The sequence below is a fragment of the Dasypus novemcinctus genome, chromosome 9 (genome assembly GCF_030445035.2).
Source record: "Dasypus novemcinctus isolate mDasNov1 chromosome 9, mDasNov1.1.hap2, whole genome shotgun sequence".
Classification (NCBI taxonomy): Eukaryota; Metazoa; Chordata; class Mammalia; order Cingulata; family Dasypodidae; genus Dasypus; species Dasypus novemcinctus.
Window position 1 is genome coordinate 114158467 of NC_080681.1, and position 139696 is coordinate 114298162.

Sequence of the window (139696 nt, forward strand, 5' to 3'; positions counted from 1 at the left end):
TATCAGGAAATACCATGACATACTCTGTGCCCTAACATGTTCTGATTACACTCCCTTCTCATCACAGCTTGCCTTTGTTATCATCCCTCTTCCTGCTTAATATATGTAACTCCTTTGGGCTTCCTGCAAAAGTGATTCATTAACTTAGTGGTTGAAGTTCTACTCCTGATGGCCCCCAAGGATTGTATTGTGTCATGAATGAAGATTTAGATATATGTGATAGATATAGTGATGGCTGTTTCAGGCTGCAGTCCTGACTGGAACAGGTTGGCTTGCCAAGGAGATGGTTGATACCCACTGAGGTTTGTTTCCTTTGATTGAAACCACGGAGCATGTACACCCAATGTACCTTTAGTAAGTATACATGTGTGGTGAAAACATTTTAGCTGGAATTAGATCAACTGTTTTTAGTAACCCAGGAGAAGAGAAGTTCAATTATATCTGGCACTTAAATAAAAATGAAGGAATGGGGTATGAGATAACACAAAATTTACTACATACTAATAATGAATAACCTGAAAAGGAAATCAAGAAAAAATTACATTCACAATAGCAACTAAAAGAATCAAATAGGAATAAATCTAACCAAGGATGTAAAGGACTTGTACATAGAAAACTATTAATACAAAATATTACCAAAAGAAATTAAAGACTACTTTTGTGCCTCAAAGGACTTTTCCACAAAAGTAAAACGACAACCTACATAATGGGAGAAACTATTTGGAAACCACATAGCTGATAAAGGTTGAATATCCAGAATATATAAGAAATCTTTCAACAACAAAAAGACAACCTAAGTGGAAAAATGGGCAAAAGACTTAAAAAGACATCTCTCCAAAGAAGATATATGAATGGCCAGAAACACATGAAGATATTCAACATCATTAGCCATCAGGGAAATACAAAACAAAACCACAGTGACTAAGCTTTTTTTAGGAGGTACCGAGGATTGAACCCAGCACTTGTCATACATGTGACGCAAACACTCAACCATTGAGCTATATCCGTTCCACATAAAACCACAATGAGATAGATACTATTTCATACCCATTAGAATGGCTGCTATGTTTTAAAAGTGGGAAATAAGTCTTGGAGAGGATGTGGAGAAATAGGAACACTCATTCACTGCTGGTGGCAATGTAAAATGGTGCGGCCACTGTGGAAGAAACTTTGTTGATTCCTCTAAAAGTTAAGTATAGAACTACCAAATGACCCAGCAATCCCAGTACTAGGTATATACCCCAAAATTTTGAAAGCAGAATCTCAAACAGTTATTTGCACATCAATGTTCATAGAGGCATTACAACTGCCAAGAGATGGAAGCAATTGATGAATGGGTAAATAAAATGTGGTATATACATACAATGGAATACTATTTATCCATAAAAAGAATAAAGTCCTGATACATGTGACAACATGGTAAGGCCTGAAGACAGGAAGTTGAGTGAAACAAGCCAGACACAAAAGGACAAATACTGTATGATCTCACAATTGAAAAAAACTGTAAACATCAGAAACTTGTTAAAAGCCAGTATTTAATAGAGGTGTGGACTGTGTTGCCCTCTATTTAAAATGTACGTGGTTTTTGTTTTGTTTTAGAAAATTGGGCATTAACCCCTTTTGTGTACCTCGAGCTTCGTAAGCTGGATTTTCAGAAAGTGGTACCAACTTGTAAACCATCTTGTTTCTTCTCATCACGGAGCTGAACGTTGTCAGGTGGCTGTCAGGTGTCTGTGGTGAAGCGGTTCCCAGAGCACTTGACACGCAGAACTTAGTAAACACTTGCCACTTGATCACATACAAAGGGACTCAAGGATAAAAGCGAAGTCTGGTATCAGGAAATATTTTCTGAGCATTTCATTGACCAAATGGGCCGACACCTTGCTTACTTCGTCCACATTGACTCATTTGAATCTTCATGTCCCTGTGAATCAGGTGTTAGTAACACTCTTACAGATTACACACATGAGGATTAAAGTTTGCCCAAGGTCCCCCATTTAGTAGGACGGAGCACCCAGATTTGGGACCACACCTCACTGCTGCCTATGGAAGTGTTTCCACATGCTTCGGCGAGACAAAGGGAATGCCCAGGGTGGTCTGAGTGGCTCAAACCTGCCACCTCCTGCCACCTCCCTGAGGTCTTCAGGCCCAGGTCGAGTTTCCTTCTGCTGCGCCCCCTTCTGGGGTTGCCTGAGCCCCTGGGGTCCTCGCTTTTCTGTGTTGTGGGGCAGTGGGCAGTTTCTGGTGGCTTCTCTTTGCAGCTTTCTGACTTAATACACACCAAAAGCTTGACTGAATCCGGATTTGCTGTTTATTTTTGGCGCTGTACAGGGTACCTGGCCTGATGGAAGCAAGAGCTCTCCAACCGTTGCTGACGTTTCTGACTGGATTTGCTCAGCGGTTTTCCCCAACTGAGTGGATTTTCGTGGAACCCAAAAGACAGGGTCCCGGTCCCTGCGCAGTGATCTGCGTCCACTCCCAGACTTCCCGATGCCAGGCCCTGAGCTGGGCAGGCGTGAAGAGAACAACGAAGAAGTCAGCCGAAATCCCCTCTTCCCCAGGAAGGCTAGCGCCGGCCCGGGCCCCACAGGGCCAGTCTCGAGGGCCTTCACTCACTCGTCACAACAGCCAGCACTGGAGGAGGAGGCGCGTCCTGCGCTCCGGGAGTGGCGCCCCCCTCAAGGAAAGGGGAGAGTGCTAAGAAGCGGGGAAGGTAGTCGCCAGGGCTCCGCAGCCACGCGGAACGGTCCTCGCCGGCTGACCCGGGGGAGCGAGGAGGGGCGGGAGGAAGGGCGCCCCGGGACGCGCGGCCCACCGCCGGGGAGACGCGCGCGAGGCGGGCCTCCGGGCGGGGCGCGGGGCGCGGGGCGGCGCGGGCGGGGCGGCCGCTGACTGGGCCGCGCGCAGAGCCGAGCCGCGCCGCGGGCGCCCATTGGCGGGCCGGGCGGGCGCCGCCGCCGCGGGATGCCGAGCGTGGGTTCCCGCGGGCACGTGGGGGGCGGCGGGGCCGCGCGGGCTCGCCGGGCCGGGAGCTGCGGAGACGGGGCTCGAGACGAGGCGGCCGCGGTGAGTGCGCGGCTGGGAGCCGGGCGGGGCCCGGGACAGCCCCCCTGCGGCCCGGCGGGAGCCGCGGTGGGGGGCGCGGGCCGGGAGGGGAGGGTCTCGGGGAGATGCGCGAGCACCCTGTCACCCCTCCCTCCCGGTCAGCATCCGTCACCGCCACCTCGCGTCGCCGTGGCCGCCACGCCACCGCCGCCGCCGGCCTGCGGGGCTCGCGGCTGCTCGGGCCCGGCCGGGGCTGGCGCCCGGGGTGGCAGCGGCGGCGGCGGGCGTGGGACGCTCCTGTGGCGCTCCCTGCGCGGCGGGGCGGGGGCCTCTTCCGTGGCTCTGTCCACTCAGCCCTGAAACGCGTTCCGCTCACACGGCGTCTGTTTGGAGAGGCCGCTCTCGACCACCCTGTACCAAATGCCCCCCTCCCCATTTCATATCCTCCTCTCCCGACTTTATTCTTCTGCACATCCCTTAATCTCCACTCCCCCCACCCCGCGTTGTTTCGGATCCGGTCCCCCACCCCAGCGTGGGTGCACTGTGAGGGCCGGGACTTCATTTTGTTCACCTGCGACAGTGCCTGCCCCTAGTGGCTCTCTCAGTCTCAGAAGGAACGAATGAATGATCCACCTTGGGAGGGAGCTACTGTTATTATCCCCACTTGACCCTGGAGGGAATGGAGGCTGAGAGTTAAGTGACTTGCCCGAGGCCATGTCAGCGGATTGCCCTTTCTTGACCCTTGGCTGTGTGGTCTTCAGTCTCCTGCCCACTCTGTGGCCAAGGAGCAGAGGGACAGCGGGTCAGGGTGGGGGGAGCAGCAGGGCTTCCTTGCGCCAGCTGAGCTGAAGACCGTGAGGGGGTCCTGGCGACTGGGTCTGTGTCCCAGGGAGGCAGACAGAGCGAGAAATGACTGTTTTGCCTGCCCAGATGAGCCCCAGTCCCTGAGGTGTTCCCAGCTGTTGCTGCTGCTTCCATACCTCACCTACTTCTGGACAGGCTGGGACCCGCCAGCCTCCCATGGTGGGCATCCTGATGAGGAGCAGAAGGGTACTGCCATGGCCTCGGGGATGAGCCCTAGAGACCCGTGTGCTTCCAGCCCCGCCTCCATCCCACCCCACCCCCTTGGGATGAATGACCTTGGGCAAGTGGCCTCACTTCCCTGAGCTGCCCTTGGCTGAGCCCAGGGTCTGCAGGCTGAGTGGCCTTCTGGGACACTGTGGGGATGGGATGCTTCCAATGACACAGGTCAGCTGTGGGGCAGCAGAGGAGAGAGCCCCCCTCCTTGATCCTTGAGGCAGGTCAACCCATCCAGTCCCCTGTCTCTGAGCAAGGCCATCCTGAAAAACTCAGAGGAGTGAGGGGAGAACCCCAGTCTCATTCCAAATGTATCACCTTAGGACAGTGCCAGCCAGCCAGGCTCCTGTGCAAAACCTCAGGAAGACAGGTCTGCTCCAAAAGGCTAGTGGGTGTTTGTGCCTGGAACAGGTAAGTAGGTCTGTTTCCAGGCCTTGGGTGCATCCGGGCCCTCTCTGGCTTCCTGGTGTACCCTCTCCCCAACTCCAGGCCTGAGGCTGAGGAGGGTGGGGAGGGAGACAGAGGAAGGGAGAATTGTCCAGTTTCCAAGGTGGCTAAGACCAGAGGCTGGGGAAGGATCTGGTGATGGAGGGTGGGGCAGGTTGGGGGCTGGTGAGAGGGTTGGTGGCTTGGCCCACCCCCTCTGCCCCTCTGGGACCCTGGGGTAGCCCCGAAAAGCTGCAGCTCTGGGTTTGGAGGAAGGAATGAGACAGCCCGCAGCCCTAGTCCCAGCTGCCTGTGTGTGTGAGAGAATGTGTGGGTGGGTGACAGCGAGTGTGGCTCCTCCGTGCTTCCACTCAGTGCGCCAGGGCAGGATGGACAGCTTGCTTCCTGTGGTCCCTGTGCACCTTCTGCTTCAGCTCTTTTGCTTTCGTCTTTCTCCTCTCCCGTTTCCCTCCCCACTGCTGCAGTTTGCCTTTGCTTCCTGTTCTCACATTGCTAACTCCCCTTCTCCCCGGCCTGGCCTCTCCTTTGTTTCTTGGTCTTTGTGCCTCCTCCCTTCCCCACCGCCTGGGGGTGCAGGGCGCCCCAGCACAGGATGACTGTGAAGTTAAAAGGTGGGTTCACTGGAAGCCCCCATCTCCTTCCCTGATATGGGCAAAGCACAGTGTTAGTGCTGGTTACACATCTAACTTTGCTTTATAATCTTGAAAACAAAAAATGTGCTCTAAGTAACGGACTTGACATGAGAAATGATCATGATCCCAAAGGGAAGGGGTGTGGGTATGGATGGCAGCCACTGCCTCCACGCTGGCCTGAGCCCATCCCTGGGCACTAGGAGCATCAGTTCCAAAACACCCATACCCTCCTCTGGAGACACACCCTGGACGCACCATTTGCTGCACAGGGCTGTGTCCTCCATACCTGCCCTCTCCTGGCAGAAACCAAGGCCTCCCCTCCTGCCTTGCCTCCCCCCGCTGGGTGGTCTCCCAGTAGTGTGGCCCAGGGCAAGAGGGGGCCTGAAAGTGGTCAGGCCTCCCTGTCCTGCCTTGCTCCCTCTGGACCAGCAGGCTCTGGGGTCCCCCGTGCCCTGTGAGTCCATACTTGGGTGGTGGCTCCGAGCCTGACTGGCATTGTGCTGGGCCCTTGCTCCTGCCTTGTTCTCACCCACTCCACGTTATCCCACGTCTGCAGGTGAGGACATGGAGGTTCAGGGGGAGCTGCGGATTCGGACCCATGTCTCTCAGATCCCAAGCAGCCTGGAATGACAGTCAGCCAGGATGGGGACAGTGGTCGGGGGCTGAGTAGGCCCAGTTAAGTCTGGGGGAGCTGAGCACTTGGGAGCCCTAGGCAGAGGCATCTAGCCATCTTGCAGTCGTCTGTCCTCTGACGCACTTACTCCACAGTCATTGAGCTCCTGCTGTGTTCCTGAGCAGGGATGGGGAGTAAGCACTCTCCCTGTCCTTGAGGGAGGTTCCGTGGATCTGGGACCTGGGGAGCAGAGGAGGCCCAGGAGAGATGAGAGCCTGGCCTTGTATGGGCTGGGGGGCTCCTCAGCATCCCCCCCCCCATGGCAGCTGTCCACCTTCTCCACATCCCCACTGTGCATCAGTGCACTGTCTGGTTTGGTTCTGGGTTTTATGGCCCACTGTGGGCTGGGGAAAGGGACCCAGTCAGGCTGGGCTGAACCAGCCAGGGGCCTGTGAAGAGGTCCCCAGTCTTGGGAGCTCTGGCCTGCCAGCTCGTGGCCACCCCGTGGATGACAGAATCCTGCCCTGGAGCCTGCTGTGGCTTCCCACTGTCCACAGGGGATTCCTGAGTCTGGTGCTGAAGACTGATCCCAGCCTAGCTCCAGCCTGCCGTTCTAACACTGGCCACCTCAGGGCCGCAGCTGCTTTCAGTCCTCTTTGCCTTGCATAGCCTGTTCTCACTGCTGGAATGCCGTCTTGACAGCACATCCCTCCTCCGTGGTGCCTTCCCAAGCTGCCCCCCTTCCCCTTGCACTTTTTTAAAAAAATACTACTCTGCTTTTTTTTTTTAGATTTTATTTCTCCCCCCACTCCTCATTGTTTGTGCACTCTGTCTGCTCTCTGTGTCCATTCATTGTGCACTCTCTCTGTCTGCTCACTTTCTCTTCAGGTGGCACCAGAAACCCATATAGGAGGGAGGTGCTCAATCGCTTGAGCCACCTCCACTCCCTGCTTTTCTGTGTCTCTTGTTGAGTTTCCTCTTTGTGTCTCCTTGTTGCGTCCTCTTGTTGTATCAGCTTGCTGCACCAGCCCATTGTGCCAGCTTGCTGTCTTGCTTGTCTTCTCTAAGAGGCACCAGAAACTGAACCCGGGAACTCCCACGTGGCAGGCAGGCACCCAAATGCTTGAGCCACATCCACTCCCCTTCCCCTTACACTTTTTTTTTTTTTTTTAATTTATTCATTTCTTCCCCCTTCCTCCCGCTCCCACCCCCCGCCCCGGTTGTCTGTTCTCTGTGTCTATTCACTGAATCTTCTGGTCAGCTTCTGTTGTTGTCAGCTGCACCGGAATCTGTGTTTCTTTTTGTTGCGTCAGCTCTCCGTGTGTGCGGCACCATTCCTGGGCAGGCTGCACTTTCTTTCACGCTGGGTAGCTCTCCTTACGGGGCGTACTCCTTGCACATGGGGCTCCCCTTCGCGGGGGACACGCCTGTGTGGCAGGGCCCTCCTTCCCTGAGTGGCACAGCACTCCTTGCGCGCATCAGCACTGCGCATGGGCCAGCTCCACATGAGTCAAGGAGACCCGGGGTTTGAACCTTGGACCTCCCATGTGGTAGGTGGACGCCCTAACCACTGGGCCAAGTCTGCTGCCCTCCCCTTGCACTTTGTATATGCTGGTTCCTTGTCCCTGCCTCTCTCTTCCAGCCCCAGCCCAGAGGACAGTGTGTGCTCAGTGCCTGCTGAGTGAATGAGCCCAGGGCGGAGGGCGCAGAATTCCCCCCGCTGCCCCCATCTTCACCCAAAGCTCGCCTTCTTGGTTTGGGCTTCCTATCTCTAATTCAACCCCTAGCCTGACATTTCATATTCCCTCTCCTGCTTCATTACCATCTTGATTATTACAGCCTTACTGAGTATTTAGTTTAACATGTCTCCCATGAGAAGGTTGGCTCCATGAGGGTAGGCAGGGTTTTGTCCTTTTGTTCAGGGCTGTCGCCAGCACTTAGGACAGGGCCTAACACACAGCCGGTGCACAGTAAGGATTTGTCAAGTGAACAGACGAAGGAATTCCAATGCCTCTGACCCTTCTCCCCTGCCCTTTGCAGTCTTCTGTCCTGTGGGGCGTGAAGCTGGGCACCCTGGGGGCCATGCAGAAGGCTGGGGCAGGGGGCCGGAGGGCCTCCGACTGCGGCCCTGCCCCTCACCGGCCCAGGTGCATCACCAAGTTTGCCCAGGTGGGTGAGGTCGCTCCCATCCTGGTGTGCCTTGGCGGGTGTCACTGGGTGGAGGCCCTGGGGGGTGGGGAGGAGCAGTGGGTCAAGGACCTGTTTCTGTGTCTTCCTTCCCTGACTTTGGAGTGTGTGTGGACAGATGAGAATGGACCTCAGAAGGGGTTGCCTGACTTTCTGCAGGGAAAGAGCAGAGTCTAGACTCTGAGTACAGTGCTCTGACACTGTCCATTGCTTAACCAGCAGAGCAGAGTGTGCCTGTGGGGGGAAATTTGGAGGTCAGGGTCAGGAGCCTTGGGCCTGACTCCCCTGCCTTCCTCCCACTCCTTCCCTGAGCAGTACGTGGGCTCCTTCCCTGTGGATGACCTGGACACACAGGAGAGCGTGTGGCTGGTGCAGCAGCAGCTGTGGGCACTGAAGGTAGGTGGCTGGGGTGCTGGGGACAGCAGAGCATAGCCTGGGAAGGGCCCCTTGGGGTCATCTAGCCCACCCCCATCATAGGGATGGGGTAGCTGAGGGGCACTCGGAGAGGTGGTCCCATCAGGCCCACACCCAGGCCTCTGGAGCCCTGTCCCTGTGCCCCAGGCAGTCTATTGCCTGAGCCCCACAGATGGAAGCCACGGGTGGGAAGTGTGGGAGATGCTCTACCATGGGCAGCTGCAGCCCTGGCTGGGCAGCGGTCTGCACGAGCCATCCACACTCCCCCCAGCTCCCGGGCTGCGCTTCCAGGGCTCAGTCCCCTGGCAGGCTGGGGGAGGGGCTGACAGGCCGGTGGGGAATGGTCCTGAGTCTGGGCTGTGCAGGCAGGGCCTGAGAGGTAATGCCTGCCCCCCACCAACTCTCTTCCCACCCAGGACTGTCCCCGACGCCGGGCCGTCTTCCTGAAGTTCAGCCTTCAGGGCCTCAAGATCTACAGCGGGGAGGGTGAGGTAGGAGCCCATGTAGGTGCAGGTGGGGGCTGGACAAGGACAGGGGCTCCTCCTCCCTGCCCTCCGTCCTGGCTCAGCCCAGCCTCAGCCCTTGCCTTGAGCCTTCCTGGCTCATCAGCCTGCTCTGGGTGTGTGTCCATTCTCTCTCCAAGGGCCTACTCCCCAGGACAAGTTCAGGCAACAGTTTCTCCTGCATTTCACCCCACCCCATCCCAGCCCTCCAAAATCTTCTCTGGGGTCCCCTCCTGGCCTGAGCACCAGGAGCATCCAGCCCCATGTGACCGAGGCTTGGCCATGCTTCCTCAGGTCCCCTGACCTCTGTCGGCCTGTGCGGCCCTGGCTGGTGGGCTGTGGGCAGCCACTGCACCCTCCTCTGCTCTGGGAGCTCTACTGCCCAAGACTTTGAAGCAAATGGTACACCAGAGTTGTGCCTCACTGGTGCCTGGTGGCAAGTATTGGGCTGCTTGCCTGAGATCTCATTGACTCCCACAGCCTCTGTTGGGGAGGCACTGCTATCATCCCCACTTTACAAAGTCAAAAGGCTCAGAAGTGTGCACTCACTTGCCCAGTGGCACAGAGCAGGCGACAGCCAGGATTCAAACCCCAGTCATCGTGCTCCAGAGAACAAACAATCACAGTGCCTGCTGCCACTGCCCTTCTCTGCCACCCTTCAGGCCACGGGTGCTCTGCCCCTCAAGTTCCATAAAACGGACATGATGACCCCAATCCTCAGGTCGACAGCCAGGAATGGGGGATCCAGGCCCAGGGCCACGGAAAGGATGCGGGATTGGATCTGAAGCGAGGGTCAGGCAGGAGGGAGGATTTCTTCACCTTGGGAGCCAGGTGGGCCCCAAGCGACATGCAGGTGGGAGAGCAGGCCCTGGGAAGCCAGCCAGCAGGTGTGTGGACCAGCAGGGCTGGTACACCCTGGGCTGGCAGCTGCAGGCCAGGGGCTGGGACTGATGGAAGTGGTCATGCCCGCTGCCTCCAAGGTGCTCCTGATGGCGCATGCCCTGAGGCGCATTCTCTACTGCACCTGGTGCCCGGCCGACTGCCAGTTTGCCTTCATTGCCCGAAACCCACGGAGCCCGGCCAGCAATCTCTACTGCCACCTCTTTGTGGGCAACCAGCCTGGAGAGGTATCTGAGGCCCAAGACGGGACCACCACTGAGGCAGGGGAGGGGCAGGGGAGGTGCTGGGCACCAGGACAGGTTCCAGGGACTGAGGCTTAGTCAGGCTGGCCTGAGCCCCCTCTGGGAACATGCACTCACCACATTGGCCCCTTCTGTCTCTGCCACCAAAGCGAGCCAGCGGCCTCAGCGTTCCCCAGGGCCCAGCCGTGTGGCAGAGACTGGAAGGCCACACCTCTAGGCCTTTGCCCCTGCTGTCCCCTCTGCCTGGAGTGCCCTCCCGCCTCTCGTCCTGGCAGACTCCAACTTGCCCTTCAAGGCTCCGGCTGTGTGTGAAGCCCACCTTGGCGCCCCTAGACCTCCTTCCTCAAGTTCTGCAGCCAGAATCACACTCCATCAGCAGGCCATCCCTAATTATAGGCACTTGAGGTTTTTGAGAGCAGAGCCCCTGGGTCCGAGTTTGGAACTGTTGCAGTGCCTGGTCCCATGCAGTTGGGTGGGGGGCAAGTGGGGAGATCTCAGCAGTCAAGGCCAGTCAGACAGTTGCGAATGACCCCGCCTTGGCAGCCATTTGGTTCTGCAAGCTGAGGCTGGCTTTGGTTCCATCCAGTAAGCATTCGCCATTGCCCCTGGATGGCAAGCCCTGTACTGACCACTGGGGTGACAGGTGGCTGAGATATGGCCCTTTGAAGGTGCTGGGGCTGGCAGGGTGTGTGGCAGGTAGAATGTGCTGGGCCTGTGCCAAGACTTTTCTGTGCTTCACTTAGTTGATGATCTTCAAAGGAGCACAAGGAGGTGCTGTGCTCTACCCTGGGTCACACAGCAGCTCCTAAGTGGCACAGCCAGTTTTGGAGCCTAGGCACTGTGACTCCAGGGCCTGGACTCCTAGCCGTTCTTTCAAGAGGGCAGTAACCCTGGCAGAACCCTGTGAGGAGGAGTGCATTTAGCTCATGGCTATATTCCTAGCTCCAAGCACAGCACCTGGCACAAAGCGATGCCCAGTTTTTGTTAACTGAATAAAGGAAACTAGTAGGGAAGGCTTTGAAGGATAAGTAGGAGTTTCCCCAGGAAGAATGGGAAAGAGCTTCTCATGGTGAGTGAACTGATCCCCAAAGGGTTTCATGTATCTCTCCCAACTGGACCCATCCCTCTTGTCCTCACTAGGTCCAGATCCTGCACCTGCTACTCTGCCGTTCCTTCCAGCTCGCTTACCTCTTGCTGCACCCTGAGGAGCGTGCGCAGTCTGAGCCCTTCCCAGGACCTGCAGGGGATGTGCCCCTGAAGCCCCTGCCCAGCACTGGGGGCGCCCCTGGCCTAGTACGGGAGCCTTTTGGCCGTGATCAGCTCTCACAGAACGTCCATGCCCTGGTCTCCTTCCGGCGGCTGCCAGCAGAAGGGCCAGCGGGCAGTGGGGTATGCGGCACCCCAGCCAGGGAGTGGGCAGTGCACGAGGAAACTGGGCGAGGGTTTAGGGTGCCTGCAGAACATGTGGTGGGTGGGGGGAGCTGAACTTCAGTGGGAAGGGGCCTCGCCCGGCCCGACAGGGCTGGGCCTGAGTCTGCTGCCCGCCCCGTGGGCTCCTTGGTGCCTTAGAAGGAGCTGCCAGAGCCGGAAGGCCGAGGAGGCACCCGCCACATGCGCCTGGGGAATCCCTACTGCTCGCCCACACTAGTGCGCAAGAAGGCCATCCGCAGCAAGGCCATCCGCTCAGGGGCCTACCGCGGCTGCACCTACGAGGCTCAGCTGCAGCTGTCCGCTCGGGAGGCCTGTGAGTGTGGTGCCTGCTTGCCCTGTATGTGCCCGGCCCGTGCCCCTATGCTCTGTGCCAGGCAGTGAGGGTGGGCAGAGTATGTTCCTGCAAGGCTGTGCACGCTCCTCCCAGGAGATGCATGTACATGGGGCATGTGTATGCAGGGTGAATGTGCGTGCATGCGTGAGTGTATGTGCACAGGTGAGTGTGCATGCACGGTGTGTGTGTGCAGGGTGCATGTGCGTCCGTGTCCATGGGAACAAGTGTGCATCGGGGTCTCTGGCTCTGAAGCAGGGTATGTTCACTTTAATCGACAAGTGGGGATGTGAGTGGGGGGTGTGCCTGTGTGTGGATGTGTCTGTGGGAGTACAGGATGTGTGCCCATTGCACAGGAAGGAGGAGGCCAGGTGGGGAGACAAGCAGTGGTGAGGGGCCTGTGGGGGTGGGGTTGGGGACAGGAGGAGACGGCCATTCTCCTTCTGATCCCTTCCTGGGTGGTCTCAATAGACCCTGCTGCATGGGAGGCATGGCCCCGAGGTCCTAGTGGCCCCTCGTGCCTGGCGGAGAGTGAGGGCAGCCTGACGGAGAACATCTGGGCCTTTGCTGGCATCTCCAGGTAGGAGGGGCCTGGCCGGCTGGGCGCCAGCTGCTTGGGGTGGGCGGAGAAAAGGACTGTGACTGGATCCCCCGTTGCCCCAGGATCCTGACAGGAGCACTCCTGAGCATGCACGGGACACTCCCGATCCGGTGAGCTCAGGCCAGGAGCTGCACCACTCTGGTTTCCTCAAATATAAAATGGAGGCTGTGGAGAGAATCCTAAATGTCAGCTCTGTAAGAGAACAAGGGGTGGAGTGGGTGTAGCCCAGTGATTAAAATTGTAAAGCAGTGTAGCTCGGTGGAGCGCCTGCTCTGCATGTACAAGGTCCGGGGTTCAATCCCCCGTGTCGCCTAAAAATAAAAGGGAACAAGAATGGGATCTCAGGCTGTGTGGTCAGGTGCTCTGGGCCCTTCCTGCCTCCAGAGCACGCAGGAGGAGCCACCTGGCTGGAGAGGTCTAAAACGTTTTAAGTTTGTTTTTAAATTAATTCTTAAAAAATTTTTAAAGAAACTTCAGATTACACAAATGTTACATAAAAAATGCCCCACCCCCTCCCCTCCCACACTTTCCCACATGAGCATCCTTCATTAGTGTGGGACATTTGTTCCAACTGATGAACCCATATGGAAGCATTGCTCCTAACCATGGACTACAGTTTACATTATACCTTACACTCTGTCCTGCACAATTTTGTAAGTTATGACAAAATATACGATGGCCTGTATTCCTCACCGCGAGGTCAGGCAGGACAACTCCAATGTCCCGAAAACGCCCCCGTATTACACCTACTGTTCCCTCGCCCATCCCGCAGAACCTCTGGTGGCCACTGCCTGCAGTGCTGAGCTCCCGATGAGTCCTCCCTCTGCTAGGAGAGTGATGTCCTCAGTCTGTGGGGTCTCTTATGTCTTTAAAAGCACCCTTCCGTTGAGGACCTACCATGTTTTTAAGGGCTTCATGCACAACGCGCGACCACTGGGGGCGCTCTCAGGCCCGCTGCCCAGGGGGACAACCTGAGGGTGGGCCAGGCCTGGGTCCGGCCCTCAGCGCGTCTGCTCTGCCTGTCACGCCCGTCCAGGCGCAGTGCCCTCGCCCTGCTGCGCAGGGACATCCTCGGGGCCTTCCTGCTGTGGCCCGAGCCGGGCGCCAACGGCCAGTGGTGCCTGTCGGTGCGGACGCGGTGCGGCGTGGTGCCCCACCAGCTCTTCCGGAACCACCTGGGCCGCTACTGCCTGGAGGTGAGGGCGCTGAGTCGCCGCCCGGCCCGGCCCCACCGCGGAAATGGGCCTGGCCCCGCCCCTCAACTTCGGATTCCCTAGCCCACCTTGCCCCCCATTGGCTCTCTCTGGCCCCGCCCCTTTGCGGACTCCCCAGCCCCACCATTGGGTCCGGTTGGCCCCGCCCCCTCCACAGGCCCCGGTGGGAGGCTTTTGGAGGACAGGCTTTTCTCCTTACCGAGAATGCCCTCCTTAGCTGGCTTTCCGAGTCGCTCCAGTAAGGTCTTGGGCCAGTATCACGCCTCACATTTCCATAGGGATCCCGGCCTTTAAAAGTCATGCTTTCCCATACCCTACCCCATCTTTTAGAAGAGGAGGAAATGACTCTGCGGAGCAGAGGCTGGCCTAAACTCAGCCTCTCACGTGGTTACGAGTCGTCCTGTCCAAGGTTCCAGCGTCTGGGATGGGGGGCTTGGCTTTTTAAATGTATTCCTTCGCTTCCAAGCTGAATGCTTCAGTCCTGTCGGGCTCAGGAGGAGAGAAAGGGAAGAAATAGTACTGCCTGTGCCAGGAGCAGGGCATGTGACCTCTGAGCTCTAGTTCCTCCTCTCTAAAATGCGGCAGGTTCCTGTGAGGGGTGGTGGGTGCGCGGCATGAACCCTGGGGAAGGAGAAGCTGCAGCCGATGCCCCTTCCTCCCCCAGCACCTGCCGGCCGAGTTCCCCAGCCTGGAGGCCCTGGTGGAGCACTACACAGGAACAGAGCGCAGCCTCTTCTGCTCTCTGGACATGGGCCGCCTGAACCCTGGCTATGAGGAGGAGGACTGCGGGCATGAGGACAGGCCCCCCCGGACTCTCCGGCCCCTTGGCCATGCCAAATCAGAGGCGGAACTGCAAGGCCTGGGCTAAATGGCCAAGCCCCACACGTGCAGACCCTGCTGCCCCCTGGCTCCTGGGCCTTCACAGCCCACTCTGCCCTTCTTCAACCCTGCTGGTCACCAGTCCCTTCTAGTCCACCCTGCTCCTTACTTCCCTGCCTGTAGGAGGAGGAGCTCTGAGATTTCAGGAGGACCAATGGCTTCTCATGGAACATGGCACCACTGAGCTTCCAGGAGGGGCCAGGGGAGCTCCAGGCCTCCGTAACTTGGCTCTAGGCTTCCACTTTGCTCCCAGGACAGGAGCTTGAGAGGTGGGCAGGAAGATTTGTTCACAATGGAGATGTAGCCCTTTGAAGGAAGCCAAGCCCTGGGGCCTTGGCTGGGAATCCCCAGAGAGCTCCTATGGGAGACAAGTGCGGGAGAGTGAGTTCTCTTTGTGGGGCAGGGGTGACTCGGTGGAGCCTGTGGGCATGGAGGCAGGTCACGCTACATCCAGGCTGACGGAGCTTGGCCTGATTCTCACATGCACCAGAGGTCACAGGGGTCTCACCTTGAGTTCTAAGGAATGGAGGGTCAGGAAGGTGCAGGGTGGGCCAAGAGCCGTGCCACCCAAAGCCCATGCACAGATGGGCACCTGTGTGCAGATCGGGACCTGAAGCAGCAGACGGGTCAAAGAATCGGAGTATACTGCTTAGGAAGGCTGGTTTGTGTACCCCCAAAACTACAGGATTGCTGTTCCTGTTTTCTCTGAAGTGATGATCCAGCTCTCAGCCTCTTCCTGACACTCCCAAGAACCTCCAAGCCCTCCCCACACCCCCAGGGCTCATTTCCTTTGGCCATTTGACTGGGAGGGCCAGCCATGAGCCTCAGGCACCCAGGGGAGACCAGGGCCCAGCCCCTCTGCCCAACTCATCCTGCAGACCACAGTCTGGGATTTGGCGTGCATTGGACAGGAAGGAGGAGGCACTCTCAGGTAGCCACCCAGTGCTGGTATTTTTCTTAAGGCAGATCTGACCTTGGCTGTCAGGGGCCACCTGACCAGGCCAGCTCCATTTCTTTCCCTCACTTGGGATTGGGGTCAGAGCAGAAGCTCTGAAGATAAAACTGATATGGGCCTTGCCAGTGGAGGGGCTTGGCCTTGGTGGGCAGTGAGAGACCCAAGTTGATGTTTCTAGTCTCAGGCATCAGGCCTGCTGGTCAGTGACAAACCCAGACACTCCTACCTCCCATTCCCCTATAAAAGTAAATTTGAGGGCAGCCAACACGGCTCAGTGGTTTGAGTGCCGGCTTCCCACCCAGAAGGTCTAGGGTTCAACCCCCAACCCTGGTACCTAAAAAAAAAAAAAAAAAAGGAAACTTGAAAGACAAATGCGAATATATTGAACTGTTGAGTTAGGGAACAAGTTCCTTTTGGATGAACTTCTGTTCCTTAGGCAGAGGCCTAGTTCTGCATCTGGGGTTTACCCTCTCCCCTATTGGAGAGTGGGATGTGAATATTCAGTGCCTTGAAAGTAACAGATTTCTTACTCCTGGAAGGAAGAGGGGCAGCCCCAACAGAAGAGAAGGGTTGCAAACCTGATGAGTCAGAGAGAAGGATCCACAGAGGTTCAGTCCTAGTTTACAACTCTCTGCCCAGGTTGTGATCTTGTCTAGAGACTGGAAGTTGACATTTGAGATGTCTTGTCCCAGAGATCGGAGAAAGCAACACAACACCCATTTTATGCCGAACCCGGGACTCATTTTACAAGCCATCTCTGCCGGAACCCATCTCCTCCCTGGGCAAAGCCCTGGTCCTGAGTGGAAGGCTCCAGCCTCACTTTACCCTAGGAGCAGAGGGGTTTGGTGATTTGGTGCCCAGGATTATAGCCCTGGAGATGGGCATTTAAGAAGACTGATAATTGACCAGGGCTTGAGCCTAGGCTTATCTCAATGAGGGATGGGTCTTGTGGCATTAATTATCCATGTGGACAAGCTATCTGGAATGTTCAACATGCTGAAGAGTAGTTGTCCCTCCCCCCAAGCACTTTAACATTCCTTCTAAAAGCATTTATTGATCACGTGTTACAAATAAGGTGAAGTCTTTTGGTTATGTGTGCAGATGTCCTCAATGTCTTAACTATAGGCCACAGTTTTCTCTTTGCTCAAACCAGCACCACTTGGGTAGCCTCCCTCTCCTTACTGTGTGGACTTGAACAAATAAAATGCATTTCTTCAGATGATTTAGTATAGACTTTTCTTTAGAAGGTGAGGTCTTTATCCAGTTTGCCTGATCTGTATTTGTTGACCAGACATGTCTCCAGCCGGTACTGGGGACACAATGGTGAAACAGATGGAGGCCCTGTCCTCAGGGGCTCACGATGTCCTGAAGGAACTGGGGAGGTAGATTTAATCAAATCATGTCCTCCTACTTGAAACTTTCCAGGGGTATTTCCTACAAGCAAAAAGACCCAAATCCTTATAAGCTGGCAACTCTGGCCTTCCTCCACCCCTGTAACGTGCCACAGGACCTTTGCACAGTCTGGACAAGTCTCCCTATCCGCCTCTGTTGCCTTCACCCTGTTAACTCCTACCTAACCTTCCCATCTCAGCTCCAGGCACTCTCAGGAAGCCTGCCCTGACCCCCAAGCTGGGTGGGGGTCCCTGTTTAGAGTAATTACTCTTTAATTTCTGGGATTTTTGTTCCCAGTAGGGGTCTCCCCCACTAGACTGTGGGCTCCAGTAGGGTAGGGATTGGGCTGTCTGCCCGGTGCCTGTCACAGCGCTGATACTCAGTGTTTATGTGCACAAGGGCAGCCCAGAGGAGGCAGGACAGAGCTGCGCTTCCTGGGTGGGGCAGGGTGTTGTGCTGAGCCCTGAGGGACAGGCGGGGCAGCCTCTCCAGCCCAAGGCTTTGGCTCCCAAAGTTGGTTTTTGTTTTTGTTTTTGTTTTTTATCTTGAGTCTTAGCAAAAATGAGAGGCGGCATCAGAGGAAGCTTCTCTCTGGGAAAGGGTTTCCTGAGTCGACACCAACGCAGACGAAGGGTAGAGGGTCCACCTTGTCTTTTTCAGGGGCCCTCTCACCCCTCTCTCCTCTTGGCTCGCTCTGATTCCAAGGTGGAGTCAAACCTGGGGTCCCCGACTTGAGGGCAACCTCGGCGCGTTGCTTAACCCCTGCCCGGGGCTGTGCAGATGAGAGCAGACAGCGCAGGCGACCAGGGCGGGTCCGACCCAGGGCTGCCACGCGTGCCCGCCCCTGGCCAGCGGGGCCGGGACCCCTCCTGCGGCCTGCGGCGGGGAACTCGCGCACGTGCGCGGGCGCCGCGCCTGTGACGCCTGGGCGTTGCCCAGCAACCGCGAACGCCGCGGCGGCGTGCGGGCGGCGGGCGGCGGGGCGGCTCCCGGCTCGGTCCCGCGGCGGCACCTGCAGCGCGCATCTTCCCCGGGCGGGGCCTCAGGGACGGGCGAGGCCGGGCGCAGGGGCGGGCGGCGGCACCGGCTCGGGCCCCGCGACTCCTCCGCGGCCCGCGCGCCCCTCCTCCTCCTCTCGGGGTGCCCCCCGAGGCCCCCCGGCCCCGCGCCGCGGCCCCGCCCCCGCCGCGAGGCCCCGACTCCCGCAGCTGGCGCCGGGCGGGGGCCTGCGCCCGGGCCGCCCGGGGTCCCCCGCCGCGCTGAGGCCTGCGCGGGCCGCGGCGCCATGGCCTCGGAGTCGGTGAAGGTGGTGGTGCGGTGTCGCCCCATGAGCCAGCGGGAGCGGGAGCTGAACTGCCAGCCGGTGGTGACCGTGGACTGCGCGCGCGGCCAGTGCTTCATCCAGAACCCGGGCGCCGCCGACGAGCCCCCCAAGCAGTTCACCTTCGACGGCGCCTACTACATGGAGCACTTCACTGAGCAGATCTACAACGAGATCGCCTACCCGCTGGTGGAGGTGAGGGCCGCCCGCCTTCGAGCACTGGCTGGGGCAGGGCTTGGGGACTGCGCGAGGGGGCCTGAAGGCACCGCACTGCCCCCCAGCTGGGCGGGAAGGCCCTTCTGGAGCGGCGCAAGTGGAGACCAGCAGGTTGGTCTAAAAACTTTTGTCCAGACTGGAGACAGCTGGAACTTGCCTACAATGTCCTGTCCAGATCTCCACTGTCCCCAAAGCCAAGGCTCCTGCCCATGACAACCCCAGTCTCTGGGTCCCCTTGCCCTCCACCCTCATCCATGAACTTGAGGACTTTTCTGAATGCTCCGGCCACTTTTTCCAGGCCCATCCTTCCCTCCCCAGGTCTCCTCCTGCTCTTCCTCCCAGGCCATGGCCTCCACCTTCTGGCCCTTCAGCCCTGCACTTGAGAGTCCTCTCCTCCAGTTCTCCCTCCTCCTTCCTCCTGCTTCCTCAGAGGCTGTGACCTGGTCAAGCCCAGGACGGGAAGATGTCACAGGGTCCCTGCTTCTGCAGAGACAGGGTGGCTGGCCTAGCCTTCTAGGGCAGAAAGCTTTCCACCTTTGATTTAACTCATCTTTCTCAGCATTTGAGGAACAAGGTGGAAATAGTTTTTCACACTTTGTAGGGTTTTTGCTTTCGAAAGCGCACTCATGCTGGGTAGCTCATTTGAGCATCATGACAAGGAAGGCACTCACATTGCACAGGTGGGGAGACTGAGGCCCAGAGGGAGGAATTTTGCTCAAACTCCCACAGTGAGTTTCTTGCAGAGTCGGGGCCAGAGGTAGCTAGAATTCCTGCCTCCTGGCCAAGGGCTCTTTCCTTTCTCCCAGCATCCCTCCAGCTGTTCAGTGAGATGTCTTGGGTTGTTCCATGAAAAAAGGGAACTGTAGTTCTTTCCAAAAGTCTGAGAAACAGTTGCATATGCCCTCCTTGCTTGAAGCTTCCCAGCACCTGTTAGGATACTTGAGGGGCTGAGAAGTCCTGCAGAGAAGAAACCAGTTTGGCTTATTTAAGCCAGTGTTTCCAAAGCGCATTTGACCATGGAACCTTCTTTGTTTTGTGCTGGCAGGCCAGTCCCCATCCCTGGGCACACCTCCTTTGGCTGGCAGGTCTCTTCTGCCAAGTCGGCAGAACCCTTTGGGAGGACTGATGTGTTCTGAAGCCCAAAGCTCCCCAGTGGCAGGACCTGACTGGAGCTGATGCCCAGGGGACAAGGGATGGCTCTTCCCAGGGGTGGCCCCAGACCCTGGGCATGGCCAGGCTTTTCCCAACCTTAACTCCCAGGCCGGAAGGGACCTGAGGGATCATCTGATCCAATCACTCCCCTCTGTGTCCCTTGATTCTCCACCAAGTGGAGAACCAGCCCCTTGCTTGCACGTCTCCCATGGTGGGAGCTCCTTCTTCCCAAAGCAGCCCATTCCACCATGGTTTTTTGGCTCTCAGAAGGCCTTGCTGCATATTAGGTTAAAGTCTGCCCCAGGAAGCTTAGCTACTGGCCCCGGCCCTGTTCCTTGGGTCCCCACAGATTAAACACCTTTGCTCCTTCAGTTCAGAGTCGACTCTTGGGAGATATGAAAATTGTGTTCTTCCATGGCCTTCCTGCCTCCCTCAGCTTTGCTCATCAGGTGGGGTCTTGGTCCCCACTTCATCCTGAAAGGGGGCTCCTGAGCCAGGCTCCCTTATCAGAGGGGGAGGCTAAGGACACAATGACTACCCTGTCAAATCGCTCCTCCAGCTCCTCCTTCTCCCCCAAGGTCAGCCTCTGGATATCACACAGCCTCACACTCAACACAGCAGCCATTCTTTCTCTTTCATTCACTCATTTTCATTCATTCATTCATTCATTCAGCTAACTGAGTAACATTTCCATACTAGGTCACATCCTAGGCATGGGAAACGCTGTGGCCAAAGAGACAGGGACTCTCCCTCAGGAAGTTCACGGTCAGGTGGAAAAGCAGCTATGTAAACTAATAGTGTTGGTCCAGGGTGATGAATGTGTGGAGAGGCCTGGGAATTTGGCAGCACAGGAAATCCTACCAAACCTGGAAGGGAGAGGGAGGAAGGTCAGGGAGGACTTCTCAGAAGTGGTGATGTCTAAGCTGAGGCTCAGAAGGATGAGAGTAGTTGGCCAAGTTACAAGGTGGAAAGAAGGGCCTTCCAGGTAGACCAGCACGTGGCACTAGATCATCACAAAGCCTCGTGGACTTATGTGGAGCAGGAATCATCATTCCTGATAGGGAAACTGAAGCCCGGGGAGTCACAGGACAAATTAGGGATGAAGCACCCATTCCCCGTGCCCTGTCCGGCTCCTCCCAGGCGGTGAGCAGCCTGCAGAGCACATGCAAAGCACCGCTCAGGCGGTTCTGAGCCGGGAGCAGCTGCTGCATTGGGGCCCTAAAACCACCTCCAGGGAGCCTTCTACCCAGGGCCTGCCCTTCAGGTCCCGCTGCCCAAAGCGCTCAGCACTTCTGACCACCCTTTTCTGCCCTTTCCTTTTCCTTCTCCACCTTTAAATCCAGGCTCTGTTCCAGATCTTCTCTTGTTCCCTCTCCTGGGTGCTGTGCATTTCAGTGGCTTTGCTATCACTCTACTCTGGTCCAGAGTTAAGGCCTTAGAGTGGCCTCTGATTACCGCCACCCCCATCCCCCAACCAGTGGCCAGATGCTACAGCTTCCCCCTTATGCAGACTGGGGAGGGTGAGCCTGGTTTCCAGAGACATCACTGCAGTGGAGGCCGTCGACCTCGGCCCCTGGATGTGACATAGAGCTGTTCATTTGGAAAGGGACAGAAAGGGGCTGTAGTGCTATTTAGAAGAGATGCTTTTCATTTAAGTTTCAATAGTTACCGGTTTATTTTAGTGAAGTAGAAAAACTATACAGCACGTATCGAACCTGTGATGGGATTTTGTGGTAATTATTGATGAGAGTGACACCAACTTAAAAAGGGAGTCAGTTAGCAGCTGATTGCATGAAACTCATTTAATCAGTAACAGTAAGTGTGAATATGGCATAACCCGGGCCAGAGGTGGAGAGCAGCTGCCCTGTAGGACCCACTGCACAGTGTACTTGGCCCTTAGAGGTCTGGAGATATCAATGCCTGCAGGAAGCTTTTTTGAAATCTTACATTTTGGCTTTAAAATGCATGTAAAATTGTTTTCTGTTTAGAGCAGCACTGTCCTCTAGAACTTTCTGCAGTGATGGGAATGCTATGTACCAGCTCTGTCCAATCAGGTACCACTAGCCACATGTGGCAGCTGAGAGCTTAAAATGAGGTTCGTGTGACTAACTGAATTTTAATTTAATTTTGTTTTAATTAATTTACACTCAGATAGCCACCTGTGGCTAGTGGCATGTTGGACAGCACAGCTCCCAGTAGCAATCCAAGGAGAGCCATATACATAATTTAAACTATTCTAATAGGCTCATGTTACAAAGCAAAAAGAAACAAGTGAAATTAATTTTAATAATTTATTTATCCCAATACCTTGAAAACATTATCATTTCAATGAAATATAACAGTACAAATTATTATCCTGTAATAACTATTAGTGAGGATTTTACATTTCTTTTTCATACTGTCCTCAAATTCTGGTGTGCATTTTATACAAATAGCATTTATACAAATGGCACATCGCCATTCAGATTCTAAGGTGTCAACGGTTAAAATGAAATGCAGAAATAAAGTCATGTTTAATGGAAAAATATTTTACACTGCTTCCGTTTTTAATTTTAAATGCAAATTAGGTACAATTAGATACGATTTAAAGTGCAGTTTGTCACATCAGGTGCATTTCTAGCGCTTTAATGGCTGGTGGCTGTGGTACTGGGCCGTGTGCTCTGCAGGGTGGCTAATAGGTACTTTTACATCACATCCCTTCCCCACATTTGTGCAGAAGTGCCCCCCAGCAGCCGCTCCAGGTGCTTCCTGGGGCGCCCTGTGCTTGCGCTCTCTCTGTGCCTGGGTTCCTGGGTGGTGGCCTCTCTGCTGCTGCCCCTTCCCACAGCTGGGAGCCCCTGCCCCCTGGTGACTAGGAACCTACACGGGCCAGGGTTTCCTCCTACAAGGGGGAGGTGCTCCGGCATTTCTGTCCTTCCGAGGAGCTGTGACCTGGAGAGGGGGGTGGGGGTGAGGGGGTGCGGGTTGTGCCGGGTGGAGCCTGCAGGGTGGGTCTTTGCGGGGGCCCTTCACACCCTTCTGATGCAGGATGATCTGACCCCCTCGCCCGATGCTAAGGTGGAGAATTAGCTTTAGGATAGGGGCCTTGTATTTCAATAGCAATGCTTTCCTGCTTATCTTACCGTTAAGCAGAAAAAATAGGGAGCCCATCAAACCTGTGGTGTGATTTCACAGGAATTATTGCTCAGGATGACCCCAAGTTAAAAGGAATCCATTAACAGTTGATGTCATGAAAAGCCTTTAGTGAATTCCAGTACAGGTGGGCCGAGCCTGCGAGGACAGGGACCATGTCAGCCTTGTACACCACTCTGTCCCCAGCCAGAGCTCGGTGCCCGTCAAGTGGAAGCATGAATGAATGGAGTACAGAAATGGTAGCCAGTTTGCCTCTTTCTTATTTCCCAGCGTCACCTCCCATCCCCTCACCCAAGGTCCACCTGACCGTAACATCTCACCTGTACATCACTGTGTACCGTCTCACCTGTGCATCGTTGCCCAGGCTCTCCCCCCTTGGCCTGTCACAGTCCGAGTCACGCTTTCAGCTTCCCCAGTTCTGCTCCAGCCTACATGGGACACTCTGCCTGACTCTTCCCAACCCTCCTGTTTTCCCTTTCTCCTTTGTACGCCCGCCTTCTCCTTGCCCGTTGCCTGAACTTCTGTCACGACACACACCCCCACTTGCCTGGTATGACAGCCACTTGTCCACATCAGTCTCCCCCACTGGTTCACGTTCCAGGCAGACATTTAGTGCACGCCTCTGTAGGCCAAAAACGGTGCTCAGTACTTTCTGTGCCGATGTGTGTGCTAATTCTCATGGAACCTCACAACCTTACAAGGAGGTGGTGGTCTCCTTGATCACAGATGAGGAAACCGAGGCTCAGTGTGCCTAAGACAGACCAGCCAAGGGCCTCCAGCCAGTCAAGGGTGACAGTTTGAACCCTGGGCGGCCTGGCCCCAAACTCTTAACCACACAGGGGAACGCCCCCTCCTACCCCAGCAGACAGTGAGACCCTCGAGGGCACAGCCGGTGTCTCGGTCCTCTCTCCACCCCCACCCCCAGTCCAGCGCGGTGGGGCCCTGGGCAGGGACTGCTGAGTCTGCGCAGTAGGTCAGTGAGCCCTGGGCCTCCTCCCAACAGGGCGTCACTGAGGGCTACAACGGCACCATCTTTGCCTACGGCCAGACGGGCAGCGGGAAGTCCTTCACCATGCAAGGCCTGTCGGAGCCCCCCTCCCAGAGAGGCATCATCCCCAGGGCCTTCGAGCACATTTTTGAGAGTGTCCAGGTATGGGGCTCGTGGGCAGAAGGGTGGGGCTGATCTGCCGGGCCCGGGCCCAGCGCCCTCCTGACCTGCAGCCCAGACTCCAGGCGGAAATCGGGGCTGCCTGGACCTGGCCGCGATCGGCGGGGCGGGCTCGAACTCTGAAAGGGTGATGGAGGAAAGCCTAAAAGTGAGAAAACCCTACCCGCTGTTCCGTGGTTTCCTCCTGCTATTGTGCAACATCGCACCTGGCTGGCGCCACCCCGAGAAGGGGCCTGGGATGTGGCTGGGACAATCACAGCTTCCCCTTCTGTTGAGTGATTGCTGAGACCAGGCCTTGGGGGCAGGCTTTGCCTAATTATCTCACTGGACCCCCACACTGACCCAGCAGGTAACTATGACCCCCATTTTCGAGATGGGGAAACCGAGACTTTGAGTCCCTATAGGCCGGGTCACAACCAGACTCAGAATTCCGTCCCAGGTCCATTCTGCAGGTCAGGAGTGCCTTGGGGACCTCCGTGGCAATGCAGAGTCCTGCACCGGGGAAATGGCACAGCGAGAACTGGGACCTCGTCAGCACTGGGCCTGCTCCCGGGACTCACATTAGTGGCCCATAGGAGTGTTGAGGGGCCTGGGTGGCCACCAGGCATCAGCCCAGGGGCTGGTGCTTGGTCCAGGCTTCCCTGTGGCCTCGGTATCTCTACCTGAATAAGGAGCACACGTGTGTGCACGTGTGTGTGTGTGTGTATCAGTTTCCCTTCCCACGGGGCCTGCGGAGTGAGCACATGGCCATATGAGAGTGAGGTGACTCAGAAGTCTGAGAGTCCACAGAGCTGGAGGGGAGAGCTAGCCAGGCAGGCAGGGGGCCCGAGAGGTTGGGGACCCCTCTTGCCCTGACGTCCCCCTCCTCCCCCTATGACCTGCCTTTGGGAGTCCAGGGCCTTGGCAGGTCACCGGCCACAAGGAGCTTGGTCCTGGGGTCAGGTCAGGCAGCAGGTGGCCTTGCGCTCTCTGTCCCTCCCCGCAGTGTGCAGAGAACACCAAGTTCCTGGTCCGGGCCTCCTACCTGGAGATCTACAATGAGGATGTCCGTGACCTGCTGGGGACTGACACCAAACAGAAGCTGGAGGTGGGTGCAGACCTGGCTCAGGCAGGTGGCGCCCGGGGAAGGTGGGCGTCAGAAATGTGGGGAGGGTGGCCTGAGGGCGTGGCAGTAGTTCAGCCTCAACTGGGGGCTTCTGAAGGGAATGAGGGAATATCCTCGGGGTCCATGGTGCAGGGGAGGGGTCAGTGGGTCTCCCCCACCGTCACCACCACACAAGGGGAGCTGGACCTCCACTGGGGCAGTGTCAGTATTGTCCCTTGAAATCAATGGAGTTTGTATAAGATTTCATTTGAAAAACTGGGTGTATTAGTCAGCCAAAGGGGTGCTGATGCAAAGTACCAGAAATCTGTTGGCTTTTATAAAGGGTATTGCTTTGGAGGTAGAAGCTTTCAGTCACAAGGCCGTAAAGCGCAAGTTACTTCCCTCATCAAAGTCTGTTGCTACGTGTTGGAGCAAGATGACTGCTGGTCTCTGTGAGGGTTCAGCCTTCCTCTTCCTCCTAAGGCTTCGTGTTCCAGCTCCTTCTGTTTTCACGAATAGGCTGACATAAGTCTATCTCTCTGGGACTCGTCGCTTTCTGGGCTCAGCAGCTGTGGTCTCTTCACAAGGTCAGCTGGAAACTATCAGGCTCATCTCTTCCTGGCACTGCAGGATCCAGTCTAATGAGCCATCTCTCTTCTTCTATGTTCTCCTCCATGCATTTACTCCTGTGTGAGAGTCTGTTTTATCCCCACCAAGGGGCTGGGAATGCAACCCTGCATGCCCTAATGACATGGTCAAATAAAAGCCCTAATCTTGATTTAACAAATATAAGTGAAACCTCTGAATCTAATACAATCTAATATACCCAGAGGAAGAGACCAATTTTCAAACACAATCCACTATCTATTATTGGAATTCATAAACAATATCAAACTGCTCCACTTCGCCCTATGAATTCCAAAAAGACATTACAATATTGAAAAAACCTTATTTCAGTAGCAATGCTAAGTACAAAATCACATCATAATCAGTTTATAGCAATACAGTTGGTTTTGGGGCAAAGTCCCGCCTGAAACTTACAAAACAATTTATCTGCTTCCAATATGCAAAGGGACAAAGGATAAACATTTGCATTGCCATAAGGAGAAATTGGGAGGGAAATATGAGTCATGGGTCTAGAACAGTTCTGAAAACCTGCATGGCATCCTTCATTAGATTTCAAAGTCTGAGAGTCATTCTTAAGATGGCGGTTTCTCCTCCCAGGGGCCTCATGGGGCCCACCCTTTCCACCGGCTTGCCCAATGGCCATTTTCTTGGTTCCACACTCATCAAGCATCTGGGTGGTGACTGATCTCCAAACCTCACTCTCTGAGAGTGTTGGGGTGATAGCCACACTTTACCTAACCTTTGGGGTAGAGTCTTAAGCCCCCTAATACAGTGAGGTGAAGGTAACATCCTCCCCAAACTCTGGCATACAGGCCCAACCCTCTCAGAGCAACGAGCTGGTGATGTGACCTTCCCTAATCCATGGAGGACAGTTCCACCCCTTTTAGACCTATGGGGTGTCAACCTTACTCTCCCTAATCCTCAGAGAATGTGCTCCACCCTCTCTGTACTCTGGGGCACCAAAACTGTCCCTGAACAGTGGGCAGGGACATCCACCCTCTTCAGTTGCTGGGGCAAACTCACTTTCTCTGTACATGTGGGTAGGGTTCGTCTCTTGGCCCAAGGAGATATCTTAATTCCAGATCTCAGCTTCCATGGTTTACCTCTTAAAGCTGTTTCCCTTTCCATATTTCCCCTCAATAACCCTTTTAGTCCAGGATGACAGTGGTTTTGTTCATCCAGCTATCTCAAAAAGCTTGTTGGCTTAGCATGCGAGAAGCAGGCGTCCAAGCCATCAGACTAAGACTTTCTACAAGTCTTTCCTGAATAACTACATTTCCAACCCTGTTTTACAAGTTCCATCTTTAGCGAGTTCCTCAAATGGGACACTTTTGTCTGGGGGCTTGATTTCCAGAGGTTTAGAATTTCTGGACTCAGTTTCTGGTTTCTTTGTGCCCAACAATTCAGTTCTCAGCTTCTCTCTCTCATCTAGCATTTTGCTGTAAGCTGCAAGGAGAAGGCAAGCTGCATTCTCCTAGTTTACTTTCAAAAACTCTTCAGCTAAATGTTCAGGCTTGCCATTTTCAAATTCTGACTTCCATAAAACATCAGGAGTTAATCTCATTAAGTTCTCTGCAACTTTAAAACACAGATCACCTTTCCTCCAGTTTCCAATAATATAGTTTCATTCTTTACTTTAAGGCATAATAAAGTCTCTTTAGTGTCCACATTCCTACCAACAATCTCTTCAAAACAATCTAGGCCTTTTCTGTCAAGCATCTCACAATTCCTCCAAAAAAATACCCCTTAACCTATTTATCAAACTGTTCCAGCATTTTGGTAATTGCAAAAGCACAATCCTACTCTCAAGTGTCAAATTCTGTATTAGTCAGCCAAAGGGATGTTGATGCAAAGTACCAGAAATCTGTTGCCCCTTTTTTTAAAGATTTATTTTATTTTATTTACCCCACCCCCACCCCCACCCTCATTGTTTGTGCTCGCTGTCTGTTCTTTGTGTCTGTTTGTCTTCGTGAGGCACTGGGAAATGAACCTTGGACCTCCCATGTGGGAGAGAGGTATTCAGTTGCTTGAGCCACTTCAGCTCCCTGGTTTGTTGTGTCTCTCATCGTCTTTCCTCTTTGTGTCTCTTTGTCATATCACCTTCTTATATCAGCTCATTGTGTCTGCCCACTGTACCAGCTCACCTTCTCCAGGAGGCCCTGGGAACTGGACCTGGGACCTCTCATGTGGTAGGCAGTGCTCTATCACTTGAGCCACATCTGCTTCCCTCTGTTGGCTTTTTTAAAGGCTACTTGTCTGGAGTGGAAGCTTACAGTCACAAGACCCTAAAGAGTCCAACTCAAGGTACCATAAGAGGTACTTTTTCACCCAAAGTCTGTTGCCATGTGTTGATGCAAGATGGCAGTGATATCTGTAAGGATTCAGCCTTCCTCTTCCTCTTCCTGTTAAGACTCCATGGTCCCAGCTTCTTCTGATCTCAACTGTAGGCTGGCGAAAGGCTGGTCGCACTCACTGGGGCTTGTTTCTTTCCAGGCTCAGCCGCTCTGGTCTCTTCACAAGGTCAGCTGTAGACTCTCAGGCTCATCTCTCTTCCCGGGACTTCTGCCATATCTGATGACTGTCTCTCTCCTCCCGTGTTCCTCTCTGTGCATCTACTACTGTGTGAGAATCTGTTTTATTAACCCAAGGGGGCTGGGACTCGATGCTGAGTTGCACTTTAATGACATGGTTGAATCAGAACTTGTATTAGTCAGCCAAAGGGGTGCTGATGCAAAATACCAGAAACTGGTTGGTTTTTATGAAGGGTATTTATTTGGGGTAGGAGCTTACAGATACCAGGCCATAAGGCATAAGTTACTTTCCTCACCAAAGTCTGTTTGGAGCAGGATGGCTGACGACGTCTGTGAGGGTTCAGGCTTCCTGGGTTCCTATGTTCCTGGGGCTTGCTTTTCTCTGGGTTCAAGGTTCCTTCCTTCCTGGGACTGGCTTCTCTTTCCTCTGGGTGCTGACTCCCCAGGTCTTCAAAATCAAACTCTAACATCAGAAATCCCGGCATCAAAAGTTCCAACTGTGTCCTTTGCCATGCCTCTTATCTGTGAGTCTCCACCCACCAAGGGGTGGGGAATGGGTGGACTCCACGCCCCAACGATAACTCAGTCATGCCCAGCTACAGATCAGATTACAAACATAACCCAATATTTCTTTTTGGAATTCATCAATTATATCAAACTGCTACAGAGCGCTAATCTTAATATAATTTAATCAGATGGCTCAGCTGAATCTAATAGAATCAAAGGGTTATCACACCAGAGGAACCAACCAGTTTACAGACATAATTGATATTTCTTTTTGTAATTCATAAACACTATCAAACTACCAATACCATGTTACACTGGGTCTCACATCTCAATGATTATCTTGAAAACCTGTAAGGGCTCTTCAAGCCATTTACTGAGCTGTGACTGTAATCTGAACAGCAACCTTGTGGGGTCACTACAATATCCCCAGTTAGGGATAAGGAGGGAAGGGGGCTTAGGGCAGTTAATGAACTTGCTCCAGGTTCACCCGTGGTAGTGGCCTGGCCTGGATGTGAACCTGGGTCTGGCTGACTTCAAGGTCGTGGGTCTCAACCATCCCATGCCATTTTACTGCTGCTCCTGGGCTCAGATTCTGGAATCTCATTCCCCTTTGAAAGGGGGTGGGCATGGGGGCTCCCCAGGCCTGAGGAGACCTCCTTATGGTGTGGGGACTGAGGGGGCCAATGTGGGTGCACCGTCAGCACAGTGCTGGCGCATAGTAAGTGTTCAATGTGTGAGTGTTTTAGGCCACCTGGATTCAGAGAAAGGGCAGTGAATCCGACAGAGTGGCACCCTCGGGAGAGGGAACTGAGGACTGGTGCTTAGTGGGGGCTCAGGCACTGAGCATTGCACACGCTTCATAAATTGTCCTCAGCCTCTGGAAAGCTGGACTCAGAAGGGAAGAGCTTCACTTCATAGCAGGATTAAAGCACAGTTAGATGGCAAGCGGATGTGGCTCAAGTGATTGGGCATCTGTCTACCATATGGGAGGACCTGGGTTCAATGCCTGGTGCCTCCTTGTAAAGGCGTACCCACACAGTGAGCCAGGCCCGCGCAGCGAGCGACGCTGTAAGATGATCCCGCAACAAAAGAGAGACGCGGGGAGAGCCAAGGCAAGACGCAACAAACACCAGGAACTGAGGTGGAACCTGTCTCCCACATTGGAGGTCCCAGGATCGAATCCCAGTGAAGCCTAGAGGAGAAACAGAAACAGACATAGAAGATCACACAGTGAATGCACACAGACAGCAAAAGCAGCAGGCGGAAGGAGAGGGGAAGAAAAAAAGTCATTTAATTTAAAAAAAAGCACCGTTAGATGCTCTGAGGGCTACACCAAGACGGCAGAACCAGCTGACTCTGAGGGGTCCTGTCGGCCCAGGGACCTGCCGGGACTGCCCAGCCTGCCGTGGCAGGGCTGGACCAGATCCGGGCCCCTTTCACCCTCGTGTTCTCAAGAGTCCCCATATGCCTGCTGCCTGCAGCTCTTTCAGTGCCGGCTGGGCCTGACTTGGTCCAAGAAGGAGACGCCAGTGGCGGGCTGCAGACCCAGAACTGTGGCCAGAATGCCGGCGGGCAGCTCCGGAGCATCTCGTCGATCCAGCAAGCACGGACCCCCCCCCCACCAAGAGGCCATCAGCTGGCCTCGGAGTTGGGCCCAGCCCCTCAGTGCCAGAGTGCCTGGGAGCCGGGAGCATCCCTCGCCTGAGGCGGCTGCTGTGGAGATACCCCACCTGGGAAGCAGGCCGGGAAGGAGGTGACCTGCCTGAGGCCACTTACCTGGACGTGCAGACTGGGGTCGGACACTTTCCATGACCCCAGAGGCCACAGCCACAGGGAGTGGGGCAGAACCCCGGTAAACCTCTGCTGGGCTCCAGAGCCCCACTTGCCCTGGGCTCATTTGAGGGACTCCCCTGGGATGGGCCACTCCTCCACAGCCAAACACACAGACCAGGCCCCAGGGAGCAGCTGGCTTGACAAGCCTTTGTATTGGTTCACAGCATGGACAAATCCTTAGAAATCCGAGCTGAAAGGTCCTTAAGGCTTCTAGTCCAACTCCTTCCCGGTGTGCGTGAGGACACTGAAGCCCAGGGAGGGAACGGGACTTGGCCGAGGTCACACACCAAATTATTAGTAACCCCGTCGGTACCAGGACTTGGGGGATCTGAGTGGTCGGATTCTTTCCTCCCACTATTTTTTGGGGTCAGCAGTACAGAAAACCGTGGGGGCAATGAGAAGCCAGTAAGGGGGTTCTAAGAGAGGGAGGGCCCTTCGTTAGTTGATTCATTCATTCCGCAAAGCCTTGCTGGGACGGCCTTGCGGGTGCCCGCCCCCAGGCCACACGCTGCCCCAGGCCCACTCAGGTGCGAACGCCCTCCCTCCGGGTCTCCATCCAGGCCTGGAGCTGCCAGCACCTGCCCCTGGCCCTGCCTCCTCGGGCTCCCTGGCAAACACTCAGTGCTTGGCTTTTCTGTGCAGGAACCTGCAGCCGCCCACCTCTGTATCCTGGAGCTGGTGCCGCTGAGTCATAGCTCAACCCCCAGCCGGGGGAGGGGGAGAGGGGCAGGAAGGCGCGGGGAGGGGCTCCCGCACGTCAGCTCTCCCACCTGGGAAACTCCCACTGACCCACACTGAGCCCCACCCCCCACTCGGTCACGGGGCAGCAGGGGTGTCCTCCTCCCCTCCTCCCTGCCTGCCCTGGGCGCCCAGGGCCGGCAGCCCCCTGCACCCGCCCCAGCGAGGCCAACTGGCTTCAGGCTGTCTGGGGGAAAATGCCAGTGGTGGCACTGGGTGCTAACACGCTGCCGGGTGGCGGGTGCAGGTGCATTCAGTGGCGGGAGCCCCCCTCCACCCCTTGAGGGCCTGAAGAGCGGGTGGGCCAGGGGTCAGGAGCCGGAACTACCACCGAGTGGCCTTGGGCAGTGGGCTGCTTTTCTCTGCGCCTCTGACCCTGGGTAAACAAGGGTAGACCTTTCTAGCGCTCACATTTGGTGGCTCTGAGGACAGGTGGCGTGGAGATAACCTCCTGGCCAGGGAGCAGTCTCCAAAAGGAGCAGAATCCTAGCTGCCTCCCCAGGCCTCCCCTGACCAGAGCAGCAACCCCAGCCCGCGTCTTTCTGGCTGTGTGACCTCGGGCAAGGGTCTTCACCTCTGGGGCTCACTTTCCTCGTCTGCCAAGGGGGACTAAAATGCGTGGCCGTGGTCGGTTGCTGTAAGGGGTCAGGTAGATGGAGTGCTTCGCACACGGCCTGCTAGGTCTATTCCACCGGCCAGGGCCAGCAAGAAGCCTGCAGAGTTAGCCCCCCACCCACAGCACCACCTCACCCCACCTTCTTGGAACCCAAGCCAGTCTTGGTGATGGAGGAGGGCCCTCAGGGGCCCCGCCCCTTAGTTCTACCCTGGGTAGGACATCAGGCCTCCCCCCCACGGGGGCTTTTCCTGGCCCCTGTTCACCACAGACAAGTCCTGGCCCACTCTCACACCCCATCCCTGCGGCATCCTTTCTGGTTGCCATGACGACTGGGCTCCGGCAGCACAGCCTCCATCACTGGGTTGCCAAGGAATGCGGTGTGGCTGGTGGCTGTCACTCTGTGCCTCCCTGGACTTGGGGTGGGGGTAGCGGTGCAGGGGGACCACTCCTGCAGGGCATCGTGAGGGAGGTCTGCCTTAGGCATATCCTCTGGGCCCCCGGGGCAGGGGGCAGACCTTCCTGGTCCTAGATGGAGGGCGGCTGGGAGTCCCCCTGTGGTGAGGGGCTCCTGAGTTGCTCAGGCGGAGACAGAGAGCCGCCTGCCTCTTCCTGATCCGTAGTCAGACACCGCGTCCTTGCGCCACTGGCCCGCCTCGCCCGCCTCTTTCTGACCTGCCTCTCCTGGGCGCCCCTAAGGGCCCAGCAGACCTTCTTTATCAGATCCATTCTCCTTTTTTTTTTTCCCCTTTTTTTTTGTCTTTATTTTTTTAATATTACATTAAAAAAAATATGAGGTCCCCATATACCCCCCACCCCCCTCCATTCTCTTCTTAATCCTCATCAGAGACGGGCAAAAAATAGGGTTGATTATCCTCCTTTTACAGATGAGGACACCAAAGTCTAAAAGGCAAAACTGATTTCCCCAAGTGTACCCCCAGCAGCGCGGGGCAGAAGCAGGTTTCCAGGCCCGGTTGTCTGCTGCATAGGAAAGAGGCTGCGTCCTTCCGGATGCCAGCAGAGCCCCCGGTTGTGGAAAGGCCAGGCTGGGCCCGGGCAGCCTCAGGCCGCGCCTTCCTCACAGGTCTCCTGCCACCGCCCTGGCAGTCACCTCCTCCCTCAGCACTTTGTCCCTGCAGGCTTCAGCCACCGCAGGATGCTCCAGCCTCGCCCCCACGCCCTCCAGCCTGTGACCCCTCCGTAGTCTTCACGGCCTGCAGTCCCTGCCACAAACACCAGCGAGATCTTCGGCAAGTCGCGTGGCCCTTCTGTGCCTCAGTGGCCCGTGCATCCCGTGAAGGCCGGCCCAGGGCTGACAGTGACCCGGCGCCTGGGCCTGGCTGTCCCTTGCGCTTCATGCTGGAGCAGAAGGGGCAGCGCGTGGCCCCCAACTGTGCAGCGGGGCCCCGACCCCACCTGGGACCCTTGAAGCTGCCGGGAGCAGGGCAGCTGAGCCTTCTGGGCCCCAGACCAGCAGGGCCATTTGGCAGACAAAAGACTTTTGTCTTAATTCATTCCGCTCTTGCCAGAGCGATTTTATTTCCTCTCACACTTGAAAAATATTGCGTTTCACAGCTCTGTGTCAGCAACAAAACATCTTGGCTGCCTGGAAAGCGAGCAGGGAGCGATCACATAAATTAATTTATTCTCTGCCTTTGCGCTGAGGGCTGCAGAGGCTGTGGGAGCTGTGAGCCCTGTGGGCAGCAAATGGCCGTCCACCCAGCCTGGGCACCTTCCCGTTGCCCTGTAGCGACCGCAGGGACGAGCGCAGCCATGTGGACCATGTGGCTCCCTTACAGTAGTACTGATGCCAACAGCAGGCCCTTCCCCAGGCCCCAGGCTGAGCACTCTCCCTGCCGTAGTTTACTGACTCCCCACCACATTCGCAGGCATCTCCGTATACCCATTTTACAGAAGGGGAAGCTGAGGCTCAGAAAGGTTGTGTGACTAGCCCGAGGTCCCACTGCAAGTCGGAGGCAGGGGTGGGTTTGAGGCTGGCTGTGCCTGGAGCCTCCCCCTGCCGGGTCCAGGGCATCTCGGGTGCCAGCCTGCCTGCAGGAGGGCGGCGGGGGTTTGGGCCCTCCTGGGGATGCTGCGCTCAGTTCCTGCCGCCCGCAGCTGAAGGAGCACCCGGAGAAGGGGGTGTACGTGAAGGGGCTGTCGATGCACACGGTGCACAGCGTGGCCCAGTGCGAGCGCGTCATGGAGACGGGCTGGAAGAACCGCGCCGTGGGCTGCACGCTGATGAACAAGGACTCCTCGCGCTCCCACTCCATCTTCTCCATCAGCATCGAGATCTACGCTGTGGGTACGCAGGGCGGCGGGGCGGGCCACCCTGACCCTCTGGGACACCCTGACCGTGACGCCCCCTCTCTCGGACACCCTGACCGCGACGCCCCCCCTCTCGGACACGCTGACTGCGACGCCCCCTCTCTCGGACACCCTGACCGCGACGCCCCCCCTCTCGGACACCCTGACCGCGACGCCCCCCCCTCGGACACGGTGACCGCGACACCCCCCTCTCTCGGACACCCTGACCGCGACGCCCCCCCTCTCGGACACGCTGACCGCGACACCCCCTCTCTCGGACACCCTGACCGCGACACCCCCCCTCTTGGACACCCTGACCGTGACGCCTCCTCTCTTGGACACGCTGACCGCGACGCCTCCTCTCTCGGACATGCTGACCGCGACGCCCCCTCTCTTGGACACCCTGACTGCGACGCACCCCTCTCGGACACCCTGACCGCGACGCCTCCTCTCTCGGACATGCTGACCGTGATGCCCCCCCTCTCGGACACCCAGACCGTGACGCCCCCTCTCTCGGACACCCTGACCGCGACGCCCCCTCTCTCGGATACCCTGACCGTAACGCCTCCTCTCTCGGACACCCTGACCGCGACGCCCCCTCTCTCGGACACCCTGACCGTAACACCTCCTCTCTCGGACACCCTGGCCTCTCTGGGGGAAAGAAACACAGGGCCTCCCGAGGCTGGGGTCGTGGTCCCGGGATGAGGCAGCAACGAGGCCACGTGAGCCTGGGAGCGGGCCCTCACCAGGGGCCAGGCCCTTCCCGTGCCTTCCCTCATTTAGCCCTCACCCCACGAGGGCACACGAGCATCGCCCCCACTTTACAGATGAGGAAACCGAGGCCATCAACGAGACCGTGGCCGAGCTGGGAGTCAGTCCTGGCTGGTGTGCCCACAGGGTGTGTATCACCCAGACCTTTTGGACTGTCCTCTTACTCTTCAGACTTCCTGGAAGGGTGACTGAGACAGAGGAGGAAGGAAGGAAACGCGTGTTTATTTCAGGCCCAGCTATGCGCCAGGCGCTAAACACTTCAGGCACCTCATTCCATTTAAACACCGCAGCGGTGGAGGCAGGTGTCCTTACTTTACAGATGAGGACGCCGAGGCTCGGAGAGGCGAGGTGACTCCCCCACGACGCTAAGCGGGGGAGCTGGGGTTTGGGCCCGACTCTCAGGCGCCTGGGTTTTCCCACTGACTCTGCAGCTGCTTCCAAGTTTGTGGCTCATCACGAACAGAACCCCAAAGAGCGGTGGAGTGGAGGGCAGCCTCAGCTCAGAAGGTAGTGCCCAGGGCCGAGGGCTGGCTGATGGCGCCACCACACCACTGCCCGGCCAGGGGGCCATCGGCCCGAGTCTCCCCCAGGGGTTCTGGATCGGGGAGGGCAGGGTCAGTGGTCACATCCTCATGGGACAGGGCTGGGGCGAGGGGCAGCCGTCGGGGCAGGTAAAGGCAGAGCCGCAGGGAGAGGAGCCAGCAGAGCCACAGGGGCCAGTGCAGGAGGAGACCAAGGGCGGAGCAGCCTGGACAGGGGCTTTAGACTGTTCTAAAAGAGGTTTATTGAGCTCGTATTATGCCATAAGGAAAACAACAAAGAAATTTAGAAATTAGAGAAAGATAAGAAAAAATGACTCGTGCTTTGCCACCTAAACATAGCTAACTTAGCATTTAGGTTTATAAGCTTTGAGACGTGTTTTTTTCTTGTGAAGATTTTATTCTGGGTAGTTTTCCGTCCCTGCTTTTCATCTCCCATGCATTGCTGGGCATCTTCCGGTATTGTCATGGCCATGTCTTCTTGCCCATGTTTCATGGCTGGAGGTCAATCCATTACTCACCTAACCAGTCCCCTACGAGATGTCAAAGTTGCCCTTAGTTTTTCCGTGTTGTAAACAATGCCATGATGAACATCTTTGTGTACCAAAGCTTTTCTGCTTTTCGGGCCGTTTCCTCAGATTAGATTCCCTGCAGGGGATCTCCTGGAGCAGAGGGTACCAACATGTTGAAAGGTCCTGGTACATTCTACAAAGCGCTTCCTAAAAAGGGCAGTGCCACATCTTCCCCTAACATCGGCCTTTTTTTTTTCTTTAGCCCAAAAAATCAAGCGCCTCCATGCCCAAATGCTGCTGCTGAATACCAGACTTTTATTTCTCCACTTGAGGGTACTGGGCTCGTGGGCATGGCCAGACCATTTCCGGTTACAACCACCAGGAAGCTCCGCCCCTCACTAGGGGTGTGCCCTCGGGTGTAGATGTCAGAAATGACAGATTTTTACCTCCTCATTTGGAGCCATTTATGGTATAGCCTAGTGCCAGTAGAAAAATGAGCGTACTGAGGGCAGCAAGCGGTCCTGCGGTGGGCACGACGCCGGGCCGGGCGCAGTCCTGCGGTGGGCACGACGCCGGGCCGGGCGCAGTCCTGCGGTGGGCACGACGCCGGGCCGGGCGCAGTCCTGAGGGCTCTGCCCGCAGGGTGGCTACGTCATCCTCCCAGCAGGCCTTCAGGACCCAGAGACAAGGGAACTTCTTTGCCCGCGTTTCATAGCTCCCAAGGGACAGAGTCAGAATCGGAGCCCCCACCCCCCAGGTCTGCAGCTAAGCCCAGGCTGGCTCTCCAGGCCCCCTCCACAGCCCAGGTCTGGCCCGCAGTCACCGCGGGGCTGGGCGTGCTCTCGTGGGAAATGAACGCCTGGTGTGCGCTGGGCCAGGGTGGGCCCTGTGAACGACGTGCAGCTGCTCCACTTCAGTCCTCCCCGCCCCTAGCCGGGAGCTGTCGGGAGCCTCGTTTTGTTAATGTGAGAATTAAGGACCAGAGAAGTACGTGGCTTTGCCAAGGTCACACAGCAAGTGGGGGGCAGAACTGGAAGGAGAACCTGGCCAACGGTCTCCAAAGCTGATATTTTCTACACTAAATAATTCACCTCCCCGGTGACCCAGTTACATCCCCAGCCCCACCCCTTGGCCTCCTGGGAATTCTCTAGGCACTGTCCCTTCCAGCCACTGCCCCCAAGGTGCCCCTACCCTTAGCACTGTTTGGGACAGTGTAGTGGGAGCTGTCTGCCTTTGGACAGACAGTCCTGGCTTCCAATCTTGGTTCTATCCCTTAGCAGCTGCGTGACCTTGGGCAAGTTGCATACCCTCTCTGAGCCTCAGTTTGCTCGTCTGTAAGAGGGGCAAACTCACAGGGATTCCTTCATGGGCCTGCCCCATGGCGGGCGGTGCCCTCGGTGCCTGGGCTGACCCGTCCTCGGGGCCTCCCCCCACCTGGTCTGTCTGCAGATGAGCGGGGCCAGGACCACCTGCGGGCAGGCAAGCTGAACCTGGTGGACCTGGCCGGCAGCGAGCGGCAGTCCAAGACGGGGGCCACGGGGGAGCGGCTCAAGGAGGCCACCAAGATCAACCTGTCGCTGTCGGCGCTGGGCAACGTCATCTCGGCCCTGGTGGACGGGCGCTGCAAGCACATCCCCTACCGGGACTCGAAGCTGACGCGGCTGCTGCAGGACTCGCTGGGCGGCAACACCAAGACGCTGATGGTGGCCTGCCTGTCGCCCGCGGACGACAACTACGACGAGACGCTCAGCACGCTGCGCTACGCCAACCGGGCCAAGAACATCAAGAACAAGCCACGCATCAACGAGGACCCCAAGGACGCCCTTCTGCGCCAGTACCAGGAGGAGATCAAGAAGCTCAAGGCCATCCTCGCCCAGCAGATGAGCCCCAGCCGCCTGTCAGGTGCGGCGGCGGGAGCAGGGCGGGTGCCCAGGCGGGGGAGACGCGCCTTCCCCCTTCCCGCCCGCCCCACCCCGTCGGCTTCCTGTGAGCCATCCTTTGTCTGTCCTGTCAGCCCCAGCGGTGTCACACTCTGTGCCTCCAGGCTGCACATCCACCAGCGCCCTCCACCTGCCCGCCGGTGCTGTGGCAGCCTCGTGATGCTGTGCCGCCTAGCAGCCGGTGACTCACTCCCGCGCCCACACCAGTGAGGCACTGGCGGCTGCCGCGCTCACGCCAGGCATTTCTTGTCATCTGGCAGGTCAAAATCCATACCTGGAACACCGACCACCAGGTCCTTCGAACTGAAGGTCTCCTAGTTTTCTTTACCCAAGAATCCCTTAGGGAAAGGAACGTGAAAGAGCCTGGACCCATCTGTCCATTTGTCCACCTGCCCACCCATCTTCTCCATCCATCGCTTCCACTCACAGACCCATTCATCTACCATGTAGTCACCCACCCACCCATCCCTCCCTCCCTCCATCCGTTCATCCGTCCACTTACCCATCCATCCACCTACTCTTCCATCCATGCACTACTCCACTCATCTGCCTATTGTATCCATTCACCCACCTGTCCTCCCTCCCATCTACACATCTCCCTATCCATTCACTCCATCCTGTCATCCATCCGTTCCTCTACCTGCCTGCCCACCACCCATCCATCCAGAGTTCACTGAGCACCTCCTCTAGGCCTGTGCCTGTGCCGGGCACTGGGGACACAGAGACTAATTGGACCCAGGCTCCGTCTCCTGGAGTCCCTAGTCCCCATGGCAATGATGGTCCAGCAAGACAAAGCCTAGAGCAGAGGGCCAGCCGTAGAGGGCACTGCGGGGAGGAAGGCTACATGGCCAGGTCTGTCTGGGAGAGTCCGGAAAGGCCCCCAGAGGGGCAGGTGATGGAGCAGTGGGGGAGGGTGAGAAGTCTCCCTGCTAGATGGGATGGGGAGGGGCCAGTGCATCCTAAGGCACCCAAACTCTAAGGGGCCTGTAGGGACCGACGGACACTTGTGCTGGCTGCCTGGTGAAGATGGCGGCGGGAGATGGTCAGGCAGAGGCTGGCAGGGCTGCGGTGGAGAGGCTTGACCGTCACAGTAAGGACTCGACCCCGGCCAGCGCCTTCCTCCTCTCGCCCTCTCCCCACCCCTGACTGTACTCACCCAGGCTGGGGGAGGGGCGGTAGGTGGAGGAATGGCAAGAGGTGGTGGGAGGGGGTGAGGGAGGCTCTGCCGGTGGCACCCCAAACCCAGCCTCAAAGGTTGGGACATTTTTCAATGTCCCGGCAGCCAGGCAGCTTTTAGCGTCCCCTCTTCCTGGGTCAGGAGCCTGAGGCTCAGAGCAAGCGGAAATGACCAGGACAGGGCAGGGCAGAGAGCTGAGAGCTGAATGTTCAACTGCCTGTCCCTCCTGGCCCCTGTGCACATGACGTAGCTCCGCTGAGCCTCCATTTCCTCATCTGTGAAATGGACGCAGCACCGCTGCCTTCTTGTCACGAGGCAGTAGGAGGCTGGCCAGGAGCCTGGCACCTGAGGGCTCAGCAGACAACGGCTGGTGCTCTCATTTTATGGTGGGGCCTTGGAACCGGGGGTGTCCGCCTCGGAGCCCTGTCTGTTTCCACTGCACGGGACTTAGGATTAAACCTCACTCCCTCTTGGCCCTAGCTCCGTCCCCCCCCCCCAAGACTGACATATTTTTCTCTTACCTTTTTTTTAAGGAGTTTTAAAAAATATTTTATTTATTTATTTCTCCTCCCACTTCGTTGTTGGCACTCACTGTCTGCTCTCTGTGTCCATTGATTGTATGCTGTCTTTGTCTGCCACCTTCTGCTTCCACCAGTGCTAGGTTAGTATCACAGCAAGCTTTTTCCTTCTCCATTTTCTTTTTAGGAGGCACTGGGAACCCAACCTGGGACCTCCCATGTGGGAGGGAGGTGCCCAATGGCTTGAGTGCCTCCACTCCCTGCTTGTTGTGTCTCTCATTGTGTTTCCTTGTTGAGTCATCTTGTTGTGTCATTTCATTGCGTCACCCCATCGCATCAGATCTCTTTCTTGCTCGTCTTCTTTAGGAGACACTGGGAACCGAACCTAGGACCTCCCATATGGTAGGCAGGCACCCAACTGCTTGAGCTACATCCACTTCCCCTCTTTTCTTTTTTTTAAAAAGATTTATTTTATTTACTTCTCCCCCTTCCCCCCTCATTTTTGTGCTGGCTGTCTGCTCTGTGTGTTCTTTGGTGTCTACTTGTCAGCTGATCCTGGGAACTTCCAGAGTGGGAGAGGCACTTAATCTTTTGTGCCACCTCAGCTCCCTGGTCTGCTGTGTGTCTTATTGTCTCTTCTCTGTGTCTCTCTTGGTTGCATCATTTTGCTGCACCAGCGCTCCGCTCAGGCCAGCTCTCCGCTTAGGCCAGCTTGCCTTTCACCAGGAGGCCCCAGGAATTGAACTCTGGACCTCCTTCATGGTACACAGGAGCTCAATCACTTGAGCCACATCCGTTTCCCTCCCCTCTTTCCCTTTTAATGAAACTTGAAACATTTGTCTGCGTGCACTGGCTCCACTCCTCTCCTCCTGCTCTCTTGCCCCTGGTCCAGACAGGCTTTTGCCCCCACATCCCACTGAAGCTGCTCTTGTCATTGCTGGCCCCCTCCTCGTTACACCCAGCATCGGTCCTCAGTCGGGCCTCACCTGACTCACCCTCTTGGCCGCAGGTGACGCCGCTGACCCCCTCCCTTCTCCTCGAGACCCTGTCCTGGCTCTCCTCCTGCCTCCGCTGCTCCTGCTCAGTGCCCTTGGACAATCCTTCTCCTGCCCCCATCCTCTTCGCGCTGGGCTGCCCTGGCGCCGGTCCTCTGTCCTCGCTGCTTCCCCCATTTGCTCCTAAGGTGGATACTGACCTCACGGCTTTACGCGCCATCTCGGGGCACCCCACTCTCCCGTAGCCCCCCAGTCTGGGCGTCTCCTCTGGATTATAGGCATGAATGCCCATCTGTCTGGTGAAGATTTCCAACTCGACAGGCCCCCTCCGAGCTCCTGCTGGCGCCCCAGACCTGCTGGACCTGCAGCCATCCCCACGCACTTGACCGCAGCTCTGCCCTCCTCGGCGCTCAAGCCGGAAACCTCGGGGTCGTCCCCGGCTTCTTGCCTTCTCTCAAACTCACATCCATTCCGCTAGCAAATCCTATTGTCTCTGCCTTCAAGTCTTGTCCCTTGTCACCACCTCTCTGCGGCCACTCTTACATCTCTCACCTGAATTACTGCTGAAGGCCCTGCCCTCGCCCCCTTCGGTACATTCTCCACAAGGAGCCGGGGAGATCCTGTTCAAATGAAAGGCAGAGCCCATCCCCGCCCTGCTCAAGCCCCAGTGGCCCCGTTTAACCCAGCGTATAAACCGAAGGCCCCGCAGCAGCTCCAAAGCCCTCACCGTCTCGTCCACTAGCTCTCCAAACCCTCTCCTCCTGTCCTCCCTCTAACTCACTCCACTCCAGCCACACTGGGCGCCTGAGGTTCCTGGGCCAGCCTCTGCCTGTCTCGGGGCCTTTGCACTCACTGCTCCCCTCCAGAAAGCTCTTCCCAAGGTCTCTGCCTGCCTCTCCCTTGTTTCCGTCCAGTTGCTGCTTTGATACATACTAAGGAGAAAAAGAAAGCAGGAGCATGAACCAGGAGGAAGGTTTGCAATTTATGGAAACAGGGTGGTCAGGGAAGACCTTTCTGATGAGGCAATGTATCATCTTCTAACACACTGTGTATTTTACTTGTTTATTTTGCCTCCCTTTTTCCCCCAGTTGAAAACTCCATGTGGGCATGGAGTTTTGTTTGCTCTGTTCAATGCTGCATCCAGTGCCTAGAACAGCCCCTGATCTCTGTTCTCCCTGCAGCCCTGCTCTCCAACCAGGTGTCCCTCCACTCGGTCCAGGTGGAGGAGAAGCTGTTGCTCCCACCCATGGTCCAGCATGACACGGAGGCCGAGAAGCAGCTGATCCGGGAGGTGAGACCCTGAGCAGGTGGGAGAGGAGTGGGCAGGTGGGCCCAGCAAGAGGGGAAGGTCCATTGCCTTGGGCCAAGAGGCCCCGGCTCCAGCACGATACCCTTGAACCTTGACCATCACCCTTGGGTTGGTACCACAGTCTCCCTCTTACAGCCAAGAAAGTTGAGTCTCAGAAACATGCCAAGACTTGGCTGAGATCACACAACTAAGAAGAATCAGGATTTGAACTCAGGTTCCTGCTGTCAGAGTGCAGGGAGAACAAACAAGGTGTGGGGCATCTCCAGGAGGCTTCTAGTCCTGGCCTGTGTCCCCAGGAGGGAAAGAGTCCAGCGTCACTGGTGCTAGCTAAAGCTCCAGAAGCCTGCTGTGCATGTGTGTGTGTGCACACATGTGCGTTTGTTCCTTCTTCTCAGTACTGAAGGAAAGGGTGGCTGTGATTGACGGAAGGGCCTGGCAGTGAGGCTGGCTGTGCCAGGCAAGGAGGCCAGAGTGGAAGCAGGAGTTGGTCTCTCAGCAGGAGCTGAGAACATGAGTCTGGTGGGCAGCGAGGAGCCCTGCCCCGTTTGACCAGTGGGCAAATGGGAAGTTGGCCGCTGGGGAAAAGCTTTCACCTGGACACCTGGGCCCTCTCCCGTGTGTGCCTCCCAGCATCCCTGGGGAACTGCAGGGCAGGTAACAGCCAGGGTTTACAGGTGCAGAGCTGATCCCCAGAGTGGGGACTAACTCGGCCATGTAGCAGCAGAGCCTCTGAACTCCCAGCTTGGCTCTGTCCCTGTCCGGAAGGTTCCTGTCATTTGAAGGCCACATACTCAGACCAGAGTATATGGTGGAATTTGACATTTGATGTCCCTTTAGGGAAGGCCAGGCAGGGACAGTGTCGCAGGAGCCTTGGCCATTCAACTATGACCTCAGATGGGATCAGCCCTGTGCCCCCAGAAGGTCCAGTCAGACTGCAGGGACTTGAGGCCCAGCCTCCAAGGGGCAGACTGGGTGAGGCCTGGGGGAAATCAGCTGAAGCTCCCAGGTGCTGTCCTGTGGCAGGCAGAGGTTCTAACGTACACTGGGGAGACGGTCCTGGCCCTTGAGAAGGTTCTGGAGACTCCTCTGCTCACTCTGCCTTTTCACCTCTAGGTCTGGGTGCTCCTGGGCAGGGTCTGGGTGGCAGTCCATCTCTGGAGTCCCGGGCCCAGCTCCTGGGGAGGTGCTGGGAAGGAGGGGGCCATTGGGAATGGGTGCACGCAAGCCCACCGAACGAGAGAGGCCAGGCTTTGGGGGCTGCAAATGGGAGTGGAGCCATGTGGTGACCTGGAGACTTCATTCTCAAGTCAGGTTAGGCAGGAGAGGGTTGACTCTGTGTGTGTGTGTGTGTGTGTGTGTGTGTGTGTGTGTGTGTGTAATGGGAGTTTCTGCCCCAAGGAAGCATGGTTAGGGGTGGGCAGGTGCTCTGGCAGTCCTGTAAGGAAGACGCCACCGCCCCCTAGTGGTCACCATGGAGAAGAGCCGGTTCCCTGCTGGCAGATCTGCGCTGCCAGAGGTCGGAGGGTCCATCTGCCCTGGGGAGGGGGTCGCCTGCCCACCACCCAGTTTCTGTTTCCTGACCCTGGAGTTTGATCCATGAGCCAATCCTGGATGAAGAGCTGAGGATGCTGTCCCTCCGTCCCAGTGTCCTTTCTCAGATATGTTGAGTACCTACTGTGTGCCTGGAGCTGTGCTTCCTGCCCCATTCCACAGCCAGCCAGAAAACGCAGGGCAAGAAAATTCTGTGGGGGAACATGACACTTGGCGAGGAATCGGCTCAGCCAGGCTGGGCTGGAGTGGGAGTGGGCAGTGGGGAAGGGGGCAGACACTAGAAGACTTGTGGGTTCCACCAGCTTTCCAGTCTTCCAGGTGCATCCAGCCTTTGTGTCCCCTGCGTCCAGCTCCTGTGGGCTCTGTGACCACGGCCAGTTGTGTCAGTTCTCCAGCCTCTGCTTCCCTTCTCAAGAAGGGCTGTGACAGCAGCTTTTCTGCCTGCTTCATGGGCAGAAAGAGTCTGGTCTGGGTTTGCACTCTAGCCCCCTTCGATGACCGACAAGCATTTTCTGAGCATCTCCTGGGTGGGGGGCCTTCCCGAGGAGTCTCAGCCAGTGCGGTGGCAGAGTTTTTAAAAAAATATTTATTTATTCCCCACCCCCACCCCCATTGTCTGCTCTCTGTGTCCACTCGCTGTGTGTTCTGTGTCTCCTTGTATTCTCATTATGTGACTCCAGGAACCAATCCTGGGACCTTCTGGAGTGGGAGAGAGGCGATCATTCTCTTGTGCCACCCCAGCTCCCTGGTCTGCTGCAACTCTCATTACCTCTCCTCTGCGTCTCTTATTTATTTATTTATTTATTTATTTATTTCTCTCCCCTTCTCCCCCCTGCCCCAGTCGTCTGTTCTCTGTGTCTATTTGCTGCATGTTCTTCTTTGTCCGCTTCTGTTGTTGTCAGCGGCATGGGAATCTGTATTTCTTTTTGTTGCGTCATCTTGTTGTGTCAGCTCTCCTTGTGTGCAGCACCATTCCGGGGCAGGCTGCACTTTCTTTCGCGCTGGGCGGCTCTCCTTATGGGGCGCACTCCTTGCGCGTGGGGCTCCCCTACGCGGGGAACACCCCTGTGTGGCAGAGCACTCCTTGCGCGCATCAACACTGCGCATGGGCCAGCTCCACACGGGTCGAGGAGGCCCGGGGTTTGAACCACGGACCTCCCATGTGGTAGACGGACACCCTAACCACTGGGCCAAGTAAGCTGCCTTAATCTTATGCTTTTACTTGTTGGTATTTTCTGATTTTTCTGCAATGTATTGTTTGAATCACGAGAGAGTGAGCCCTGCCCATTGTGTTTTGAAATGACGCTAATGGTGATAAATGACCCCTGGCCGTGTGCCCCCCACGCCCCCTGCCAGGAGTATGAGGAGCGCCTGGCCAGGCTGAAGGCTGACTACGAGGCAGAGCAGGAGTCTCGGGCCCGGCTGGAGGAGGATATCACTGCCATGCGCAACTCCTACGACGTCAAGCTGTCCACGCTGGAGGAGAACCTGCGGAAAGAGACAGGTGGGCACCCGGGCTGTGACGAAGGAACCCTTCCTTGCCTCCTCATTCTAGAACTGACATTTATACAGCACTTTCTGTGCACCACGCTCAGTCCAGTGAGGTAGGCCCTAAAATGACCTCTGTTTGATAGACAAGGAAACCGAGGCATAGAGAGCGTAACTTGTCCCTGGTCATACAGCTGGTCAAAGGGGAGCCATCTGAGCCAAGAGGCCATGCTCCTGCCACCGACCCTGCACCCTGATGCCTCGGCCACAGGCTGGGCTCCAGCTCTAGGCTGACTTTGAGTTGTAAAGTATTAACCAGGTTCCCAGGGGGACTCCTGCCCTGAGTTTCTGTATTTTCTACATGCAGAGCTCACCTCTGACCAAAGCAACCCACATCCCATAATAAGCATTCGATCACTAGCAAGAGCTTCTGAAAGTTTTGGTTTCCTTTTTTGACATTCTAAGATATTCCACTCACCAGCATCATACCTGGCACTCACCAAGAGTCTTAAGTCCAATCTCACAATGATGACGAGATTGACAATGTCTGCAGAACCCTTTATTGGGCGTTACTGTGCAGGTACTGTGTAAGATGCTTTACCCGCATGTCCTCATTGAACCCTCCCCACCATCCTCCCCGCAATCATCCTATTACAAGTGTGGAAACAGTTGAGCCATGGGGCAGTCGGCTAGCATGTCGACAGCAGTCCCAAGGCAGGGTGGTGGATGTCACAGCGAGATCCTTGTGTTGGTCAGGGAAGGCTTCCTGGAAGAGGTGGAAGGAGGCAGTGTTTGAGTTCTGATGGGAGAGAGGTGGGGATGCACACTGACTGTAGGCAGACTCTGGGGGTCCCAGGCTTACTTTTAAGCTAATCTCTTGGAGACAGTGGACTTGGGATCATCCTCCAGGAAAAGGAGCATCTGGTAGATCTTCTCGGGGCCTGGGTCCTCTTATTCTAGACCTTTAAGAAGTTCTAAGACGGTTCTCCAATTTCCAGAGGCTGTCCTGAAAGCAGAAGTTCTCTACAAGGCCGAGGTCGTGTCCAGGGCTGAGTTCGCCAACGGATCCGAGTACTCCCCTACTTTCCAGTACCAGGAGGCCTTCAGACCCGAGATCTTCTCCATGCCCGATACTCTGCCCAGCACTGATATCTCCAAGACTGAGCTTTTGTCCGGGTTTGATGAGCCGCCCAAGGTGGAGACCTCCAAGTCCGAGATTTCTTCCGGGTCTGATGAGTCACCCATGCTCGAAGAAGCGTCCATGTACGAGGCCTTCCCTGGGCTCACTGAGCCCTCCCACCTGGACTTCTCCGTGCCCGAGATAGAGGCTAAGAGCCAGGACTTCTTGGATGAGTATCTCAGCCTGGCGGCCACCAAGCCCCTGCAGGAGGAATCCCCGTACCTGGGGGAAGAGGAGCCCGAAGTGACGGCCCTGGAGCTGCTGCCAGGCCTGCAGGACCCATTTGCCGAGGTGGAGGCCAAGCTGGCCAGGCTCTCCTCCACTGTGGCCATGGCGGATGTGCCCCGGGCGGACACACCCAAGGTGCCCACGCAGGTAGCTGATGTCATGCATGATGTCCTACAAAAGCTCAGGGTTGGAGCTCTGGGGCCGGGGGCTCAGCGTTGACTCTGTGTGCACAGGCCCTTCCACCCCTGCTGCTCCAGCACCGTGTCCACCCTCTCTGCCATGGCTCCGGCTTTGGGGGCTGGCTTGGGCACTGGTAGTCAGGGGTCCAGGAAAGCTCATCTAGGCCTCTGTAGGGCACTAGGAAGCTGGGGTGGAGATTCCAGGTTTTTCCAGGTGGGCACCTCTTCTGCTGACTGAGGGGCACCTGCACCGGGAGCTGGCTGGGTTGGGGGTCACTGGGGGAAGCCTCTGTCGGTTCTGTGCACTTTCAGGCTCAGAGTGGGGAGCGGGGCTGGGGCTGGGGGCTCCAGCTGCCTTGCCCGACCCTCAGGTCTGCACTCCTCACTCTGCCCCTTGGTCCAGTGCCTGCTCCCTCCTCAACCCTTTTTAAAAATGTCCTCTTCCCACCCTTGATCTGTCCTTTCCTCTCCTGTCCTGTCCTGTGTGTGTAAAGAGCACAGACCTTTGAGTCTGACAGACCTGGCTCTGCCTCTTGGTTGCATGACTTTGGGCACTTCCCTTTCTGGGCCTCGGTTTCCTCATCTGTAAGCTGTGGCTGCGCGTGAGATAATAGCTCCTGAAACCCAGCAGGTGCCAGATGGGGCCCTGCCTCCTCTCCCTCTCCCTCTCTTCCCCTCTTCCCTGTTCTCCCCCCTCACCTCTTCACACCCTTCCCTCAGCAGGGGCGGGGGCACCTGCAGGTTGGCGAGGAGCCTGGGGAATTGAAGTGGAGGGCAGGGCTGGGGCGTGGAGGACGTCGGCCCTAAACCCTCTTCCTCCCCACTCCCCCCGTCTCCCGCCCCAGCATCCCTCCCTGACAGACCTGCAGCAGCCCAGCAGCCCCAGCCCCGAAGCCGAGGTCGCCGACCACCTGCCGCCCAGCCTGGTGAGCCTCTCCCTGGGCCGGGACCCGGGGTGGGGGAGGCCTCAGGGGCCTGGCTCTGTTCGCCTCCCTGGGAAACGCCAGCATCTCTTCCCTCTTGGCCTCACTTTCCTCATCCGTGAATTAGGGACTCCACCACCAGCCTTCCCCAGGCTGGCATCAGATGGCCTCTGCAAAGGAACGTGCTAATCACTGGGACTGTCTTTTCTGTTATTGTTGATGCTAATGAAGGCTGATTGTGATTTTCAGCCTTATCTTAGCCTCGGAACCCTTGTGAAATGGGTAGAGGCCCAATCTGTGTGACAGATTAGGACTGCAGGTCAGGGGCTGGCGCCCCCCCAGGGGCCTCCGCAGGGAACCCCTGTGGTGGTTTGGAACTCACTTTGAACACCACTGCTCTCAGTTTCCCCACCCTTTTCTCTTCTGCTTAAGAAAGCACAAGAGGCCACACAAGAGTGAATGATGTCATAAAAGAGGATGCTTTGACTCTACTAGCATTTATGAAGAAAGAAAATAATCTTCCAGCCCCTGGCCTTGATCGCTTGGGTGGCAGTGGGCCTGGGCACATGGCAGGCTCTCGGAAGATGGCGATGGAATGGCCAGTCAAGCCCTGGCTGAGAAAATGACATTTGAGATGGGACGCAAGCCATGAGGAGGAGCCTGGAAGAGCATCCAGCAGAGGATACAGCAAATGCAAAAGTCCTGTGGCTGGAAAGGTCTTGCCTTTCTCTGAAGCAGAAAATGAGGCCAGAGTGGCTGCAGGGTGGACAGGGACAAGTGGCAGGGGTGAGGTCGGAGAGGGAGGCAGGGACCAGTGCATGGAGGCTCTGCAGGCCATGAAAGAAACCGGATTTTACTGCAGTGCTATGGGAAGCCACGAAGGGTTCCGATCAGGCAAGGGATATGCTCGGTTTCCGTGTTAAGAAAAATGGCTCTGGCTGCTGGGGCACTGTCTCCACAAGAGGAAGCTGGGAAATCCCTTTGGGGGTTTCTGATAGAAAAGGTGGTAAAATATCTATTGGGTTGTACTGTTGTATAAATGGGGTGTCTCCAAGCCAGAGGGGACCCATCCCCGCCTGCAAAGGGGCCTGGGTGCCCCCTTGGGGCTGGAGCTTCCAACCTCCGTCTTGATTTCTCTTTGTGTCCAGGAGGTAGAGCTGGTGCTGGAGGCGGCCGAGGAGGCGGTGTTGGCAGCAGAACCTGGTGCGGGGCCCGAAGCTGAGGCCCAGGAGGCTTTGGTGGCGCAGCCGCAGCTTCCACAGGGCCCAGGAAGCATGAGGAGGGAGAGCGCGGGCCTGGGCGTGGAGGCTGCCGTGCTGGCCGACGACCTGCTGCCCATCGTGGATCAGCAGCGGGTGCTGGCGCGGTAAGGCCCCGGGCTGGTGCTGCGGGTCCCCTGGGGGGGGGCAGGAGCCAGGTCCCAGGCTCTGGGATGGAGTGCAGACAGACGCTCCCCACCCCACTGAGCCCTCACCCAGCTCTGCCTCCTAACCTGGCGGAGCCCCCACCCCCAAACCGCGCAGCCCATTTCATTCTCTCTGGGGAGGGGTCTCCACTCCACAGGGCCTGGCGCGGTGGGTCCTGGGAAGCAGCCGGCTCTCGGGAGAAAACGAAGGCCCAGCTGCAGCCACACTTCCCCAGGCCTTGCCTCGGTCTCCGGGCATCTCGGGGCAGGGTGATGCAGGGTTTGCTCGGGTCCCAGCCAAACCCCCACCCCTCTAGCTTCCAGGGTTCTCCCTGATGTAAGACATGCCCACCCTAGGGTCAGGCTATCCCCAAACAGTGACGGTCCCTGGGTCGCCTGCTGTGTAGCTTTGTGCAAGTCACAGAACTTTTGTGAGCCTCAGTGAGCATTTCTGTAAATGAGAGGAACGCCAGCCCCACTTCCCTGATGAAGTCAGCCCCGTGGCCAGGGGTCCAGCCTCCTCCCAGCAGACCACAGTTCAAACACTAACTGAGCAGCTACTAAGTGCTGGGCACCAGGGATGCAAAGACAAATGAGGGAGCAGGGTGGCCTCGAGGGGCTCACGGGCCAGCGTGGAGGCACGTGCACAGCAGGAATGTGCCACGTGTGTTGGAGGCCTGGGGTGGGCCGTGGTTCCTGGTGGTTGGCAGAGCGCCAGGCTGCGCAGGTTCACGTGGGCCTCGCCACGCCCTCACTCTAGCATCCCAGGCAGATGTTAAAGCTCTCTGTGCCTCAGCTTCCTCATCTGCAAAAGGGTGCTTCAAACAGTTCCAGCTTGAGAAATTTGTTGTGAGGGTAAAATGGGACAATGCGCGACAGGCAACCAGAAGACACCAGCACAGGCCGGGATTGTTTAAGCCGTGTGGTGGCCTGGAATGACAGCCAGTGAGGGCTTCACAGAGAGAAGGTTGGCAAGACATGCCTCGGGGAGGCTTTCTAGCCAGAGGGCACAGCATCTAACAGCAGGGCTGTTGCGAGCAGTGAGTTACTGCTGGAGTGATTTAGGGGTGGGGTGCAGAGGGAGGGGAAGTAGAGGCCCCGGGGGCCCCACTTGGGCCCTCGGCATCATCCTCATTGTAAGTAAAGTTGTGACTTGAACTTGGAGTCAGAGCTAGGAAGCCCAGGTTACAGAGCCATTCTTGCCGTTGGGTCTTTGACTAGTCCTGGCATGTCTTTTGTTAGGGTCCCTTACATCCCACTGGAAAGAAGCAGGTTCTAAAACATTTTTGTGAGGCTTTATGAGACAGAGATGAGCCTTTTTTCCCCCATAGTTTTTTTTTTTTTTAAGATTTATTTATTTATTTATTTATTTCCCCTCCCCCCGCCCCACCCCGGTTGTCTGTTCTCTGTGTCTGTTTTTGCTGCGTCTTCCTTGTCCGCTTCTGTTGTTGTCAGCGGCTCGGGAATCTGTGTTTCTTTTTGTTGTGTCATCTTGTTGTGTCAGCTCTCCGTGTGTGCGGCGCCATTCCTGAGCAGGCTGCGCTTTCTTTCGCGCTGGGCAGCTCTTTAAAGGACAAACTTAATCATGTTTGAGCTTTTTGGAGAGAAATATTTTTAAAAGATGTTGTGCGTGTCCCTGTCTTATTAAACACTGCGCACTGGACGTTAGTGGACTTTTTCACACCCCAGGGTTGGGGGTACCCGTCAGCATTTGGGACTCTGGTATGAGCACACGGGGGCTTGGAGTCTGGCAGGAATCCCGGGTCTGGCCCTGAGCAAGTGGCTTCCCCTTGAATCCTGCGTGAAGTGGGGCACCCTGGAAGCGCGGCTGGCCAATAACTGCCAGACACTGTCGCGCTTGCTCTCTCCTCCCGCTGGCAGTTTGCAGCTGTTGGAGCAGCAGGTGGTGGGCGGGGAGCAGGCCAAGAACAAGGACCTGAAGGAGAAGCACAGGCGGCGCAAGCGGTATGCGGATGAGCGCAAAAGGCAGCTGGTGGCGGCCCTGCAGAGCTCAGACGAGGACAGCGGCGACTGGGTGCTGCTCAACGTGTACGACTCCATCCAGGAGGAAGTGAGGGCCAAGAGCAAGCTGCTGGAGAAGATGCAGAGGAAGGTGAGGGCCCGGGTTCAGGCACCCCCAGCCCCTCTCCCCAGACATGGGTCGGCGCCTCTCCCAGCTCCACCGTGACGCTCACGTTCTAGTGGGAGTGTGTGTGCGTGCGCATTGGGTGATAAATAACAGAACAGAGAAGTGGGCAAGAAATTAGCAGGGAGCAGTCAGCACCACAGAAAAACAGGCGATGTGCTAGAGGATGCTGAGGAGGACCACTTTATTTTTTTCACTTTTATTGAGGTCTGAATGGATACATCCTAAGTGCACAACCCTTGATGCATTTCCTCAAAGTGAACACATCCACGAAACCAGCACCCCTTCAAGAAACTGAGCGTTAGCAGGACCCTAGAAGAACCTGGGGCTGCCGCAGATGGGAAGTCCTCTTGAGGGTGGTGACGCTTAAGGTGGAGCCTGAAAGATGAGAAAGAGGCAGCCACGTGATGATGTGAGGGAAGAGCTTTCCAGGCACAGGGAAGAGCCTGCACGGAGACCCTGAGGCAGGAACAAGCTTAGCATGTTGCAGGAACAGGAGGAAGGCAAACGGGACTTGAGTGTAAGTGAACAGGAGGAAGGCAAACGGGACTTGAGTGTAAAGTGAGGCAAGAAGGAGACTGTGCCCTCCCTGGGAGCCAGTTATGCTCCCTCTGCGCTTTCTCTGCTCACTGTCGTCCATGGCTCCTGCCGGGTCCTCCTCCCCCACCCTACCCAAACCAGCAGCCCAAGGACCTTACCAAAGCAGAATCTTGTCCCCCCTTTCCTGTGGCTCCCCATCGACCGCAGGATACAGTCCGTGCTCCTGGTAAAGCATAAAACATTGAAAACATGATGCATATACAATTACAAAATGAACACGTGCAAAGATTTTATGTAGCTTGTTAATTATCTCCTTAAGATGTTAAAACCAGTTCAAAGGATAATTGAAAGACTACATGTACACGCATATATACCTACATGCACCATCAGGAATGTGGATATGAATTCAATAGACACAAAACTCGTTAAATAGCCTGTAGTGCAATTAGATATAATGCATGGGGTTATCTTTTCCACAGGGTGGAAATCAGCTGTAGTCTGTACAGTTAACTTCTGCCCTTACAGAGTTGTAAAATCACCTAGTTTATACACCCCTAAAGATCAGGTAATCCCCAGAGGATCCGCTAGATCATGCACAAACACACCCCACTGAAAGGACATCTAGTCATTTCTTTTGTTCTTGTCCAAGTTTTGGCAGTTTTTCCTGACACTCCTCAGTCTGACAAACAGTAGACTTCTACTGTTTAATCTGTCAATTTGCAATAATATCCTTTCATTTCCATTTATTACCTATATAACAATCATTAAGTTTATTCTCTTTTCCCCCTACCCTTCTCATTTTTTTTAGTTGCATTACTTTTTTTTTTTTTTTTTTAAAGATTTATTTATTTAATTTCCCCCCCTTCCCCTGCTTGTCTGTTCTTGGTGTCTGTTTGCTGCGTCTTGTTTCTTTGTCCGCTTTTGTTGTCATCAGCGGCACGGGAAGTGTGGGCGGCGCCATTCCTGGGCAGGCTGCACTTTCTTTTCACGCTGGGCGGCTTTCCTCACGGGCGCACTCCTTGCGTGTGGGGCTCCCCCACGCGGGGGTCACCCTTGCGTGGCACGGCACTCCTTGCGCGCATCAGCACTGCGCATGGCCAGCTCCACACGGGTCAAGGAGGCCCGGGGTTTGAACCACGGACCTCCCATATGGTAGACGGACGCCCTAACCACTGGGCCAAGTCCGTTTCCCTAGTTGCATTACTTTTGCATGATTTGGGCATATAACATATACAGGTTTTTTCCCATTCTTATTTCCACCTTTGTTTTAATCTTAGATCAAGTAAATATAGTCAATGGGTCCATTATTTCTTTTGCCAAAATTCACCATCATCTTTCCTTCTTTCCTTCTTTCCTTCCTTCCTTTTTTCTTTCTTTCTTTCTTTCTTTCTTTCTTTCTTTCTTTCTTTCTTTCTTTCTTTCTTTCTTTCTTTCTTTCTTTCCTTCTTTCTTTCTTTCCTTCTTTCTTTTCTTCCTTTTCTTTTTTCTTTTCTTTCTTTTCTTTCTTTCCTTTCTTTCTCCTTTCTTTCTTTAATTTCTATTTTTTCTTTTCTTCCTTTCTTCCTTTCTTTTCTTTATTAGAGAAGTTCTAGGTTTACAGAACAATCACACATAAAATACAGGATTCCCATATATACCTTGCGTTGGTGTGGAGCACTTGTTACAATTGATAATAGCACATTTTTATAATTGTACTATTAAAGTCCATCATTGAACTTAGGGTTCACTGGTTGTATAGTGTGGTTCCATGAATTTTTAAAAAATGTTTATTCTGTTACCATATGTATAATCTAACATTCCCCCTTTTAATCATATCAGATATATATTTCAGTGCTGCTAACTGTGTTTACAATGTGGTGCCACCATCACCACCATCCATTACCAAAACATTTCCCTCATTTCCAGATAGGAACTGTGTACATTTTAAGCCTTAACTTCCCAGTCCCTCATCTCTTATTGGATGAAGCTTGTCCTCTGGTAGATTTCTCAGGAATGATTCATGTGCCATGTATTACTGAGTTCTTACATCTTTAAAACTTGATGGGAAATAAAATCCTCAGTTTACACTTTCTTTGAACTTGTTTAAAATGCTTCTCCTGAGTTGTCTTGCTTTGTTTGAGAGGCCCTCAGCATTTTAAATAAATCTTTAACAGTTTTACTAGGATATGTCTTAGTCTTTATAATTCTGCATCAGAATTTTCCTAGGTACATGGTGGGTCTGTTCAGTATGTAGAGTTAGAACTTCTTCTACTTCCAGGAAGTTTTCTTGGATTATTCTGTTCTCTTCTTTAGTTTTTCTTCCTCAGAGACTCTAATTATCCATATGTTTAATCTCCTTTCCCATCTTCTATGACAGTCACTTTCTCTCTGATACTTTTTTCCTCTTTTAACCTTTAGTTTTAAAACTTTTCTTGGCTATTTTTTTTTAAAGATTTATTCTTCATTTATTTCTCTCCCCCTCACCCCAGTTGTCTGCTCTCTGTGTCTTCTTGTATTCTTGTCAGTGGCACTGGGAACCTGTGTCTCTTTTTTGTTGCGTCATCTTGCTGCATCTGTGTGTGTGGTGCCACACCTGGGCAGGCTGCGCTTTTTTCGTACTGGGCAGCTCTCCTTATGGGGTGTACTCCTTGCATGTGGGGCTTCCTGATGCAGGGGACACCCCCGTATGGTACGGCACTCCTTGCACACATCAACACTGCGTGTAGGCCAGCTCATCACATAGGTCAGGAGGCCTGGGGTTTGAACCCTGGACCTCCCATGTGGTAGGCGGACGCTCTATCCATTGAGCCAAATCCGCTTCCTTTCTTGGCTATTTTTATATCTCTTCTTTTTTTTTTTTAAAGATTTATTTATTTCTCTCCCCTTATGCCCTACCCCCCACCCCAGTTGTCTGTTCTGTGTCCATTCGTTGTGTGTTCTTCTGTGTCTGCTTCTATTCTTGTCAGTGGCACTGGGAATCTGTGTCTCTTTTTGTTGCATCATCTTGCTGTGTCAGCTCTCTGTGTGTGTGGCGCCACTCCTGGGCAGGCTGAACTTTCTTTCACGCTGGGCGGCTCTCCTTACAGGGTGCACTCCTTGCGCGTGGGGTTCCCCTATGCGAGGGACACCCCTGCATGGCACGGCACTCCTTGTGCACATCAGCATTGTGTGTGGGTCAGCTCCACATGGGTCAGGGAGGCCCTGGGTTTGAACCGTGGACCTCCCACCTGGTAGGTGGACGCTGTATCTGTTGAGCCAAGTCCACTTCCCTTTATCTCTTCATAATACCCGAAATTATATTTTCAGTCAAATCTGTTCTCCCATGGATATCTTATAATTTGGTGTTCATTTCTCCTTTTTTCTTTAAAAAAATTATTTGAGTTTGGGCAACATCTTATTTCACTTCCTGCTGAATTTTTTGTCCATGTCTGTCTTAAGTGTTGGGATTTAAGATTTGAAATTTTCTTACCACTGAATGCTTGTTTAAGGACAATTTGTTCAAGTTGGGATGTTGTGTTACATTTTTCACTTGCTTTGTTTGGTTCCGTGTGCTTGTGCTTTTAGGGAATAATTTTACTCTCCTGCAATGGTTTGATTTTCATTTTCTTTATCATAGGAGCTTTGATGGATAATCTGCTCTTTTGTATTCATTTCATAATGTCTTATTTTTCTGAACTATCAACAAGAACTGTATGCAGAGGTAAAGGTTTTAGATGGCTTGCCAGGTTTCTTCACTAGCAGCACACTCTTCTGTTCATACAGTGAAGTGCAGAGTTTTAAATAGAGTTTAAATAGAGTTTCCCATTGCTTCCATAACAAATCACCACAAATTTAGTCGCTTAAAGCAAAACAAATCTACTGTCTCATAGTTCTGTAGGTCAGAAGTCCGGGTGGAGTGTGGCTCTGCCGCAGTTGCTCTGTGTAGAATTTTATAAGGCCAAGATCTGTTAGCCTCTCTGCCTTCCTCTTCTGATTCAAAAGGCCCGTGGCGTCACATTGGGCCCACCCAGTAGTCCAGGATGATTTCTCTGTTTTCAGGTCAACTGGTAAACAACATTAATTCCATTTGCAGAGTCTCTTTTGCCACTTACAGTAACATATTCCAGAGTATAACACTGGAGGCAAAGGTCATGGGGCCAAAATCCTGCCTATCACAAACTTTTCTCTTTTTTTTTTTTTTTTGGTGGGAGCGGTCGGTGTGTCTTTTGTAATTTCTCTTATTTCTGTATAACTTCTAATGTCTACCGCTCACCTCCCACCTCTAAATACCCTCTTCCCCCTCAGAAGCAGTGTCTTCCAGAGATGAACCCTCTTGTACACATCTAAATCTCTTCCTTTCAGTTGCCCAGTATCAAGTTTTGGACCTGTTTGTATTTGCTAACTCAGATTGTGACTTTCTCTTTTGGGGAGTGATTTTATCTGCATTGTATCTCTTTGCCCCCCTCCCCTGCTTCCTGTGTGCTCTCCACTTATCTCCCCCTTCACGTGGACAGCCATCTCTGTTGGACTTGGCTGTTTATTTCCACACTTATTAATCTGAAGCTTTTAGTTTCTGTGTCTCCTGGACAGGCTGTAGGTGTGGACTAAGGTTGGTTTTATTTTTTCTTTTCTCTCCTTGTTCTCTATATGCATGTGCATGTGTGTGTTTGGGGATGTCTGTATAGAGATTCAGATTTAGGTGACTGTCATTATCCCCAGGTACCCAGAATTCACTGTGTATTTTTTTTCAAATGCATACTACATGTGTATATATATCTGTCTGTCTACCTGCCTATCTCTATCATCTATCAATCTCTTAACCCTTTCTGAAATAAAAGCAGGGCATATCTAGCTTTGCTTCACATAATGACACCTCCTGAATATCTCTCCATAGCAATTAGACCTCATTGCTTTTCATTACTAGATAGTACGAATTGTGAGTTTGTATCATTGTCTGTTGAGTAAGTCCCCCCATTATGGGCATTTGAGTTGTTTCCAATCTTTTGCTATTATTATAGAGTCTTGCAGTGAATAGCCTATAACAGCCTATTTTTGTATTTTGGGTAGGTTTCTTTGGAATAGATTCCTCCTGCTGTGATTTCTGGGACAAAGAGTAAATGCATACATGATTTTGCTAGATGCTGTCAAATTCTCCTCCACTGGGGTTATATCATTTTACATTTCCACAAGCACGTGTGAAAGTGTTTCCCTCAGCCTCACCAACAGAGCATATGGGAAAAAAGCACTTAAATTACTGCCATTCTGATGGATGAGAAATAGAATTTCAGTGTAGTTTTAAATTTGCATTTTTCTTATTGTGAGTGAGGTTAAGTGTTTTTCTCATTATATTTTAGGGACATGTGCAAGTTTTTTCTCTAATCTGTGTCCACATTTTTTGCCCATTTTAAATTATATTGTTGGTCTTTTTCTTCTCTACTTGTAGAAGTTCTTTATATATGAGGAATATTAACTCTTGATCTGTGACATATTGTAAATATTTTTTCCATTTGTCTTTTTACTATGATCTACCTGTGGTATTTTTACCATACAAATTTTAAAATTTATTTTGTCAAAGTGATCAACATTTTTCATTATTGAATATAGATTTTGAATCATAGGAAAGCTCACTTCTAGAACTTGTATGGTTTCATTTTATGTATTTAAATCTCTAATCCACTTGGAATTTATCCTGGTATGCATGTGAGAAACTGATTCAGTGTTATCTTGTCCATATGGCTATCCATTTATCCCAACACCATTTTTCAAAAAGTCCATTTATTCTCCACTGACTTAAGATGCTGCCTTTATTGTATACTAAATTTCTATATGCATTTAGATCTATTTCTGGATATTCAATTCAGTTCTCTTGCTCCATCTAGTCATGTACCAATGCCAGCCACTTTGTTTAAAATGGAGAGACTTTATAATATGTTTTATAATTTCTTAGGAGTATTCCCATCTCAATGCTTTTTGTTTTCAGGTCTCCCTGGATATTCTTTATTGTTTGTTTGTTTTTCAAATAAATTTTATAAACAGTTGGCCTACCTCAAAAGGAAAAAAAAGACTGATGAAATTTTTAGGGCAATCACTTTATATTTATTAATTAGCTTGAGATTAGCAATACCTTTATGAGGTTGGATTTCCTGTTCAGGAACATGGTATGTATTTTTTATTAGTTTAAATTAACTTTTGTGTCATTCAGGAGTATTTTATAGATTTCCTCATATAGATTTTGACATTTCTTGTTCATTTTACACCTAGGTATTTTATTTGCTTTCCCATATGGGTATCCTCTTCCATTATAATTTCTAACTGGATTTTGTTTGTAAAATATAGGCTACTGATTTTAAAAGATGTGGCAGTTTGAGATTATTTCATGAATCCCAAAGATTATGTTTGTAAACTAATCTATTCCTCTGGACGTGATACCCTTTGAGTGCATTAAATTCACTTAAGGAACCTTTGATTAGGGTACCTGTGAAGATTGCTTTAGAGATTTTTTTACTAAGTCAGTAAGGCATGACTCAGGCTGAGTCCCTGCCCCTTGCTGGGTCTGATATGAATGGACTCACACAGACAGACAGACACAGGAAGAGAGAGCTCTCTCATTTTTTGATCCTGCCGTGTAACAGAAAGGAGAGGCTCAAACAAGTGAGGCCCTGGGGAGAAATGAGCCATTGGCCTGATAGTTTAAAAGCAGAGCAGCTGAGTCAGAGAAGCCTGGAAGAGAAGGAGAGACCAGGCCGAAACTGCCTGCCATCTTGCTTCAACACATGGCAGCTGACTTTGGTGAGAAAGCACCGCTTATGGTGCCATGAGTTGGACTTCACGGCCTTGGGACTATAAGCTTTTACACCAAATAAATCCCCTTTATAAAAGCTAGCACATTGTCTGGTACTTTGCATCAGCACCCATTGGGTAGTCTAAGATAGAGGTATTTAAAAACCTGTGTGGGGAGTGGATGTAGCTCAAGTGGTTGAGTGCCTGCTTCCCATGTATGAGATCTTGGGTTCAAGCCCCAGTACTTCCTAAAAACAAACAAATGAAAAAACCAACTCTCACTGGGGAGGGGATGTAGTTCAGTGGTTGAACACCTGCTTCCCATGTACAAGATCCTGGATTCAATCCCCAGTACTGCATAAAAAAGAAAAATTCATTGTGAAATAGAAGAGAACACTTACAAACTCATTTTATTGGGCCGTCATTACCCTGATACCACAAACTGACAAAGGCATCACAAGAAAAGAAAGCTACAGACTAATATTTCTTATAAATATAGCTGTAAAAATCCTCAACAAAATACTAGTAAAAAAAATCTAACATATCAAAAGGATTATACACTATAATCAAATGGGATTTATCTCAGGAATGCAAGATTAGCCTAACATCCAAAAATCAATTAATGTAATAGATAAATAGAATAAAGGACAAAAAACATGTGATTATCTTAATAAACAAAGAAAAAGCATTTGACAAAATTCATTACTCCTCATGATGAAAATATTCAACAAGTAGGAATAGAAGGGAATGTCTCCAACCTGGTAAAGAGTATCTAAACCACAGTTAACTTCATACTTAATGATTAACAACTGAATGCTTTCCCCTAAGATCAGGAACAAGAGAAGGATGTCTTCTTTTACTACTTCTATTCAACATTGTACTGGAAGCTCTAGCCAGGGCAATTAGGAAAGAAAATGAAATAAGAAGCATGCAGATTGGAAAGGAAGAAGTAAAAGTAACTCTTTTTGCAGAGGACATGATTTTGTACATAGAATATCCTAAGGAATCCACTGAAAACTATTAGAACCAATAAACAAGTTCAAAAAAGTTGCAGGATACAAGATCAATAAACAAACATCAATTGTATTTCTATACACTTGTACTAAACAATGTGCAAATTTAAGAAAATAATTCCTTTTACAATAGAATTAAAAAGAATAAAATCTACAATACATCATATACAAAAATTAACTCAAAATGAGTCAACAACCTAAATGTAAGAGTTAAAACTATAAAATCCTTAGACGAAAACATAGGGAAATTATCCTCAAGACCTTGTATAGGCAATGGATTCTTAGATTTTACAGCAAAAGCATAAGAAACAAAGGGAAAAAATAAATAAATAAAATGGACTTCATTAAAATTAAAAACTTTTGTGCATCAAAGGACATTATCAAGAAAGTGAAAAGACAACCTTCAGAATGGGACAAAATATTTGTAAATCATTTATCTATTAAGGATTTAATTTCCAGGTTATATAAAGAATTCCCAGAAGTCAACAACAAAAAAGACAACTCAATTTTAAAATGCAAAAGACTTTAACAGACATTTCTCCAAAGAAGATATACAAATGGACAATAAGCACATGAAAAGATGCTCAACATCTTATAGTCACTATGGAACTGCAAATCAAAACCACAATGAGATATCACCTCACACCCACAAGGATGGCTGTTATTTTAAAAATGGAAAATAAATGCTAGGATGTGGAGAAATAGGAACCTTGTACATTGTTGGTTGGAATGTAAAATATTTGCAGCTACTGTGAAAAACAGTTTGGTGATTCCTCGGGAAGTATGAATTACCCTGTTACCCAGTAATCCCACTTCTAGATATACACCCAAAAGAATTGAAAACAGGGACTCAACCAGGTCTCTGTACACCAATGTTCATAGCAGCATTCTTCACAATAGCTAAAAGATGGAAGCAACCCAAGTGCCCATCAACAGATGAATGGATAACCAAATTGTGGTATATCCATAAATGGAATATTATTCAGTCACGAAAAGAACTGAAATTCTAATATGTGCTACAACATGGATGAACCCCGAAGATATCATGTTAAGAGAAATAAGCTGCACAAAGGACAGATATTTTTGATTCCATGTATCTGAAATAACTAGAATATACAAATTCATAGAGACAAAGTAGATTACAGGTTACCAGGGGTGGGAGTGGAGAGGAATGGGGAGTCAATGTTTAATGGATAGAGTTTCGTTGAGGGTGATGGAAGAGTTTTGATAATGGGATGATGGTGATGGCAGCACAACATTGTGAATGTACTTAATACCACTGAATGGGACACTTGAAAGTGACTAAATGGGAAATTTAATATTGTGTAACTATTACTACAATAACATTTTTTAAAAGACTTAAGAATAAATTTAACAAGTGAAGGGCAAATCGTATAATCCAAGAACTACAAAACATTATTGAAAGAAATTAAAGAAGACCTAAATAAATGGGAAGACATTCCTTGTTCATCATCAGAAGACTTAATATTGGTAAGATGGTAACAGTCCTCAAATTGATCTACAGAGTCATTGTAATCCCTGGCAAAATCCCAGCTGGCTTCTTTGTAGATGACAAGCTGATTCTGAAATTCATGTGGAAATTCAGCAGCCGCTGAATAGCCTAGGCAATATTGTAAAAGAACAAAGTTGGAGGATTCACTGTTTCTGATTTAAAAACTTAACTGCAGGGAAACGGACTTTGGCCCAGTGGTTAGGGTGTCCGTCTACCACATGGGAGGTCCGCGGTTCAAGCCCTGGGCCTCCTTGACCCGTGTGGAGCTGGCCCATGCACAGTGCTGATGCGCGCAAGGAGTGCCATGCCACGCAAGGGTGTCCCCCGCGTAGGGGAGCCCCATGCGCAAGGAGTGCACCCATAAGGAGAGCCGCCCAGCGCCAAGGAGGGAGCAGCCTGCCCAGGAATGGCGCCGCCCACACTTCCCGTGCCGCTGACAACAACAGAAGCGGACAAAGAAACAAGACGCAGCAAAAAGACACAGAAAACAGACAACTGGGGGAGGGGAGGGGAATTAAATAAATAAATTAATTAAAAAAACAAAAAAACTTACTGCAGAGCTACAGTAATCAAGACAATGTGGTACTGGCATTGTCTTGTACACTGTAAGGATAGGCATATAGATCAATGGAATAGAATTGAGAGTCCAGAAATAAACCCTCTAGTTCACAGTCAATTGATTTTTTTAAAAAGATTTATTTATTTTATTTATATCTCTCCCCTTCTCCCCCCGTTGTATGTGTCCGCTTGCTGTGTGTTCTGTGTCTGCTTGCACCCTTGGTGGCACCAGGAAATTGTATCTTTTTTCATTACGTCATCTTGCCGCGTCAGCTCTCAGTGCTTACAGTACTACTCCTGGGTGGGCTGTGCTTTTTTTCATGCAGGGCGGCTCTCCTTGCAGGGCGCACTCCTTGTGTGGGGGGCACCCCCACATGGGGGCGCCCCTGCGTGGCACAGCACTCCTTGCGCACAGCAGCTCTGTGCGTGGGCCAGTTCACCACACGGATCAGGAGGCCCTGGGTATGGAACCCTGGACCCTCCCATAGGGTAGGCGGACGCTCTATCAATTGTGCCATGTCCACGTCCCAACAACTGATTTTCAATAAGGATGCCAAGACAATCAACAAATGGTTTTGGAACAGGACTGGATTTCCATGTGGAAAAGAATGATGTTGGACCCCCTACCTAATATTATTTACAAAAATGAACTCAAAATGGAGCAAATGCCTAAATATAAGAGTTAAAACTCTTAGAAGAAAACATAGGTGTAAATCTTCATCATCTTGAATTTGGCAATCATTTCTTAGGTATGATACCAAAAGTACAAGCAACAAAAGAAAGAAATAGGACTTAAACAAAATAAAAGAAACAAACAAAATTTTGTACTTCAAAGGATACTATCGAGAAAGAGAAGACAACCCACACAATGAAAGAAAATGTTTTCAAATCATACATCTTGATGTGGGCCTTGTATCTAGACTATATAAAGAACTCTTACAACCCAATAATAAAAAGACAAATAACCCAATTAAAAATGGACAAAGGATCTGAATAGACATTTCTCCAAGAAGATATGCAAGTGGCTAATAAGCACATGAAAAGATGCTCAACATCATTAGTCATCAGGGAAAAGCAAATCAAACCCACAATGAGATACCACTTCACACCCACCAGGATGGTCATAATAAAAAAGATTATAACAAATGTTGATGAGGATGTGGGGGAATTGGAACCCTCACACATTGCTGGTGGGCATTTAAAACAGTGAGCTACTGTGGGAAACTGTCTGGCAATTCCTGAAAAGGTTAAACATAGAGTTACTATACCAAAATCACTCCTAGGTATATATCCAAGAGAAATAAAAACATGTCCACACAAAAACTTGTTTGCAAATGTTCATAGAGCATTAATCATAATAGCCAAAAAGTGGAAACAATCAATTCATGAATGAAAAAATAAAATGTGCAATAATACTACAGTGCAATAATACTTAGCAGTAAAAAGGCACAAAGTACTGATACATGGTAAATGGATGAACCTTATGTTAAGTGAAAGAAATCAGTCACAAAAGACATCACAGTGTATGATTCCATTTATGTGAAATGTCCAAAATAGGTGAACATATAGAGACAGAAAGTAGATTAGTGGTTGCCTCGGGCAGGGAGTTGGGGACAATGGGTGTGACTGCTAATGGGTATGGGCTTTTATTTTGGGGGGTGATGAAGATGTTCTAAAATGTAATGTGATGATGGTTACACAACTCTGTGAATATACTAAAAACCATCAACTTGTACACTTTAAATGAGTGAATTTTATGATATGTGACTAATATCCAATAAAGCTGTTATAAAATCATCATGAATTATTTCACACATACAAAAATACATAAAGGCAATTCCCAGGGACACCTGGTACCTGTCGTCCACCTTAAGGAATGGAGCACAAATTAATCAGTTGAAGCCCCTCCCTGATGGCGCCCCCGTCCCGCCCATGTACCAGCAGGTATGTTCTGTTCTCAGTTTGGTGATGATCATTCCCATGAGGTGAACACACCCTTCTTTGCTAATCTGACTGTACCTGCTCCATGAAATGGACGCCCTGGGGCTCACGGAGGGCCTGGTTCCAGTTGGAGCTGGGAGTCACCTGTGCCTAGGAGAGAATGTAGTGCCGGCCTGGCAGACATGGGCAGGAGACCAAAAGAGTCTGAGAGTTTATGGCTGTTGCTTCTCTTAGAAAAATCACTTGTGCAATTCTGAGACCTTTTAGGACTGAATCAAATGTATGGGTGAGGGTAGAGATGGAGAGCTGGCTTTTTGCAAAACTGGATGCAAGAGGGGCTCATCTAAATGCTGGGGGCGGAGAAGGGAGGATAAGGGAGTGGATGAATGGAGGGATCAGCGGGTGGAGAGGACAGTGGATGAGTAGCTGGAAGGATGGATGGGCAGATGGTTGAGATAAGAATGGGTGGATGAGTGGATCAAAAAACAATGGGTGAGTGGCTGGCTGGAAGGCCAGCTAGTGGATGGGATGGCTAGGGTATGGGATGGCCAGGGGGGTGGGATGGCCAAGGGGATGGGTAAGGTGTCTTTTTCCTGCTCACTGTTTGCCATCCTTTGCTTTCAGCTTCGGGCAGCAGAGGTGGAGATCAAAGATCTGCAGTCGGAGTTTGAGTTGGAGAAGATCGATTACTTGGCCACCATCCGCAGGCAGGAGCGTGACTTCCTGCTCCTCCAGCAGCTCCTGGAGCAGGTGCAGCCCCTGATTCGCCGTGACTGTAACTATAGCAACCTGGAGAAGATTAGGCGCGAGTCCTCCTGGGATGAGGATAATGGCTTCTGGAAGATCCCTGAGCCTGTCATCATGAAAACCAGCCTCCCAGTAGGTGAGGAGCTTGGCTGTCCCTGGAGTCCTCAAGGCCCCCCACTCTACCCTACAGACTGGCAGGGTAACCTAGGCCCTCCCTGCTGGCAGCAGGTGCAGCAGCCATGACCCATGGTCCCTGAGACGCCGGGGACCTGACAGTGCTGTGCCCTGTGACCTCTTTGCGTTCAGGTTCCCCATCTTTAAACTGGGGATTCATAGCAGGACCTTCCTTACAGACTGATGTGAGGATTAGAATGTGGAACGCTCAGTGTGCCTGGCACAGAATCAGGGCTTGCACATTATCATTGTTGTCCTTATTTCATCTTCTAACAGCCCTGGGAAGTATAGAGGACAGATTTCTGTACCTGTTTTTATGTATGAGGAAAAGGAATCTGAGAGTTTAAGTGACTTACACAGAGTCACAATCACAGCAGTGAGTTGTAAACAAGGGGAGAAAGAGCCACACGGAGTTCCAGGCATGGTTCAGCTTCTGATTTTGCCCCTGAGCTCCTGCGTGGCCCTGAGTAAGTCCCTGTCCACTCTCTGGTTCTCATTCCCTCATCTTTACAGAGAAGGGGGTGGGCAAGATGATCTCGAAGGTCCTTCCGCCAGTGAGTCTCAGAGCTCTGGCAGACCTTGCTTGGCCGGTTTTCCAGCCACACACCTGCTTTGCCCATTCAGGGAGCAGCAGCCTCTCCCACTCCACAGGCCCCCCGTCGGTCCTCCCCTGGTCAGAGAGTGTTCGTCCAGGTTCTACATCTCTGATTTTATGGATGGCCACTGCCACCCATCCCTGCCGAGTCTCCAGGCAGCTCAGTTGCCCATGAGCTCTCAGCAGCAGCAGTCCTTCGCCTGCTATCTTGCCTGGAAGCAGGGGAATGGCTTCTTTGGCATCTGAGCCCTGCTGTGGTCTGCTTCCCAAATTAATCCCTTGGTGTGGGCTGGGAATGCATCCTCCCCTGGCCTCCAAGCTTAGCCGGGCCTGGCTAAGGTCCCACCTCGGGGAGAGCGCTGCCACCTAACCTGTCACTCTGCCCTGTGCACCTGGCAGCAGTGACTTCAGCTTTTGTTTTCTCATAGCAGTTCCCACAGGGCCACAGAACAAGCCAGTCCGCAAAACCTCTGCAGCAGAAGTCAGTGAACCAGGCATGGTAAGGCCCCCCACCCCACCCCACCTCCAGGGAGCAAGGGCGGCACAGGAGCTATGAAGTGCAATGAGCCAGTGTGATGGAACCTTTAGCCCATCGAAGGCTTAAAGCAGGGGGCTGGGCCTGGATCCCTTTCTGTGTGACCCTGTTGGCACTTAGACCCCTACCCACCCCCAACCTTCATTCAAAGGCACTTAAGGTCATAAAGACCAGAGGGAGAGCTGGTCTAAGGTAGTCCACCCTGCAGCTTTAAACCAGGGGACGAGCAGCCCCTTCTGGTCCCCTGGGCCCCAGCTCCTACCCTTGAACCAAGAAGGGTCCTCAAAGGGTTCATGAAACAGTATTCATGATCCTTGAGTCATTTTATTTGCATATCTCCTATATTTTGAATTGTACAAGCAATATATATCTCCTTAAACCAGGGCTTGGCAAACTTGTTCTGTAAAGGGCCAGACAGTAACTATTTTAGGCTGTGTGTGCTCTGTCGCCCCTATTCAGCTCTACCTTCAGAGCGTGAAAACAGCCACAGACACAGAAGTGAATGGGTGTAGCTGTGTTTCAATAAAACTATTTATAAAAACAGGCTTCTGGCCAGATTTGGCCCACAAGCTGTAATTTGCGAATCCCTGCCTTACACACTCCACATGGTGCCATTCCATTCAGAAGCCCCATTGAGTGCACTTTACAGCCATGATAAGGCCCCTCGTAGGGTTTTTATTGCTCCCCCCCCCAGTTGTTTGTCTGCTCTCTATTCACTGTGTGTTCTTCTGTGACCGCTTCTATCCTTAGCAGCAGCACCGGGAATCTGTGTTTCTTTTTGTTGCGTCATCTTGCTATGTCAACTCTCCATGTGTGTGGCGCCATTCCTGGACAGGCTGCATTTTCTTTTGTGCTGGGTGGCTCTCCTTATGGGGCGCACTCCTTGCGTATGGGGCTCCCCTACGCGGGGGACACCCCTGTGTGGCAGGGCACTCCTTGCGCGCATCAGCACTGCACATGGGCCAGCTCCACACGGGTCAAGGAGGCCCGGGGTTTGAATCGCGGACCTCCCATGTGGTAGACGGACGCCCTAACCACTGGGCCAAGTCCGCTTCCCCCTCGTAGGTTAATGGATCCCAGTGGAGCCTCCCTTCCTAAGTCAAGCATTTCAGCTCTGGATGGCTGCAAGGAATTTCTCATGCTGGTCTAAAGCTCCGACTGGTTACTTTAGATAGCTTAATTTCATAAACTAGGGGCTGCTGCTGGAAAAAGAACATTCATAACCTGGGGTCACAAGGGTTTATTACTCAAAACAGTTATAGTTCTAAGTGATAGACACTCAAAGCAAACCATCCTGAGCAAAATGGGGGGATCTGAGCTCCATCCATCCTCTTATAGCATCCTTACACCAAAGCATGTGGAAAGATTCTGATTGGCTCTGCCTGCATTATGGGCTTGGACCAATTACGATGTCCAGGAAGATTTACTTCTGTGATTAGCCCAGGCTGGGCCACATGTCCACCTGCATAGCAAAGGGCTGGGAGTGGTGGTATTAGGGCATTCTAAAGGCTATCCCACCACGACCATGGCCAGTGCTGGAAGGGTGCTTCTCTAAAGGAAGAGATATAGGGTGAGGAAAACGACTGCACTACAGCAGTGAAGAACAACAATCCTAGGTGATGTAAAGGTCGCACTCCAGCTATGAGCTCCTAAGTGTACTCATGAGCTGCGGGCCCTGCTCTGTGAACATGCTGTGCTGGGTGTGGGCTGTGCAAAAGCAGCCCTGCTCCTGTCTCACCCAGGGGACAAGGCACCTCACTTCTCTTCCTGAGGAATGGGAGGTGGGGTGGAGGCTTGGCTGGATCCTGCGCTTCCCCTGCCCTGAGCTGCCTGAGACCCTCGTCCCAGCGTTTGTGGTTTGTGGTAGGGTACCCCAAAGTGGACAGCCACTGCTCCAGCGCTCTGACACAGGCTGGGAGGGGCTCGGGGCAGGCCCCTCCCAGGTTTCCAGGGACTGCTGAGCCCTGGGTAAGGGCGCAGATCAGGAGTGCACAAACAAGGGGTCTTTTCCCATGCGGATTTACAATCTCAGCAGGAAGAAGACCGATACAAGCTGATGCTCAGCCGGAGCGACAGTGAGCACATTGCCAGTAACTACTTCCGGCCCAAGCGGGCCAGCCAGATCCTCAGCTTGGACCCCATGAGGAGCCTCAGTGAGTGCCCCCCGCCTCCCCACCTCTCCTCCAGCCCTTCCTCACCGGGAGAGGAGCTCGGGCAGCCCTGGGCTCAAAGGCCCCCTTCCCTCCCCGAGTTTCAGTTTCCTCGGCTAGAAAATGAGGGGACATCACCTACTCCTCAGGATTAGATGAGCAGAGGTGGGGAAATGGGTGTTCTCCTCTTTCCTCCGGCCCTTCCTCTCCTTGGGGGGAGGTGCTGTGCGAGCTTCACCTGTGTCCCTAGCACACAGGAGGCCCTCAAACCACACCCCAGGGCCCTGGCATGCAGGTGCACGGTCTGTGGCTGTTCCTCAGCCCCCAGTGTTGTGACTTGTCCCATCTGTGGGTGATTAACTTTTATCAAAGACCACTGAGCAAGGTGGGTGAGGGGTGGCAAAAAGGCCCCCAAAAGCAAAATGCAGTTTTAAAAGCAAGAACTGAAAAATTACTTCATTGCTTTTGCAATTAAAATTAAAGACCACTGAGCTTCCAACAAAATATCATTAAAAAGGGAAATCTTAGTTCTATTTTTTTTTCCTTAGTTCTATTGAGGTTATTTAAGAGGCAGAGTGGGTGGAGTTGGGGAAGGAGGAGGAAAAATAGGGCAGGAAAGAAACTGGCACCATCTGAGTGCCTGGCACTGTGCCTACATTATAGATAAGGAAACAGGCTCAGAGAGGCCAAGGACTGGCCCACGGCTGCACTTGAGGAGGTGGTGGAGCTGGGCTCTAAACCCAGGCTGCCTGAGGCTGAGCTGCTGGATGCAGGTGCAGGGCCGGGTCTATGACCTCTGCCACAGCAGCCGGCAGAGCCGGGGCTCCAGCTGCAGGCCGGGGCCCCTGGCTGGGTGGGTGGGTCCCGGGCCAGACCCTCCACCCCTGCTGCACCTGGGAGTTGCCTCCCATTCCCTGCACTCCGGGCTTACCAGCACCTTCTGCCTCTCTTCTCCACAGCGCATCACAACTCACCGCCAGGTCTCAGCTCCCCACTCAGCAACAACGCTGCCATCTCACCCACCCAGGTCCCCGAAATGCCCCAGCCCCGGCCCTTCCGCCTTGAGTCCCTCGACATCCCCTTCACCAAGGTCAAGCGTAAGAAAAGCAAAAGCAACTTTGGCAGTGAGCCTCTGTGAACACAGCTGCCTGCTGTGGGCCCTGCCTTAGGGCTTCCTCAAGACTGCCAGGTCCTCCCAGGGCAGCCCCAGCCAGACCTCCCCTCACCTGCCCACCACAGAGGCGGCTTGGCTCTGGGAAGCTACTCTCCCTCCCCCCTTCTCCAGAGAGCTCACCCAGGGCAGAGCCTCTGCAGAAAACCCCCTTGGAGAGGCCCACTCCGGCTCTCCACACATCAGTGTTCCCTTCGCCCACCTGCTGGCAGAGCCTGCAGTTGGTGCCACCATGTTAGCCTCTGCCTCGACGGGCTTAGAAACCTTAGCCTGCCTCAGTCCTCTCACAAGGCCTTCACCAGCAGCCCCAAAAGAGTGTGCACCTCCAGTGTGGATGAAGCTCAACATCCTGATGACAGACTTGTGCCTTCCAACAACATGTGTGACATGGGCACAGAAGTCCTGGAGCACTTGTTCCATTCAGCCTGCTGCTGGCTGGTCTGTGCTAGAGAAGGCCACTTCACATTAAGCTGCCCCAATAAACTGCCTTTTAAGGACAACTCCCCTTCCCTGACCCTCTGACAGGCCTCTCCCTGCCTCTGCTGCCTGGCCTTTGTGGGGACGCTCTGTGGGGAACAAGGGTTCTTAGCTCCCTGGGGCCTCTAGAACACAGGGGCTCCAGAGTGTGTGCAAGCCCCTGCAATAGTGAGTACGAGTGCATTTTTCTGGGGAGAGGATCTGAGCTTTTGTTTGATGATTCTCAAAGGATTCATGATCCAGGAAAGCAGATCCCGTTTTTGAAAATAGGAGCCATGTCTTACTGAGGCCAGGAAATTGCCCAGGTGTTGACAGGCCTGCAGCTGTGCCTGAACTGGGACAGACAGAAGCAAATTTAGGCCACCCCAGGTGCCTGTCCCCTTGGCCTGTATAGCCCAGGCCTGCTAGGTGGGCCACCTCACAATTTGAGGGAAAGCTTTGGCGTTTGGTGCCACCCTAAGCCTCACTTTACTCTCTGATCCTCGTCTGTGAAATGGGGATTACACCATTACGCGTGGGTTACTGCACGGGTTAAATGAAAGAGTATGTAAAGCTCCTGGCCTACAATAGATGCCCCAAGTTAGTTCCCCTCATTCCTTCTCCGTATTTTGTGTCAGTTACTGTGGTAGGTCCCCACAAGCCACATGCCTGGAAGTCACACTCTGGAGAAGCTGGTGTGGAAGGTACTTAGAGGTAGGCTGCAGTACTTTGAGTCAAAGGCCCATGCCAAGGCTACATCAGGTCTTTATGGAGAACAAAGTGCACTTCTGATCGGAGCAGCATTGGGTGGGCTCCCATAGAGGCTGGGAAGATCCTGGGATGCTCAGGATGGGAGTGTGGGGAGGGGGATCCTGGTGGAGGGAGCTGTGTGGCCAATAGTTAGGTGGGGAAGCTGGAGGATATCTGTTCTATCCAAGTCCAGAGACTGAGGCATGAGGTTGCCACAATGAGTGAGAGAGAAGAGACTTTGGGGGCCCCTGTGGCAGACTCCTAAGCAATGGGTTGGTACCTCAGGTCTGAGTTTGCGTTGGATCTTGTACTGTGTGCAGAAGAGTGGGACAGCTTAGCAGCTGTGCAGGCATTAGGGATGAGAGACCTAACTTGGGGTTGAGTTAGTGGGAGAAGATGGAGGAAGTAGAACCAGTTAAAGGTATCCTTGGAGGTTTTGATTTTTGGCCCCCAGATTCTTGGAGGACGAGTTCAAAAGGTCAGAAAAATTGCCACCTTCTCTCTCCACAATTACCATACCATTCACTCCAAGACTGTGATTGGGACCCATAGAACAGTTGAAGTCTTGGAGCTGCTTGTGGTAGCTTTTACCTAGTCCTGTGGCAGGACTGAGCCAGGTGTGAGGTGAGTCGGGTGGCCTGAGTCAGTCTAGAAGGTGTGAAGCCAGCTTTTACGGAGTGGACACTCAGTCTGGCTTGGCGCCAGTGCTTCAAAACCTGTTTTAGTCCTTACAAGAGCCCTGAGAGGAGATAAATAGCTATCCCAAAGGCACACATAAGCACAGAGTTGGACCTCGCTATTATTCCTACTTCGTGTTGAGAAAACTGGCCTGGAGAGAAGCGAAATGCCCGGGTAACAGGTCCAGTGAGTAATAGGACTTGGAAACTGAACCCAAAGCTGGACTGACTAGACCGACCTACCGCCAGTGTGGACCGCCGGCCAGGCCCGGCCAGGCCCGCCTAGGCCCATGAGCCACAGAGGCCTCACAATGCCCGGGCCCAGATCTTATTTTCCAACCACTTTCTCCCTGGAGATGATGGAGGTGGTACTTGGTTCCTAGCCCCAAGTCTGTCCTGGATTCGTCCAGGTATCTCGCCAGTGAGGAAACGAAGAGGTGGTCCCAGACGGCCGCCGGCCCCGCCCCGACCCCGCTGAGACGTGCCGGCCACGCCCCCGGGAGGCCAAAGCGAGTGAGGTGAAGGAGCCGGACACGCCTCCGGCCCTGCGAGAAGCCGGTCTGAGCTGAGCCGAAGGCGCTCAGCGTTGTTGATTGGCGGCGGCTGCAGAGCTGTCTCTCTAGGATTGAGCCTTTTCTTCTGGGAGGCGGAGCCTTGCTCCCCTTTCGCCAATAGGGTTCGGCGAACCCGCCTACAAACAGGGCACTTCCGGCGGTGCTCGTCGCTCTTTGCCGCCAAAGCAGCGGCTCTGGAACCAGGCTGTGGCGTATCCCGTATCACTTCCGGGTGATAGTCCAGGCCCGGAGTGGCGATTGGGTGACGAAGGGGGAACTTCCGGTGCCCAGGTGCTGGGTCCTCCGGCGGCAAAAGGAAGATGGATTCCTGCCCTGCGGCACGTTCTTGGACCTGCTTCTGGCTGCTGCTGCTCCTGGTTGGCGCTGTCTGCGCCAGCGGTCCCCGCACCTTAGTGCTGCTGGACAACCTCAACGTGAGGGAGACGCATTCGCTTTTCTTCCGGAGTCTGAAGGGTGAGATCCGGGTTCGAGGGGGCGGATGGTTGGTATCTGGGGTTGGAAAGACTCCTGAGCCCCAGGGCATCGGCCACCCTCTCTCCCACTCAGTTTCCAGGAGCCGACCGCCCAAGTCTGGTCTGTCGCGCGCGTGTGTGTGTGCGCGCGTGCAGGGTGTCGTGATCTCTACCGAGGGGGTTTCTTTTGGGTCCTGTCTGCCTCAGCCTCCTCTTTTATTCTTGTTCAGACCGGGGCTTTGAACTCACATTCAAGACCGCTGATGACCCCAGCCTGTCTCTCATTAAGTACGGAGAGTTCCTCTATGACAATCTCATCATCTTCTCCCCGTCGGTAGAAGGTAAGGGCTGTGCATCGCCTCCAGAACCGTAATTCGAGGCCTGGAACTGCTCATTCACTTTCTACTGGTACCTGGGTATGGGAACCAGGATGGGTCGCCAGCCCTGAACTCTACTGCAGGCTAGAGAAGAAGAAAATATTACTTTCTAATCTGGGCCCCTGCTGCTTTGTTGATATGGGAGTTTTCTCCGTAAAGGGCCTGATAGGAAAGATGTTTGCATTTGTCTCTGTGGAAAGAGGAAATGGCATGATACTAATACGGTTAAGCTGTAAACAGACATTGTGGCAGGTGAGCTTCAGAATTCAGATAGACTCATAGACTCAGGCTCAAGAATAACTCTGATTATGTAGTCCAATCCCCTGTTTAAGACTGAATGGATAGGTCCAGCTCCTAGCACAGGGTTGGCATTTAGTAAGTCCTTGATATGTGTTGGGCAGAATGAGCATCTTCAGATTATCCAGTGTATACTTCAGTATTCCTGTGATAGTTTACTGTCTTCTGAGACACACCACCACTCCATCCGCAACAACATTCTATGAAGAAGTTTTTTCTTATATTTAACTGAAATTTGTTCCTGCTTTTGTGTGTGTGTGGGGGGAGGGAAGGGTGAATGGGGAATGGGTTTCACTTCCCAGGATCTTATTAGAATAAGAACTATTCTAGAATTAGAATAAGTTAGGCTTATTAGAATAAGGCTGATGCTTATCTTGCTTAGAATTATAGCCTTCATGTAATCATAGCCTATAAGTTTTTTCCAGACTAAATATTCCCACTCCAGTTCTTTTGGCTGTTGCTCTTTTGCCATGCTATTTTTTGAGCATCCTAGTCCTCAGAGGACTCAAGCTGTCATTGTCTGGGGTAAAACAGGACTGCCATCTCTCCCTTCAGTTGATGAAGCTTAAGAAATCTTTCACTTCATTGGCAGCTACTTTATTCTCTGTAGTTCACATGAGAGTGGGCTCAGCAAAATTCCTGAAGTGTTTTCCCTAGACTCCTGTCACTTAATACTTTTTCCTACACTCTCCTTCAAATGTACCTTTGGAATTGGCTTTTTGGAAGCAAGCGTAGTTGGGTGGATGTGACCCCTGAATGTCAAGTTAAAATCTTCAAATTATTGGGCAGGTAAAATGGAGCCTTCAGCAGATTAACTGGCATTTGCCAAATTTCTGCTGTGTTTGGAACTCTGAAGTAGGTACTCAACAGTGGATGTTAAGGATCATGGATATAATCTAAGGACATTAAGAACAGAGAGCCTGCCTTTGAGAAGTAACTTTGGTTTGTGATTGAGGAAATAAAGACTTGCAATGAGTTATTACCAGATCTTTTGATGGGATATACAAGACAAAGTGGGGGAACCATCCAAATTTGGTTATGGAGATGGATCTGGAGCATCATTGAGAAGGAAAGAAACTGGGTTAGATGGATTGGGAGATGGTTGAGAGGCTGATGGTAGGGAGACAAGTCTGAGAGCTAAAAAAGTTTCCCAAATGTTCGTTATTTCTGTACCTCCTTTAGGATTTTTTTTTTTAAAAGATTTATTTATTTATTTAATTTCCCCCCCTCCCCTGGTTGTCTGTTCTTGGTGTCTATTTGCTGCGTCTTGTTTCTTTGTCCGCTTCTGTTGTCGTCAGCGGCACGGGAAGTGTGGGCGGCGCCATTCCTGGGCAGGCTGCTCTTTCTTTTCACGCTGGGCGGCTTTCCTCACGGGCGCACTCCTTGCGCGTGGGGCTCCCCCACGCGGGGGACACCCTTGCGTGGCACGGCACTCCTTGCGTGCATCAGCACTGCGCATGGCCAGCTCCACACGGGTCAAGGAGGCCCGGGGTTTGAACCGCAGACCTCCCATATGGTAGACGGACGCCCTAACCACTGGGCCAAAGTCCATTTCCCTCCTTTAGGATTTTGACATATTTCATGTGACCTGTGCTAATACTTAGTTAATATTTTTTCTTCTATTTGACTCACTTTTTTTTTTTAACTAAAATTTATTTTAAAAGGAAACCAATAGTGAACCCAATATCGCCACTGAAAATGGAAAGCCAGTATCACTTAATGTAAGTAGAATATATAAAAATAGAATAAATAAAAGAAAAATCATATGGTTAAATCCTAACTAGATACTGTTGCCTGTTGAAGGCTGGGAGCCTAAGCCTTCCTCCTAAAAAAGGAGATTAACAGGTATTAAGAGATGTGCTGAAGACTAGTGTCAGACTAAGACATTCTCTTTGATGGAGAATATTTGAAAAATAATTGGAAATGGAATAACTTTTTCTCTCAGAGATTCAACGTTATCTGAAGCCCTATCCCTACATTACCAGTCTCCCCTTTGGTGTCCCCAGTGGCTTGGGAAACACTGCTATAGGAAATCCTCTCAGGCACTTCTGGGGAGAAGGCTTTTATCTGCTGGGGGTTTCTGGTAGAAGTTTGGTCAGTGCTCCATGGCACTGTGATCACCTTTAGCTCTCAGGTGTGAGTCAGCCACGAGCTTCTCCCTACTTGTGTTGGTGCATTCCTTGCCATCTCTAGACCAGGGGCTCCCAAGTCAAATGCAGTAATGGCTGCCAGAGACAGAGCATTAGCGTGTCCTCTTTTCCAGGCAGAAACCAAATCTCTGCTTCATAGATGGGGAAACCGGCTCAGAAAGACCCGGCTGTCTTAATTCCAAAGCTAGTATTCTTTCCACTATAGTGGGGTTTCCCAGCAACTGCACTATTGACATTTTGGACCAGATAGTTCTTTGTTGTAGGGGCCTGTCCTGTGCACCATAGCGGCGTTAGCAGCATCCCTGGCCTCCACTCACTGGATTCCGATAGCCAGCCCTTCCCCCAGTGTGACAGCCAGAGGTGTCGCCACACATTGCCAGATGTCCCCTGGAAGGCCAGAGAACCTCTGCACTACACTAAGTAGCACTCTTGAATTTTCTTAGACTCTGCCTGGCCTTGCTGAAGGGGAGGGGATCGGTGGATATCTAAATGTACCATGAGGAGTAGAACTCCTAGGCACAAGGTGGTCTGTCTATGCCTGATGGTAAGGGAAGGCACTTTGGGTTGTTGTTTTTCCTGAAAGTGACCTCTGAAAAGAGGGCTAATTTCTTTTTTAGATCTTTTCAAAGTCATAATATGGACTTGTATCCAGCGGCCTAGTGGGTGTCTATTGGACAGGTTTCTGTGTCCAATCATAGTAAACAGCTCTTTCGTTCTTCCCATTGTTCAGGCCAGAAGCCTTGGAGCTGTCCTTGATGCCGCTCCTCTCTCACTCCACGTCCAGTCCTGCTGACTTTCCCAGAATTCCACCACTTCTCCCTTCTACCACTGCTGCCTGGGTCCATTCATCATAGTTTTGTGCCTGAATTATTATGGTAGCCTTCTAATCCATGGGTCACTCTGTTTCCACCCTCACCACCTGGTGGCCAGCAACATCCTTTTACAATATAAATCAGACCACGGCTCCTCCTCACAGTCCCCCAGTGGCTCCCCGTGGCCAGAGTCCTTAAATGGCCCATAAAGCCCTGCATGAACTGCCCTCCTTTCATTCATTCATTCATTCATTTATCTCTCCCCTCCCCCCCCAGTTGTCTGTTCTCTGTGTCCATTTGCTGCGTCGTCTTTGTCCGCTTTCTGTTGTTGTCAGCAGCACGGGAATCTGTGTTTCTTTTCGTTGTGTCATCTTGTTGTGTCAGCTCTCCATGTGTGTGGCGCCATTCCTGGGCAGGCTGCACTTTCTTTCGCGCTGAGCGGCTCTCCTTACGGGGCACACTCCTTGCGTGTGGGGCTCCTCTACATGGGGGACACCCCTGCGTGGCATGGCACTCCTTGCGCGCATCAGCACTGCGCATGGGCCAGCTCCACACGGGTCAAGGAGGCCCGGGGTTTGAACCGCAGACCTCCCATGTCGTAGGCGGATGCCCTAACCACTGGGCCAAGTCCACTGCCCTGCCCTCGTTTCTTGACCCCTGGCCTCCTCTCCTGCTCGTTCCTTCCCTCTCCCCAGTTGCACACCCCAGCCCCCTTGCCGGTGGGCATGTTCATCCGCTGTGGGGACGTGCACCTGTGTGCTCTCTTCCTGGAGTGCCCCCCCCACATCCTGCCTGGCTCACTTTGGCACCCTCTCACCTGTCACTTGCCAAAGGTCTTCCCTGACCAACTGTTGTAGAATATACCCCTCTATTGTCCCATTTGTTTTCTTTCCCAACGCACAACAAATAATTACCCATTTAATGAATTACTGAGCACTCCCTCCACTACTTTATGTTGAACATTAGAGTACTTATTGTTGGGGAAGACTCTTGAGCCTAAAACAGCCCCACCCTGCTAGTTCAGATGTTTCTGTCACCTGACCTGATTGATTTAATGATGTCGTCTCATGGTTACAAATGTTGGAAATTAAAGAGCCGTTTTGGTGATGACTTTAAAAAAAGTGGCGTACTAAGTGGTTCTGTTATGGGTATCATGGTTGTAAATCTGTAGGACTAATAGAAAAAATAACACTATGAATGTCAGATTCAAAAATGTTCTTTCTCAAACAACTCTGAAAGAAATGAGGTTGATGGACTCTGGAAAGCTGTTAGGTGACCCAGGGATGACTTTAGTGATGACAAAGATACTGATGTCAAAAGTATAGGTGGAAAAAAAAAAGTACAGGTGATGAATTTGAGTAAAATTGTTTAAGGAAATGTGAATGGGACAATGCAGCATTTCTAAATTAATATATATCACTAACTTGATAAATAGAATTAGTAGATGAACGGTTGACTATTTCATCTATACCTGGAAGAGATGCAAGCCATTTTGGGGGCGTCTTCATCTTGGGAAAATGGGGGACTTGCCATCTATCAAGTAGTAAGCCTCTCTCTGGTTTTGGCCCTGCAGAGGGTGCTGGTCTGTGGTTGCTTGTAGCTGGTCTACAGTTCACCTGCCCCTCAAATGCCAGGGACGGTGAGGCTACCTTCTCAGTCCCTGTGTCTGGTGCCTTCTTTCAGATTTTGGGGGCAACATCAACGTGGAGACCATCAGTGCCTTTATTGATGGTGGAGGCAGTGTCCTGGTAGCTGCCAGTTCAGACATTGGTAAGTCCTACCTGGGACATTCTGGTGCTTTCCACCATTTTTCCTGGGAGCTTGGACAACTTTACAAATGGAAGCTGCCAAATTAGCACTCACCGGGGAGGCCCTGGCAGAGAGCCAGCCGGTCCCTCCTGTGCTTCCCCATACCCAGAGGCAGTGAGGTGCTGCTCCTTTCAGGGCCTGGGAGCCCTGCTTGGTTGCTTGGTTTGGGCTTTGGGTTTGGGTGGCTCTTCCCTTACAAGAAGGCGGCAAGTAAGGAGAGGCTAATTGCGGCAAGTAAGGAGAGGCTAATTAGAAGGAGCCCAAAGCCTTTGACAGGTTTTGTTTATTTTGCGTTCTATTTTGGACATTTTCAGGGATAGAGGTAGGAGGAGAATAGCTTCCTGAAGCCCCATCTACCTATCACTCAGTTTCAACCATTAGCAGCACTTGGCCAATCTTAGTTCATTGTTAGAATTAAGCATATTCCTTCTAATGGGGTGGGCATCTTGGCAGGTGATGAAGAGAAGAGAAACCTTGTAAACCCCGGCTTACTAGGTCAGGTTTGCCTGAGGTCATGACTTCGTGCGAAAGGGCTTTCATGGCAGAACCAGGATCCTTTTGTGGAGAGAGGGGGCCAGGTTGTTTTCTTTGTCAGTTCAGACCTGCCCTTGTTAGCAGAATGCATGCTGCTGTGCAGGAGTCGGACCAGGACCTGAGCCCAGGCGGCCGAGGCTGCGGGGCTCTGGGGCTGATGGTTAGAGGGTAATGCCAGATGGGTGACCCTGCTCAGCCCAGGCCTCCCATAAGGGCTCAGCCAGGCATCTCTTGGATCAATGCAGGTGACCCTCTTCGAGAGCTGGGCAGTGAGTGTGGGATCGAGTTTGACGAGGAGAAAACGGCTGTCATTGATCATCACAACTATGACATCTCAGACCTTGGTCAGGTAATTGGGCCTGTTCTCTCACCTTCCTGGTGTCAAGCACATATAGCAGAGGTCGGCTTATCTTTGAGACCAAGAGGGAGCAGGAGGGACTCGCTGGCTTGGGGGAACCTTTTCCTTACCACCTTTGTCCCTGCTCTTTGCAGCATACACTCATCGTGGCTGACACTGAGAACTTGCTGAAGGCTCCAACCATTGTCGGGAAGTCATCTCTAAATCCCATCCTCTTTCGAGGTGTTGGGTGAGTGAGCAGCGGGAAGGCCAGCAGAAACCTGGAGGAAGAGGGGTCATTTTCTTAAAGAAATCCTCCCAGGCCTGTGATTATTGGGGGCATTCCTTTCCCCAGAGGATGTGGATGAGATTAATTTATGACATTAAGAGTCAAAATCCATTGTTAGAACAAGGGAGGAGCTAAATGCTTGGTTGTTAAGAAAGCAGTGTTCAAAGGGGAAGAAACAGCCCTGGGGGATCCCGGAGGCTTTGGGCTGGAGTGTGGGGTCCGTGTTGACCTGTTCTCTTTTCCATTGCCAGAATGGTGGCTGATCCTGACAATCCTCTGGTACTGGATATCCTGACAGGTTCTTCCACCTCTTACTCCTTTTTTCCGGATAAACCTATCACCCAGGTGAGGGGCCTTTGCAGCCTTGAGGCCTTCAGCTCCTGGGCCCAGTAACAAAGCACTTTTTTATTTGAAAATGATAGCTGAGCAGAACGCACACTTGGTGAAAGCTGGTGAAATGAAAAGTTGGTAGGAGAAGGGAAATGGGCAGGAGCCACAGGTGTCTCAGCTTCCTCCCCCAGGCAGGGGCTTAGGTAAAAGGTGTTGGGTCTAGCCTGCTGTGCTCTACCCCGGGGCTCCCTTTGCTTCTAGTATCCCCACGCAGTGGGAAAGAACACCCTCCTCATTGCGGGGCTCCAGGCCAGGAACAACGCGCGGGTCATCTTCAGCGGCTCCCTCGACTTCTTCAGTGATGCCTTCTTTAACTCAGCAGTGCAGAAGGCCACGCCCGGCTCCCAGAGGTAGATTCCAGGAGGCTTCTGGGGATGTGGTTGGGGTGGTGGGGTCTGTGCCTATGAGAAGGACCCAGGTAGGGAGGAAGGAGCCTTTTAGCTCATTGTCAGAGGATGTGTCTTCAGGTGCTTTACAATTATTTGAATTTACTTTGTTGCTCTATTGTAAGGATTTGACTTCTTTTGAGACCCCAGCTGCCTACCAATCCTTTTAGAAATTTGTCTATTTGTTGTGCAGATGACCTAGAGCACTGCCACCCCCACATTTCCATTTCCTCTGTGTTCCCTTTGGCCTAAAGGTCGAGATGAGCTTAGTGCAGCTCTTAGTGGTGGACAGTGAGTAGTCTTGATCTGGCACCACCAGAAGTTGGTTCTGTTGCTCCAGCCCTTCGTTTTCCCTTCTGCAGGTATTCCCAGACAGGCAACTACGAGCTGGCTGTAGCCCTCTCTCGCTGGGTGTTCAAGGAGGAAGGTGTCCTCCGTGTGGGGCCTGTATCACATCATCGGGTGGGCGAGACAGCCCCACCCAATGCCTATACCGTCACCGACCTAGTGGTAAGAGCTTTGTGGAGGAAGACCCTATGGGTTTGGTCAGGCATCCTTCTGTGTTGGGTATGCCTAAGGGGCATAAATAAGGATTAGATGCAGAGCCTGGTACATGCACCATGTCCTAACAGGACACCTTTTGAAGAGGTCTGGGTTTTGCTGTAAGAATGTAGATATGGGAGGGGCTTCGCTGAAATGATCTCTGCCCAGATGGATTCACGAGAGAAGTGACCTTTGAGTTGGGTCTTGATGAATTTGTCAGGTAAGAGAGCAGTGTATAAGGAAGCGTAGGTGTTTGAAAGTGCCAGGCGTGTTCTGGGAATAGAGAGTGGTTTGGGCCCAAGCTTCAGTGGGCCGTGACTACTGTGCTAAGGAATCTGAGCCTGCGAAATGGCATGGATGCTGGTCGGGTGAGGTAATCTTGTGAAGTCTCGTCAGCTACTATTCGGGGATAGGTATCAGGGGTCTTCACAGGTTTCAGAACTCCTGGGAGTTCCTGCTCTATTCCTTGGGTGGGAATTAAGTGCCACTCTGCCTGAGGGTAGAAGCGCCCATCCAGCCTCTGGCCATCCTTTTTATCTCAGGAGTACAGCATTGTCATTGAGCAGCTGTCAAATGGCAGGTGGGTCCCCTTTGATGGTGATGACATTCAGCTGGAGTTTTTCCGCATTGATCCTTTTGTGAGGACCTTCTTGAAGAAGAAAGGTAAATATAATTCTTGCAAGAAAATTTTGTAGGCAGATAGTCCGCTCCTCTTGCTTGCTCTCATGAGGCCCAATAGGGAAACACTCTGGGAAACCCCTAGTTACTTGTGTTGGTTCTTCCACAGGTGGCAAATACAGCGTCCAGTTCAAGTTGCCCGATGTGTATGGTGTGTTCCAGTTTAAAGTGGACTACAACCGGCTAGGCTACACGCACTTATACTCCTCCACTCAGGTAAGTGCAGGTACACGGGCCCTGTGTCCTGCCACCCTGTGCCCTCCTGGGCTCCCCAACGGCCAGGGCTGCCACCTCTGTCCTTTTACAGGTGTCAGTGAGGCCTCTGCAGCACACGCAGTACGAGCGCTTTATCCCTTCAGCTTACCCCTACTATGCCAGCGCCTTCTCCATGATGGTGGGGCTCTTCATCTTCAGCCTTGTCTTCTTACACATGAAGGAGAAGGAGAAGTCGGACTGAGGGGCCCAGAGCCCTGGGGCTCCTTAGAGCGTGGGGACAGAGGAGTTTTATTAAGTTTTCGTTTTGTTTTGTTTTTTTTTAAAACCATGCGACAGTGGCACAGCCTTACCTCAGTGGGAGATGCAGCATGGAGTACCAAGGGGTGGGGGCTAGGGAATAATTTTTATGCAAGTTTTCTCCCTTGAATTGTTATGTGGCATTTTTCATATGTGCAGTCAGCCTTATTTCTAAAATAAAGAGAAACACCGCCCTCAAACTACTTTTGGCCCCAGTTGTATTTTGCTAACAGTGGGGATGCTGTTCAGGAATGACTGGTTGTAAAACAGTGAGTGGTTTCTACTTTTGTCAAATACTGGACTCTATTTTTATGTAGAGTGTCCTAGCTTCGTAAGGGATAAAACAGGATTAATAATGCACAGGGTGGGGGTGGGGGAACCACTGAAATGGGAAATCTATGATGAAAGTACTTGATGACTTCATAATAAAATTATAGGACTATTTGGTTGAAAAGAACTTTATATATGTGTTCACCTTGCTTTATGCAGTAACTTATGTTCTGGAAAAAAAAAAATACGTAAAGCGTGGTGGTTTGCAGCTGTATGTACCCCAGAAAAACATGTTCTTAAATTTAATTCATTCCTGAGTGGTTTGAGCACTTGCTTCCCACATACAAGGTCCCAGATTTGATCCCTGGTTCCTCCTAAAAAAATATATATATATATATATATATATAAAATCCGTTCCTGTGGGTGTGCATGCATTGTTAACAGAACCTTTTGAGGGTGTGACCCACTCAAAATTTAGGATGTCTTAATTCTATTATTGGAGTCCTTTATAAATGGAATGAATACACACAGAGAGAAAACCATGGAAGCAAGAAACTGAAAGCAACAAAATCTGGAAGAGGAGACCAGCAGGTACTACCACGTCTCATCATGTGGCAGACAAGCCAAGGCTCACCGGCAGGTGGTCTTTGGGAAGAAAGCATCACCTTCGTGATGCCTTGATTTGGACATTTTTAAGCTTCAAAACTGTAAGCTAATAAATTCCCATTTTTTAAGCCAACCCATTTCATGGTATTTGCTAGAGAAGCCTAGGAAACAAAGTATGTGAAATCCTGTCACCGTTGTTAATACCTGCCCACAAAATTTTCTGGTCTTTGGAGCATAATAAGAATCACTTAAAACGAAAACCAAATATCTGGTTCCAGACACATAGGCTAGTTCAAGGCACACATAGTTGTAAATTTGCATTTAATTCTTCACAATTCCTCTGAGAAATACTAGTCAAAAGGAAAGTCAAGTTTAAAACACCACACTGTTAATTTCCATTTTGTCAGTGATCAGCCCTGTGCTAGATTCAATTCAGTAGCTGGAGAAGCTCTGGAAATACTTTCTCAGAAACGCCCCCAGCATTCCAGAGTGTGTAACTGCAGTGTGGAAGGAGGCTCCCTACTTCTCAGGCCTCACTTAGATGTTTTTCATCCTGAGGTCTGTGCAGATGTTAGCTGCAGCCCAGGGACTTGTGCACCAATGCCATGGTATCTCCTTTCAAATGAGCGACATTTCATTCCTGGGTCTGGAGGCAGATGGCACAGCAGAACCCTGCACTGGCAGTCCCCACATGGGCCTGGATCCTCAAAATGTGGGGTGTAGGCATTACCCTGTGCAGCCCAGCCACCTCTGATGGATCAGCTTGGCCACTGTCATCAACTTTCCACAGGTCCAGAAGGACAGAACTTGGGTTTAGGACTTGGTATTAGCAATTATACCTGCATGGATCCCACCTTGCACAGAGAACTCATGTTCCTTTGGATTTGTCCACAGGGATAATTCTCACTTTTTAAGAAGCATTGATATACAGAGAGCTAACGATCACTTAGCAGTTTTTTTTCTTTCAGAGTTAGCGCCTCTAGACCAGGGGTTGGCAAACTATAGTTTGAGGGCCAGTCCAGTCTGCCTGTTTTTCTATGGCCTGCAAGCTAAAAATGGTTTTTAGGTTTTTAAATGGTTGGAAAAAAATTGTAACACATGAAATTCAAATGCCAGTGTCCATAAATAAAAATTTTTTTTGAACATAGCCACGAGTTCATTTACATATTTAAAGCTGCTTTAAATAATAAGAGCTGGGGAGTGTCAGCCTGAAGTATTTACTACCTGGCCCTCAACAGAAAGAGACTGCCAACTCCTGATTTAGACAAATTTCTTCATTTTACAGGTAAGGGAAGTTGAGACTACACAGGTTATATGATTCATCCAAAATCAACACGGCTTGAATTAGTAGCTATAGACCATGAACTTTGACTCCAGTTGTTCCTTCCATACTTGCCAAGCCAGAGGCCCTCTCTTTGGTTGACCAGCCCTCTCTGTGCCATCTTTTCTTCTGCCTCCCACCCTCTCACACCTCGGAGTCCCTCCCTCAGCATTCAGAGAGCATCATGACACAGACTTTTTGAAGCTGCTTTAGTAATTCCCCACCTACATGCAGAGTGGGGCTGCCTTCCAGGAGTAGAGGAGGAGAGCTGCCTGGCAAAGGGCGTCACACTCCAAGTTAGCCAGAAATAACATCTTCATTTTTGTTTCCACACAGCTCTTCTCTGTAAGCCTCTCAGCCAACAGAGTGGCAGCTGATTGTTGGAGGAGCCAGCCAATCATCTTGTCTAATTTCAGATTCTTCAGGGCTAGAATATGTTCACCCCAGAGACTTAAATGAAGTACATTTGCAGCTACTCGGGCAGACGGTCTCTGAAACAAAAAGGGAAGCTGGAGCTGAAACATCTATGACATCTTAAGCCCACAGCCCACTTTGTTAATGAAAGGTCACTGCAGGGTCTTTTATTATCTGACCCCAAACCAACCAAATTCTTCCTTCAATCCTACCTCTCCTACCCGTACCCTTAATTAAACCAGCAAATCCTGGCTGCTCTCTGCCATGCACCAGGCTCCACATGCACACCTATGCCTGGGGGCTGCCGGCCTCGCTGGGAGTACCCTCGCCCACCATGGTGTGGTCATACACCTGCTATGCACTTGCACTGTTTCATCCCTAGTACTGAGTTAGCTTAACTGTCGCTTATTTCTTAATCATTGGTAGCAGTTACTTTTTTAAAAAAAAGATTTATGTTTTATGTATTTCTCTCCCCTCCCCCCCAGTTGTCTGCTCTCTATGTCCATTTGCTGTATGTTCTTCTGTGTCCACTTCCATTCTTGTCAGCGGCCTGGGAATCTGTGTCTGTTTTTGTTGTATCATCTTGCTGCATCAGCTTTCCATGTGTGCGGCGCCACTCCTGGGCAGGCTGCACTTTTTTCGCACTGGGTGGCTCTCCTTATGAGGCGCACTCCTTGTGCGTGGGGCTCCCCCACGCAGGGGACGCCCATGTGGCATGGCACTCCTTGCATGCATCAGCACTGTGCGTGGGCCAGCTCCACATGGGTCAAGGAGGTCCTGGGTTTGAACTGTGGACCTCCCATGTGGCAGGCGGGCACTCTATCCGTTAAGCCAAGTCCGCTTCCCGGTAGCAGTTACTTTAACAAACTTTCATCGAACAGCTACCGAGACCAAGAGAACATGCTACATGCAGTGAGAAGGAAGTGGTAAGTGCTAGAAGAGTACTTTGCACTGGTATCTATGTTCTTTCCACTAAATCCACTGGCATGTGACCCATACTCCAATGATGACTTCAAATAGAGTAGCCTTTATATTCCTTTTTATTGATTTCACAATGTCCAGATCTGTTTTCAGGAGATATTTTCCCATCTGTCCTGTCTGGCTAGGTCTAAGCAGCTTCCATAAGCTACATCTACATTAAACATTGGTCAGAAGAACATCCTTGGGGGAACAGATGTGGCTCAAGCAGTTGAGTGCCCGCCTCCCACATGGGAGGTCCCAGGTTCAGTTCCCGGTGCCTCCTAAAGAAAACAAAGAACAAGCAGACAACAAAAAAATCCTTTTTCTTCTGAGTGACTTTAAGCAACTAAAAAGCCAAGAACAGTTGAATTGTTGGAATTCTGATTAATGATATGGTGGCTAGCTCTCCTACTTCTATTTAAAAGATATTTTGTGTTCTACTGTAATTGGCCTGTAAGACAGAGGCTCTGTCAGTCACTTGCCCCAGCCTGACCTTCCCCCTGCAAAGTGAATTTAGATTTCCAGCCACACAATACCTACAGAACCTGACAGTTGGGGGAACAGCCTCACCTTGCTGGCCTCTCGCTGGAGCAGTGACCTCACCAGTTGTCTTGTTTCTCGAGGCACTGACGCAGGCAGTGCAGGCAGCTGGGCCTCTTGGTAACTGCGGCTTTCAAGGTGGACCCCGCCCTGGCCATAAAAGGGATTGGCAAGTCCGAAGATTTCATATGCGATTGCTCCCACTGCCCAGGCATCTGCTTTGCTGTAATCAATCACTGCCCTGGGGCCAGGAGAGGCCGTGGACACCTGCTCAGAAAGCAACAGGAGAACTGTTAAGCTGCTGGCATTTCTAATCTGATTCATGCCCATGCACATCAACCTGATTCATGCTCTCATCTGAATTCTGTCCTCAGGAGCCCAGGATGTTAGTTGTCACTGAGACCCAGAAGAATCTGCTCAGGCTGCCTAGTTTATGCTCACAAAAGATCCTGGCATATCCAGACTGTATGAGCCAGATGAAAGCTAAGTGGAAGGGAAGGGACTTGCACCAAGTTGGGTCAGAAAAGATGGAGGTGTTGAGTAAGTAATGAGGTATCACATCTCAGTCTATCATTTAATGGGAATCATGGAAAAGTTTCTGCTGCTGATGAATGGCGCACTCCACAGGACTCACCTCAGGAGCCATCAGGGAGCCGTTTCCACCCAGGTCTACATACCAGCTGGTAAAAGGCAACTGCAGGCCGATGCTCTTATCAGCCAGGCAGCAGCCAAAGTCTGTGATCACCAACCAGGGGCAGCCATCTGGGGAAGGGACAAGCAGAGGTAAGCCACTGCTGCTCCTGCCTCCTTCCCTCTTAGAGGTCCTCCTATCTATTAAAGCCATCATCAAGACATGGGGGAGAGGGGCTGACAGGAGCACAGGCCAGCAAGCCCCACCGAGAACTGAACAGGAGCGCCAGCTATGTGAATATGGAAATGCCTCCAGGAAATCAAAGCCCCCAGGTAAGGAAATGGATAGAAGATTTAGCTCAATCTAAATAATTTTCCAGTAGTTGGAGTTGTCCCAAGACCAGAGGAGCTGCTCATGATTTACTCATCATACGGTGCTTGGCTCAAATGACCTCTAAGGCTCTTTCACTCTAAAAGTCTTTGATGCAACTTGAAGCCCCCAATTCCAAACCTAAGAATGGGTGCACTAGGAATTGGTTATTTGTAAAAGGATTTGCACAGAAAGTTTCTCTAGTACTTTATTTGCAAATGTAATTATTGTCAATCTTCTAGTTCAAATTTTATCAACTGAATATCCCAGACAAATGGCTGTCCAGCTTTTACTTGAATGCTTCCGGTGATGGGGAATTCCTCATTTCCACAGAAAACTGCATTTACAGTTAGACAGCTTTCACTGTCTTAAAATTCCTACACCAAGCTGAAGTCTACCTCCCTTTTACTTTTTTAAAGAAAACTTCTGCTACTGATGTTTTTGTTCTGTAAGTGGGCAACAGAAAGCAACTTGGAACTGTGAACTAGCACTTCACAAATCCCATAGAACAAAAGCCTCCATTCTGAAGATGCTGCTCATCTCTTATATAGAGAGCTATATTCAGACACAATGACTTAAAATAGTATATAAAAACCAAAAAAACCTGAAAGGTCCTAAATGTTTCCCAATCTAAGCTAGTGTACCCTGGATAGCTCTAGAAGCAGGGCAGCTACCTGCATCCAGCTCCACAAGAACGTTGTCGGATTTTAAGTCTCTGTGTGCGATGCCCTGTTGAACCAGATGATCCACCCCTTCCAGTAACTGCAAGGTCATCATGGTGGCCAGGCGGGGGCTTGGTGTCTTCACGCGAAGGTACTGGCGCAGGGTGCAGGGATAGCTGGAGGAGGGGACAGGGCCTCTGCTCTCACAACCATCACCCCTCCCATCTTACTGTCTACTAGGATGACAGCCTTCCCCTTCTTCCTGCAACTCCCCCTCTCCCCAAGTACCCTTTCTCTTCCCACCCTCACACCATCCTGAAATTAGGAAGCGCTGGAGCACCACATGTTGAAAATAACTGTATAAATGCTCATGTCCTTAAAACACCCATTACAGCAATGTTAGGGATTCACAGAAAGAACTGTGCTGAGGTTGAAAAACAGGTAAGGCAAACCAATGAGGTGATAGTCAAATGTGCCAAAAGTATAAGGCGAAAAGTACAGGACAGTATGCCATGGCTGAAGATGAAATCTTGTTTCCATGAAAAATCATGCTCAAGGGAAACTGTTCTCTGGGGCCACTGCATGGCATTATTCCCCCAAAGTATGATAAGCTTCTTCTCAGAAACCCTCTGTTAAAGGGCTCCCACTCTAATGATGATGCACCTCCAGGGTCCTGCCAGACCCCTGCCACTTACTTCTTCATAACGAGGAAAAGTGTCCGTCCATGGCCCAGACCAGCAGGGTGGAGACGTGGAGGCAGCACATCAGGGTAGTCGACCAGGGCCCCTGGCAGCAGTGGCACAGATGAGGTAAAGGCACGGAAAACCCGGATGATGTTGGGGTGAGGGGCTAGTTGCTTGAGACCTCCCTTGGATTTTCTATTCAGCCAAGTGAGGCAAAGATGAGGTCAGTATCAGATACAACAGTAGGAAAGATAATCTAAAGCCACACACACACACAAAACAGCACTGACATTCCCATATTCATCTTATTTATCAAATATTTCTAACAAATGTGCTATGAATGGTGCCTGGTTGTTGGAGGGAAAATCCATAAAAATGACACATCATATTTGATGACTCCATCAGTCCATCTTCAGTTCATTTGTCCTGTCCGTCCATCCATCCACCCAACCATCTTGTGTGATAGCACATAGCAGTTAGGAGACTGTGCTCCCACGGAAGGCAACCAGGCCTGGCCCCAGCCCTGCCCAGGGCATCCTTAACTCTTACTGGAACATGCCCCTCTCCTGGTTGGGGAAGGCGGCAGGGGGTTCAAACTCCACTGTAAGTCTTTGGCCAAGTCATTTAAGTTCTCTGGGCTCAGTCTCAGGTACACAAGGGGAAAAGGGTAGTAACATACCTCATAAGGTTGTTTATGCATGTAAAGTACCTAGAATCATGTCCAACACAGAGTAAGTAGTCAGCAAATATTAGCTATTACTATATTCATGTATCGTCTACTGTTTTCACACTAAGTGTTGGACATGGTGCTGGTGTGCTGTGGAGCTAAGGCAGAGGACAAGACAGCCTTATCCTCTAACAGGAAAGAGAGAGGAAGTCATTATCTCAGTTCCCTAGGGGCAGGGCCCATCCCTAAATTGTCCCCGGGAGTCCAATTCTCACATATACTTGGCATGGAGTATGAGCAAAACAAACCTTGTTGAGTGAGTGGATGAATGCAGATACGATTAGTGGCAGAGATTTTACCTGTCTGCCCTGCCTGCTTCTTCCCCTCCTTCTCCTCAGGAAAATCCACACCCACAGCCCCTGCTGAGGCACAGTGACTATATTTTAGGGTATTTTGGAGTGTGTCCTCTGTGTGCTGTGTACTGGGCCCCACCCCTTGGCCAAAGCTGATTGGGCTAAGGGAAAGCACCTGACCCTAAGGCCACAGGCCTACAGTTCCAGCTGGATCCCACAGTTGGCTGGAAAAGGAGATGAAGCCAGTGAGATTCTCTCTTTGGGGGCAGAGTGAAGGACCATGACACTACTTAATCAGTGAGAGAGCTGAAGGTAAAATGAAGCCATGACATGACTGGGGCCATAGGAAGCCAAAGGTATGCAGGAATAGGAGAGTATGGGGTAAGAGAGAAGGGTGCTGGATGGTGGAGAGGAGAATGGAGAAGGCCGGAGACAAGCCAAGAGAACACAGAGAGCAGACTACACCACGCCCTTGGAGCTGCTTTGGTTCACCAGCTTTGTTGTTTCAATCCATGTGTGTCCTTGTACTGCTTTTTCTTGGGAGTGAGGCTAAGTGGGGCCCTGGTGTGTGTAATCAAAGGAGTCAAACATTGTTCCTACCCTTGGGCCACTGAGGCTAGTGGAAGGATCAGGGTCACAGGCACAGGCTGCTTGAGCCACAACAGGACAGCTCTGCCCTGGGTATCCTGGGTGCCCAGAGGAACAGTGTACAGCTGTGCTGCGGGGAGTGGCAGGGGGACCTGAAACAGGACAGGAGCTGTGGGGAAGGCAGCCAGCTACAGGCACGGAAGGCAGAGACAGGAAGGAGCCCAGCATACCTGGAGCAAGGTGAGTAATTCCATTTGGTGGAATGTAGGGTTAAATGGGAAATGCTGAGAAACATGGTGGGAAAAGTGAAAATAGCAGATCCCAAAGGGCTCTGGAGCTGAGGTGCCTTGATAAGCACAGGCTGGGTGGGAATGTCCTCAGAGTGCAATCAGGGAAGAACTTCTCTTGAGAGACACAGTTGGCTGTCATCAGAATATTTTCCGCCATATTCACCCAATCATTCAACAGACATTAACTGAGCTGTGGGGATACAGTAATACAACTAATGAAATTCCTGCCTTCAGACAGCTATGAGCCCAGCTGGGGAGAGAGATAAAAACACACACACATACACGCACACATATAAAATTTAAGGTCACATGGTGATAAATGCTATGAGAAAAAAAGGGTAAAGGACTGGAGGGTGAGGACTGTTTCAGATGTGAGACCTGTGGGCATCTCTGTGGTGGGGACAGGATAGCCCCCCACCCGTGGCTAAAAGCGACCACTGTAAAATGAGCCACCTAAGGATAATTTAGCCCTAAAAGCAGCTGACATTCAGGGGTCCTCTTCCCCCCACTAAGGGCAAAGGAGACAAGAACAATGAGCGCTAAGCCCACCTGAGCTTCCGGCAGCTTACGCAGATTTTCAGCTCCTCCTGGAGCCTCCCAAGTCACAGAGGCTTTTTCACATATCACTTCCTTAAGTCCCTATTTCAACCCTTCTGCTTTTGACAGAACTAAGATCCCTGACTGCTATAAAGCAACCCTCTAATAAATCATCAAAAAATGCAGCAGTCCCTCCTCTTCCTGGTGGTATACAGGCATTAAAGCGAGCACCAGTGGTCCTTCTGTAAGCTCAAGCATGTATCTTTACCACCTGAGACTCGGGACTTTACAAAGCCACTCTAAGTATAGATTGCTGCTCTCCTGCTCTTCCCCCTGCTGAGAATACTTTTCCTCCTTTGCCTGGGTAATGCCTATTCATCCTTCAAAATGCAGCACCAACTGCCCCTTCTGAGAAGCCTTTCTGAATGACCTCCACACCCACCACCTCAGGCTCCCTCGGCACCCTGAGCACATGCAATCCTGGTATTTGTCACTGGGCACTGATCTGGACTTCTGGCTGCTCTGCCACACTGAGAGCTCTTGGCGAACAGATCACTTTAAAAAAAATCTCTATTACAAGCTGCAAGCACCTAGAATAGTGCCTGGCACAACCAGGTGCACTGTAGCTATTAGTGGGATGAGTGTCACTCTCCTGGGGAGCTCCAACTGTCCACTGCCCAAGACTCCGTCCTCACTATTCCAATAAGGAAGCATGGAAATCATCGATTTACCAACATTCTGAATTGGGCACTTTTAGATGGCCTTCTCTCCCCTGCTCCAAGGTAAACCAATTGTCTGCATCATCAGGTAGAGTCAAATGATCTGCAATCTTTCCCAAGTAGATTAGCCACCAATTGAAAATCTCTTGTTATGCCATTCAGGCAGCATCTATTACCTAATATGTGTCACTGTGCTGAGGACAGACGATTATTTTGATCTCAAAGAACTCACGGCTGGTCTGTGGGCGGATGGACCAGAGGCGCTTACCTATAAGTGACTGCTCCATATTCCCCCGCCAGGGCCACTCGACTTGCTGGAACTAGCTCCTGGCTCATTGTACTAAAGATGGCTTCGCTGGAAGAGCCCGCCTGGAACACATGCACAATGAATCCACGGTTACACAAACCCAAGCAGAGTGTCACATATGAGAGTAAGGAGGTGACAAGGAACCCTTTGATGCAGAGGTAGGGTTGGAGGGTGAGTTTAGAGGAAAGGAGTGTGGCTCCTCTCCAGAGAGGCAGGTCATAGGAAAGAGAAGGGATGGTGGCAACTGCAGACCTGAAATGAACTCCTGGCCATGGCTGACAGATGAGAAACCACTGGTTTAGGCACTTGCTGCTCAAAGTGAGCTCCGCAGGCCAGCAGCATCAGCATCACCTGGGAGCTTGTTAGAAAGGCAGACTCTCAGGCCCCAGTCTAGACCTACTGAATCAGAATCTGCCTTTTAACCTGATCTCCAGGTGATGTGTGGACATCTTAAAATTAGAGATGCATGGTTATAGACTCTTTTATATAAGAGAATGAGGAAGTCTAATTATACAGGCCTACTGTGGAGAATTTGGGTCATTTCCTATCTATTTACTGAAAAAAATACTAAGATTGGTACTTAGAGAAATGCTTCCTTTAAAGGTGGAAGCCACAACTTTACCGAGATGTTCCACATCATCTTGATGGCTAAGGGAAAGGCAGGGGCCTGTGGAGCTCTCTCCTCATTTTCTTCCTGTGGGAAGCTCTCTGGGCGTCTCCCGGCCAGGAGCCCAGTGCTCTGCGCCAACTCCAGGTTCTGGGGCACCGAGGGCACAGCAGCTTCGTACACAGCAGCGCTGCAGCCCTTGCCAATGGACTGCCCTATAAGATACTCCTCCAGCCGGAAGCCCTGCCAGCGTCGAGTGTCCAGTGGGTCAGGAGGCAGCTTGTTTTTCTGGGTAAAAACTGCCTGTGAGGAACAAAGAATGCACAGTGAGCCAGGGAGCCTACAGGACCCAAGGAAAGAAAGGGAAATGGGAAACAAAGGGGTATGGTGAGACTAGGCCTCACCAACATGGTCAAGCACCAATAAAAACACAACCGAACTATTGCTGTTCATCCTGGTTTCAGGCCATCCTGCCTTTTTTTCCTGGTTATTCAGAGCAATTTTTCTCAAACTTTGTCACTTCACTGTAATCACAGAGACAGCCCAACACAAAACATAGTGTATGAATGAAGAGGTCAGAACTTCTGAATCCTGCAGCTGGTACTCTGTTGCTGCTGTCCCTCTCCCAGCACAGTCGTGGTGAGTGATTATGGAGCAAGCACTCTCTGCAAGTTCTTGGCTGACAGCTAGGAGACAGTTACCAGGAGCTGTGGCTGGGCAGCAGCGTGTGAGCGACAGTCAAACCCTCAGCTTGTTAGTGTCCTCAGTGGCTTTTGCAGGCAAGGAGGCAAAAGCGGGCGTTTCTCCAGAGCTCAGTTATTAAGTCCTGGCGTCCTGTCTCTGCCTCTCAGGAACGGAGCTCACTCCATTAGGAAAGGAAACGAGCACCAGAGTTCTGACAGAAATGATACTGAGCACAGGTGGGTTCTTTCCTCCTGATGCATCTTTGAAGCCAAGTCCTGAGGCACCGGAGTTTCAAAGAGAGAGTTTATTGGATGCACAAGCAATGGGGCATAGTGGCCCCAAGGCCCAAAACTGCCTCCCTGACCTGCAGAAATTCTAATATTTTATAACATCAGAGTGCTAATGAATAACTGGGGTGGAGCTGGACACAGGCTCCTTCATTAAAAAACATTAAGGGGCTGAACAAGCTGGGGGTGGACCCCAAACCTGGGGGAGAGTTACAAAGTTACAATCATTTTCAGAGATCAAGGTTCTGAGGTAGGAAAGTACCCAGCAGAGGTCAGTCTCAAGGGTTTCCACAGGGATATTAAACAGAGGAGGGTGGTGTGGTTACCATCCCAGCACTAAGCATACACAAGGGTGAGCTCAATCTAGAACTACCATGCCAAAAGTAAGCGTACACAAGGGTAAGCCTAATCTATAAAGGAAGTAAAGTCAATCTAGACACATCACAAAGCTAAGCATACACACAGGTGAGGTTAAGTCTAGAGTAACAATAAACAGGGGTGAGACTACTCTAGCTAGCTTCAGTAATATCAGGTATTAACCTTTTGTTATTTTATAATACAAAGGCATCTATATAATGGTTTTGTAATCATAATTATTTGTTAATTCTTAACCCTCAGTTACAGAAATAGAAGTGCAGGCTGGGGCTGGGGGGCCCTGGGAGAGAGAGCACATTTGCCTGAAAACCAGGTACTTGCCTTTTTTAGGCAGTGGTGAGACCATTTCTTCAGTCACCCTGGCTCCACCTTGCTCCTCAAACCCTGGCTGATCTGCTGATCCCTTCCTTTTCAATTCCATGGCTCATCACCCACGCGCGCCAGGGTGGCAGCACTGCAGACCCTCGAGGGCAGCAGCCTAATGGATACCTGTCTCTAGACACCCCACTCCCACTTCCTCCCTTCTCCTGCCTGTGGGCCAGTTTAAACCACATGCTTCCACAAGTTTCTGTTCCAAAGCCTCACCAGCTCTCCTATCTCTTCTGTACTACTTTATATGGAGACAGCTTTGGCAGACTCCTCTGGGCCCTGTCTATGTACTGACCCTACCTATTCCTCTCTCTTAGCTCACGCTCTTCCCCTTTCCCTCCATTTTACTGTACTGCTCTGCCTGCCTCATCCCTACTCATCATCAAGTCCCCAACCCAAGCTCCTCCTTCCTCAGTAATTGGCTCCCACAACCCAAGACCACAGCAACCTTTCCTTCTGGAGGATTCCTAAAGCATAGTATCTACAAGCTAGTAAACCCTGCATTATAACTTTTAACTTTTTTTTTTTTTTAATGAACATCTTGCCTTGCCAACTAGTTGATACACTCCCTGGAGTAGAAGCAATGTTTTGTCAGGTAATCCTGTGTCAACCTTGGTTTTGAGAGTAAGACACACTTCCTAACTTTTTATTTTGAAATAATTATAAACTCACAGGAAGTAGTAAAAAAAAATATATAGTAGTATCCTGTGGACCCTTTCCCAATGGTGACAACTCATATAGCTGTAGTTCAATATCACAGCCAGGAAACTGACACTGGCACACTATTGTTGACTAGAGACCTTATTCAGCTGTCACAATTTTTTTTAAAACCTGTATTCATTCATTTGGGTGTGTGATACCTCTGTGCAAGTTTATCCCACGTATATATTTAGTTAATTACTCCCACAGACAAGATACAGAACTATTTCATCTCTGCAAAAGAGCTTCTTGTATTTGCACCTCTCCCCACCCCATCTCTGTCCCCTGGCAACCACTGTTCTTTTTTCATCTCTATGGTTTTATCAATTCATGAATATTACATAAATGAGATCATACAGGATGAAACCTTTTGGGATGGACTTTTTTTTCACCAAACATAATGCCCCTGAGATTTGGGTAGGTTGTGACATATATCAGTAGTTGACCGTTATTGTCCAGTAGTATTCTGTTGTATGGACATACCAGAGTTTGTTTAACTATTTGCCCATCAAAGGCCATTTGGTTGTTTCCAGTGTTCTACTCTTATGAATAAAGCTGCAATGAACATTTGTACACAGGTTTTTGTGTGAACATAAATATTCATTTCTCTGGACAAATGCCAAACAGTGTGACTGCTGGGTTTTAAGGTTAGTGAATGTTTAGTTTTGTAAGAAATTGCCAAACTATTTTCCAGAGTGGCTGTAACTTTTATATTCTCATCAGCAATGTATTAGAGATCTGATTTCTCTGCATCCTCACCAGCATTTGGTATTATTACTACTTCATGTCTTTTGCCTATTTTATAATTGTTCACTTTTTTTCACATGTCTCCATCTAAAGAAGTAGCCACTATTCTACTCCAGTCTGACACCATGTGGAATTTTTTTTTTTTTTTTTAAAGATTTATTTATTTATTTAATTCCGCCCCCCTCCCCTGGTTGTCTCTTCTTGGTGTCTATTTGCTGCGTCTTGTTTCTTTGTCCGCTTCTGTTGTCGTCAGCGGCACGGGAAGTGTGGGCGGCGCCATTCCTGGGCAGGCTGCTCTTTCTTTTCACGCTGGGCGGCTCTCCTCACGGGCGCACTCCTTGCGCGTGGGGCTCCCCCACGCGGGGGACACCCTTGCGTGGCACGGCACTCCTTGCGCGCATCAGCACTGCGTATGGCCAGCTCCACACGGGTCAAGGAGACCCGGGGTTTGAACCGCGGACCTCCCATATGGTAGACGGACGCCCTAACCACTGGGCCAAAGTCCGTTTCCCACCATGTGGAATTTTAACACTAGAGTTGCCAGCTCTTGTGATTTTTCAAAAGAAGTCAAACATCTGACATTTTGATAACATGAAATTAATTGAAACTAATTAAAAATTTTAAGACACAGGAGGGTGAAGCCAAGGAAAGGAAGTGTGCTGGATTGGCTTGGGAGGCTCGGTCTTCTCAGTAAAATTAAACATTTCTTAAAAAGTGTGCTACTTTTAAGCAGGATTCAGTAATGTCTCCACCCTTGACTTCTGCCAGTTTAAACCATAGCAAAAGGCAAGGACAGGGAGCAGGGGATTGAGCCAGATGTCACCTAACACCCCAAAATGGCCAGACCTCAAACATGAGGCAACCTGGTAGTGAGAAATGAAAAAGGGGCTTGAAACCAGGAAAGCTGGGAGACACCACCGGGTCCTTAACCAGCTCTGTGTCCCTGGGTGAGTCACACCACCTTCTACCTCTAGGCCCTAACCTGGGAACACAGACCAGGCTGTACTAAATCAGAGGGTGGTTCCAAGCCCCAGGAAGGGGATTCAGTAGAATATCTGGAATATTTTAAGCATTTAAAAAGCCTGAGAATCCCTAGGCATCCAGTCAGCCACGATAACTCGACACAGGTAAACTAAAACCTTAGGTCTGATGTTTCCTCCCCCTGTTCATTTATTTTCCTTCAGCTTCAGGCATGTGACTGCCCAAGGAAACAGAGGTCAAGGGCACAGGCTTTGGAGTCTGACTTTGGGCAATGCCGTCTATTAGATGTGTGACTTTCAATACGTTACTTCACGTTTCTGAGTGTGTCTCTTCATTCATAAATTGCGCAGGGCATCTACCTCAAGGGATAGGAGTGTTACCGTTTAGTTTTCATTATATAAAGAAGGAAAAGCAGTAAACAAATGTGAGTTACTGGCTCTATACCAGACGATCAGTTAGGAGGAAACGAGGGTCTAAGTGGTGATTCCAAGGCCCTTTCGGCTCGGACAACGGTGGATCTGGACTCCAGATCCAAAGGGCAAACGCCGCCCAGCTCGGTCGCACCCTAGCGGAGGGCCAGGCTCTGAGGCCCACCCCCCGCTCCTGGCCCCGCCCTAGGCCCGGCGGGGCACCACCTACACCCGAGCCGTCCTTTAGCTCCGGGCGGAGGCGCTCACCTGGATCTCCCGACAGGCCGCGGCCGCCCTCCGGCCCTCTGCCTGCTTCTCCTCGATGAGGCCCAGGCCCAGCCCGAAGGCCAGGAAGACCGCCCGGCCGCCAGGGCCTGCGCCTCGGGCCCGCAGCACGAGCTGCCGCTGGAGCCGCGCCGCCAGCCCGGCCACCGACTGGCGGAAGAAACGGTAGCGCTCGGGGAGCCCAAGCCCAAGCCTGCGCGACTCCGCGGCCGCCCCGACGCTCGGGCCCCGGCGCTCGCCCCGGCCCCAGCCCGCCGCCGGCACAGGCCGCTCGGCTCGCCCCCAGCCGCAGGCCGCGCCTGGCTTGCCCGTGAAGCGGAGCAGCAACGCTCGACCCAGCTGCAGGCCACGGCCCAGCGCCTGTCGCACCGCCATGGCGGCGCCGCGGCCGGGTCCCGCCGCCGCCGTCGGGGACACGGGTCACAACAACAACAAACTCCCGGGACGGCCGTCTGCGCAGGCGCGGGCGGGGCCGGCCCTGGGGGCGGTTCCCCGCCTGGGCGCGCGAGGGCGCTGTGTGCTCAGCGGCGCGGCGGGAGTTCGTCGCCCTCGGGACTCTCGGCACCGGGGGGCGGCTGCGTGCTCACATCATCATAGTGAACGTCGCCGGTCGTGGGCAAAATCGAGACATTGGGAAGGGAAACCAACGTTTATTTATATCTATTGTCGACCCCCGTGCTAGGCTCTTCACATGCGTTAATTTATTTGATCTTCCCATCGCCAGCCTCCTATGGATAAAACTGCGGCCTAGAAAGGGCAGTGGCGTCCGAAGTCTTCGGCCTTGCCCTCCCCAGGGCCAAGAGGCTCTACTACAGAAGCACAGCCGTGCTGTGCGCGCCTTAGGCCCTGTGTGTCACACCCAGAGTACACATTTTGCAGAAGATTGAACGGAGGCTGGAGACATGGAGAGACTGACCAACGTCTTGGCGGCTTGCTAGTGACAGCCCCGCTACCCAAAACTGCCCTTAATAACAGGTGATAGACGGATTTGAACTTTTAAAAAAAATTATTTTTAACTTAAGGGAATTTGGAAGCACAAAAATAGAATAGTAGGATGAACCCATGTACTCATTACCCAAATTCAACAATTACCAACCAATGGCCATTATCTTTTTCATCTATACCCCCAACCCCAACCCCCAATACTAAGGGATTTAAAACAAATCCCTTAGTAAATACTTCAGTATCTCTAAGAATTCAGAGTTTTTTAAAAACTTTTTTATAAATTATGGAAGTTTTAAGTTTACAGAAAATCGTGCATAAAATTCAGAGTTCCATATATCTGCTCTATTAACACCTTATATTAGTGTACATTTTTTACAGTTTATGAAAGAACATTATTATAATTGTCCTATTTACCATCATTTATGATAGGGTTTACTGTTTGTGTTGTACAGTCCTATGTGCTGTGTTCTTTTTTTTTAAATTTTTTTCTGTTCCCATATATACAACCTAACATTTCCCCTTAGCCACATTCAGATATTCAGGGCCACTAATTATGTTCACAATGTTGTGCAACCATCACCACCATCCCTTACCAAAATATTTCTATCCTTCCGAATAGGAACCTGTACATTTTAAGTGTTGACTTCCCATTCCCTGTTCCCATCCCATCCCCTGGTAACCTATATTCTAGATTTCAACTCTGAGTTTGCTTATTCCTTCCTCCCCATCCCCCCCTTGTTGTTGTTGGCACTCGCTGTCTGCTCTCTGTGTCCATTCATTGTGTGTTCTTCATGTCTGCTTGTCTTTTTCCTTGTCTTCTTTCTCTTGAGGAGGCACGGGGAACCCATCCCAAGACCTCCCGTGTGGGAGAGAGGCACTCAATTGCGTGAGCCACCTCATCTCCCTGGTTTGCTGTTTCTCCTTTGCGTCTCCCTTTGTTGCGTTATCTTGCTGTGCCAGCTCTTTGCAGCACAGGCCACCACCTATCTGCAGCACAGGCCAGCTTGCCTTCACCAGGAGACCCTCGGAATCAAATCCAGGGCCTCCCATATGGTAGCTAGGAGCCCAACTGCTTGAGCCACATCCATTTCCCTGCTTATTTTCATGTACTTTTGTGTTTGACTTACTTCATTCAACCTGAAGTCTTCAAAATTCATCCATGTTGTCTCATGTATCAGAACTCTGTATCCATTAAGCATTAATTCCCCATTCCCTACCCTGACCGTTTCCCTGATACTCTAGTACTTTGGTTTCTGTACTCTAGTTTCTTACTCTAATTTGCTTATTCTATTTCAAATCAGTGGTGTATTTAAGGTTCATCCATGTGTTGGCATGTATCAGGACTTCATTCCTTTTTATGGCTTGAATAGTATTCCATTATGTATATATACCACAATTTATTTATCCACTCATCATTTGATGGACACTTGGGTTGCTTTCATCTTTTTGTCAATTGTGAATAATGCTGCAAATATCTGTCTGAGCCCTGCTTTCAATTGTTTGGGGGTATATACTTAGTGAGTTTACCACATCACATGGTAGTCCCCTACTTAACTTTCTTTTTTTAAAAAAAAGATTTATTTATTTCTCTCCCCTCCCCGCCCCACCCCGGTTGTCTGTTGTCTGTTCTTTGTGTCTATTTGCTGTGTCTTCTTTGTCTGTTTCTGTTGTCGTCAGTGGCATGGGAATCTGTGTTTCTTTTCATTGCATCATCTTGTGTCAGCTCTCCGTGTGTGTGGCACCATTCCTGGGCAGGCTGCACTTTCTTTGGCGCTGGGCGGCTCTCCTTACGGGGCACACTCCTTGCGTGTGGGGCTCCCCTACGTGGGGGACACCCCTGCGTGGCAGGGCACTCCTTGCACGCATCAGCACTGCTCATGGGCCAGCTCCACACGGGTCAAGGAGGCCCAGGGTTTGAACCCCCGGACACCCTAACCACTGGGCCAAGTCTGCCGCCCCCTACTTAACTTTCTGAGGAACTGCCAAACTTTCACAGAGCTGCACCATTTCACATTCCCACCAGAAATGAATGAGTGTTCCTATTTCTCCGCATCCTCTCCTACACTTGTAATTTTACATTTTTAAAAGATTTTATTTATTCCCCCACCCCACCTCATTGTCTGCTTTCTGTGTCCATTTGCTGTGCATTCTTCTATGTCTGCTTGTCTTTTCTTTAGGCAGCACTGGGAACCGATCCTGGGACTTTCTGGAGCGGGAGAGAGGTCCTCAATCTCTTGAGCCACCTCAATTCCCTGGTCTACAGTGTCTCTTATTGTCTCTCTTCTGTGTCTATTTTTGTTGGATCATCTTGCTGTGCCCGCTCTCCACTTGGGCCAGCTTGCTGTGCGGGCCAGCACTCCGCGTAGGCCAGCACTCCACACGAGCCAGCTTGCTTCGCAGGCCAGCTTCCCTTCACATGAGGCCCTGGGAATTTAACCCTGGACCTCCCATATGGTAGGCGGGAGCCCAATTGCTTGAGCCACATCTGCTTCCTAATTTTACATTTAAAAAAATACATAGTAGCTATTCTAGTGGGTATGAAATGGTATCTTGTTGTGGTTTTGAATTGCATTTCTCTCATAGCTAATAATGTTAAACATTTTTTTGTGTGCTTTTTGACCATTTATATAAAGGAGACAAACAGAAAGAAGTAACTACAATTGGATTCCATTACATAAAATTCAAAGATAGGCAAAATTAATTTATGATGTTGGAAGTTAGGATATTTGTTGCCCTTGGGATGGGCAGTTATTAGAAGGGGCACAAGTGGGTTTTTGGGAATATTGGTGGCATTCTGTTTCTTGATCTGGATGTATTCATGGGATATAAATTCATCTAGATTACATTTTGATTTGGGTACTTTTCTGTTTGTATGTTATATTTCTATAAAATTTTACATAATAAAGCCTTTTAACATGAAAACCTTTAAAAGTTCAGTCTAAGTCTCAAATTTTTTTAAAAAAATGAACTTGTACTTGAATAATGCATTAAAATTTACAGTTTACTTAATGATCTTTTTAAAAAATGTTTTATCAGGACCTTTGCATTTAAAAAAAAAAGATTTATTTATTTCTCTCCCCCGACCCTATTGTCTGTTCTCTCTGTCTATTCACTGTGTGTTCTTCTGTGTCTGCTTGTATTCTCATAAGGCAACTCTGGGAACCAATCCTGGGGCCTTCTGCAGTGGGAGAGAGGCAATCATTCTCTTGTGCCACCTCAGCTCCCTGTCCGGCTATGTCTCTTATTGTCTCTCCTTTTTTTTTTTTTTTAAGGTTTATTTTTTATTTCTCTCCCCTTCCCCGCTCCCCCCCCCCATTATCTGCTCTCTGTGTCCACTCGCTGTGTGTTCTTCTGTGTCCACTTGTGTCACCAGCACCCAGAATCTGTGTCTTGTTTTGTTGTGTCATCTTGCTGCGTCAGCTCTCCATGTGTGTGGCACCACTTCTGGGCAGGCTGCACTTTTTTCGTGCTGGGCATCTCTCCTTATGGGGTGCACTCCTTGCACGTGGGGCTCCCCTACGCAGGGGACACCACTGCGTGGCATGGCACTGCTTGCGTGCATCAGCACTGCACATGGGCCAGATCATCACACAGGTCAGGAGGCCCTGGGTTTGAACCTTGGACCTCCCATGTGGTAGGCAGACACCCTATCTGTTGGACCAAATCTGCTTCTCTCCTCTTTGTCTCTTGTGTGTCATCTTGCTGTGCCAGCTCTCTGTGTCAGCCGGAACTCCTGCTCTGGGGGGGGGGGGCACTCCCACGTGGGGTGGCATTCCTGCATGGGGCAGCACTCCCACATGGGCCGCACTCCACTTGGGACAGCTCACTGCACAGGTCAGCTTGCCTTCACCAGGAGGCCCTGGGCATCAAACCCTGGACCTCTTATATGGTAAATGGGAGCCCAACAGCTTGAGCCACATCCGTTACCCTATTTAATTATCTTTGATCTTAGTGTTTAAATAACAAATACATTTTAATAATTTAGCTTTGTTGCATCATAAGCTTGATGCAGTAGTGCATATCTGTGGCAGTTTGAGATTATTTATGAATTCCAAAAGGAGAGATTATGTTTGTAAACTGGACTCTTCCTTTGGGCGTGATACCCTTTGATTGCATTAGATTCAGCTGAGATGTCTTTGATTAAATTATATTAAGATTTAGGCTTTGATTTGACCATATTAGTAGGGTGTAACTCACCTTAAGTCCTCTTCCCCTTGATGGGCTGATATAAATGGGCATTCACTCAAGAAGATAGAAGATACACAGAGGAAGGATGCTCCATAGACATCAAAGAGGAGAGTACTTTGATCTTGCGGCCCTGGGAAAAGAGATAAGCTATTCAGCTAATAACTTGCAGCTGAAGAGAACAGAGCAGCTGAGCCCTCTGCCAGCCTACAGCTGAGGTGGGAAGAAGCTAGGCCCATGGAGCCTTATGAGGAAAGAGGAAGGCTGAACCCTCACAGACAACGCCCGCCATCTTGCTTCAACACGTGGCAACTGACTAAGGAGAAAGTACCTTTTATGGTACCTTGCATTGGACTCTTTAGGGCCTTGTAAATATAAGCTTTTACCCCAAATAAATACCCTTTATAAAAACCAACAGGCTTTTGGTACTTTTTGTGAAATATTGAGAGTGGTCCTTTCCACTGTTTAGCACCAGCCAACATTAGAGGAGCATATTCATATGGAGCCAGTTCACTTAAATTCTTCTGATGATGGTGCAGTGGAAAAGACAGGACAAGAGAGAGAACAGGCAAAAGGTGCTACATCCCTTTCTTCCTCCTCAAACGCTGTCAAGGGACATGTAGATGGTAGCTGTGACTGAAGAAGGGATTCTCCAATTGTCTGATTTCTAGCCCTCAGGCTTGCTTGGCCATGGGGCCAACTTCTCCCTTGAGGGAGAAGGGGCCGGGCCTTTGTGATTTCCCATCATATTTATTTGGGAGAAATATAAATAGAGTTTTTTTCTAATTTATTTATAGAGGCCCAGGGAAACCAGAGATTATTGTCTTTAATTTTTTTTAATTGATCTCAGTTAAGGATTTTTAAATTATCCTGAAATTATCCTTTGGAGAAAGATAAGGAAGAGAAGATAGGAGAAATTTCGCATTCCAGGGACCACAGACCCATTGGTGGGAACTTAGATGGGGCAAAGGCCTCATTTACAGTTTAAATCTACTCATGAGTCATGCCTGCTGTGTCTCATTATCATCATTACACCTCTTCTCCTTAATGTTTACTGAGAAGGAACAAGAGGTTCTCTGAGATAGTTAATGTTCTAACTAGAGGTTTTCTTGAATCTCCCAGGAAGTGATCTTTTACTGTCGGGCTTCTGATGTTGCTACAGCTTGTATGACATGTACACTAGAGGATAGTGCATTGGCTCTCTGCAGATAAGGGTGTTTGGATTAGCTCCCCTAGGCTGCACAGGAGCTTGCTGGACCAGCAATGCCTAAAACACCTGCTAGGAATGAGCTCTCCAGCTAATCCTTGACTGGAGGCTGTGTAGTTACTCTTGTTCAACAGAGAGTGCTTGACTGAGTCACTTCTCCATCTGGAGAAAAATCTAAGTTTCTTCTGACAGGTCTGGACCAAACACAGCACAAAACTTGATTCTCCAGCAGACAAGTATATGAAAAGGACAGGAAAGCGGATTTCTAAACAAAGAGGCTCCAAACAGGGATTGCAAGGGTTCCGTGTTCTCCTTTCTCAGGGCAGGGCTATCGTGACAGGGGATGCAGAGAATGCCTTTTTTTTTCCTCTCCTCTTCCCAGTCCCCCCAGTTGTCTGCTCTCTCTGTCCATTCGCTGTGTGTTCTTCTGTGTCCGCTTGTATTCTTGTCAGCGGCACCCGGAATCTGCGTCTTGTTTTGTTGCATCATCTTGCTGTGTCAGTTCTGTGTGCGCTGCACCACTCTTGGGCAGGCTGCACTTTTTTCATGCTGGGCAGCTCTCCTTACAGGGAGCACTCCTTGTGCGTGGGGCTTCCCTACGCGGGGGACACCCTTGCGTGGCATGGTACTCCTTGCACTCATCAGCACTGTGCGTGAGCCAGCTCATCACACGGGTCAAGGAGATCCTAGGTTTGAACCTTGGACCTCCCATGTGGTAGGTGGATGCGCTGTCCGTTGAGCCAAATCTGCTTCCTGGGAATGCCTTTCTTAGGGACAAAGGTCCTGATTCTATTGGCCGTCACTGTTCTCCTGAAGGAAAGACCATTCCATGATGGCACCAAGGGTCTCAGGTCTCAGGATCATCCTGAGGTTCTCCCATAATCCTCTCCATCTCTTTAGTGATACCCCAAGAAAGTGAAATTGGGAATATGGTATAGGGTTTGCTGCTGAAAGATGTATTTTCACTGCAGATTTAATCTTCCATATGAGAGTCTCATTCACTCATAGAGCATTTATTAAACATCTCCTAGGCACCAGGCAGGCTTTGAAGTGGTCAGGCACAAGAATTCGAGGAGCACGGCAGAGAGCTGTTGGAGAAGCTGTAGTATTCTTTCCTGGTATACACCCCATGTCTTCAACGTACCCTTTTCCCTCGAGGCAGGAAAGACTACGTTGTTTGGGTAAAGTACATACTATTCCTAAGAAGCACCATTTAACCTTCTTCCTCCCAGGAGGCAGGGGGTAAAAAAGCTGATGCTAATGTGAAAAATGAACAAAGACAAGACCTAAATAAAAGAGGAGCGTGGAGGGCAGTTTGACCTTCCCTTTCTGGCTGGCATCCTTTGGCACCGTGTCAATCCTCTTTGTCTCTTCCGGGCAGGAGAGAGACACATTTTCCCAGAGCAGCAACATCCTTTAGCCACAGACCATTTCAGCAATGCTATCACCAAATTGCCAGCAGAGATAAAGGGAGTTTTTGCTAAAACTGTTGACAGAGCAAAGCTGTTGCCAGAGAAAAATTCTACTATGTGAAACTTGTATTTGGAGGTCAGAATCAGACAATGGTGGGCAGAGAGTAAGATTTCTCTGGGAAGAAACGCCTCTGTTTTGCCTGGACAAAATGAATGAAGGCCTGGTGGTGAGGAAGTGAGGTGAGGTTACGTTGTTGAGAAATTCAGGCAATGTGTGGTTCATGCAGTCCCATAAGTTTGCTGCACTGCAGTGATTGTTCAAAGTATAATCATGGTCATGTCATCTGCTGCTTAAAATCCTATAAAGCTCTTGGGCCTTGCTCATTGCTCTTGGGATAAAGTCCAAGAACCACAGAAGGTTCTTCAGTTTGGTCCCAGCTTCTCTTCTTACTGCCCCTTTGTCCTTCATGAGCAAGCGATATTAAAGTACTTGCAGTTGTCCCAAGCATAATGCTGATCCCTCTGTTTTGATTTAATGTTCTAAAGAATCCCTGTTCATATTTGAGGTCACCTCCTCCAGGAAGTCTTCCTTGACTGTCTCTAGATTTCCTAGAGGCCCCTTCTCGGTCTCCTCTTCTAAACTGAGTCCCTCAGGGACAAGGACTGTGGTTTTTAAACCCTGTGTCCCCAGCACCCTGCATGGGGCCTGCTCGACCCTAAGTCCTTGTTTGAAGGCTACCTGGGGACACAAGCCCATGGTGGACAGGCTTGCTCTCAGGGGAAGGAGAGACAAAGGGGCTGGGCAATACTTTCAAACTCACCAATCATGTGACCCGGCTTCCAGGGAGGATTGATGGAGGAGTGGAGAGAGGCTGGGAGAAAACAGTGGTGAGTAACTCACCCCGCACCCCACAAGAATATGCTACGCATGCACTCGCTAGACTTCATAGCACATACAGCTAAAGGAATTTCCTTTCCACGGCTTGTTTCTTTTTGTTCTCTACATACCTTTTAAAGCAGTTTATTGGGATATATTCACATACCATACAATCTATCCAAATGTACAATCAATGGCTTTTAGTATAATCACAGGGTTGTGCATTCATCACCACAAAACATTTTAGAACAATTTCATTACTCCAAAAAGAAAAATTCCACACCCCATAGCAGTCACTTCTCAATCCTTTATCCTTACCCAGCCCTGCGTAATTGATTACTAATCTAATTTCACCTTTATAAATTGATTTTATATTTACATTTTATATAAATGGAATCATATAATATGTAGTACTTTGTGTCTGGTTTCTTTCATTTAGCATAATGTTTTTTGTTGTTTGCCCGATATTAACTTCTTGTAACATTAACATACATTTGTTCAGTTTCAAAGAAAAACAGTTTTATATATGCAATATTACCCATATTCATATTTCACATGAGGTTTTACTATGCTATGCAGACCTATGTTACGTTTTTTAGCTTTCCTTCTAGTAAGATACATGTCCTTAGGATTTCCCCTTTTAACCACTGTCATACCCATATATAGCACTGCTACTTACAAACATTATGTTGTGATTTCACCTTTTCTATTTATTTCCAAAGATAAACAAACAACCTTTTTACCAGTTCTGCACACATTAACCTTCAGCTTTCTTTCTCTAAACTCATTTTATTTTCTGGTGACCCATATTCTAGTTATTAACTCCATGAGTTTATATATTTGGTTCACAATAGTGCAATCATACAATATTTGTCATTTCGTGTCTGGCTTGTGTCACTTAACATAATGTCCTCCAGGTTCATCCATGTTGTCATATGCTTTATGACTTCATTTCTTCTTACAGCTGCTTAATATTCCATCACGTGTACATACCAATTTGTTTTTCCATTCACTGATTGATGGACACCTGGGTTGTTTCCATCTTTCGGCAACTGTGAACAGTGCTGCTATAAACATTGGTGTGCAGATGTCTGTTCGTGTCACTGCTCTCAGTTCGTCTAGGTGTATACCCAGCAGTGGTATTGCCGGGTCGCGTGGTAAGTCTATATTCAACTTCTTTAGGAACAACCAAACAGTCCTCCACAGTGACTGGACCCATTCTACATTCCCACCAACAGTGATAAGTGTTCCTATCTCTCCACAGCCTCTCCAACACTTGTAGTTTTCTGTCTTTTAACAGTGGCCATTCTAAAAGTGTGAAATGATATCTGTAGCAGTTTGATATTACTGATGAATTCCAAAAAGAAATATTGTATTGTTTTGTAAACTGATCTTTTCCTCTGGGCATATTAGATTATATTGTAGTAATTACAGAATTCCAATATACTTGATTACTTAATCAAATAAACCTCTTGTGTCAGTAGGGAGTTGAATACCCGCCCCTTGGTGGGTGGGGACTCACAGATAAAAGGCATGGCAAAGGACAGAGTTGGGGGTTTTTAATGTTGGAGTTTTGATTTTGGAGTTTGATGTTGAAGCTGAAGCCCCAGGGAGAAAGACAGAACTGTTCACCTGATAGTCTACAGCTGACCTTATGGAGAAAACAGAGGCACTGAGCCCATAGGAACCAGAAGCCTGAACCCAACATCGGCAGCCATCTTGCTCTAACATGTGAAAATAGACTTTGGTGAGGGAAGTAACTTATGCTTTATGGCCTGGTACCTGTAAGCTCCTACCCCAAATAAATACCCTTTATAAAAACCAACCAATTTCTGGTATTTTGCATCAGCACCCCTTTGGCTGACTAATACAATATCTCATAGCTTTGATTTATATTTTCCTAATCGCTAATAACGTTGAACATTTTTTCATGTTTTTTTTCCATTTCTATTTTTTCTTTCGACAAATGTCTATTCACGTCTACTGGGGATAAAACCCAGCGCTTTGTATATGGGAAGCAGGCACTCAACCACTTGAGCTACATCCACTTCCTCTATTCAAGTCTTTTGCCTATTTTTAATTGGGCCATTTCTCTTTTTTTTATTGAGTTGTGGCATCTCTTTATATATTATAGATATTAAACCCTTATCAGATATGTGATTTTCAAATATTTTCTTCCATTGAGTTGGCTGCCTTTTCACCGTTTTGACAAAGTCCTTTGAGGTGCAAAAGTGTTTAATTCTGAGGCGGTCCCATTTATCTATCTTTTCTTTTGTTGCTTGTACTTTGGGTGTAAGATCTAAGAAACCACCACCTACCACAAGATCTTGAAGAATTTCCCTACATTTTCTGCTAGTAGTTTTATGGTCCTGCTTTTTATATTTAGGCCTTTGATCAATTTTTTTTCAACAAATCAGTTTTATTGATACAAAGTATACAATCCATCCAAAGTGTACAATCAATGATATTTAGTATAATACATAGTTGTGCATTAATCACTTCAATCAATATTAGATCATTTTCATTATTTAAATAATAACAATAATAAACAAAGAACAGGCAAACAAAAAAATTCATCTCTCAATCTCTGTTTTCCCTGTTTTACTAGCTGCTATTTCTGGCTATTCCACATTTATTTCTTTTAAGCAGCATTATTGACATATATTCACATAGCATGCTATCTATCCAAAGTGTATAATCAATGGCTTTTAGTATAACCACAGTGTTTTTTTTTTATGATTTATTTTATTTTTGCAAAATAAGTTTAAAACAATTTCATTACTGCAAAAAGAAAAACTCCACATCCCTTAGCAGTCACCTCTCAATCCCTCTATCCCTCCCCAGCCCTACATAATCACTAACCTAATTTCATCTTTATAAATTAATTTATATTTACATTTTATATAAATGGAATCATAAATATGTAGAACTTTGTATCTGGTTTCTTTCACTTAGCATAGTGGTTTTTTGTCTGATATTAACTTCTAGTAACATTAACATGTATTTGTTCAGTTTCAAAGAAAAACAGTCATATGCAATATTACCCATATTCATATTTCACGAGGTTTTTAAGATTTATTTTTTACTTATTTCTCTCCCCTTCCACTCCCCCGCAGTTGTCTGCTCTCTGTGTCCATTCACTGTGTGTTCTTCTGTGTCTGCTTGTATTCTTGTCAGCAGCACCTGGAATCTGCGCCTCATTTGGTTGTGTTATTTTGCTGCATCAGCTCCCCGTGTGTGCGGCACCACTCCTGGGCAGGCTGCACTTTTTTCGCACTGGGCGGCTCTACTTATGGGGTGCATTCCTTGTGTATGGGGCCCCCCTACGCAGGGGACACCCATGTATGGCACGGCACTCCTTGCGTGCATCAGCACTGCGCATGGGCTAGCTCCACACGGGTGGAAGCCCTGGGTTTGAACCTTGGAACTCCCACGTGGTAGGTGGACGCCCTATCCGTTGGGCCAAATCCGCTTCCCTCATATGAGGTTTTGCTATGCTATTACACTCCCATGTTATGTTTTTTAGCTTTCTTTCTAGTATCATACATGACCTTAGACTTTCCCTTTCTTTGATGCATTTTGAGTTGATTCTTATATGGGGATTGAGATAAGGGTCCTCTTTCTTTTGGTTATAGATATCCAGTTCTCCCACCACCGTTTCTTGAAGTATTGTTTTGCTCTGTTAACAAGGCCTTGGTAGGTTTGTCAAAAACTAGTTGCCTGTAGAGGTGAGGGTTTATTACTGGACTCTCAATTCTATTTCACTGATCAGTGTGTCTACCTTTATGCCAGTATCATGCTGTTTTGATAGCTTTGTAATATGTTTCAAGGTCAGGTAATGAAGGTCCTCCCATATCACTCTTCTTTTTAGAATACTTTTGGCTTTTGGGTGCACTTTCCCTTCCAAATAAATTTGGTAATTGCCTTTTCTATTTCTGTAAAATAGGCTGTTGGAATTTTGACTTGTATTGCATTAAATCTATAAATCAGTTTAGGTAGGATTGATACCTTCATGATATTTAGTCTTCCAGTCCATGAACGCAGAATGTCATTCCATTTGTTTAGGTCTTCATTGATTTCTTTTAGCATTGTTTTGTAGTTTTCTGAATAAATGCCTGTACTTCTTTGGTTAAAATAATTCCTAGGTATTTAGGTTATGTTGCCATTGTAAATGGATTTTTTCCCCTTGTTTCCTCCTCAGTGTTTTCAATACTAGTATACGGAAACATTACTAATTTTTGCCCGTTGATCTTGTAGCCTGCCAGTTAGCTAAACTTGTTTATTAGCTCAAGGAGCTTTGTCATAGACATTTCAGAATTTTCTAAGTATAGGGTCGTGTCATCCACAAATAGTGAGAATTTTATTTCTTTTTTTCCTATTTGGATGTCTTTTTTTTCCCCTTTTGTCTACTTGTTCTAGCTGGAACTTCTAGCACAATGTTGAATAACAATGGTGACAGTGGGCATTCTTGTCTTGTTCCCCATCTTAGAGGGAAAGCTTTCAACCTTTCCCCATTGAGTACAATGTTGGCTGTGGGTCATATATGCCCTTTATCATATTGAGGATTTTTCCTTCTATTCCTACCTTTTGAAGTGTTTTTATCAAGAAATGATGCTAGATTTTATTGAATACCTCTTCTGTATCATTAGAGATGATCATGTGTTTTTTTTCCCTTCACTTTGTTAATGTGGTATACTATATTAGTTGATTTTCTTGTGTTGAACTACCCTTGCATACTAGGAATAAGTTCCACTTGGTCGTGGTGTATAATTGTTTTTTTTTTTTAAAAAAGATTTATTTATTTATTTAATTCCCCTCCCCTCCCCTGGTTGTCTGTTTTCTGTGTCTTTTTGCTGCGTCTTGTTTTCTTTTGTCCGCTTCTGTTGTCGTCAGCGGCACGGGAAGTGTGGGCGGCGCCATTCCTCAGCAGGCTGCTCCCTCCTTCGCGCTGGGCGGCTCTCCTTATGGGTGCACTCCTTGCGCGTGGGGCTCCCCTACGCGGGGGACACCCCTGTGTAGCACGGCACTCCTTGCGCGCATCAGCACTGCGCATGGGCCAGCTCCACACGGGTCAAGGAGGCCCGGGGCTTGAACCGCGGACCTCCCATGTGGTAGATGGACGCCCTAACCACTGGGCCAAAGTCCGTTTCCCTATAATTGTTTTTATATGCTGTTGAATTCTTTTTTTTTTTTTTTAAGATTTATTTATTTATTTCTCTCCCCTTCTCCCCACCCCGGCTGTCTGTTCTCTGTGTCTATTTGCTGCGTCATCTTCTTTGTCCGCTTCTGTTGTTGTCAGCGGCATGGGAATCTGTGTTTCTTTTTGTTACGTCATCTTGTTGTGTCAGCTCTCCGTGTGTGTGGCGCCATTCCTGGGCAGGCTGCACTTTCTTCTGTGCTGGGTGGCTTTCCTTCCGGGGCACACTCCTTGCACGTGGGGCTCCCCTACGCAGGGACACCCCTGCATGGCACGGCATTCCTTGCGCGCATCAGCACTGCGCATGGGCCAGCTGCACACAGGTCAAGGAGACCCAGGGTTTGAACCGTAGACCTTCCCATGTGGTAAACGGATGCCCTAACCACTGGGTTAAGTCCGCTTTCCTGTTGAATTCTACTTGCAAGTATTTTATTGAGAATTTTTGCATCTATGTTCATTAGAGAGATTGGTCTGTAATTTTCTTTTCTTGTTGTGTCTTTATCTGGCTTTGGTATTAGGGTGATGTTGGCTTCATAAAATGTGTTCAGTATTTTTCTCTCTTTTTTTGGAAGAATTTAAATAGGATTGGTGTTAATTCTTCTTGAAGTGCTTGGTAGAATTCACCTGTCAAGCCTTCTGGTCTTGGACTTTTCTTTCTTGGGAGATTTTTAATGACTGATTCAACCTTTTAAAATGTGATTGGTTTGTGAAGTTCTTATACTTCTTTTTTTTTTTTTTTTTTTTTTAAAGATTATTTATTTATTTATTTAATTTCCCCCCCTCCCCTGGTTGTCTGTTCTTGGTGTCTATTTGCTGCGTCTTGTTTCTTTGTCCGCTTCTGTTGTCATCAGCGGCACGGGAAGTGTGGGCGGTGCCATTCCTGGGCAGGCTGCTCTTTCTTTTCATGCTGGGCGGCTTTCCTCACGGGCGCACTCCTTGCGCGTGGGGCTCCCCCACGCGGGGGACACCCTTGCGTGGCACGGCACTCCTTGCGCGCATCAGCGCTGCGCATGGCCAGCTCCACACGGGTCAAGGAGGCCCGGGGTTTGAACCGCGGACCTCCCATATGGTAGACGGACGCCCTAACCACTGGGCCAAAGTCCGTTTCCCTTATACTTCTTGTAGACCAAGTAGGTTGTTTGTGCATTTCTTGGAATTTGTCCATTTCATCTAGGTTGTCTAGGGTTTTGGAATACAGTTTCTTATACTCTTACAATCCTTTTTACTTCTGAGGGATCAGCCATAATTTCCCCCCTTTCATTTCTGATTTTATTTATTTACATCTTCTTTCTTTTTCTTTGTTAGTCTAGCTAAGAGTTTGTCAATTTTATTGATCTTCTCAAAGAACCAGCTTTTGGTTTTGTTCATTTTCTGTACTGTTTTTTTTATCCTCAATTTCATTTATTTCTGCTTTAATCTTTATTATTTCTTTCCTTCTGCTTGTGTTGGGAATGGTTTGCTGTTCCTTTCCTAATTTCTCCAGGTATTCAGTTAGATCTTTGATTTTACCTCTTCTTCCTCCTCCCCCTCCCCATCCTCCTCCTTCTTTTAACTGAGACTTCACCCTCTTCTTTTTTAATATAGGCCATCCAGGGCTATAAATTTCCCTCTCAGCACTGCCTTCACTGTACGGTTTTGATAAGCTGTATTTTCATTTTAATTTGTCTCAATATATTTACTGATTTCCCATGTAATTTCTTCTTTGACCCACTGATTTTTGAGGAATGTATTATTTATTCTCCAGACATTTGTGAGTTTTCTACTTTTTTGGTTACTGTTTGTGTGGAGTATCATTTTCCAACCTTTTACCTTCAGCTGGTTTGTATGTCTAGGTCTAAGGTGGGCAGAATATGGATGGCTCATGTTTTTTTATCTACTCTGTTAGCCTATATCTTTATTTTTTTAAATTTTGTTCTGTAAAAGGCCCTCTTTTTAAAAATCATATATATATATATATTTTTAAAGATACATAGAGCCTGTACCTTTTGATGGGGGAGTTAATCCATTCACATTCAATGATATTATTGGACATGCATTATTTACTTCCCCCATTTTATTCTTTGGTTTTCACATGTCACATCTTATTTTCTTCTGTCTTTGTACTCTTTTGGTCATCCTTTCTGGTATTCTTGCCTTCTATACTCTCCTCCAAGCCTCTCTTTCCTGTCTTTTTCTTTCAGGCTATAAGGCTCCCTTTAATACTTCCTGCAAAGGCAGATTCTTTTGTATGAACTCTCTTAGTTTTTGTTAAACTCACCTGCATATTTGAAAGACAATTTTTCTGGACAAAGAATTCTCAGTTGGCCATTTTTCTCTTTCAGCATCCTAATTAGGTCTTCTTGCTTTCATAGTTTCTGATGAGAAATCTGCACTAAGTCTTACTAGATGTCTTTTGTACATGATGGTTTGCATCTCCCTTGCTATGCTCTCAGAGTTTTCTATTTATCTTTGACATCTAACATTCTTAGTAGTATGTGTCTTGGAGTAGGTCTATTCAGATCTGTTCTGATTGGGGTATGACGTGCTTCTTAGATGTGTAAATTCATTTCTTTCATGGGAGTTAGGAAATTTTCAGCCATTATTTCCTTAAATACCCTTTCTGCCCTTTTCCCTTCTCTTCTCCCTCTCCATGACTTGTATGTTATTCCATTTCATGTTTCATTCAACTCCCTGAGCTCCTGCTCAATTTTTTTCATGCTTTCTCTCTGTGTTCTTCTCTCCTGAACTTCATCTGCTTTGTCTTCTGTATCACTTATTCTTTCTTCTATCATTTAGAGTCTGCTGTTTATGCCTCTAATTTTTTTTAAGATTTATTTTTTTATTCACCCCCCCCCCCACCATTCCCCCCATTGTCTGCTCTCTATGTCCATTCGCTGTGTGTTCTTCTGTGTCTGCCTGTATTCTCATTAGGCAGCTCTGGGAACTGATCCTGGGACCTTCCAGAGTGGGAGAGAGGCGGTTACTCTCTTGTGCCACCTCAACTCCCTGTTCTGCTCCGTCTTCTTATTTTCTCTCCTCTGTGTCTCTTGTTGCGTCATCTTGCTGCACCAGCTCTCCATGTCAGCTGGCACTCCTGTGTGGGGCGGCATTCCCATGTGGGCTGGCACTCCGCATGGGCCAGCTCACTGTATGGGCCAGCTTGCCCTCACCAGGAGGCCCTGGGCATCGAGCCCTGGACCTCCTATATGGTAGACAGGAGCCCAGTTGGTTGAGCCACGTCTGTTTCCCTCTAATGTGTTTTTGATCTCACCTATCATGTCTTTCATTCCCATGAGCTCTGTTATTTTTCTATTCAGTTTTTCAAATTTTTATTTCCGCTCTTTCAGTGTCTTCTTGTTGTTCTTTATTTCTTTAGCTGTATTGTTTTTCAACTCATTAATTTGACTTTTGAAATTTGTATGACTCTCGTTGATTAATTATCTCAAATCCTATGTCTCATCTGGGGCTTTGAGATATTCCTTTCCTTGGACCATTTCTTCTTAATATGGCTTGTAATTTTTCGCCAATATCTAAGCATCTGATTATGATGGTGAGTTTATTCTGATGCTCAGTCTCGGTCTTTCCTAGGGATTTAGTGGCAGGAGGCTGTGCGTTACTGTCATTTTTTATTCTTTGTTCAACCTGTTCTAGGTCATTAGGATTGTCCCTGTTAGCTTTTCAAATCTGGGCTCTGGATCCAGTGATGGGTTGCAGACCTGCTTCCAAGGGCCTTGGGGAAGGAGGCTGTAAGGTTCCGAAAAAACCTCTCTAGCTTTTTAAGATTTCCTCACATGCACTTCCTTGGTCTGCCAGCAGATGGCGGACTTCGGCAGCCCTCTCAGTTCAAAGCCTGATTGGAATGTATTCACTGCAACACTGACAGCAACAATATGACAGGATCGGCCAGAGTCTCAGGATTCACTCTTTCTCAGAGCTTGTTCTCCAGCCTTTGCTGGCAGCCCCTCCCTTTGCATAGGGAGGAAATAAGTCCACTCCCCTCTGTCCTCAACAACCAGTTCTGATCAGTAGGGAGGGTGACTGAGAAGGTAGAAGCTCCTTAGTCTGGTGGCTCCCAGGGCAAACAATGGTGTGGCCGCTCAAGCCTGGAAGGCCGGGTGGGACACAGCAGACCAAATGTGTTGGCCCCAAGCTGAGTCAGCCGGAGGCTGTGTCCATCTTTCTCCTGTTTCCTGCAGAAAGTGGATCTCTGCCGCCCCCTTTGTCTAAAGCTGCTGGCCTGAGGCCAGAGAATTCAAAATTGTCTGCTCATAGGGTGAGGTAAAGGCACCAGTGCCTGCAGCTGCAGCTTCTATTCAAGGTCTTAATGTCCAGATTTTTTCCCCCTGTACCCCTCTCTCCTGGGTGCTGTCCACCCTTCCTCTGGTGCATGAAACCCCAGATCACTGTTTTTTTCAGGCTACTTCTTTCTGTCCTCTAGCTATTTTTCTGAAGAGAAAAGAATCCCATGTCTTTCTAATCCACCATCTTCTTGGAAGTGGTTGCTCTATATTTTTAAAATTAAAAATAACTTTAATCAAAGTAAAATGCCTACGTGGTCTAAAACACAGGAGTAGTATATAGAGATGGACTTCTAATGAACAGCACCTATTTCCTGTCTTAACGCTAAACCAAGGCCCACCCCTAAGGCAATCGTATTTTAGCTCTTTTAGTTATTTCTTCTGATAGCTTCCTTCCTATTCCTCAGTCTTGATTTATCAGACTGATATAAGGCACAAAGCCATGTCACTTCCTGTCTGAAACTGATGGCTTCATAGTATCTTTTGGAATAAGGTCAAACTCTTTGACAAGGACAGGCCAGCTTCCATTGACCCTCCTGCCACCCTTCTTTACTTTTTTTGTTTTCTTTCTCTATAACCTTTTCAAGTTTTACATTTTTAGAGTGCCCACCTCCTGGGATTCATGCCACCTGCCATGTTGTAAACTGTCCTTTGGAGAGGCCCATGTAGCAAGAAACTAGTCATAGCACAGCAGCATCCCACGAAAAACTGAATCCTGCTAGCAAACACGTGGAAATAGCTCAGAAGTGAATCCTCATTCAAGACTTCAGATAAAACTGCAGCTCTAGCTGCCCCCTTAATTGCAATTTTTGTAAGAGACCTTGAACCACAGGGCACAGCTCAGCTTAGATTCCTGACTTGGAAGAAACTGTGTGATAATAAATATTTGTTGTCTGAAGCAGGTAATTTTGGGATAATTTGTAACACAGCAATAGATAACTAACCATTATACTGTTTTTTTTTTTCTTTTCAGTCATAGCCACAGAATTTTTTTTTCCCTTTAGCCATAGGATTTAAAAAAACTTCCCCCTTAACTTCCCCTGTCCATACCCATCAAAAGTCATATTAACAGACTGGATGCTCCTTCCACAGTTATTTCTATACCCACATAATCATACACAAAATATTAAATATGTATTGGACTTATGTGGCAATTTCATTATTTATTCTTTTTTTTTATTTAGAGAAGTTGTAGGTATATGGAAAAATTATGCATAAAATTCAGAGTTCCCATATACCTGTCCTATTATTAATACCTTGTATTGTGGCTACATTAGTTACAATTCATGAAAGAACATTTTAATAATTGTACTATTAAGTTATAGTCCATTGTTTACAATAGAATTCACTGTGTTGTAGTCCTATGGGTTTTTTAAAAATATTATTCTAGTAACATATTTACAACCTAAGACTTCCCTTTTAACCACATTCACATATATAATTCAGTGCTGTTAATTACATTCACAATGTTGTGCTACCATCACCATCTATTACCAAAACCTTACGATCAACCCAAACAGAAAGTGCAATTTAAGCATTAACTCCTCATTCCATACCCCCACTCCATCCCCTAGTAACCTACATTATTTATTCTCGAACAGCATTTTCTGGCTTCATTTCTATCACAGGCACCCAAAACTACCCCTGGTGTTTGTCATTTATAATTGTGGCCTCCTCCTTGCCAAAACGAAACCCTACAGAATTGCAGAGTTTACATAAGCGACTAGCAGCAGTTGGTGAGAACCAGAGAAATACGTGTTTCTTTTTCTTTCCGTGGGAATCTGGGCCTCTGCCTTAGGGTTTCAAAGCCACAGGCAGCCCTGAACAATCTAGCATACGCTGCTCTGAAATCACAGACCCTCAGACTGGTAGAGCTGCAAATTGGCAATGCGGTATTTTAAACAAACATCCCAGCTTCTCTGCACCAAATGAGTGTGGTTCTTTCATGCAGACATTGTTTGAATAATTTCTGGAGTTCTTTGAGGATCGTCTTGCCCAGTCCATTTCCACGAAGTAAAGGAACACTGGGCTTAGTCCATCGTGCATCATTCCTCAGTTTTCACCCTCCCTCAAGCCCCATCCCCTACCTGGATGACCCTTCTCCGCTCTGGCTGAAACATCCCTTCCTTAGGGTACATTGCTGATCCTTAGGCAAACAAGGCTCCATCTGCTAATGGCTCCCAAAATGCTTTTTCCTCTTGGGTACAATCATCACATGAAGTGCTTCAATCACTTAGCTCACTTTCCCCAAATGTACTGAAAGCACCTCGAGGGCAGACATTGTCTGACTTAGTCACTACTGTGTCCCAGCCCTAGCATGCAGTGAGCACTCAATAAATAATTAAGTGAATAAGCAGATTGGCTGTTAAGAGTTTGCCCATTTGCAAAAATCAAAATCCATTCTCAAAGGACAAAATAAAAATAACAACTGACCCTTAGGAGATTAATGAGGGTCAAACACTGGACTCTTACATTACATTATCTCATTTAATTGCCACGACCATCCTGTGGAATGGGCTTTCTTATCCCCACTTTACAGATGAGAAAACTGAGGTTCAGAAAAATGAAATAACTTACCCAATGCCACACAGTCTAGAGGTTGTCCCAATCCAAAGTTCAAACTTTTAACCATGATGCTACACCATTTTTCTTTCTTTTTATTTTTACAGTTGAAAATTTTTTTTAATGCTTTGGAAATTTAAAAAATACAGATATAGACAAAGAAAAATCAATCTTGCTTATTCCCATCACACAGAATTTTAACTAACATTAGCAGCTAGGTTTATTTTCTTTCAGCTCTCGTTTTTTTGTTTTTTCTCCACCCCCTTTATTGAGCACATGCCCAAGAGTGTGCTAAAGGGCCCAAAAGTAATTTTTTAAAGAAAGTCTAACGCAGCGATGTTGGAATAGCGTTACAGTCTCCCGAGATGGCTGCAGGTAGGCCTGCGGTGCTGGGTGACCAGTCTTACCTGACATCTACGCCTGCAGACAACCCCGTGTGGGTGGAAGGGACTCCCAGGGAAGGGGTGACTTACCTGTCCACTTCCTGTGCCCCCAGGTACTTGCTTGCCTTGGAAAGAGGAAAGCGCTATTCTTACCCACCCCCGAGCTGCCGGGCCCCCTCTGGAAGCCAGCCTGACTCCTTCCTTTATTCAGTCCTCATCTCCCTGGTTGTGTGTCGGGGCATGTGAGTGAGGGCGACCTCTCTACCAGTGGCACCGACAGCCCATCCCTGACCCTCCTCGCACCCCAGAGAGCAGGGCGCCCCCACCTTGCTCTCACCACCTACCTGCCTGCTCACAGCGGCAGTTTGGGGTGGTGGACCTGTTTTCACCCCTCTCCCCATCAGACTGTGAGTTCCTCAAGGGCAGAGGGTTTCTTACTCATCCTTCTCTCTGCAGTATTTGGCATGTGAAAGAGACTCAGTGAATAAATAAAGGCAGCCAGACGTCAGCTGTGGGAGAACAGAGACGATACCTGGAATCAGACAGACCCGGTTCCACCAAATTCCACCTCCGCCACCTATTAACTGAGTGATTTGGGGCCAGTTCACGTAACCTCGCTGGGCTGTGACGTCCTCATTGGTACGGTAAAGGCAATACTTCCCTTGCAGCTTGACAAGAGAGGGCAAAACGGACTCACAGAGGCCAAACAACTCCCTGCAGGGCGTGGCAGAGCCAGTAAGCAGTCGCACAATGGCTTCTGCCTCCAGGCCACAGTGGGGTTAAGGGACCTGGATTTTGGTCTGAGCTTTGCTGAAGTCCTCCATCATTCCGTTAGGAGGAGGAGATGCCCACCTCACGGAGGTGTTGGGTACTTTAAGTAAAAAATGCACGTGAAGGCACTGGACACACAGTGGATCCTAGCAGAAGCATTTGCTCCACTGTCCAGACAAACCCATGCCCACCTTTCTGACACGACCACGGCGGGGACAGCAGCCAGTGCTCGGGCCTGCGACGGGGTCAAGGGCGGACCCCTGACGCGGCCACTGGTGGTCAGGCCTGCTCAGGGGCGAGGAGCCTCGGCACTCAGCTCTCCACCTGGGGGGCACACGGCTCTCGAGACTCCCACCTCCTCTCCCAGCAGACGATGTCCAGGCCTCTCTGTAAAGACAAAGTCCCTGTCCCTCCCAAGAGCTGCGAGCAATGAGTGAGACAAAGAGAAAAACACTTTCTTCCAAATCAGGATGTTCTGTGAGGTTTATAATTAGAAAAGTCACTCGGAACAGGGTGGAAAGCTGATGGGGAAGCAGCCCAGACTTGGCTGGAATTTTAGAAAGGACACACAGAGGGGACAGGAAAGGGTGGGGCACCCCGAGCTCAGGGAGGGCCAGTGGGTGGCTGGGGGTGGGGGAGCCCATGCCTCTGGCCGGGGCTGGGGTAAAGCCTCTTTATCTATTCAGCAGAAAACTGTAGTGTCCGAGTGTCATTTGGAGAAGTCATCCTTGCCCAGCCGCTGCGGGGCTGGGGCGCCACACAGAAGGGGTCCCTGGGTCTGTGAGAACAGCCTCGTGAAGTCCCCAGGCGACCGGCCCCAGAAGAGGCCATGGGCGCCCAGGCCCTCGAAGGTGGTGGGTGTTCTCCGCCTTCACTGGATCTTCTGCAGGTCCTCGGGCCCAAAGGAGGCGGGCAGCAGCTGCTGCACCGTCCTGACCACGTACGAGCCGTCCGGCTTGGTCATGTAGACAGCCCAGTCGCTGCCAAACTGGAAGAGAGCAAAGACGCCAGGAGGAAGACTCAGCCCTAGCCCCACACTTCCCGTCCACCGTCCTTCCCATCTGTAAAGTGGGGGCGACAGCAATCGCCAGGGCAAAGGACAGGAGGCGTGTTGGCAGCCCGGGGCTCGGCCCTCCCTCGTCAAGTAGCCATGCTGCGGTGAGAGCCACACCCAGCGCTTCATCAGGGCAGCCCTTGAGACCTCCTCCTGCTGAGACAAGCAACTACCGTCTGCCTCCTTTATGGCCTCACATTCGCTCCTCCCAACTGGCACTGGCCGGCCTGCTATCCCACGGCAGCTACTGCGTGTGCATTATTTCCTTACCCACCTTTTCAGGTGGGGGTTATTCTTATCCACCTTTTACCGAAGAGGAAACAGGCTTAGCAAGGTGAAGTCAGTGAGGGAGACATTTTCGCCCATATCCCTCTCCCAGTCTTTCTCTTACACTACCCGGGGTCCCCGCTGGCTGGCTGTGTGACCGTGGGCAAGGGGCTAAACTCTCTGGGACTCAGTATCTAGGTCCGTGAAATGGTTTTAGAGACGGGCGAATGTTCACTCAGCTGTGGCATCGCGGAGAGAGCCCTGGCGTTGGAGTCAACAGAACCAGGCTGTACCTGGCCAGGTGTTGTGAGAATTAGAGATGCTGGGTGTAAAGCACCTGCCCACAGGGCCCCAGCATACAGTAGGTGCTCAGTTAATGGAAGCCACTCTAACTGATTACGTGGCTTGCTCATGACGGCTCAGATTAGCAGCCTGCTGTTCCTCTGTGCTCCCGCCTGACTCACCAAGTTATCACCAGGCACAATCAGTCCTGCAGAGGTTTTTAAATGAAAGCTTTAGGGAAGGAAAGTTTTCTGCGTGGCAGGCTCTGGCGAGGATAGGGATGAAAGCTGAGCAGAGCCAAGGTGAAGCGCCAAGGCCCTGGCCCCCAAGCCTCGTCTCTCATTATGTGCATTCTGGCTTCAGTTGCGCGGCTCCCTCCTTCGGCTTTCTCATTCTCCTGCTCTCCTTTGCCAGCATCTCATCTATTTGGAGAAAGCAGCAAAGAGCACCCGGACCAAGCTGGGGCCTTGGGACGCAAGTACTCAGCGACCTGAGGTGGCGTCCTTATCTGACCTTAGACGTGTCACGGTGCTGGGCGGCTATCTCTGTCCCTTGAGGGTGAGATGGATTCCCTACTGTGAATGCAGTGCCCTCGTGGTGGCATTTTTCATCTGGATCTGGGCAATGAGTTCTGCTAACTGTGCCTGGTTCGCAGTGCTGGCAAGAAGCAGAGGGAAGATGGAGAGATTTGTGTGCTGGGCAGATGCTTTGAAGCCCCAAGGCACAAAAACAAAGCTAAACTCCCTCCCCAAATACAACCCACTCCAAGAGCAGAAGCCCCCATGGACTTCTCTTATTTTGCAAAGAACCATCATGTTTCCTCTATGGCTGAAAAGAACATTGTCCAATTTATCCTTCCAAACAGGCCGAGCGGCAGTGGTATATTTTGGAGGCAGCCTGACATGAACGTCAGCTCCGTCACTAGCTGTCTGTCCTTCAGGAAGTCAGTCCATTCCCCTGAGCCTCAGGGCACGCATCTGGGAATGGGGCTAACAGTACGCCCTCTCCTCGTGGCCTTGCGGTGGGGAGTGAACGGAACTCTGTATCCAAAGGTGCTGATGATGTTGCGTCAGCGCGCAAGGGCCCGGGGGGTCTCTAAGCTGGTGGCTTTCATTTTTCAGGACTCTGGAGGACACAGACATCTTTGAGAATCCATGAAAGCCATCGACAGTACCCACATAAAAAACTTCCACTGACTCCAGGTTAAGAAATCTTCCCCTTTGTTTTTCGGTGAAAACATCAAGGCCTTCCATCAAGGTGATCTTTGTAAAAAGCAGGTCAGGTTCCTTAAATATCCAGTGGCTTTCCTTTATTCTTAAAAATACACGTACCCTCCATCCCATGGCCTAGAAGTCCCAGTGTGATCTGCCCCCTGCCCACCCCTCTGACGTCACATCCCATCACTTTTTCTCCCCTGGTCACCCCTCTGTAGGCCTTCTGGATGTCTTGCTACTTTTCAAGCTCACCAAGCACCTGGGCATGAAACTTGCTGGTTCTTCCACCTGGAAATCTTCTCTAGACCTTTATCCATCTCATTTCTTATTTCTCTTCTTAAGTGTCAACCTCAGCGATGACCACCTAAACCAGGGGTTGGCAAACATAAGGGACTGGACGGTCAGCCATACGATGTCACACCTGCTCAGCTCTGCCACCGCAGAGCCAAGGCAGCCGTAGACAACACGTGAGTGAATGCACATGGCCGAGTCCCAGTAAACCTTTATGGACAGAGACAAGCCGCAGACTAGATTTGGCAGCCAGTTTATGGGACCCTGATCTAAAATATCACCCACTGACCTTTAGGTTACCCTGAACTCCTTTTCCTGCAGTCTTCTCTCCACGTCCCTCATGACTGTCAGAAACTCTGCTGTTTGCTTATTTTTCTCCTTTTTAATTGTCTTTCTCCTGCACTGGACTGTGAGCTCTGTGTGGGCACAGCCTAGCCTGTCTTCTTCACTGTTCTGTCCCCCAGAGCTGGCTCAGCGCCTGGCACAGAGTAGACACTCACTCGACAAAAGAATAATTTCCATGGATTCATGCAAGCTGGGGAGGACCCGAGGAGCAAGGACAGTGCTGTTTCTCCTCGCCAGCAGCGTGGCCTGGCCCCCACTGGGGAAGGGGCGAAGCCTCGGTGTACAGTCCAGAAAGAAAAAGGAGCTGCTTACCTCTCGCATGACTTGCCTGCAGGCCCCACATGGTGAGATGAAATCATCTTGCAAGTCACTAGGGAAACAGAAAATCAAACTCAGAGGGGTCCGCCCTGAGGCCTGAGGACACTAAGATTCAGGCCGAGTCCTGCAAGGCTACAGATGAGGTCCCAGCTTTGTCCTCGGGGCTGGGAGGAAGGAGGTGTGGAGGCTTTCCCTGCTTCCAGGAGGTGAGGCCATGGGCAGCCAGGGAATGCTGTTTGCATTAGCCAGTTCATTGACATGTCACTCCTGCCCTGGGGATACAAAGGTTACTGGGACTTTATCTCTTGCCCCGCACCCCCAACTAGGCTAGAAACTCCCGAGAGCAATGATTTTCTTCTGTTTTGTTCACTGCCCTATCTCCAGCTCCAACAGTGCCTGGCACACACAGGTGCTGCATGCGTACTTGTTGATTGAAATGAGGTAATGCCAATCAAGGGCTTTACAGAGCACAATTAAGGAGGATAATAACTATTGTTCATATATGGTAAGATAATAAGGCCCAGGAGACAGCTGCAGAGCTCACCACTTCCCTTCCCACTATTGTGACACATGTGGCCAAGTGCCTGCTGGGCACCTCCTTGGTCAGAGCGATCTGTGTTAGGATTTTCAGGGGCCTGATCACACAGTCCACTGCCAAGTTGGATCCGGCCATGAAAGTTGCAGTTGGATGTGACTTGTCCAAGAGCTAGTAAGCGGCAGATCATTTACCTTATACCTTAAGAATTATAGTTTTCACGTACTGCACACTTGGTGCCAGGGACTTTCGTTTCAGAAAGAGTCCTCCCAATAGCCGCGTGAGTAGGTGTTACTCTCCTCCATTGCACAGAAGGAAAACGGGACGCAGAGAGTTGTTTGAGCCACGTGCCGAGGTGACGTGGTAAGTGAACAGTGGGGCAGGATTTGAAAGCAGGTCTCCCGCAGCCTGGAAGCCTGGGCTTTTAAGAGTCCCCCAACATCCCTGCTGAGGGCAGGAAGGAAAAGCTTGGAAGAGGACACATCCCAGGGCATGCTGGGCGCGTCTGGACTTCCCCTCTATGCTTCCCCTTTCTCTCTCTTTCTCTCTCTCTCTTGCCTTTGACCTGAGGGTTAGGGTTTTCTGTGGTTTGTGCTGACCACGGTCACACACTGAAGCCGGGCTGGCCAGCCCCAGAGGCTGGAAACCCACGGACTTTCGTGACCACAGCTGGTACCCCAGAGGGATAAACTTATTCCTCTGGTAGCAAAATGGCATCCTGGGCTCTGCAGACACACACGCCTTCCCTGAGCGCAGACCCTGTGCGTCTGGCTCCTGCAGGGGCACTTATCCTGGGCAGCCTGTCTCATGTAAACAAGGAGGGTGCAATTCCCATTCACCCTCTGAAGCCCTGCCCTCAATTTAACAAATCATTAGTGCACTAATGACTGCTCCTCTGGTTTGGGGACGCTGGTGCAGTCTGGGCACCCAGAGTGGAGCAGCTGGATGCTGGAACACAGCAGGTTTTGGGTAAATGAGGACATTTGCTAATCAGTGCACCCAGTCATGTTTCAAAGTGGATAATGACCAAGAGAGAGAGCCTTTCGTTTGGAAAATTCTACACAGAGCAAGGCCACCATGCCATGACCCTTTGGACGACTTTGGCCTCATTTCCCCCTGAACAGCATTATTTTCTTGGATCTGCCTTGAAATGGAGTTATTTTCCCCCCTTTTTGTAAAGTGTAATTCACAGCCTGGTCTCCACTCATCCGTACAAGATGTTCCCAGGGTGGCCTCTGCTCCCCCCTGGAGATGGAGGGAAGCCAGGACAGGCCACACTTCCGGGGAGGACTCTGGGAAGCGGGCCCTTCTCCACCGGCATACAGTGGCTCCAATTGCTCAGAAACAAATCTCCAGTAGACTGGACCAGCTCGGGGCCAGATCAAGGCAAAGCTTGGGATCTCAGCCAAGAATTGCCGGCTGGTTGCTGTCCGGGCTCCCACTGGCCTTGCCTTCGGCCCCTGCATTTCTGCCTGTCGCATCCCTGCCAGGACAGGGCCTGCAGGGTGAAGAGACGATTCACTCAGAGTGCGTGGCCTGCGCAGCCAGCTGTCCCTAAAGACGGACCCTGAGTCGGCCTCGCAGGTATTTCCCATGTCATGTTTCTTGCACCGTTTACTTATTGAGAAAACTCTCTAATAGACAACACACACTAGAGCAATTGCCCATTAAATCAGATGCCTGAAAGGGTCTAAATTCGTGAAAGAGCCCATTCACAGCGTGAGTCCGGAAGCCGCCAGGTCTGTGCCCCGGGCACCCTGAGGGTAGGCACGTGGGGACTGGGGTCTTTATGTCCAGGGCGTGAAGAGAGTTGATGGGAACCTTGTTCAGCCAGCACCTCGGCTGGGACCTGAGCAGTTTGAGCCCTAATCAGAGTCGGCCTGGCTGCTCCCCGCCTCTTCTCTGTCTCCTGGCTCCTGGCACAGAGGCCTCGGAGGGTGCTGTGGGTTGAACTGTAGCCCCCAGAGACATGGTCAAGTCCTAATCCCTGGTTTTGTGAGTGTGGCTTTACTTGGAACTAGTCTTTGAAGATGCGGTTAGTTAAGATGAAGCCAAACTGGTTAGGGTGGGCCCTATCCAGGGTCCTTATAAGGGGAGAACTGGACACAGACAGACAGAGGGGAGAAAGCCACATGAGGACCAAGGCAGAGAACGCCACGGAGGGCTGGCGAGCCCCGGCCAGAAGCCAGGAGAGGGCGTGCAGCAGAGTGCTCCCTCCAACCTCAGAGCAGCGTGGCCCTGCCACTCCCCGCCTGCAGCATGGGAGAATAGATTCCGGTTGCCTTTAGCCACCCAGTCTGTGACACTTGGTTACGACAGCCGTGGGACTTTAGGACAGCAGTGTTGAGGAAGGCCGGAGTCCACGGTGCCACGTGGCTCATGCAGATCCCAGCGGAGGCTCATGGAGAGCCCGGAAAAGCGTTTTCCTTCCCGGCTCAGCACGGCGTGGTGGCATGAGACCCCAAGTGGGTCTCTGGAGACCTGGGTTCTTGTCCTGGCTCTACCACTAACTCCTGGGAAAGGTGCTTAACTCCTGTGGACCTCAGTTTCTGCAGCTGTAAAATGGGAATTGTGGAAAGAAAGACTCTCCTGGGCTGGGTTTTAGATCCTTCCAGCTTTAGGTTTCTGGGCTGCCTTTCTGCTGTATCTTGTAGGGATTCTGTGGGACTTTGTGTTGTTAGTAGAACAAGAGCACCGTTGCCCCTGTATTGGCACCGCCTTGGCTGGCTGGCTGCTCTGTAGGCTCAGAGGGCACCGTCCTTTCTTATCTCCTTATCTTCAGTACTCAGTCCAGAGTCCTGTACAGTGCCTGGCACAGAGAAAGTGAGCACTAAACACATGTGAAATGAATGACTGAATAACAGCTTTGTTTCCTGAATGGAAGAATGAATATCGCTGCAGCCAGGCTTTCCCACTCACCTGGCAATAGCAATCGCCCTGAAATCCTTGCACCCTTCTGAGATGGCCTTCTGGATGGCAGTCCGCTCAGCACAGACGCCCAGCGGGTAGCAGGCATTTTCTATGTTGCACCCTGAGGAGAGAGGAGAGCCCAGTGGTAGGCCCCGGAGAACCACTTCCTGCTGTATGTGTTGGTTAACAGGCTCGCCCCATTCCAAGGCAGGGCAAGGCCCGTTGCTCTGCTCAGCGTAAGGAGGAGGAGAATATTTCATGTTGAAATTCTGTCATTTGCAACCTTATGCTCCTGACCCACACATTTAGCAGTTCATACAACTGGGGTAAGGGCAGAGAGAGATCAGAGAGCTGCAACCCAGAATGCAGTGATAACGTTTACTGAATGCCCGCTTTGGCCAGCTTTTGTTCATAGTAAAATGTGCGTCCTGAGAGCTGAGATGAAGACCACCACTTACCACTCAGCTTCTCCGCTAGGTCGATGAGAGCTGGACGAATAAACGAACGAGTCTCTCTGTTTCCCACCTGGTCTCCACACCCGGATCCCTAACTCCCTGCTGCAGTGGCTTCCTTTAAACTCAGCCCTTTCCTGTGCATACCTGCCCAGCCCTCCCACCGTGGCTGATCTCACTGCCCTTCAGTCCTGCCCCTTCTGGATTATGGACCTGCAGCCTCCTGAATGTCTGGCAACCTGCCCAGCCCTGGCCTTCCAGCCTGCCCTGCCCCGTGCCTCATCAGGTCTGACGCTTTCCCCATTAGGCGTAATTCGTATAATACTGGGGTTTCGCTGACGTGTCCTGAAAGCAAATGGCCACATTTGCAGAAGGCCCAGAGTCCCGGGATGGTCACATATGTCTGTGCTGGAGGTTCAGAATGATCTCAGAGAGAGAAATCGTTCCTTGTTGTTTCTAAACTATTTCAACAGGCCCTTAAGGAGAGCACAGTGACACACCCCGCCACCCAAAGAGTGCTGCAGAAAGAAAACCCTTCGGTGCCGTGTTGCCCTGGGACCTTTGCCCGCCCTGGCTCTGAGAATGTGGGGAAGGTTGATGATGACAGTGCCTTCCTCACAGGACTCCCGCGAGGGTGAGATGCGCGCACGTGTGTCGTGCACTTGGCACGAAGCCTGGCCCTGAGTAAGTGTTCAACAGCCCTTGCCACAGACACCATTATTTGCACAAAAGTCAAGGCTCCCATCTGGTGCCCATCCGCCACCTCTTGGGCCTCACTCCTCCTGCTCTCCAAGCCCACTGGCTAATCCCCAAGCATGCTAGGCACACAGGACCTGCCTGGAACTCTCTTCCCCCCATACGCATATGGCACACCCTACTCAGGTCTCTGGTCAAATGTCACCTCCTCAAAGAAGCCTTCCTTGATCGCTCTATCTAAAATTGCCTTCTCCCCCAACCGCCTCCAACTCTCTCTAACCCTTTCTTTATCTTGCCTTAATTTTCCTCATGGCACTTAATGCTTTTCTGAAATACAGGCATATCTTGTTTTATTGCACTTCACTTTATTGTGCTTTGCACATACTACAGTTTTTACAAATTGAAGGTTTGTGGCAACCCTGTGCTAAGCAAGTCTTTCAGCACCATTTTTCTAACAGGATGTGTTCACTTTGGGTATCTGGGTCACATTTTGGTGATTCTTGGAATATTTCAAACTTTTTCATTCTTATTATATCTGTACTGGTGATCTGTGATCAGTGATCTTTGATGTCAATATTGTAATTGTTTTGGGGTGCTACAAACCATGCCCACCTAAGACGGTGTGTTCTGACTGCTCCACCTACCAGCTGCTCCCCCTCTCCCCCCTCCTCGGGCCCCCCTGTTCTCTGAGACACAGCAGTATTGAAATCAGGCCGATCAATAACCCTACAGCGGCCTCTAAGAGTTCAAGTGAAAGGAAGAGTCGCAGGTCTCACTTTAAATCAAAAGCTAGGAATGAGTAAGCTCAGTGAGGAAGGCACGTGGGAATCGGAGATCAGCGGAACGCCAGGCCTCTCGCCCAGCCAGCCAAGGAGTGAATGCAAAGGGAGCGGCCCGAAGGAAACTCAAAGTGCCACCCACTGAACACGTGGAAGATAAGGAAGTGAAGCAGCCTTACTGCTGATATGGAGAAAGTTTTAGTGCTCTGGATAGAGGATCAAACCAGCCACAACTTTCCCTTAAGCCAAAGCCTAATCCAGAGCAAGGCCCTAAATCTCTTCAATTCTATGAAGGCTGAGAGAGGTGAGGACCTGCAGAAGGCAAGTGTGAAGCTAGCAGAGGTTGGTTCATGAGGTTTAAGGGAAGAAGTGTCTCCATAACATGAAAGTGCAAGGGAGCGGATGTGGCTCAAGTGGTTAAGTGCCTGCTTCCCATGTGGGTGGTCCTGGGTTCAGTCCCCAGTGCCTCCTAAAAACAAAAAAGCAAACAACAAGCAAACAAACATAAAACCAACTCAGGGGAGCCAGTGTGGCTCAGTGGTTGAGCACTGGCTTCCCACACACAAGGTCCAGGGTTCAATCCCTAGTCCTGGTACCTAAAAAAATAAATAAAAGTCAAGGGGAAGCAGATGTGGCTCCAGTGATTGGGCTCCCATCAACCATATAGGAGGTCCCAGGCTCAATTCCTAGGGCCTCCTGCTGAAAGGGAGCTGACCCGCGTGGCAAGCTGGCCCTCGCAGACACCTGGCCTGCGCAGAGCGCTGGCACAAGGTGACACAACAAAGGAGACACAGAGGAGGGACAATGGAAGACACAGCAAGCCAGTGAGCTGAGGTGGCTCAAGCGGTTGAGTGCCTCTCTTCCCCATTGAAGTGTCCAGGATCGGTTCTTCCCGGTGTCTTCTAAAAGAGAAGACATGGAGAGAAGACAAGCAGACACAGAGAGTGTACGGTGAATGGACACAGAGAGCAGACAGCGAGTGCAAAAAAACACAACAGGGGGAGAATAATTTTTTTTTTTAATCTGAAGAAAAAAACACACACATAAAAACCTCTCTCATTGTTACCAAACTCCTAGTATTTACTGACGCTCCTGTCCAATGACATTGCACTGGAAATAGCAAGGTCCTATACTGGTTCTCAGTTCATTAAAGAATGGGTTCTCACACACGATAAAATTTTTAAAAAGTGCAAGATGAAGCAGCAAGAGCTGATATAGAAGAGTAGAAAATTATCCAGAAGACCTACCTAAGAGAACTGATGAAGGTGGTTACACTAAATAACAGTTTTTCCATGTAGATGAAACAGCCTTAGAAGAAGGCTTCTTCTAAGAATATCTTAGAAGAAGATATTATCTAGAACTTTGTTAACTAGAGAGGAGAAGTCAGTGCCTGACTTCAAAGCTTCAAAGGACAGGCTGACTCTCTTGTTAGGGGCTAATGCAGCTGGTGACTTTAAGTTGAAGCACATGGTCATTTACCATTATGAAAATGGTAGGGCCCTTTAGAAGGATGTTAAATCTACTCTGCCTGGGCTCTATGAATGGTACAAGAGTGCCTAGTGGCAGCACATCTGTTGACAACATGGTTTACTGAATATTTGAAGCCCATTGTTGAGATCTGCTGCTCACAAAAAAAGATTCCTTTCAAAATATTACTGCTCATTGACAATGTACATGGTCACTCAAGAGTTCTGATGGAGATGTACAAAATTAATGTTGTTTTCATGCCTGCTAACTCAACATCCACTCTGCACCCCATGGACCAAGGAGTAACTTCAACTTTCAAGTCTTATTATTTAAGAAATGCCTTTCCTAAAGCTAGAGCTGCCACAGACAGTGATTCCTCTGATGGATCTGCACAAAGAAAATTGAAAACCTTCTGGAAAATGGTCAGCATCCTAGGTGCCATTAAGAACCTTTGTGCCTCATGGGAGGAAGTCAAAATAGCAACAATTACAGGAGTTTGGAAGAAATTGATTCCAACCCTCATGTATGACTTAAACAGGTTCAAGACTTCAGTGGAAGAAGTAACTGCAGATGTGGTGGAAATAGCAAGAGAACCAGAAGTAGAAGTTGCGCTTGAAGATGTGACTGAATTGCTGCCATCTCACGATAAAATTTTAACGGATGAGTAGTAGCTTCCATGGATGAGCAAAGAAAGTGGTTTCCTGAGGCGGACCCCTGGTGAAGATGCTGTGAACATTGTTGAAATGACAAGCAAGGACTTGGAATATCAAAGGATTTAGAATACTACATCAACTTAGTTGATAAAAACAGTGGCAGGATTTGTGAGGATTGCCTCCAATTTTCAAAGAAGTTCTACTGTGGGTAAAATGCCATCAAACAGCATCACATGCTACAGAGAAATCTTTCAGGAAAGGAAAAGCCAATCAATGTGATAAACTTCAGTGTTGTTTTACTTTAAGAAATTGGCACAGCCAGCCCAACCTTCAGCAACCACCCGCCCGCTCAGTCAGCAGCGATGAACACTGAGGCAAGACCCTCTATCAGCAAAAAGATTATGACTCAGGGAGTGGATGTGGCTCAAGCAGTTGGGCACCCGCCTCCCACACGAGAGGTCCCAGTTTCGGTTTCCTAAAGAAGATGAGCAGACAATGAGTAGACACAATGAGCAGAGACAACAAGTAGACAATGAGCAGACAGATGAGTCATCTGGGGGTGGGGTGGGAAAGATTATGACTCGCGGACGGCTCAGATGATGGCTAGCATTTTTAAGTAATAAAGCATTTTTAATTAAGGTACATACAATGTCTTTTTAGACAGATGGCTATTGCACACTTAATAGACTACAGTATAATATAAACATAACTTTATATGTGTGTGTGCGTGTTTTATTTCCTACAATGTATACTGCCACCAACCTTCCAAAAATTACTTAATGTTGCAAAGTCAGGAATTGGTAACAGTTAACAAAATACCTGTCATCTGTTTCGAAAACTTGTCAATTCTACCAATTACAAGGCCAAATGGGGCAGGGGACAGGAAATGTATATAAGATTTGCAATATTGTATCTTTGTACAGCATTGATCTTCCAGTTTGACTGTGGGAAAAACATGCAGAACAACAGAAGACAAAACACATTTTATACCGTCTAACTACCTTATGTTAAGTGACAAGCTGTTTGTTTGCACAAATGTCCATCAGATGACAATATAGGCTGTCCAAAAAATTTGTTTGACCCACCTTCTCGTGATATTCGTTATATTGCTGTGATCTGGAACCAAACCTACAGTATCTCCAAGGTATGCCTGTACAATACAATGGTATCAATTACATCCCCAATGGTGTGCCACCAGCAACACCATTCATTACCAAAATTTTTTTCATTTATCCAAATAGAAACTCTGTACCCATTAAGGAATAACTCCCCATTTCTTCTCCCAGCTCCTGGTAACATCCAATGTGCTTTCTGTCTCTATGAAATTGCTTATTCTAGATATTTTATACAAGTGAAATCATGCAATATTTGCCCTTTCGTGTCTGGCTTAGTTTGCCCAACATGTCTTTGGAGTTCATCCATGTTGTAGCACGCATCAGATCTTCATTCCTATTTATGGCTGAATAGTATTCCAATATATTGCTATTATCTCGTTTTGTTTATTCATTTTCCATTTTTGGATACTTGGGTTGTTTCCACCTTTTGGCTATTGTGAAGAGAGCTGCTATGGACTGGTGTACAACAGACCTGTTTTTGAATCAGAGAGGATAGCCGCTGCCTCCACAGAGGCTGGAGGTCTTTTGTGCTGTTAGAGAAAATCACACAACTGGGCACACCTGGCCTGCTCTAAACTCACAGGGTCTAAATTACCTGTGCCCTCGCTGCCTCCTAAGGGTCTTTAGCTCACCCCATGATGCCCTCTCAAGTTTCCTCTGGTCGCTTGCAGTCCTCTCCTCTCTCCACCCCACCTCACTGCCAGCTACCCTCCCTTTTTGCTCTAGACTCACTTCCTGTCTCAATAAGGAGATCCAGGAATTCGGGCAGATACCTTCCATTTGTCGTCCTCTCCTTTTCAGCATGACCTCTCTACCCTCTTCTGCATACCCATCCTGCAGCGTGGGACAGCAGATTTGGAATCAGATAAACATGAGCCTCGGAATTGAATTTATAAAATGTGGGTGCATTGACATTGGTTTGGTCCACTTGGTATCCCCAGCTCCCTGCTTCTGGTAACAGACCCACCCACTCCCCATCAAAGAGGGATGGTATGTGACCCCACTGACCCAAGCACACTACCCCATCACGACAGCACTGATTGGCCCAGGGATGGGCATGTGACTGGAGATGGATGAATTAGAAACCTTCCCTGGAATTTTTCCACCTGGAGCTGGCAGGGGAAAAATTCTTTCCTCTCTGGTTTTGAGGCTACAAGAATGTCAACCAGTGGCTGCCTGCACGCATGTTCTCTGATGCCTGGAGAAAGCTCATGTGCAGGATAAGAGGAAGAAATCAGTACCTGAAGGATAGAAAAGGGCATGGTGACATTTGAGTTCCTGGATCCAGCCAAGACCTACCCTTATCCATTCTGGTTTTGGTTGGTTTCCATCACTTACAACTGAAAGGGCTCCCACTAAAGCAGGTGACACTCCTAGTCACCCTCACATGGTGGCTGTGAGCTTACAAGAGCTCTTCCTTGTGAAGGGCTGAGTGAGTGCTCATGCCACTGCATGATTACTCTGGCCTACACTCCCCACCCAGCACAGTCAAGCTCTCCTGCAGCTTCTCACCTCCAGAGGCACGTGCACCTGGCTGGAAATCTTACAATATGAATAACTCGTTTCTTTCCTCCATTTCTACTACTGCCCACGCCAGGCCCAGTGCATTTGTCCCATACGACACCTCTGAAGTCTTCTTCATTCTGGACGTCACAGTCCTAGTCTGAGCCATTTCTCCATGCATTCAAGATCAGCACACATCAGTAAACAAAACAGACAGTTTCCTTGCAACAGTGTCCTCTGCTCTGGTCCTCCTTGGGTACCCATCAGACTGATTTGTCTTCACATGTTACTTTTCTGTTTCCCTTCTTCTCAGTGTCATGCCTTGGCTCCCGACTTCCTACCTCATCAAAACCTAATGTCTCTGCTTGGCTTCCAAAATCTTCCACAACCTGTCATCAAACCTAATTATTGGAAAGCAGACATGGTCCAACAGATAGAGCGTCTGCCTACCATGTGAGAGGTCCAGGGTTCAAACCCACGGCCTTCTGGCCCATGTGGTGGGCTGGCCCAAGTGCAGAGTAGCTGTGTGCAAGGAGTGCCGCGCCACACAGGGGTGCCCCCACAGGGGCATGCCCTATGTACAAGGAATGCGCCCTGCAAGGAGAGCCATCCAGTGTGAAAAAAAAAGTGCAGCCTGCCCAGGAGTGGCACCACACACACGGAGAGCTGATGCAGCAAGATGATGTAACAATTAAAAAAAAAAAAAGACAATGCAACAACAACAAAAGAGACAGTTTCCTGATGCCACCAAGGGTACAAGAGGACACAGAAGAACGCACAACGAGTAGACACAGAGAGCAGACAATGTGGGGGAGGGAAGGGGAGAGAAATAAATAAATCTTAAAAAAAACCACGAATTACTGGGAAGTAGATGTGGCTCAAGCAGTCAGGTGCCTGCCTACCACACGGGAGGTCCCAGGTTTGGTTCCCAGTACCTCTCCAAAAGAAACAAGCATACAACAAACAGACACAGAGAGCAGAGAGAAAGCGCAAACAGCAAGGGGTGGGGAATAAATTTTAAAAATAAATCTTAAAAAAACCATAATTATTATCACTATTAATAGGAGATGGAGCGGCAGCCACCACTCTAACCTCTGCATCGTGGGCAGGAACCCAGGCACACACTTCCCAGGCATTAGCTCATTTCAAGCCTCGCAGCCAGGGACGAGATTCAGCACATTCGACCAGGCTACGGCACAGGCACCGGCCGGTCAGAGCGGGCAATGGCGGTCACCCTATGCCAGGCAAACCGGCTGAACACGGGCCGTGTTCACAGCACACCTGAGGGGTGTGGTCCCCAGTTTACAAATGTGAAGGCTGCCATGCAGCAGGGCGAAGGGTGTCACCCAGGGTCCCATAGCTGATCAACAGCAGCACCAGGATTCAAAACCAGGTTCTGGTTTTGAATTACTTAGCCAAGTTCTCTAACTCCAGAACCTTCTCCCCACGCTGCAGAACCTCCTAAGTCCCTGCTGACAACCCTCTCTGTGGTCAGACCAGGTCCTCCCACCATCACTGACTGAGGCTCCAGCTTGAGCCCTGGCCTGTGCTAGCTGAGGGGACCTCCACGGGGCCAGGGACGGTGGCCTTTCTGCTCACTGCAATAACCCCTGCGCTGGCCCACTGCCCGGCACATAGTTGGTGCTTGGTATATAGATGTTGAGTGAGTGAATGAATCAATCATCACTGAATGAATCATCAAGGCACAGACCGCACCCGAAAGACACTCGCAGTCTATGGGGGCCACTTCTGAGTGAAGAGTTGCCTTCTTTGAGAATTTAAAGAAATAGAAGACCAGAGCGTTTTTGATGCGGCACCAAAGCTGGAAAACATGTGTGGAAGGCAGCCATGCTGGACCCCCAGCCCAGGAAATGCTGTCACCCAACTTGCTGGACCCAAACCCCAGGGTGCCTCTCCCCTCAGCCTCTCCAAACTTTACTCATTCTTCAAGGCCCAATTCATTGGTTCATTCCTTCAGTCAGTCAGTCAACAATTACCGAGGGCCTACTCTGGACCAGCAGAGGGCTGCGTGGTTGCAGAAGAAGGTCGATGGTCCAAAGATCTGAGACACAGCTCCTGCCCTCTGGAGCCCAGAGGCTAGTGGGGGAGGCAGATATGCAAATGAAGGGACAACTCGGATGCTAAGCATTCCAGGTGGGGTCAGCCCAGGTGCTGTGGGCAGGTAGGGGTAGTCTGCACCCCTTCTGTAGAGGATGTGGGGGCATCTGGAAGAGTCAGTGGCTGATTCTGTGTTCCAGACCCGGTAGCTGTGGAGCTGCACCAGCTGCAACATTGCCTGCAGTGGTGGTTAATGTTTAATGCGCATTTGAGCCACCAGGCCAGGCCGGAATTTCAGTGCGACACTCGGAGATACTTTACTTCTCACAGAGCAGAGGACTTTGGAGTGAAGGCAACTCTGGGCCCAAATCCCACCTATGCAGTTTTGGGCGCTAGCTTTTCTGAGCCTCAGTTTCCTCCTCTGTGAAGTGGCGATAAAATAGCTGCTTTGAGGAGTTGAAAGAGTTAAATGCATGACATTAGTCGCAGTCACGCAGTAGCGCTCAATCACCGTCACTTCTGCTGCTCAGAGATGCTTGAGACTCAGGTAAATCATGAAAATGAGCAGAACCTCAAAAGACAAGAGGTAAAATGAACCTCTTGGGTTGCCCACAAGGGGCTCTCCAGGCCTTGGTGGGGGGCGTGGCCTGTAGATGTAATATATGAGCCTCTGGTCCTTTAAATTGCTGCCAGCAAGGAAAGAGAAGATTCTAGAATGCAGTGCCGGGCTGGCCACCCCCACCTGACCTGCCGCGCCGGTCCTCTCTTTTCCTGAGAGGCCTGGCCTCCCCGCTGCCTCCCCACCTGTCCTGCTCTCCCGCATGGGGCTATGCCTTAGCTTAGCAAAAACAAGGTGCACTTATTTTTTCCAAGTGAGCTTTTCAACAAAACCAATCAAGCAAAGAAAAAGAGCTTAGAAACGGATGGGTGAGGGCTCATATTCCTTGGCCTCCGTTGTTGGACATCTAAACCCCGCCCGGCTTCTTTTTCGCTACAAGGCCCCCACCCCACTGCGACCCCCAATCTGGACTCCGCACCTCCCTCCCCTACCCCCACCGCCAGCACAGGGCGTGAAGGGCACAGAGAGCAGGGCTCTGGGGACCCCAGCCCTGGGGCGCATCCCCAGTGCCCCATGTGAGAAAGGGCAAGTCAAGTCACCCGCCCGGCCTGCCAGAGGGGCGAGGCGAGGGCTGACGGCGGGAAGCCCGGGCGGGGTGCCGGGCGCACGGGCTGGACTGACCGCGGGGAGCCCCGGCGCGGTGCCGGGGGCACGGGCTGGACTGACTGCGGGGAGCCCCGGCGCGGTGCCGGGCGCACGGGCTGCCGAGGCTGGATTTCCAGCCTGCCCTTCCCGCCTCGGCTCTCCCGCCCTCCAAGAACGGAAAGCCTCGGGCAGCGGGCAGGGCAGGGGCGGCTGCAGCGGGCCGAGCCGGGCTGGCCTCCTAGCGGGCGCCCCCGCATGCCCGCCGTGCCCTCCCGGGGTCCCCCCCGGGCCGCGCGCCCCGCGCGCCCGCCCTTACCCGAGAAGATCCTGCCGTCCCGCGTGAGGAGGGCGGCGCCCACGGGGAAGCGGCTGTAGGGGCAGTAGGCGGATTTCTTGGCCTCGCGGCAGGAAAGCAGCAGCCGCTGGACGAGCTCGGGCTCCAGCGCGCCGGCCGGAGGCTCCCGGGCCATGTCGGCGTCCTGGCCGGGCAGCGGAAGCGGGAGCGCGGGCGGGCCGGGCGGCTCCTCCCCCGCGGCCCGCGGGGATGCCGGGCTGGGCGGGACCAGGTCGCGGGGAGCCGGCCCGGTGGTTTGGGGTCGGAGGGTGCGGTGTGCCAGTCGGGACAGCCCTGTGCCCCAGGACGGAAGGAGGAGACTGCGGGCGGGTGCCTCACTCTCACTTAGGGACCACTCACCGCCAAGGGGTGAGGGCCTGGGCCAAGGGCCGGCGCCTCTGCGTAGAAGGTGGCATGGACACCCATCCCCCAGGGAGGAGGCTGCTGCTAGGTCAGCGTATGGTCTCCCAGGTCCAGGCGCCAAGGGTTGACCGCTCTCAGTTTGAATGACTTTATCTCTCCATCACTCAGGGAAGGGATGAGGCCGAAAGGGCCCAGTTGCGGCAGCCACAGCAGCTTCCTGCATTAGCTACAGTAAGACTGAAGGGCTTCTTTATTTTTACCCACCTCCTTCCAACTTGCTGGCCCCCCCCCCCCCCCCCCCCCGCCACCTGCCAACCCAAAATTAAAAACTATCCTAGCTGAGGGTAACTTTGAAATCATTTACTCAAACCTCCTCATTTTTTGGTTGGCAAAATGGACATAGTGGTAAAAGAAATGGGCTTTATAACTTTCCAGATGTACCACCTTTGAGGCATAGTTTTCTCACCTCTGTAGTAGGGATGATGATAATTCCTGCTTCACATTCTGGGATTATAATGAGGGAAGTGGATGTAGCTCAAGTGGTTGAGCACTTGCTTCCCATGTACAAGGTCCTGGGTTCGAGCTCCGGTGCCTCCTAAAGAAAAAAGAGCTTGAGCTTTGGAGTTTAGTAGACCTTGGTTTGAATCTGCTTCGCCATTTATTAGCTGTGTGACCTTGAGAACTTCACGCGGCTTCTCGAAGACTGTTTCCTTGTCTATAAAGTGGGTGCACTAGCAGTATCTCACAGAGTTGTGAGGCTTAAATGAAACAATGAGGGTAGAATGAGCTTGGTTAGAGGACCAAGGCGTCAGAGTGCGGACGTCCTTTATGATGTCACACAGAGAGGGCTATTGTCATTAAGTGACTTGGCCAAGGTGACCTGGAGGAGCAGAACCTCAGCCAGCGCCTCCAGAGGCACCTGGATGTGCCTGACCCCCCAGCAGGCAGGAGGGAAGCAGCAGCTTCTCTGAAGGCTGGATGGGGGAGGGGAGCAGCGAGGGGAGGGGAGGAGAGGAAATGAGGCGGCATCTCCACGGCCCGTTACCCTCAGCCCCTGCGCCCCTGTGGACATGGTTTGCCTCATTTCCTCCTCTGCCCCTCCCTTCCGAAGCCTCCTTCCTCATGCAGTCCTTAGAGAAGCCGCTGCTTCCCCCTGCTTGCTGGGGCTGAAGGTCCCACCAGCCCTCCTGTTGCATTTGCCTCCTTGACCAGGTTTACCTTTGTCAAGATAGACCTTTGGCGTGGAGGGCACTTTCCTGAATCCAGGCGGGGCTGGTGGGGCGGGGCTGGCAGGGAAAGCAATGGGAATGTTTGCCTGCCTCCTCCACCCCCACACCTTCCAGGAACCCAAAGGCCCCTCTCTCCAGGTATGAGGAAAGCCAGCAAGGGAAATGCTGGCACCGTGTGTGCTCACAAGACATGGGGACTAAATTAAAGCTTTTGGGGGACAGTGTAATTACAACTGGGAAAAAAGGATCTTACAGTGCCCTGCTGGCCTGCCCAGCCCACATAATTAGTCCCTTTTTTTTTTTTAATATCAGTTTTCTTTTTTTTTTTTAATTTATTTCTCTCCCCCCACTCTCCCAATTGTCTGCTCTCTGTGTCCATTCACTGTGTATTCTGTGACCGCTTCTATCCTTATCCGTGGCCCCGGGAATCTGTGTTTCTTTTTGTTGTGTCATCTTGTTGTGTCAGCTCTCCGTGTGTGCGGCACCATTCCTGGGCAGGCTGCACTTTCTTTCACGCTGGGCGGCTCTCCTTACGGGGTGCACTCCTTGCACATGGGGCTCCCCTACGTGGGGGACACCCCTGCGTGGCAGGGCACTCCTTATGCGCATCAGCACTGCGCATGGGCCAGCTCCACACGGGTCAAGGAGGCCCGGGGTTTGAACCGCAGACCTCCCACGTGGTAGGCAGACACCCTATGCATTGGGCCAAGTCCGATTCCCCATAATTAGTCCTGATCCTGCTCCCTGCCCTGCCGTGGCCCATCCCACCCCTCCTGCTGAGGCCAGGGACTGGACGTCTTGGCTGCACAATGCCACGGAACCTGAATGACCTCCTGGGCTAATTATGACCCGTGGCACCTTCAAAGCTCTTTTCCCACAGTTGGTCATAAATGGGGACGGTGCCCATTGCAAACCTAGTTCTACAGAGTTTGGGGGCCAACTGGCTCTAGATTTCCTTCTAGAAGAAGCTTGGGGTTGTCCTTTGGTGGAAGGGGAGGATGGCTTGGAGACTGGCTTCCAGCTAAGTTACAGGTCAATATTAACATTTCTAGACATACTTTTATGTCTAGTTTACATAAAACTAAGAAAAGATCAAAGAATAAGACTCTCCAGGGAAGGTATTTTGAGAGGTGGTGGAGATTATCAAGGGCCCAAAGCCCACTCAAACCACCCCCTTCCCCTCCCAGGCCTTTCCTCTATGAGGGACACCACCCGGGGTTTCCTTGAATGGCCAGGTACCACCCCTCACTTATTAATTCAATGAACAGTTACTCATCATAATAACTAACACTTATTCAATACTTTCTGTGTGCCAGGTGCTGTGCTAAATGCATTACTTGAATTATTTCCTTCAATCCTCACTGCAAGATAGCTACTGTTATTGCCCATATTTTACTGATCAGCACCCTTGGGGTCATGGAGATTAGAGATTCAGAACTGGATCTCAAACCCGAGTTTGTTTGCCTCTGAATCCTGAGCTCTTGTCCATCCCAAAACTCATGGGGAGATGGTGAAGACTTTGCCTTTGAGGATCTCACAATCTAGGGAAGAAGATAGACAAGTCAACAGAAAGGTACAAAGCACTGTAGCATGTGATTAGGTACTGGCTCCTGTGACAGTATGAGGAAGGGTATAGAGGGAGAGGAGTGATAGGTGGGTTGGGAAAAGCTTCCCAGATGACAGGAGGCTAAAAGGAGACTTAAATGACAGGGGGATACTCAGAGTGGACAGAGTGCAGCAGTTACTGTGGGTACTTCACCCACACCTCTTGGCCACCCCAGCGATCACCTCCAGCCTTTGTGGCTGCTTCCTCTTGACTTCCTACTTTAGCATCCCCTTAAGCTCAGGAGCGTGCTTAGTCCATGCATAGGCTGAGAAGAAATGTCAGGTCAGTAACACCCCCTAGAGTGATATATCAAAAATAATTACATATCATTAAGATAAAGATAAGCATCCCAATAGAAAAGAAGAAAAAAGGAAAGGGGATGGAAAGATCCTCTCTATAAACTTTTGAATCTTCAAATTTGGCCACACAAAAATTGAGGATTTTTGTTCAGTTAGGGACTTCACCGAGAGGACTTCTAGCAGAAGGTTGAAAAACTGAAAAGAAGGTCTTTTTAATAGCAGAGGATGAATATGGAGATTATGTAAGGAACTATTGGTAAATCAACAAGAAAAAAATGCAGGAAGCCCCCTAAGGAGATGGCAAAGGATATGAATAGGCAATTTGTAAAGGGGAAACACGAGTGGCCAGGAAGTATTTGCTCCACATCCCTGCTATTCACCGGAATGAAATTAAGTCAACAATTAGACGTCACTTGTACTTACCAGAATGGCTAAAAGAAAAGAAAGTTGAATAATCGTAAATGCTGGCCAAAATGTAGAGGGACTGGACCCTTCACACACAGCTGCTAGGATTCTAAACCGGTACTGTCTCCTATGTTTAGAAAAATTGGTTATGTATTTACCTTGAGACCCAGTGAGCCCAACCCTAGATAAACAGAGAAACTCACACATATCCATAAGAGGATTTGTATGCAGATAGTTCTTGAAAAGTTTAAAATTTTGCTTTTCACTATTAAGTTTTTCATTTGTTTGGAATTTATTTTATGTTTCCTGTGAGGTAGGGGTCCAAACTAATTTCTTCCATGTGGATATCTGATTGTCCCAGCTCCAATAATTGAATATTCTCTCCTCTCCTGAAAGATCTGCAAAGCCATGTCAAATTTGTCAAATTTCAAATTTCTATATATGAGTGGAATGGTTTTGGACTCGACTCTGTTTCATTGGTGAA

The 139696-nt window shown here is 50.5% G+C and overlaps 5 protein-coding genes across 15 annotated transcripts; 3 read left to right on the forward strand and 2 right to left on the reverse strand.

Moving 5' to 3' along the window:
* The first annotated feature begins 2209 nt into the window (after positions 1 to 2209).
* SH2D5 (SH2 domain containing 5) lies at positions 2210 to 16688 on the forward strand. Of its 6 annotated transcripts, none has more exons than XM_058304233.2 (10): positions 2210 to 2713; positions 7855 to 7983; positions 8317 to 8397; positions 8832 to 8906; positions 9899 to 10045; positions 11201 to 11449; positions 11630 to 11804; positions 12294 to 12402; positions 13460 to 13619; positions 14302 to 16688. In XM_058304233.2, exons 2-10 carry the CDS (start codon positions 7897 to 7899, stop codon positions 14503 to 14505), a joined length of 1287 nt encoding a protein of 428 aa, XP_058160216.1. In that variant the 5' UTR covers positions 2210 to 2713; positions 7855 to 7896; the 3' UTR covers positions 14506 to 16688. The 6 variants fall into 6 exon arrangements, with proteins under 6 accessions (XP_058160216.1, XP_071073844.1, XP_058160215.1 ...); XM_058304232.2 differs by lacking the exon at positions 2210 to 2713 and adding an exon at positions 2966 to 3066 and having other exon boundaries at positions 14302 to 15716; XM_058304230.2 differs by lacking the exon at positions 2210 to 2713 and adding an exon at positions 4368 to 4533 and having other exon boundaries at positions 14302 to 15716.
* A 1424-nt stretch (positions 16689 to 18112) lies between these two features.
* KIF17 (kinesin family member 17) lies at positions 18113 to 69145 on the forward strand. Of its 5 annotated transcripts, none has more exons than XM_058304236.2 (15): positions 18113 to 18379; positions 23688 to 23834; positions 24838 to 24939; positions 33904 to 34093; positions 37367 to 37819; positions 41729 to 41838; positions 44764 to 44911; positions 45894 to 46450; positions 47328 to 47408; positions 48554 to 48771; positions 50692 to 50923; positions 63884 to 64142; positions 65207 to 65274; positions 67343 to 67463; positions 68420 to 69145. In XM_058304236.2, exons 1-15 carry the CDS (start codon positions 18149 to 18151, stop codon positions 68596 to 68598), a joined length of 3096 nt encoding a protein of 1031 aa, XP_058160219.1. In that variant the 5' UTR covers positions 18113 to 18148; the 3' UTR covers positions 68599 to 69145. The 5 variants fall into 5 exon arrangements, with proteins under 5 accessions (XP_058160219.1, XP_058160218.1, XP_058160220.1 ...); XM_058304235.2 differs by having other exon boundaries at positions 18145 to 18379; positions 65204 to 65274; positions 68420 to 68684; XM_058304237.2 differs by having other exon boundaries at positions 18145 to 18379; positions 65204 to 65274; positions 67346 to 67463; positions 68420 to 68684.
* A 2196-nt stretch (positions 69146 to 71341) lies between these two features.
* On the forward strand, positions 71342 to 80859 carry DDOST (dolichyl-diphosphooligosaccharide--protein glycosyltransferase non-catalytic subunit). The gene is made up of 11 exons (XM_004458647.5): positions 71342 to 71542; positions 71772 to 71882; positions 76861 to 76947; positions 77766 to 77869; positions 78013 to 78107; positions 78398 to 78491; positions 78738 to 78886; positions 79285 to 79432; positions 80008 to 80128; positions 80253 to 80359; positions 80451 to 80859. Exons 1-11 carry the CDS (start codon positions 71389 to 71391, stop codon positions 80598 to 80600), a joined length of 1320 nt encoding a protein of 439 aa, XP_004458704.1. The 5' UTR covers positions 71342 to 71388; the 3' UTR covers positions 80601 to 80859.
* Positions 80860 to 81836: 977 nt separating this feature from the next.
* PINK1 (PTEN induced kinase 1) lies at positions 81837 to 96445 on the reverse strand. 2 transcript variants are annotated; one of them, XM_004458645.5, is made up of 8 exons: positions 96000 to 96442; positions 91196 to 91483; positions 90535 to 90635; positions 87125 to 87307; positions 86442 to 86605; positions 85402 to 85529; positions 84798 to 85034; positions 81837 to 83344 (listed from the first exon to the last, which is right to left on the reverse strand). In XM_004458645.5, exons 1-8 carry the CDS (start codon positions 96390 to 96392, stop codon positions 83078 to 83080), a joined length of 1761 nt encoding a protein of 586 aa, XP_004458702.2. In that variant the 5' UTR covers positions 96393 to 96442; the 3' UTR covers positions 81837 to 83077. The 2 variants fall into 2 exon arrangements, with proteins under 2 accessions (XP_004458702.2, XP_058160223.1); XM_058304240.2 differs by lacking the exon at positions 81837 to 83344 and adding an exon at positions 84290 to 84508 and having other exon boundaries at positions 96000 to 96445.
* A 21842-nt stretch (positions 96446 to 118287) lies between these two features.
* On the reverse strand, positions 118288 to 135662 carry CDA (cytidine deaminase). The gene is made up of 4 exons (XM_058304241.2): positions 135293 to 135662; positions 125059 to 125170; positions 121599 to 121656; positions 118288 to 118821 (listed from the first exon to the last, which is right to left on the reverse strand). Exons 1-4 carry the CDS (start codon positions 135444 to 135446, stop codon positions 118705 to 118707), a joined length of 441 nt encoding a protein of 146 aa, XP_058160224.1. The 5' UTR covers positions 135447 to 135662; the 3' UTR covers positions 118288 to 118704.
* Between the last annotated feature and the right edge of the window lie 4034 nt (positions 135663 to 139696).

Coding starts and splice junctions, on each gene's coding strand:
- SH2D5 (XM_058304230.2), top strand. CDS start 4,432: ATGTATCACCTTAGGACAGTGCCAGCCAGCCAGGCTCCTGTGCAAAAC. Junction 11,805..12,293: donor GCTGTCCGCTCGGGAGGCCT/GTGAGTGTGGTG, acceptor TGGTCTCAATAG/ACCCTGCTGCATGGGAGGCA. Junction 12,403..13,459: donor GCCTTTGCTGGCATCTCCAG/GTAGGAGGGGCC, acceptor ACGCCCGTCCAG/GCGCAGTGCCCTCGCCCTGC.
- KIF17 (XM_058304235.2), top strand. CDS start 18,149: ATGGCCTCGGAGTCGGTGAAGGTGGTGGTGCGGTGTCGCCCCATGAGC. Junction 46,451..47,327: donor CACCCAAGGTGCCCACGCAG/GTAGCTGATGTC, acceptor CTCCCGCCCCAG/CATCCCTCCCTGACAGACCT. Junction 64,143..65,203: donor GAAAACCAGCCTCCCAGTAG/GTGAGGAGCTTG, acceptor GTTTTCTCATAG/CAGTTCCCACAGGGCCACAG.
- DDOST (XM_004458647.5), top strand. CDS start 71,389: ATGGATTCCTGCCCTGCGGCACGTTCTTGGACCTGCTTCTGGCTGCTG. Junction 71,543..71,771: donor TTTCTTCCGGAGTCTGAAGG/GTGAGATCCGGG, acceptor ATTCTTGTTCAG/ACCGGGGCTTTGAACTCACA. Junction 76,948..77,765: donor AGCTGCCAGTTCAGACATTG/GTAAGTCCTACC, acceptor GGATCAATGCAG/GTGACCCTCTTCGAGAGCTG.
- PINK1 (XM_004458645.5), bottom strand. CDS start 96,392: ATGGCGGTGCGACAGGCGCTGGGCCGTGGCCTGCAGCTGGGTCGAGCG. Junction 91,484..95,999: donor CGGCCTGTCGGGAGATCCAG/GTGAGCGCCTCC, acceptor TGTTCCTCACAG/GCAGTTTTTACCCAGAAAAA. Junction 83,345..84,797: donor TCCAGCGAGAGGCCAGCAAG/GTGAGGCTGTTC, acceptor TTTTTGTTTCAG/AGACCGTCTGCCCGAGTAGC.
- CDA (XM_058304241.2), bottom strand. CDS start 135,446: ATGGCCCGGGAGCCTCCGGCCGGCGCGCTGGAGCCCGAGCTCGTCCAG. Junction 121,657..125,058: donor AGGGCGATTGCTATTGCCAG/GTGAGTGGGAAA, acceptor CTGTTTCCCTAG/TGACTTGCAAGATGATTTCA. Junction 118,822..121,598: donor GCAGGCAAGTCATGCGAGAG/GTAAGCAGCTCC, acceptor GCTCTCTTCCAG/TTTGGCAGCGACTGGGCTGT.